This window comes from Balaenoptera borealis (assembly GCF_965194805.1).
Source record: "Balaenoptera borealis genome assembly, chromosome: 8".
NCBI classification, from domain to species: Eukaryota; Metazoa; Chordata; class Mammalia; order Artiodactyla; family Balaenopteridae; genus Balaenoptera; species Balaenoptera borealis.
In genome coordinates, this window is record NC_138865.1 from 27,060,187 (window position 1) to 27,182,082 (window position 121,896).

The following is a 121,896-nucleotide window of genomic DNA, read 5'->3' on the forward strand; positions in this document are numbered from 1 at the left end:
AACAGAAATAAATGAAAAAGAAATGAAGGAAACAATAGCAAAGATCAATAAAACTAAAAGCTGGTTCTTTGAAAAGATAAACAAAATTGATAAACCATTAGCCAGACTAATCAAGAAAAAAGGGAGAAGACTCAAATCAATAGAATTAGAAATGAAAAAGGAGAATTAACAACAGACACTGCAGAAATACAAAGGATCATGAGAGATTATTCCAAGCAACCATATGCCAATAAAATGGACAACCTGGAAGAAATGGGCAAATTCTTAGAAAAGCACAACCTTCTGAGACTGAACCAGGAAGAAAGAGAAAATATAAACAGACAAATCACAAGCACTGAAATTGAGACTATGATTAAAAATGTTCCAACAAACAGAAGCCTAGACCCAGATGGCTTCAAAGGCGAATTCTATCAAACATTGAGAGAAGAGTTAACACCTATACTTCACAAATTCTTCCAAAATACAGCAGATGGAGGAACACTTCCAAACTCATTCTGCGAGGCCACCATCATCCTGATACCAAAACCAGACAAAGATGTCACAAAAAAAGAAAACTACTGGCTAATATCACTGATGAACATAGATGCAAAAATCTTCAACAAAGTACTAGCAAACAGAATCCAACAGCACATTAAAAGGATCATAAACCAGGATCAAGTGGGGTTTATCGCAGAAATGCATGGATTCTTCAATATACACAAGTCAATCAATGTGATAAACCATATTTACAAACTGAAGGATAAAAACCATATGATCATCTCAATAGATGCCGAAAAAGCTTTTGACAAAATTCAACACCCATTTATGATAAAAAACCTTCCAGAAAGTAGACATAGAGAAAACTTATCTCAACATAATAAAGGTATATATGACAAACCCAGAGACAACATTGTTCTCAATGGTGAAAAACTGAAACCATTTCCTGTAAGATCAGGAACAAGACAAGGTTGTCCACTCTCACCACTATTATGCAACATAGTTTTGGAAGTTTTAGCCACAGCAATCAGAGAAGAAAAAGAAATAAAAGGAATCCAAATTGGAAAAGAAGAACTAAAGCTGTCACTTTTTGCAGATGACATGATACTATACAGAGAGAACCCTAAAGATGCTACCAGAAAATTACTAGAGCTAATCAATGAATTTGGAAAAGTAGCAGGATACAAAATTAATGCACAGAAATCTCTTGCATTCCTATACACTAATGATGGAAAATCTGAAAGAGGAATTAAGGAAACACTCCCATTTACCACTGCAACAAAAAGAATAAAATACCTAGGAATAAACCTACCTAGGGAGACAAAAGATCTGTATGCAGAAAAGTATAAGACACTGTTGAAAGAAATTAAAGATGATACCAAAAGATGGAGAGATATATCATGTTCTTGGATTGGAAGAATCAATATTGTGAAAATGACTATACTACCCAAAGCAATCTACAGATTCAATGCAATCCCTTTCAAACTACCAATGGCATTTTTCACAGAACTAGAACAAGAAATTTCACAATTTGTATGGAAACACAGAAGACCCTAAATAGCCAAAGCAATCTTGAGAAAGAAAACGGAGCTGGAGGAATCAGGTGCCCTGATTTCAGACTATGCTACAAAGCTACAGTAATCAAGACAGCACGGTACTGGTACAGAAATAGAAATATAGATCAATGGAACAGGATAGAAAGCCCAGAGATAAACCCACGCACATGTGGTCACCTTATCTTTGATAAATGAGGCAAGAATATACAATGGAGAAAAGACAGCGTCTTCAATAAGTGGTGCTGGGAAAACCAGAGAGCTACACGTAAAAGAATGAAATTAGAATACTCCCTAACACCATGCACAAAAATAAACTAAAAATGGATTAAAGACCTAAATGTAAGGCCAGACACTATAAAACTCTTAGAGGAAAACATAGGCAGAACACACTGTGACATAAATCACAGTAAGATCCTTTTTGACCCACCTCCTAGAGTAATGGAAATAAAAACAAAAATAAACAAATGGGACCTAATGAAACTTCAAAGCTTTTGCACAGCAAAGGAAACCATAAACAAGATGAAAAGACAACCCTCAGAATGGGAGAAAATATTCGCAAATGAATCAACGGACAAAGGATTAATCTCCAAAATATATAAACAGCTCATGCAGCTCAATATTAAAGAAACAAACAACCCAATCCAAAAATGGGCAGAAGACCTAAATAGACATTTCTCCAAAGGAGACATACAGATGGCCAAGAAGCACATGAAAAGCTGCTCAACATCACTAATTATTAGAGAAATGCAAATCAAAACTACAATGAGGTATCACCTCACACCAGTTAGAATGGGCATCATCAGAAAATCTACAAATGACAAATGCTGGAGAGGGTGTGGAGAAAAGGGAACCCTCTTGTACTGTTGGTGGGAATGAAAATTGATACAGCCACTATGGAGAACAGTATGGAGGTTCCTTAAAAAACTAACAATAGAATTACCATATGATCCAGCAATCCCACTACTGGGCAGATACCCAGAGAAAACCATAATTCAAAAAGACACATGCACCCCAATGTTCATTGCAGCACTGTTTACAATAGCCAGGTCATGGAAGCAACCTAAATGCCCATTGACAGACAAATGGATAAAGAAGTTGTGGTACATATATACAATGTAATATTACTCAGCCATAAAAAGGAACGAAATTGGGTCATTTGTTGAGACGTGGATGGATCTAGAGACTGTCATACAGAGTGAAGTAAGTCAGAAAGAGAAAAACAAATATCGTATATTAACGCATCTATGTGGAACCTAGAAAAATGGAAAGATGAACCGGTTTGCAGGGCAGAAGTTGAGACACAGATGTAGAGAACAAACGTATGGACACCAAGGGGGGAAAACCATGGTGGGGTGGGGATGGTGGTGTGCTGAATTGGGTGATTGGGATTGACATGTATACACTGATGTGTATAAAATTGATGACTAATAAGAACCTGCAGTATAAAAAGCAAACAAACAAACTAAAAAACAACTAATACTAAACTTTCTTTGGGTTATTTGTATGGAAATATGTTAATATAAATGTTTCAGACATTACATGAAATTTCTAAAAATTTTATATGTTCTGGTATAATGTTATAAGTCATAATTCTAGTTATTACTTTAAAATGTATATCTCAGCAATAACTAAATTTCCTTGTCAATTGCATTATTATGAACTTTCATCAAATCTTTAACTGTGGTCATTTTTTGCCGCAGACCGGCTGCAGAAAGCTAGAAGTTCCTGGTGGTGAGGGGTAAGGAACTGAAAAGCACCAGTATGGGGTCAGAAGGGCCAAGACAACTGATGGTTGCAAGGCAAGTTTATTCAAAGAGCATGAATGTATATATAGGTTCAGCACGGAACGAACACTAGGCAACAAATCAGTAAACCTTGTATTTCCACATAATTCTGTCGCCACTATCTATGCGCCACTATCTATGCGCCATTATCTATGCACCACTATCTATGCACCACTATCTATGCACCACTATCTATGCACCACTATCTATGCGTCAGCATGCCTTATGGGCCATTCTTTGGAGATACAGACTTCCCCCTCAGGGCAGCACGTCCTTCTTCTGGGGAACAACCAGGGGCTCTTAGATCCAGAGCAGGCACCTGGAACGAAACTGGCCACAAGCCATTTTCCTTTTTTACGCTCAATACCGCAGCGTCAGGAGTGCATACCAAGAAAGAGACAAGCAGTTCTCCGCAAAGCAGAAAGCTGAATAAGCTTACAGCTTGGGGGCCACCACATTTCCCCCTTTTTTATTATTTTTTAAAGCTTGATAATGTAGTTTTAAGCCATGAACATCCTGACGCAAGACAGCGAAGCGCCCCATTACAAATCTAACAATACAAGGTAATAAACCGATCACCAATAAAAGTAGTACACCAATTGATATCAGGCCTGAGAGCCCTCCATGAATCCATTGTATCGGATTTAGCCCTTGTAGTTGATCTAATAATCCTTGAATCAAATTCTGGGGTCCATCTTCGTCCAGGTGGGCCTCTTGAATAGCTTGTATTTCGGCATTTAACTTTTGAATATCAAGGCTAATGTGTCCATCAGTCCATACACTTAATATATGCATTTTTACTTTTTCCCAATCCCATTGTGAATCATTATATAAATGTTGAGTTACACAAATCCAGGTATATTTGGCATGACAAATCAAATGCATTTTTAATTTTAAAGCCATAACTTGATCCCCTATTCCTATTAGAACATTTTTTAATTCATCTACTTCCGTTTTTAGTTGGGTATCAATATGACTTTGTAGGGCTAAGGCTACACTAGTATTTTTAGATAACTGATTAACATAATGAGCCTGGTGAATAGTTTGTGAAAGAGCAATCCCAGCAGTGGCCGCAGTAGCAGTTAAAGCTGCTAAGGCTAGGATTGCACATATTAGAACACCTATAAATCTCTTTGGTCGTTTTAATGCTTCAGTCAGTTCCAGCCAGGCTTGCATGCCAGTGTTATGATACCATGGTTCAGACAAATTAACAGGTAACATTACATAAGAAGGTTGCTTCATAATCATAACAGATGTAGATCCTTTAACGGGCAAAACACAACTACTAAAGATACAATTAACACAAGTAATATTATAACCTATAGGATTCATAGTGTTTTCTACAATTAAATCTCCAATCAATAAAGCATAAGGAGGAGCGACGCAAGTAATCACCGGTCTATAAGAAAAGGATAAGGCAAGTTTCCAGAATTCCCATTGCTTGTAAAAAACAAGGCTGTTATTATTAACGGGGACAGAAGAAACTAGTATGGTGCCATTATCATAATCTAAAGTACACCAGACAGAGGCTTTAGTCCATGTATCATTACAAACAGGAAAATCAAACTGCGGGAATTCAGAAGCCATAAAAGCAGGAAATTGTAGTCCTGTGACAGTCTTTACGACCGTAATTTGATGTCCAGCTAATAGCGTCCCTTGATTACCTATGGTAGCTTCAATACACAAATAATGTCCAGTATCTTCAATCCTCAAGCGATATATGCATAGAGAATGATCCAACGAAGTATTAGAAGCAAACTTAGTTACTCTAGCATTCATGTGAATGGGAACGTTATCCTTATACCAAAATACAAAGGTGGATAAATCTTCTCTTCTAGGAACAGTCTGTTTGCAAGGAAGACAAATATTAGATCCCACAGCTTTATAATTTTTACGTAAATGAGTAAAAAATTGAGAATTTACAGTGGTTTGGTAAGAAATAGAATGTTCTAAAGCAACAGCCTTAACACAACCAGAATTGGTACTCATAGGACTTAAACAAACAGGGGGAGTATTAAACCAATTAGAGTAATTAACAGAAGTATTAGTAATAGGCAAATTTCCTAGCACTCTTCCAAAAGTAGAATCATTATAGAAAATTGGAAGGTCAGCTTCAGACCATGTAACAGGTTGTAATAAAGGAGGATCGGGTACATAAGACCAATAAGATTTAGCCTCTATAGGTGGGGCTGCCAATACAGCTATCATGGCTAAAAAAAAGGTAAGAGGAGAGCGAGGATGAGCACTCTCCTCCATAATCCTACGTGCTTGAAATACTAAACATTGCAATTGATACCAAGTAATTTGATTTCGATCTTCCCTCGCCTCCCTGACAAGTTGTCTCCTACTCCGTCGCCGCATTCTTCTCGTCCGCCGGGGGAACCGGTTGGGGTGTGCTGTGGTCGATTGCGAGAGCCTCAGGCGACGCATTCTTCGAGTCAGGGTGTTTATTGGTGATGGCATGATAATGTCGAACCAAGCGCTCCGGGAGCCACCGCGGAGAGTCTGCCTCCCTAGGGAAAACACAAACATGGCCTCGGTCCCATACTAAAACAGGGTCTGGTCCATGCCAAAGGTTAGTCATGGGATCTTTCCATTTAACAAGCGCTTTTTCAGGAGGGGTTCCAGAAAGACCTGTAAACAATCGTTCATAAGGCGTGTGACTAAATGCATCTAAAGTTAAAAAATTTAAAATAAATAAAGCATGATTAAGCATAATCTGAGGAGATCTATCATATTCCCCCTTTTTTATTTTTTGTAATGTAATTTTTAATTGTTGGTTGGCACGTTCTACAATACCTTGACCCTGAGGATTGTAGGGAATGCCTGTTTTATGTGAAATATGGAAAGTTGCACAAAAATTGGCAAAAGCTTTACTCGTATATCCTGGAGCATTATCTGTTTTTAAAGCTTTAGGAATTCCCATAGATGCAAAACAATGAAATAAATGAGTAATTACATATTTAGTAGATTCCCCAGCCAAAGACGTAGCACATATAAAATTAGAGTAAGTATCAACAGTTACATGAACAAATTGTAATTTACCAAAAGAGGGAATATGAGTAACATCCATTTGCCAAAGATGATGAGGGAGTAAACCCCGAGGATTGACTCCAAATTGTGGAACAGGAAGGTGGGGTAAACATTTAGAGCAGGACTTAACAATGTATCGGGCTGTTTCTCTAGAAATAGAGAATTGTTTTTGAAGCATAGCAGCAGATTGATGATGTAAATTATGTGATTGAGTAGCAAGATCCTGAGGTTGAGATAAACTTAAGCCTATAATCTTTGTATTTTCGTCAGCCAATTGATTTCCCAAAGACAATGGGCCAGGGAGACCTGAATGGGCTCGAATATGTAATATGGCTACAGGAAAGTCATGCTGACGAATAATCTTTTGTAGTTGAAAGAAAGTCTGAAACAATTGAGAATCAACAGTATTGCCAATTATAGCAGTTTCTATGTTACGCAAAATAGTAACCAAATAATGGCTATCCGTATAGAGATTAAAAGAACAATGTGAAAAGATTTGAAAAGCCAAGGAAATCGCAGGTAATTCAACTCGTTGGGCAGAGGTATGATCTGTTTGTTCTTTATGAAGTAAGTCATCAGAAATAACCACAGCGATGCCATTGGCAGAACCATCAGTAAAAACATTTGGGGCATTGAGAATAGGAGTTGAACAGATAGTTTTAGGAAAAATAAATAGATGTTGAGTAGCAAAATGAAGGAGCTTATTAGAAGGATAATGATTATCAATAATTCCTGAATATCCAGCAAAAGCAAGAGCCCAAGAATCAGAGACAAATAATAGCCAAGAATATTGATAACTAGTATAAGGTATAATAATAGAATTTGGTTCATATCCTACCAACTGAATATTTCTTCTATGACCCAATTGAACAAGGGTTGCTATTAACTCATAATAAGGTGTAATGACTTTATTAGGCGTATTTTTCATATGAATCCATTCAAGAATTCCTGTTTCTTGCAATAATAAGGCGGTAGGGGTATGTGACGTAGCACAGATTATTAATAGTATAGGTAAAGAAGGCTCAATTCTAGTTAGCTGAGCAGATTGTATTGCTTTGTTTACAAGCTTGAGTGCTTGTTGAGCTTCAGAAGTTAAAACACGAGGGGAAGAAGGATCAGGACTTCCCTTTAGGATATTAAAAAGAGGCTGTAATTGACCCGTAGTTAATTTTAAAGAAGGTCGCAGCCAATTAATATCTCCTAATAACTTTTGAAAATCATTTAAAGTTTTAAGAACGTCAGTCCGTATCTCTATCTTCTGAGGTGTAATATTATAATTTGTGATATACTTACCAAGATATGAGAAAGGTGGGTTCATCTGTACTTTGTCAGCAGCAATGACTAGTCCTGATCGTGACAAATGACTTTGAAGGGAATTATAAGCCTTAAGTAAAATATGTTTCTCAGAATAAGCAAGTAATAAGTCATCCATATAATGAATAAAATATATCTGAGGGAACTGTTTACGAACAGGGGTAATAACTTGAGCTACAAACTGTTGACATAAAGTAGGACTATTAGCCATACCCTGAGGCAGCATTTTCCATTGATAACGTTGCATAGGTTCTATAAAATTTAAAGAGGGTAAGCTAAAAGCAAATCGCAACTTATCAGCCGGAAATAGAGGAATAGTAAAAAAGCAATCCTTAAGATCAATAATAATAATCATATAATTTTTAGGTATGGCTGCAGGCGAAGGCAAACCTGGTTGCAGAGCTCCCATAATTACCATAGTTTGATTAACAGCACGTAAATCTTGCAATAAACGATATTTTCCCGATTTTTTCTTTATAACAAATATAGGAGTATTCCAAGGGCTATTAGACTTTTCTAGTCTGCCCAAAGCAAGCTGTTCATTAATTATATTATGGGCCGCCATTAATTTCTCCTTAGAAAGGGGCCATTGGTCCACCCAGACAGGATTATCAGAAATCCAAGTTATAGGGTCAGCATGTGGTGGAGGAGAATCCAAGGCCCCTAGAAAAAACCCAAGCCTGTTTTATCCCGTTTATTATCAGTCTGTAAGGGTAATTTATTTCCCTGTTGATTTTTTCCCAAACCATTCCTAGGATCATACCCTTGATTTAACAATATATTAGTTACAGTAGGGTTGGGACTAAGCAATAGGATTCCCATTTGTTGTAATATATCTCTTCCCCAAAGGTTAACTGGCAATCCGGGCAATACGTAGGGTTTGAATATTCCTTGATTACCTTCAGCATCCTGCCAATGTAGGTATTGCGAACTTTGTTGTGGAGAATTAGATTGGCCAATACCTTGCAACTGTGTAATGGTTTGGTGCACGGGCCAATTTTTTGGCCAATGTATAAACGAAATAACAGAAACATCAGCACCAGTATCTAATAACCCAGAAAAAGGCCTTCCATTTATTTTTAATACCAATTGTGGTCTTTCCCTACCAATTTGTTGAATCCAATAAACTGCATCAGAGGAACCGAAAGCCCCAGTTCCTCTTTTGTTATGTTGTAAAATTTTTCCTTCTGGTATGTATGGAATTAATAGAAGCTGAGCTATTCGCATACCGGGTGTGATAAGAAAAGATCCTTTTGATGTTTGAACCATAACCTTTAATTCCCCTTCATAATCAGCATCAATCACCCCAGGAATAATAGTTAAGCCTTTCATAGACATACTACTTCTTCCAAGGATTATACCAACTGTTCCCTGGGGTAAAGGCCCAAAAGTTCCCGTAGGAAGGGCTTGGGGTCCCATATCCGAGGTTAATAAGAATTGGGTGGAGGCACAGAGGTCCAGTCCTGCACTATTTGGCGTGGCCCTTTGAAGGGAGGAGATTCCATTCCCTGAGGAACAAAGGTCTGAGCTGGAGGCGGTGGAGCAGGTTGTGGGGGGATTATTGACATTGCTCCAATTGTTTGATGGGGCCGGAGCAGGCCCCTCCGGAAGTTTCCCGACAAGGGAGTTCCATCTTTATGAGTCACTGATCGACATTCTTTAGCCCAATGCCGTCCTCTTTGGCATCGGGGACAAATTGTGGGAGGAGGAGATTTACCTTGAGGCACAGAATTTACGACAGGCATATTAGGAGTATCAACAGTACAATGTTTTGCAAAATGACCTGGCTTCCCACATTTAAAACAGTTTTTACTTTTAGCATTTGGCCCAAATCCTGCCTTAGTTAGGGCTGCAGCTATAGCTGCTCCCTGTAAGTAAGATGATCCAATATCAGAACAAACTCGAGTATAATCCTCTAAATTTCCTTTCCTTTTCCATGGACGTATAGCTGCTTGACAAATATTATTAGCATTTTCGAAAGCCAATTGTTTGACGGTAATTGCTCCAGAAAGACCATCAGAAATAATTCTATTAACAGCCTGTAATAATCTAGCCACAAAATCAGCATAAGGTTCATCTGCCCCTTGCCTTATTTTAGCAAGGTCTTCAGTCCTAGTGGAGGCAGGTAAATGTTTCCATGCATGTAGAGCTATATGACTGATCTGAGCATAAGCCACAAAAGGGAAAGCTAATTGATCCTGTAATAACTGATGTTGTCCTTCCCCAATCAACATCTCATAATTTACTAGCACATTATGTGCAGTATTTCTTTCAGCTTGTTCAGCAGCCTTTTCATAATATTCTGATTTCCAAAGTAAATAGTCGCCACCAGTGAGACAAGCAAGAGCAATAGATTTCCAGTCTGCTGGAGGCAATGCTTCTGTTGCAATAGTATCCAACATAGTAATAGTGAAAGGGGCTATAGGCCCATATTGTGCACAGGCTGCTTTTAAATCTTTCAAAACCTTAAAGGAGAGAGGCTGATATTCCCGATTATTTTGTTGTGGATTTTGAGGATTGGGTCGTTCCACCACCGGGCAGCAGAATAAAGGATCCTCCCCTCTATTAAGAGCTCCCCGTACTGCTTGTTGTAAAGGACTAAGCTTAGGAGGGATAGGGACAGAGACATGTAATTGCTGTAACCGCGGAAGAATATTTTCATCAGGATATTTTTCAGCCTCATATTTGGCTTCTTCACCCGCTAAATCAAAAGAAAAGTCATCATCATCAAGTGAATTAACACTCTTTATCCTCGGTGGCAACGAAGGAGCAGTAGCTACTGCAGCAATATGTTCTACAGATTTAGCTGTTAATTTTGGAACTGAATCATAAATTGGATTAAAACAATCTCTTATTAAATTCCACAAGCTAAAAATGGAAACTGAAACAGAAGATGGTCCATGAGCTTCATGATATTTAGATAATTCATCTCCTACACGAGTCCAAATTGCTAAGTCCACTGATCCTCCTTCAGGGAACCAAGGACAAGCATCATATACTAATTGCAAAAATTCCAGAAGTTGTGAGGTAGTTACCTTAGTTCCACGGGCTTTTAACATTGAAAGCAAAACCTGAGCAAATAAATCACGCTCCTTAGAGCCCTTTTGTCCCATATTATTTTACTTCTGACTCTTTCTCGAGTTACCGTCCTAAAAACGAAATTATTTCTTGTGGCCACACTATCTCACTCGAGAGTTCTACTTACCTGAAATCTTCCGAAATGCCTCACGCACTCAGGTCCCTGTGCGGGTGCCACTTGCCGCAGACCGGCTGCAGAAAGCTAGAAGTTCCTGGTGGTGAGGGGTAAGGAACTGAAAAGCACCAGTATGGGGTCAGAAGGGCCAAGACAACTGATGGTTGCAAGGCAAGTTTATTCAAAGAGCATGAATGTATATATAGGTTCAGCACGGAACGAACACTAGGCAACAAATCAGTAAACCTTGTATTTCCACATAATTCTGTCGCCACTATCTATGCGCCACTATCTATGCGCCATTATCTATGCACCACTATCTATGCACCACTATCTATGCACCACTATCTATGCACCACTATCTATGCACCACTATCTATGCGTCAGCATGCCTTATGGGCCGTTCTTTGGAGATACAGACTTCCCCCTCAGGGCAGCACGTCCTTCTTCTGGGGAACAACCAGGGGCTCTTAGATCCAGAGCAGGCACCTGGAACGAAACTGGCCACAAGCCATTTTCCTTTTTTATGCTCAATACCGCAGCGTCAGGAGTGCATACCAAGAAAGAGACAAGCAGTTCTCCGCAAAGCAGAAAGCTGAATAAGCTTACAGCTTGGGGGCCACCACAATTTTTAAGTCTTTTGTCATTTACAGACAGTTCTGGGTATACTCTGATGCTTTTGCAAAAATGTTCCTATAAAAAGGTTTCATCTTCAAGGAATTCATGGAAAAGACTGACAAGTACAGGTTTCTGGTAACTGACTATACTGCTAAACTGAATGAATAAGTATTTTCAGAATTCTAATGGAAAACTGATGAATTCATAAAAGTGCTAACAAAAGATCAAGATGAAAAAAATTAATTACATGGGACTGAGTGAACTGATGAGGATGATAATAATTTTTGTGACTTTCTGTTTGAATAAAAAAAAAATCCCACAGGGACTCAGAGGCAAAAAATATACAAATCAATTTTCACTGCAAAGAAAAGGAGCTGTTACAGTGGAGGATTACTGGACTGAATGTCAATATTATGACATAGTATGAGTGTGTTTTGTGTTTGGTAATTGCAATCATTGTTGCTTTTGTTGTGATCATCCATTTACAGTGCTTGGTGTCAGTTTATTTATCTCTTGTAAAAATAAAATACAGGGCTTCCCTGGTGGCGCAGTGGTTGAGAATCTGCCTGCTAATGCAGGGGACACGGGTTCAAGCCCTGGTCTGGGAAGATCCCACATGCCGCGGAGCAACTGGGCCCGTGAGCCACAACTACTGAGCCTGCGCCTCTGGAGCCTGTGCTCCGCAACAAGAGAGGCCGCGATAGTGAGAGGCCTGCGCACCGTGATGAAGAGTGGCCCCCGCACCACGATGAAGAGTGGCCCCCGCTTGCTGCAACTAGAGAAAGCCCTCGCATGAAACAAAGACCCAATACAGCTAAAAATAAATAAATAAATAGAGTAGCTATTAATTTAAAAAAAAATAAAAATAAAAATAAAATAAAATACAGTGTGTGTGAAAAAAAATAAAAATAAAGCCAAAAAAGAAAAAAGAAAAAAGAAATAAAAGCCACCCAAATTGGAAAGGAAGAAGTAAAATGATCTCTGTTGATGATATGATCTTATATGTAGAAAACCCCAAAAATTAAATAAATAAATAAATAAATAAATAAATAAATAAATTCAGAAGTTTTAAGAATCAAAACCAGGAGTGAATCAGGGCTGATCTTTTCTCTGGAATGTACAGAGTTTGAATATCCCAACCCCACTGAGTTAATCCTTTACTGCACAGGCCATCCCCTGACATTTAGCCTAGATTCTCTTATAACAAAATGATCATATTTGTCTGAGCATCTGTATCTAGTATAGCATTTACGAACCAGATAGCAATAGTCTCAATACAAATATGCCTAACATTTGGGGGAGTCAGTGTTGCGTAGGGATAGTTTGAAAGAACAACTAACTCATTCTATAAAGCCATTACATACATTTTCAAATTTCTGTACGAATTTACTGACTCATTTCTCCCCTTGATCCAACACTATTTGCACCTTAAAATAATCTGAAATAGACATTTAGCATAGAAATTAGCTTATAGTTAACTAAATCCAGTTCTTCCTCAAGTCCATCATTTTTCATTGGTATTACATCTTGAGAAGGCTTTAACTCAATTTCCCAATACATTTGATCATCAATATGAGTATTATCACATGATTTATCTGAGTACGGTTGTTGAATCTTACCAACAATGCCAGTGTGACACCTTATTGCAGTGTGGATGTAGTACCATTCAGTTTCACTAAAGAACAAATAGAGTAAGAATTTCAGTGTCATTTACTAAGCCTTCTCAACAGAATAGGCCCATGCCCACATACCAGATAACATTATGGACAGGCATCATTACAATTGGCCATGACTCAATTATTTCTGGGTCCCAAATCAATGAGGATGTTGTGGGTCACTCTGCCTCCGTTGACAGACTATACTGAGACTGGTTTCCATTGTGTGCTTTTATTACTTCTTTTCTTCTTTTGAGACTAGTGTCATCTTTTTCTTCTGACTGAGGTATACCTAATTTACAATATTATTATTATTATTATTATATTATTCAGGTGTACAACAAAGTGATTCACAATTTTTAAAGGTTATACTCTAAGTTTTTGTAAAATATCGATTATATTCTCTGGGCTGTACAATATATCCTTGTAGCATATTTATTTTATACATAGTAGTTTGTATCTCTTAATTCCTTACACCTATCTTGCCCCTCCCCCTTCCTTCTCCCCACTGGTGACCACTACTTTGTTCTCTATATCTGTGCTTACTGTGGATGAAGATGGTTTTACTACTTTTTCTTTTAATCTTCCTACTATCTTTGTGCATAGATGGTTGACTACCTTTTACTGTATATTTGCCTTTACCAATGAGCTTTTTCCCTTTCATAATTTTCATGTTTCTGGTTGTGGTCTTTCCTTTTTCACTTAGAGAACTCCCTTTAACATTTCTTGCAAAGCTGATTTAGTGATGCTGAATTCTTTTAGCTTTTGCTTGCCTATAAAACTTTTGACCTGGGGCTTCCCTGGTGGCGCAGTGGTTGAGAATCTGCCTGCTAATGCAGGGGACACGGGTTCGAGCCCTGGTCTGGGAAGATCCCACATGCCGCGGAGCAACTGGGCCCGTGAGCCACAACTACTGAGCCTGCGTGTCTGGAGCCTGTGCTCCGCAACAAGAGAGGCCGCGATAGTGAGAGGCCCACGCACCACGATGAAGAGTGGCCCCCACTTGCTGCAACTAGAGAAAAGCCCTTGCGCAGAAACGAAGACCCAACACAGCCAAAAAAAATAAAATTAATTAATTAATTAATTAAATTTATAAAAAACAACAAAAAACTTTTGATCTCTCCATCAGATCTAAACAAGAGCCTTGCCAAGTAGAGTATTCTTGATGGTAGGTTCTTCCCTTTTATCACTTTAAATATATCATGCTACTCCCTTCTGGCCTGTTGAATTTCTGCTGAAAAGTCAGCTGAGAGCTTATGGGAGTTCCATCGTATGTAACTTATTGCTTTTCCCTTGCTGCTTTTAAAATTGTCTCTTTAGCTTTAATTTTTGCCATTTTAATTACAATGTGTCTTGGTATGTTCCTCTTTGGGTTAATCCTATATGGGACTCTCTGTCCTTCCTGGACTTGGATGTCTGTTTCCTGTCCCTGGTTAGGGAAGTTTTCAGCTATTATGTCTTCAGATATGTTCTCAGCACCTTGCCCTCTCTCTTTTCATTCTGGGACCTCCATAATGTGAATATTAGTGTGCTTGATCTTGTCCCAAAAGTCTCTTAAACTGTCCTCATTTCTTTTTCTGTTCAGTGTCAGTGATTTCTACTACTCTGTCTTCCAGCTCAGTGGTCTGTTGCTCTATATCATTTAATCTACTGTTAACTCCTTCTACTGTATTTTTTATTTCAGTTATTGTATTCTTCATCTCTGTTTGACTGTTCTTTATATTTTCTAACTCTTTGTTTAAAACTTCTAACTTCTTGCTCTGTGTATCCATTCTTCTCCTGAGTTCTTTGATTATCTTTGTGATTATTACCCTGAACTCTTTCTTGGGTAGATTGCCTATCTCCACTTCACTTCTTCTTCTGTGATTTTATCTTGCTCCTTTGTTTAGAGCATGTTCCTCTGTCACCACATTTTGCCTAACTTGCTGTTTTTATTTCTATATATCTGGAAGGATCGGTTATGTTTCCTGACCTTGGAGAAATAGCCTCTTGTAGGGGACATCCTATGCATCCCAGCAGCACACTCCCCTCTCATCACCAGAGCCATATGTTCTAGAGGTGCCCCTTATGTGGGCTGCATGGGTCCTTTTGTTGTGGTGGGCTGACTACTGTGGGCAGTTTGGTAGGCTTTTTTGGCCCTTGGTCTAGTTGGTTGCCAGGCCTTGCCTTATGTGGAGGCTGCCAGCTGCTGCTTGGCAGGGGCAGGTCACAAGGCAGCTGACTGCAGAACCCCAGGGGAGCCTGGGGCTAGTGCTGACTCACTGGTGGGTGGAGTTGGGATCCAGGAGATCCTGGTGCTGGTTCCCACCCACTGGTGGATGAAGCCAGATCCTGGAGCTAGTGCCTGCCCACTGGCAGGCAGAGCCAAGTCCTGGGATCTGGCTGCAAGGCCCAGGGGTTCCAGAGCTGGTGTCACGCTGCTGTGGGTGGGGCTGGTTTCTGACACAGCTGGTTGTGGGGTCCAGTGTGTCCTGAAGCTTGTGTTGGCCTGCTAGTGGGCAGGGCCAGGGCTCAGCCAGTCCCAGGGCTGGTGCTGGCCTGCTGGTGAGTACTCTGGGTCCATAGGTTGTGGGGCCATGTTTGTCCTGTGGCTGGTGTCTGCCTGATGGTGGGTGAGGCTGGCCCTGAGACTAGAACAGGCTTGCTTATTGGGTGGAGTCTGTGCCCAGCTGGTCCCAGAACAGTCCCAGAGCAGGATTTGGCCTGCTGGTGGGTGGGCTTGGTCCACAGGTTATAGGGCCGTGTTTATCCTGCAGTGAGTGTCTGCCCACTGATAAATGAGGCTGGTTCAGAGGCTAGAACAGGCTCATTGGTGGGGGCAGGGATCTGGAGCTGGTACCTGCCCATCTGGGTCCTAAGGTCTCTGGCTGCAGGTCCCTGAAGGTCCCAGTTCTAATGCCTGTGCACTGGTGTGTGGGACCAGATCCTGGGCCCTCTGGTGGCCAAGGCTGTGTCCAGGGACAGCTGTGGGCTCAGAGAGTCTTAAGTCAGCCTGTTTGCTGGTTGATGGAGCTGTGTCCCCACCCAGTTAGTTGCTTGTCCTGAGGCATCCTGGTACTGGTGCCTACAGGCTGTAGGGCAGGGGTGGGGCTGGGTCTGAGGCTGCTAAGCCAGAGGGAAGATCCAAAATGGCACTTGCCAGCAGCAGTGTCCCAACAGAATAAGCTCCAAAAAATGGCTTCCACTAGTGTCTATGTCCTCAGGGTGAGCTGCAGTTGCCTCCTGCCTCTCTAAAAGACTCTCCAGATCAGCAGGTAGGTCTGGCCCAGGCTCCTTTCAAATTACTGCGTCTGCCCTGTGTCCTGGGGCATATGAGATTTTGTGTGCACCCTTTAAGTGTGGAGTCTCTATTTCCCCCAACCCTCTGGGACTCTTGAAAGTAATCTCCACTGGTCTTCAAAGCCAAACATTCTGGGGGCTCATCTTCCCAGTGCAGGACCCCCAGGCTGGCCCCTCTCACTCTTTTGGGAGAACGTTTGCAATTGTAATCATTCTCCTGTTTGTGAGTCACCCACCAAGGGGTATGGGACCTGACTATATAGCAACTCTGCCCCTCCTACTTGTCTTGTTGTGGTTCCTTCTTTATATCTTATATCTTCTTTATATATTATCTGATAAGTTTTGGTCTTTTTCATCAATGGTTTTTCTATAAATAGTTGTAATTTTGGTGTGCCCATGAGAGGAGGTAAGCTCAACATCTTTCTATTCTGCCATCTTGGCCAATCTTTCTTGTGTGTTTTTACATACCAGGGCTCTTCCCTCCTACAGGAACAAAGGTAGTATTCAGACTAGTTCTTTTCCATGCTAATTGTACTATAGCATATGTCTTATTCTGGTCTATTCCATGGTCAAGGGCAGTCATGGTGCATCAATGTAAGTTACAAGTACCCCAGTGAACTTCCTCAAGTTTGAGGGTCCAAAAGCTTCCCCTAAGTATGCCCCTGGAGCCTCAGCAGCCAGGATGGAGGGTCACTGCTCCATGGACACTTTAGCCTCCATCTGTAATAAAATAGTCAAGAGGCCATGTTGAATCCAGTTACAGCCTTTTTCCAAAGCTGGCTCCTAGCATTATCCAGTATTATTATCCAGTATTATTTGTTGACTCTGCCTAGCCCACTTCACTAAAGCCTCATCACCTTTCCAGACTGAATTCCATCACTTACCTTTCTCCCTTTTCTGTCTGTGGGCCACTGTTGGTCAATCCACCATGCATGTTTTTGCCATTGTGGACTAATAGTCTGAGTGCAATTAGGATACATGTTTTGTACCCCAAAATGTTGGGTTCCCATACTAGCATTAGATGAGCAGTGGTCACATTTATATGTAATTTATTCTGAGTATGCCACAAGGCCTCCCGCAGTCTTCCTTGTTCACAGTGTGTCTGTTCCCCAGGGAAATTTGAACCACCACGTGATCCCCACTGCTTTAATACCATCAGGAACCCATTGGTTTCTACTATTCTGTCTTGTAGCTTTTCATCCACAGAAAAAGGATGAAATGTACTTGTGCATTGAACACTGTGTTATGTCAATATGCTGCTGCTGTATTTTGTTCATGATAACCAGGGACATTTCTAAGCATTTGATCACTAAGGTTTGTAGTTACACAGTAATTAGTCTGCTGGGAGCCATATGCCACATGGTCTGAAGGCCTTGTAGGGAGTAGTCTCCAAAAATTCCTTCCCCAATGATATCCCCTGTAGTAGATATAACCTGAAAAACAGGAGTTAAGATACTGGCATGTCACTGGAATTTCACGGGACCATCAAGAATCGGTCCTGTTCACCAACACATCATATGACTACAGTGTCTCCCAGAGTGATGTCAACTAGGTTTGCAGACTGCCATGTGACCTTGTCAAGTTCCTAGAGCAAACATATGAGTTTACCTTTCTGGATGTCTGGTATAATTGTGCTAAAAGACACTATCATTCTCTTGCCCTGAGATTATCTCAAGGCACCAATGTAATGTTGGATTTCCCTCATTGCATAACCTGTTTATTTATTCCTTTGAGCTCAACTACTATTTCACCTTCTCTCCATTTGTCATTGGTTTTAACCCAAACTTTCCACAACTGCATTGGCCCAAATTGCAGCAGCAATATGAGTCCAGCAAGTGCCTCCCCCTCAGTCCACTCCCTTTCACCTTCATAGAGAGATGGCTTACATAGGTGCAGAACTATCAATTCTCTATTAAACCGCTGCTCTGAGGATTGTATGCAACATTACATGTCCACTTATTGAGGTGTCTCTTTGCTTAGATGCGTTGTAAAGTGAGTTCCTTGGTCTGAAAAATGTGACTTGGCAGTCAAAATGGGTACAGTATCTTCTGTTTGGTCCCTTTATGGTATTTTGAACGCTTGCATCTACCAAAAGGTAAGCAAACCCCAGTCCAGAGTCAGTGTCTATTCCTGCCTGGACCCATTTATACCCCCTGAGAATACTGGCAGGGATCTCATATAGTCTACTTACAGCTGCATGTAGGATCTCCAAATGGGCATCGACACGTTCTACTTTAATGTGCCCCTTTAGTTCCTAGAGTGGTTTCATAGGGCCATGCCCTACATTAACATCAATTTAATAGTCCAGTTTTCCATGGCCCTTCTGCCTAGTTATATGGCAAGTTTATTGGCCACTGCCCATGAATCAGTGATAAAAGCCCTTCAGTAAAAACCCATACTGAAGGGCTTTTATCATTTGTGTTTCAATTATTTCATTACAACAAGAGAACAGCATGCAATTCAGCCCATTGAGCTGATTTGTTCTTCAACTAGAGTTTTTCCATCAGTCAATTGTAGTGCACTGACCTTCCAGCCACTATGTTGTCTGTCTAACTTGGCACTGCCATTTGTAAACTAAATGACTCTTTATTAGTCAATAGAGAGCTGTGGACCCAGCAGGTCCTCAGGTGGTTCCAAAGCTGCCTTACAGGAAAGAAGGCCACCTGCCCATGAATATGATGAGTACTTCCTTCCCTTCCCCCACAGCACATTCCTGTATAAACCATTTCCATATTATTATGGAACTCTTCTGGGCACTGCCTTTCTTGTATTAGAGTGTGTCTCTAATATCACCCAACATATTATGGGTATTTCAGGTTTCAAAATTATTTTATACCTTCACTCATAGGGGTAGTGTCAATTAATAACAAATCGCAAGCTAGTAATTTTGTCTCAAACAGAATACATGGTACCACCATGTCTGGAAATTTTCCAGTCCAAAATCCCAGTGATTACCACTGGGTGGCACTCATGGGCTTTTGCCATGAGCTCCAGTCTGTGTAAATGCTCCATGAGCAAGCAAGCCATCCTCCTTCCCCATGGGCCACACAGGGCTATTGTACAGAGAATTTTTAAGTACCAGGACTCCAACTTCTAATACGTCATTAAAGTGGTTATCTCTTTGTCCACCAGACATCAAATACTGTTTCAAATTAACAGCTTGTATGGGCTCAGGCAATTCCATATTTCTCATTAATACAGTTTTATGTCTTCTGTTTTACAATATTAGGTAGGGGAAATGACTCCCAGTCAGACATACTATCCATTGATTAATGCATTTAGGTAAAAGAGATGCAACCACGTCACATAAAGTCCATTCAAACATTCCAATTTTCCTCCATATTTTCATCTATCAAACTATCAAACATTTCTTCCTCTATCCTCCCAATCTAACTGTAGCCCCCATCAGGACCTCACCACCAAGTTTTGAATCACAGTGCATAGGGGTCCCAATGTCAGAATGTCCCAGAAAAGTTTCTTCTCCAGTGCCTGGCCAATTTCCCCCCATATATCTGCATGGCCTTGAGACCCTAAGTGGGGACTGGGTCAAAAGACACTGATCAATACTGATCCAGAATAATTTGCTGGACCATCACCTCCAGTGACTCAAGATTAGATTTCTCATAGTCATCTTTGCCTTCTGGTTTTTAATTCCTCCAAAGTAGAGTAAATAGAGCATATTTGTTTATGTCTCTTCAATGTTGGAGGAGTAGCAGGGGTTCCTGTTGGTCCATCCAACCTCCATTAGTGTTTCATTAAGACTTTTGTTTCAACTCCATCAATGTCCATTTTATTCATTCTATTTCTTAACTGTTTAAATATTTCCATGCTTCTGGGAAAAGTCCCTTGACTATCCCCAAATTACTGGTTTCAATAATTTCTTTGTGTTGTCTCCTTGCCACTTGGACTACCTTCTTGGTGATCAGGAGTCTTAGAAGTGCTTGTTATTTGTTGTTCCAAAATAATTTTTCCCCTTGGTCATGTCCCTGAGGCTAGTAGCCATAGCTCAGATCAGCTGAAATACAAGCTTGACAAACAGCATCAGCTTCCCCATTCAACACTCTCCTTTACTTTCATTTTAGCTATTCAGACAATAATAACCAAGGAATTGTATAATTAACTTGTTTTTCTCATTATTTTGCATTTTCTTATATATTTAGTAAGCCAACTTCTCAGGCATTGGGTCTATCAGTTCTAAATTCCATTGGTAACTTTTACCTCTAGTAATTGATCACAGCACAGCTACTGTTTCATACCATGGGTATCAAAGTTTCATCAACACCACCCCTTCAGCCTTCCTCTTCCAAAAGGATGCTTTCATAGTGTTTCAGTAAGTCAGGATCACTACAGCCCAAATCCCACTTCTGACACCAAGTGTGTCAGGCATTCCCCAAGGCCACCCTCATGTTTGGTGATTTGCTAGATGATCTTACAGGACACAGAAAAGTTGATATACTCACAGTTATAAATTATTATAGCAAATAGATACAGATTAAAATCAGCAAAGGAAATAGGTACATAGGTGGAGTCCAGGAGAAACCAGGTGCAAGTTTCCAGTTGTCCTCTCTCAGAGGAGCTGCACAGACAGCACTTAATTATTCCTGCAATAATGAGTGACAACATGTGTGAAGTGTTACTAATCAGGGAAGTTCACCAGAGCCTTGGTGTCCAGGAATTTTATTGAATGTCTGTCATGTAAGCATGGAGCACCTTAGTCTTCAGCCCATCCAGATATCAGACTGGCATAGCATAACCCAGAGCCCCAGGCAAACAAAAATAGGCATTCACTATAAACCACATTGTTAGCATAAATTATCTAGCATGGCCCAAGATCCCGGGTAAACAAAGACATTCTTATCAGACAGGATAGTCCAAGGGCTTAGAAGTTATCTGCCAAGATCCAGTCAAGGGCTACTCATTTCCTTGGAATGTGCCAAGTTTAAGCATCCCAAGACTTATGAGTTAACCCCTTACTACACAGTCTTGAATACTTTTGGTTAGCTTCCTACTAGGTATTATATATTTTTATTTGCTAATTCTATTACTTATATTATGAAAGCTATTTGTGCATATATATTAATATACCACACTACTTTCTGAATTCCCTTACTAGTTGTTAAATCTGGTTTTCATGGGTTTTCCAGGTATACAATTCTGTCACTTCCAAACACTTATAGTTCCAGGAAAGTATAGTTCCTGATATTTATGTTACAAATTCTTATCATAAGATTATTTTATAATCATTGATATTCTATTAATTTCTAGAATGCCAGATATCACTTTCATTCTTTAAAAGTACAGGAAAACATTAAGACCAACACAGTTCATGAGTGTTCACTACCTTTAGCTCCTATGTGAGTAACATTTTTGCTGCTTTCAAGTTCAACCAGAGTCTGTATATTTAATGTTAGATGGATAAAAACAAGCCTTTAGAAAGGTTACCTTGAAAATAATAAAATCTAAACCTACAGAAGAACAATTAAAATACACAGATGATTTGACCATGCCATCTGCATCCTTGTCTCCTTCTCCAATGTCTTGGCTCACCCCTTTCCAGGAAATCAAATCATAGCCTTAGCTGGCCTCTATTTCTCTGGGCCTTTACATCTAAATAATACTCCTTTATGCTGTATCCTACATGTATTGCCAGAGCATCATTCTAAAACACGTCTGATTATGCTCCAAATTCTCTATTTCCTATGTAAAATTTAAATCTTAGCACAGTCCAGAAGAACTTTACAACATGACACTAGCTTTGTCCTATCCAGTACCTACTCTTATCATACAAACCTACTCGATATTCCCCAAACATTTCATGCATGTTGCTATGGACTGGATTGTGCCCTCCCCCATATTCATATATTGAAACCCTAACCTCCAAAGTGATGTTTTTGGAGATGGGGCCTTTGGGAGATAATTAAATTTAGATGAGGTCATAAGTGTGACCCTCACAATGGGATTAGTGCTTTTACAAGAAGAGACACCAGAGCATTCTCTCTCTCTCTTCCATGTGAGGACACAGTGAAAAGACAGCCATCTATAAGCCAGGAACAAAGGCTTCACCAGAGAGTAACCATGCTGATATTTTGATCTTGGGCTTCTAGCCTTCAGAACTGTGAAGAAATAAATTTCTGCTGTTTAAGTCACCTAGTCTATGGTATTTTTTTATGACAGCCTAACAATTCTCTACCAATTCCAATGTGTGTGTGTGTGTGTGTGTGTGGAGGGAGAAGAGTGGTTTCACCACCAACAAGCAAATCTTGGACACCAGCTGAAAGTCCTACAGTTTAACCCAATTCTGACACTATTTACTTGGAGATAGCATCAGATTCCACAGGGTAAGAGCTCAGTCCCACATGACCGCCCTCTAGTTCAGCTGTCAATTGCAAGCCCGTGTTGTCACCTGTACTTCTGACCATCTGGCTACAGAATGGAGGTTCCCATGACTCCCTCCTAAGATTTGATTAACTTGCTAGAGTGGCTCACAGAGCTCAAAAAACCTGCTTACTCACTGGATTACCAGTCTATTACAAAGGATATAAATCAACAGCCAAATGAAGAGATACATAATGTGAGGTCCTGAACAAGGAAGCTTCTGTCCCCATGGAGTTTGGGATCCAGCATGGTGGCATGTGGAACCATTCTGGTTGTCCAACCCAGTTCTCCAAAGCCCCTCCTTTTGGGTTTATATGGAGTCTTCATTATATAGGCATGATTGATTAAATTGTTGGCCATTGGTTTTTTCTTATAAATCACAATATTGCACAGCTGAAGCTGACCAAGAAACATGTTTATATCCCCCAGAAGTAGTGTTTTCTGTTCCTTCTGTTTATTTCTGCCTGGAGGTCCCTACAGGACCTCCAGCATACAGGACCTGCAACTTAACTGCGGCCCAGTACAAATGAAAATTCATGACCTCTTATTCAGCAAGCAGCAAAAAAGTGTTGTGAAAGGTACCAATACAGAAAGTGCTTTTCTTTCTTCTGCTTTCTCTCGCTTGTTTTTATTTGCTACCTAATGTCATTCTAAGTAAAGAAAAATAAATTTTAAAATTGTAGTATGAATTTTACCACTTATCTTTATATTATGTGATGCCAGTTTTAAATGCAAATATAAGAACATTCAGCTCATATGTAGAATCACTGAAATTACACAATCCATTGCTCATATGTGCATACAGATTCCATTCTTACCTGGGCAGAGGAAATGCTGCACAAATCTAGGTCAACTGTTTTTATTTCACTTCTTGATACACTCACATTCTGCCAACACTTTCATCTTTCTAGTGAGCGAGGGAAAACTAAAAGAAAAGCAGCCCTGTCTTCCCCTTTCCTTCCATGTCATCATTTTCAGCTAAGTGGTTGGCCAACGTGGGGGAAGTAGCACAGATAAGAAAGAGTAATGATAGGTCATTGGTGTTTCCTTGAAGCCACTGTCTTCTTTCTGTGTTTGAAGCAAGTTCTGTGTTTAAAGCAAGTTCTGCTTGAAGTGGCTTTCAGGCAGTCCCCCCAAAGCCCAGTTCACCCAGCTGTAGCCATCACAGGCTTACCTCATACCTCTCCACTTGGCTCCTTTGGCTGTACACCCAAGCCCTCTCCATGCACGACTACACCAGACTTGTTCCGTTGGGCAAGAGATATGTCTCAAACTGGGCTTCTCTGAGGGCCTGGCCCTGTCTTTCCCTTCATGTGCTAGGCACTGTGCTAGGTATGGGCAGGCAGCTGTCAGCAACATGACCAAGGCCCTGCTCTCATGGGACTTGTGTTCTATAGGGACAACCTGGAGGTCGATGAAAAGGAGAAGAGAGAGAAAATAGATAAACAAAAAAGCATGGTAAGTGCAGTGCCACTGCTCCCCAAACCATGCAGGGTGAGGGGAGGACAAGGCAGCAGCAAGAGGTCCCATGAAGCTGGGACAGGAGGGCAGAGAGGAGGAGCCATCAGAAAGGTTGGGATGAACATCCTGCTGGAGGAATGCAGCACCCGTATGCCTAAGTGAGTGGCAGCTGGTGAAGTGGAGCATGCAGGAGGAGAGGGGTCCATCCAGGCCAGGCAGGACCTCTGAATAAGGATAGGACCCTCGAGCTCCTTCTCAGAGCAGTGAGGGCACTGAGGGATGTAAGGCTTCAGGCCTTCCACCTGCCTTACTTTTTGTGGATCACGGTAACTCCTGGTGGGGAAAGCATGGAGAGGCAGAGCAGGAGATCTTGATGGTGAGTTGGCTGAGGAGGTGGCAGTGGAGATTAGAGAAGGGGAAGGAATCCTGTAGTCAGCACACTGTGGGCACCACAAATACTCTGAATGCATTGCAGTAAGGTCAGAGCTGTCAAGTACTTCTCTCTGGGTAGACTTTCTTTTAAGTTGGGCAGGTTGTTATATACTCCTGTCTTCAGTCCTCCCTCAGATGCTTCTTCCTCCAAAATAGGGGTTGACAAAGCACAGCCCAGGGCCAGAGCCAGCCTGCCACCTGTTTTGGTTCTACCTGTGATATAAAATGATTTTTACATTTTAAAATGGTTGAAAAAAATTAAAAGAAGAATATTTCATGAGGTGGAAATTATATGAAATTTAAATTTCAGTGCCTTTAAACAGTTTTATTGGAACACAGTCACACCCATTCATGGACGTGTTGCCTATGCCGCTTCGTGCTAAAAGGATAAGTTGAGTAGTTTGCGGTCCACAAGGCCTAAATATTTACTACCTGGCTCTTTACAGAAAGTTTGTCAATGCCGCTCTAAAACCCTGGGAGAAGGCAAATCTTTCCTTCTCACTTAGTAACGACCAGAGATGAACATAAGGAAAGAACACAGTGGTGCAGAGGACAGCATGCACTAAGACATGGAGATAGGAATGAGGTCAGCATCCACACACACCAAGAGCCCACTCTGTAAGAAAGACCCTGTGGGGACTTCCCTGGCAGTCCAGTGGTTAAGACTCCATGTTTCCAATGCAGGGGGCACAGGTTCAATCCCTGGTCAGAGAACTAAGATCCCACACGCCACAGGGCATGGCAAAAAAAAAAAGAAAGAAAGAAAAGAAAGAAAAAAAAGATAGGCCTTGTGGAGGAGAGAATGAGAGTAGATGGGGTGAGTAGGCCATGTCTTGTCAGGAAGTGGCAGAAGAAGGCGGTGTTGTGGTACCATTTGCAACCTGAACCATGGGCTTAATGTGGAAGCCAAGCCACAGAAGGTCTCAGGAGGCCACTATGTCATTCCAGCAAGATGTGAGATCCTAAAGGGACAGATGAAAGATGTGTCCAAAAGTGGAAGCAATAAGAATTGGTTCATCTTCAAGGAATTCATGGAAAAGACTCTGACAAGTACAGGTTTCTGGTAACTGACTATACTGCTGAACTGAATGAATAAGCATTTTCAGAACTCTAATGGAAAACTGATGAATTCATAAAAGTGCTAACAAACAAAAGATCAAGATAAAAAAAATTAATTACATGGGACTGAGTGAACTGATGAGGATGATTATAATTTTTATGACTTTCTGTTTGAATTAAAAAAAAAAAATCCCACAAGGACTCAGAGGCAAAAAATATACAAATCAATTTTCACTGCAAAGTAAAGGGGCTGTTACAGTGGAGGATTACTGGACTGAATGTCAATATTATGACATAGTATGAGTGTGTTTCGTGTTTGGTAATTGCAATCATTGTTGCTTTTGTTGTGGTCATCCATTTACAATGTTTGGTGTCAGTTTATTTATCTCTTGTAAAAATAAAATACAGTGTGTGTGTGTGAGTTGTGGGAAAAAATTTTAAAAAGGTTAAAAAAAAAAAGAATTGGTAACTGACTGCTTAAAGGGAAAGAGAAAGAATTGAGTCAAAACTGACTCCAGTTTCTAGCCAAGTTCGAACTGGGGAAAAAGGATTCACCACAGAGAGAAGAAATAAAACTGATGCTATACAATGGAGGTGAGGTAACAGCGAGACAGTTAAAAGTATCCTTTAAGCAGACATGAACTAGAAGTCAGGACACAGAGTCTAAATAAAATGCTAGGCAGCCATCAATTCAGAAACAAATGCAGTCTCCAGGGCAAGAACTTGAAGCAAGGAAAGCCACAGAACAAGCCCTGGTTTCTATTAGGAGGTTAGAGGGGAAATCCATAGGAGGAAAGAGAAGAAGCAGAGACCAGAGAATCTGGATATTATTACACCACATAGGCAGAGGGAAAAGACCCTCAAGAAAGGGCAACCACTGTAGGGGCCAGAAGGCATCCTGCAAGGAAGACTTCCTGTCAACACCTTGCAGTTAAGTGTGAGAAGGAAGGTAGAGCAGACAATATGGAGGTAGATAGTCGTGACCAATGATGGCACATTGAGGAGAATAAGGGGGAAATCACCAACACGAGTGCATGTGTGTGAAAAGAATATTAAAGTTAAATTACTAAGTGAAAAGTTAAAATTGTAGTCTAATATCTCACAGTAGAGGAGAAAAGCAAAACAGAGATTAGAGTTTTTGTTTTTTGTTACTAAGAAGACGATTAAAGTCACACTATAACAAATTTTAGACTTCCATAAGAAAATAACTGACAGAGATGAAGGTTGAATTGAACATTACATAATTAAGAATCCAATTTTACTGGACCTGGGATGAATAAATAAAACATATACCAGGTTTATTACTTTTTTCCCTTAAGTTTTCAAATTGAACAGGATAATCTTAAATTATATCCCACATTAAACTAAAGAATTTAGGTTTAAAAGCTGGAAAATAAATTAACAAGTGATAAGGGATAGGACAGAGGTCAAAGACAAAGAGAGAACACTGATATCACATAGACAGATGGAGAGGGATCACTCACATGGAAAGCAGAGTATCTGCATAATGCTTACTTGCTCTCAACACACATTCACTGAATGTGAACTACACACAATGTACAAAGTAAATGAGATATTGCTCTTCCTTCAATAGATTTACTGTCTAAAATGCTGCATTTATAAAATAGAACCTATTTTCTTAGTGAATCTGAGAAAGAACTCTAGTAACCTGATTTACTTTATAATCATTCAACCTAGGTTTTTGTTGACTCCATAAGAGCAAATCTATTGGTTGGAACTAAGGGGGTAAAAAAAGCACGTCTAAAATGTAAATTCCATAATGACTTTAACTCTCAGCAGTGTACGAAAAAAAAATCTTCATTTTGTGTCAGGAAAAGCCTAAACTCCTAAAGTTCTTACACCTGAATTGTGGAAGACAGAAGCCCTGATGTTATCCATATTCAGCAAGTGGAACATCTTGAGAGCTCCTTCCCAATTAGAAGCTTTGCTCTTCTCTCTACTTCTCAAATACAGGCAGAAAAGATAACTTGTAAAATGCAAAAACTAAGTAAGAGAGAGAGAGAGGAAGGGAAATAGGAAAGAAGGGGGAGGAGAAAGAGAAGGAGAAAAGAAAAGAGAGAACACTACTTAACATCCTAAAATGATCTGACAAGGACTTTTCCTTAGATTTATTTTTGTTTCCTTACCATTTCTGTGGTCTTCAAAAATGAGTCATAATTCAGCTGCACATATTAAAACCCCCCAAAAAACAGTACATTTTATTTCAGCTTGAAAGTAGACATGTGGTTTGGAGTTTTAAAGTAATATAGAACCAAGTCATACTTTCTCCTTTCATGATCCACTTCAAAGCTATTTATGATGTGTCAGCTCTGGTGTGAGGTCAGCCATTTGCACATCATATGAAACAAGTTTAATTATGGGAATGTTAGAGAAATATAAGTAAATTAAAAGTGTGCATCTCAGAAAGAAGGTGCACATTCCCACAGAATTCATTTATGATTCTTTTATGGAAGTTTTGTCACTGAGTCCAAGCTCGCTCTGCACGTCGCATGACAGGCCAATAAATCGGGAGATGAGGTGTTGAGGCAAGGAATACGACTTTATTCGGAAAGCCAGGAGACCGAGAAGAAGGCAGACTAGGGTGCCCCCTAAAAAATCTTATGGGGTCTGGATGCCAGTTTCTTTTATAGAATCAGAGAGAGAGAGAGGGGGTGAAGAAGTAAAGTAAAAAGGGCCATCAGTCTTGCAAAACATCTCCTGGAATGGCCAGCCTTGGGGAGGGCATGTGTTAATTTCTTCATTTCCGCAGCCATTCACAGGTGGGCAGGGTCAGATTGTCTCCCTGTGAGCTGAACAAAGGCACTTTAGTTTCATATTCAGGCAGAGGGGCAGGGTTCCCTGAGGTAGACCATTATGTATGATTATAATAACAAAAGCAATGAAAAGCAAAGGTTAAAGTCAAAGAAACAGATCCAAAATGGGGTCGAAATTGGCTCTTCCCTGTTACAGTTAGACATTGAAAATGGGATATATTAATCTGTAGAAAGATAATTGTCCAATCTATGAATAGTCACAATTTATTTCCTATACTAAGGAATGCCAAATCCTAATTAGATGCTCCCCTCTTGCTGTTTTTAGGCATTTATACAAAAATACTAAAACTGTCAGATTTTTTAAAGTGGAACATAATTTTTAAACTGTGCTTAGCAGCTAGATCTCTGAAAACACCTTTCAAAATAGAAATAGGAAATTTTTGAAAAGTGATATAGAAATTAAAATTAGGTGTTTAAAGAATTATTTCTGCTTCTAAGATGAAGTAACAAAAACAGATGAAGTATATGAGACAATTATTTTTCTGACATTGGCTCTCAAAGGTGAAGGAAAATGACCCTGAAAGAGGCGAAGCAAATAAGGAGAGACCTAGGACTGTCCACAGTTCACTGCCTGGAGAGAGCATCCAGGGTGCAACAGGAGGAGGTGACTCCAGGGGGAACAGGTGGTCCACCTGAGTTGAGGAGAAGGAACTGAGAGTCTGGGGAGAACCAAGCCACTAAAGTTTACAGAGCAGAGTGCACAAGAGGAGAGAACTACATGGAGAAAGAGCTCTGAAGATTTCCAGAAGGTCCCCTTAGAATACTGAGTACTGAGCAGTGTGTGAGTGTGGGGATGCCACCCAAGGCTAGGGAAAGAACCACGAGTGAGGAGTGAGAGAACAATCACCAGAGATTTGCAAGGCTGGGAATAGTTCCTGCTCCACCAGTCAGAAGAGAAAACATTGCAATTCTCAGGCTATTAGATAGGGTACTCAGGAGGGTACTTCCTTGGTGGTATAGTGGAATCAGCCCTAGAACAAAGGTTGCTCTGGCTGTTACCAAATGCAATTCATGTGCCTGACTCACAGTGAGGCTAAATATACCAAAACATCAGCATTTAGAGCAGAGAAAAGTTTATTGCAAGGCCAAGCAAGAAGAATGGGTGGCTCATGCTCAAAATCCCTGAACTCTCTGATGGTTTTTAGGGAGAAGTTTTTATAGGCAAAATTTGGAGTGAGGGCTGCAGGGTGTGTGACTTTCTTCTGACTGGCTGGTGGTGAGGTAACAGGGCAGTGTTCAGGAATCTTATGTTTAGCCTGAAGTTACCATCCTCTACCTGGGTGAGGACCTTAGTTCCTACAGAAGAACTCAAAGATATTGTTATGTATATTCCTTGAGGAGGAACTAGGACACTTCCCCAAGGTTACACTATTGTTTCTTGACTGCTCCTCCTTTCTTTCTGCATTCCCTCCCTTCCTTAATTAGCAACTATTTGAATCTGCCCTTTGGAACTCAGGGAAGGTCAAGGAGGCTGAAGCCTTTTGCCTGCAAATAAGAAACGGGGGACACAGAAGGGATTTGTACCAGGGAAGGTCCCACAGGGTCTTGCTCCATTTCATGGTCTTACATAACATCTCTCAAGAGCAAACCTTGAAAGATCAAACTGTTACCAAGTGACTCAGCTGCGTCTCTAAACAATGTTCACTAATGTTCACAGGAACCCAAAATTAGCCAGCATTCAGCAAGGTAAAACTCACAGTGTCTGGCATGCAAAGAGTTAGGAAAATATGACCCTGAAATAATGAGAAGAAAAAATCAATTAATAAAAATAAGCCCAGAGATGATACAGTTGTTAGGATTAGTAGATAAGGACATTGAAATAATTATCATAGCTGTATTCCATGTTCAATGTTCAAGAAAGATTGCACAGGTTATTAGGGATAGGAGAAATATGAAAAATACCCAAATCAAGCTACCTAAAATGAAAATACAATCTCTGAGATAAAAAATACTGGATGGGACTAACAGCAGATTAGACAATAAAGAAGAAAAAATGGGTGAACTTGAAGAAATAGCAGCAGAAACTATCCAAAGTGAAACACAAAGAAAAAACATTGAAAAAAATTAATGGAGCATCAGTGAGCTGTGGGACAAATTCAGTCAGATTAATACACATATAATCGGAATGAAACAGGAAGGAAGGGGGCAGGGCACAAACTTTAAAGGAATGACATGGCCCAAGGACATGACATAAACTGATTAGAACAAAATGGGTCCAAGATGGCCGACAAGTTGACTTCCATTAGACCTTGAGCCTCAGTACATGCTCACTGTAACACATCAGCAAGCTAAATGACACACCCACAGGCGCCATGACAGTTCCAAGGCCGACCATAAGGATAAAAAAGTGGGCAGTGCCCCATTTCCTGGAAATTCCCACCCCTTCCCAAAATAGCTGGAATACTCCTCCCATTTATTAGCCTATGAAACTACCCACCCCTATAAAAACTGACAACCCCATACCCTGGTGCCTTTCTCACCTTCTGAGATGGCCCACACTCTGTGGAGTGTGTTCCTCTCTAAATAAATCCACTTCTAACCTATCACTTTGTCTCTCACTGAATTCTTTGTGAGATGAGACATCAAGAACCTGAGCTTCATTAACTCCTGAAACCAGGTGTGTGATCTCAGTTGGAAGACTGTGGGTTTTGGCCAGGTTCGAGTCCCAGCCATGTGGGTTAGAGTCCCAGTCAGGGTTTTGGCCAGGTTTGAGTCCTGGCTGCATGGGTTCAAGTCCCATTCAGGGTTCTGGCTGGGTTAGAGTCCTGGCCTCATGGGTTCAAGTCCCAATCTGAGGTGCATGGTTTCAGGAGTCCCTGTAGGAGAAAAGAGGGAAAGGGAACATTATTGAAAAAAGTAACATCCCCCAAATTTCCAAATCTGATAAAAACTCTAAACCAGTGGTGCTCAACTGGGGGTGACTTTGCCCTTGAGGACATTGGCAATGTCTGGAGTCATTTTTGGTTGTCACAGAGGAGAATAATACTGGAATCTAGTGGGTAGAAGCCAGGAATGCTAAACATCCTATAATGCATAGACAGCCTCCACCAGGCTCCATAGTGCTGAGACTGAGAAACTCGGCTCTAAATCTGCAGGTCCAAGAAGCCCAATCAGCCCCCAGCACAGAGAGAGGGGGGGGGAGAGAGAGAGAAGAGAACAACACGAAGGCATGTCATAATTGGATTGCCTTAATCTGTGATAGAGAAATCTTAAAAGTAGCCAGGACAAAAAGGCATATTATGTCACAAAATCAAAGATAAGAATGATAATGAACTTCTCTTCAGAAGCAATGAAAGCCAGAAGATAGTGCAGCAAGATATTTACAGGACTGGGGTCTAAGTGTGGGGCTGTAAACCTACATTTCTATAATCAGCAAAAATATTTAGAAAACTAAGGCAAAACAAAGACTTTTTCAGATATAGTGAAACTGAAAGAATTCATCTCCAGCAGATTTGTAGTATAGGACGTAATTTTTAAAGTTCTTCAGGAAGAAGAAAATCATACCAGGTTGAAATCTGTGAGGAGAAATAGACAAATCACAATTGTAACAAGAGATTCCAACACCCCTCTCTGAACAACTGAAAGAATGAGTAGGCAGAAAATCAGGAAAGGCATAGAAGACTTGAACAAGACTTGAACAATAATATCAATCAGCTTGACCTAATTGACATTTATAAAGTACTCCACCCAACAACAGCAGAATATGTATTTTTCCAAGTGCACATGGGATGTTTACCAAGACAGACTACATCTGGGCTATAAAACAAGTCTTGATAAATTTAAAATAATTTAAATCATACAAAGTATGTTCTCTGATCACAATAGAATTACCTTAGAAATAAATATTAGAAAGATATCTAGAAAATCACCAAATACTTGTGAAACCAAGCAGGACCCTGTGGGATTCCTGGGCACAAAAGACTTTCTGTGTCCCCCGTTTCTTGTAGGGAATAGACTCCAGCCTCCATGACATTCCCTGAGTTCCAAAGGGCAGATTCGGAACAGTTGCTAATCTGGGAAGGGAGGGTATGCAAAGACAAGGGAGAAGCAGCCAAGAAACAATAGTGCCGCCTTGGGGCAGGGTCCTGGTTCTGCCTAAAGGGACACACATAACAATATCTTTGAGCTCTTTACAGAACTAAAACCCCCAACAAGTAAAAGATGTTAGCATTCTTCATTCCAGAGAAGACCACCTGAGGCCAGATTAAAGGAACCAGAGAAGTTCATCAGGAGACTACCTGAGACCAGATTAAAGGAGTGCAGGCCCTGCACACACCCTAATCCTTATCAGCAACCCTGCCCTTGAACCATTACTACAAAACTCCTCACCAAATCCTCCTGGGTTGGGACACACAGTTTTGAGAGGCATGAACCCACTGTGTCCCCCTTTTCCTGGCAAAGCAATAAAGCCATTCTTTTCTACTTCACCCAAAACTCTGTCTCTGAGATTTGACTTGGCACTGGTGCACAGATGCTGAGTTTTCAGCAGCAGTTTTAAGTCAGGGTTAACTTTTTTCCTATGGATATCTGATTGCTCTAACACCATTTGTTGGAAAGACCATTTTTCCTTCATTGAATTGCCTTTGAATCTATATTAAGAATCAGTTATCCATACTTGTGGGGTTATTTCTGGAGAATCTCTTCTGTTCCATTGACCTATGTGTTTATTCTTGCACCAGTACCACACAGTCTTGATTACCATAGCTATGTAAAAAGCCTTAAGATTGCTTCCCAATTTATTCTCCTTTTTCAAAATTTTATTAGATATTCTAGTTCCTTTGACTTTCCAAATACATTTAGAATAATATCATCTATATTGACAAAAAAATCTTGCTGGGATTTTGATAGAAATTGCCATAAATCTGTATATCACTTTAGAGGCAATTGACATCTTTATAATGTTGAGTCTTCCAAACATGAACATATTATATCTCCATTTATTTAGATGTTGTTTGATTTCTTTCTTCAGAATTTTGTAGTTTTGAGCATTGAAGTTCTGTGAATATTTTCTTATATTTACACCTAAATATTTCACCTCATCTTGAGCTATTGTAAATGCATCCTTAAGTATGATGCTGTCTGTAAGTTTTGTAGACACCTTTTTGAGGTTGAAGAAGTTCCTTTTACTCCTACATTGCTGAAAGCTTTTATCATGAATCTGTATTGGGTTTTCCCAAATGTTTTATTTTTTTGCATGAATTGAGATGAACTTATGATTATATATTATTCTATTACTATGTATTACATGAATTGATTTTTAGATATTAAAATCACTTTAGAATAAATCTCACTTGGTCATGGTGTATAATCCTTTTTATGTATTGCTGAATTTGACTTAGGGATATTTTGTAAAAAATCTTGTGACTGTGATAAGACTGGATATTGTACTAAAATTTTTTTCTTATGATGTCTTTGTCTGGCTTTGGTATCAGGGTAATAATGTCCTCATTGAAGAAGTAGGGAGTCTCCCTCCTCCTCAACTCTCTGAAGAATTTGTGATATATTATTATTATTTCTTCTTTAAATATTTGATAAAATTCATCAGTGATGCCATCTGGGCCATGCTTTTCTTTGTGGAATTTTTTTATTCCTAATTAAACTACTTGCCTTGTTATAGGTCTATTCAGATATTCTATTTGCTCTTTTTTAAAAAATATTTTTCACCTCCTTTATTTTAGCATTGGTGTTTTGACTATAGATTTTTTTCTTTTTTTAAGAATTGGGGACTTCCCTGGTGGTCCATTGGTTAAGAATCTGCCTTCCAATGCAGGGGACGTGGGTGCAATACCTGGTCGAGGAACTAAGATTCCACATGCCATGGGGCAACTAAGCCCATGCACCACAACTAGAGAGCCTGCATGCCACAACTACTGAGCCCATGCACTCTGGAACCTGTGAGCCACAACTAGAGAGAAGCCCATGAGCCACAATGAAGAGCCCACATGCCACAGAGAAGAGCCTGTGTGCCACAATGAAAGATCCCGCACACCACAACTAAGACCCAATGCAGCCAAATAAATAAATAAATAATTGAAGTATAGTTGAATTACAATGTTGTGTTAATTTCTGCTGTACAGCAAAGTGATTCAGTCATATATATATATTCTTTTTCATATTCTTTTCCATTATGGTTTATCACAGGATATTGACTATGGTTCCCTGTGCTATACAGTAGGACCTTGTTGTTTATCCATCCTATATATAATGGTTTGCATCTACTAACCCCAACCTCCCCCTCCATCCCCCCCACTGCCATTGGCAACCACAGGTCTGTTCTCTATGTCTGTGAGTCTGTTTCTGTTCCATAGGTAGGTTCATTTGTGTCATATTTTAGATTCCACATATAAGTGATATCATATGGTATTTATCTCTCTCTTTCTGACTTACTTCACTTAGTATTATAATCTCTAGTTCCATCCATGTTGCTGCAAATGGCATTATTTCATTTTTTTTTAATGGCTGAGTAGTATTGCATTGTATATATGTACACATTTTCTTTATCCATTCTTCTGTCAATGGACATTTAGGTTTTTCAGATATTCTATTTCTTCTTGACTCAATTTGGTTATTTGCATCTTTCTAGGAATTTGTCTATTTTAACAAAGTTGTCTATTTGTTGCTATAATTAGTTCAGAATATTCTCTTATAACCATTTTGATTTCTGTAAGGTCAGTTGTGAAGTCCACACTTTCATTTCTGGTTTTGGTAATTTGTGTCTTGTCTCTTATTTTTTTGGTTAATATAGCTAAGTTTTGGGGCTTCCCTGGTGGCGCAGTGGTTGAGAATCCACCTGCCAATGCAGGAGACACGGGTTCGAGCCCTGGTCCGGGAAGATCCCACATGCCGCGGAGCAACTAAGCCCGTGCGCCACAACTACTGAGCCTGCGCTCTAGAGCCCGTGAGCCACAACTACTGAGCCCGCATGCCACAACTACTGAAGCCCGCACGCCTAGAGCCCATGCTCCGCAACAAGAGAAGCCACCGCAATGAGAAGCCCGCACACCGCAACGAAGAGTAGCCCCCGCTCGCCCCAAGTAGAGAAAGCCCAAGCGCATCAACGGAGACCCAATGCAGCCAAAAATAAAAACATATATAAATAAATAAATAAAATTAAAAAAAATATATATATAGCTAAGTTTTGTCAATTTTGTTGGCCTTTTCCTAGAATCAAATTTGGTTTCATTGATTATCTCTGTTAATTTTTTTCTATGTCATTGATTTCTGCTTTTAATATTTATCATCTCTTTCCTTCTATTTGCTTTATAATTGTTTGCTCATTTTTTCAAGTTTCCTATGGTGAATGCTTGAGTTGTTGGGTTGAGATACCTTTTTTCTTTTTTGACTTAAGGCAATAAATTCTCCTCTAAGCACTGCTTTCACTGAATCCCCTATATTTTGATTTGTTGTGTTTCTGTTTTAATTGAGTTAAATCTTTAAATTTTAATCTTCTGCTATCTTTTGGGGGCCATGGATTATTTAGAAGTTTAATTTCCAAATACTTGAAGTTTTCCCAGATTCTTTCAGTTATTGATCTCCATTTTAATCCCATTGTGTTCAGAGAACACACTTTGCATAATCTTTATCTTTTTCAACTTAGTGAGGCTTGTTTTGTGTCTCAACATATGACCTATGCTGGAGAATGTTCCATGAATTCTTGAAAAGAATATGTATTCAGCAGTCATTGGTGTATGTTCTGTAAATGCTACTTAAGTCAAGTTGGTTGATAGTGTTGTTAAAGTCTTCTTCATCCTTTCTGATTTGCTGCCTGATTGTTCTTTCAATTACTGAGAGTAGAGTACTGAAATTTCCAACTATTATTTTTGAAATGTGTATTTCTTCTTTCAGTTCTGTCGAGATTTGCGTCATGTAATTGGGGACTCTGTCATTAGGTGTGTGTATTTTAAAATTTTTATATGTTCCTTGTGTATTGATAATGAATTGCCTCTCTTTGTCTCTAGTATTATTTGTTTCCTCAAAGTCTACCTTGTCTGATTTCAAGACAAACTACAATATAGCCCTTCCAGTTCTCTTGTGGTTATTATATGCCTACTATATGTTTTCCACACAAATTTGTTTGAATCTAAGATGCGTCTCTTGTAGAAAACAAAGTTATATCTTGATTCTTCATCCAGTCTCACTATCTGTGCCTTTTAAGTGGGATGTTTAACACATTCACATTTAATGTAATTATTGATATGCTTGGACTTAATCTACCAATTTGCTACCTTTTTTCTATATGTCTCATATCTCTTTTCTTCCTCCATTCCTCCTTTACTATCTTCTTTTGTTCTAAATGAAATTTTTAGAGAGCACTCTTTATTCCTCTATTGACATTTTAACTATTTTTTTAGTTATTTTATTAATGATTGCTCTAGGGATTACAATATGCATCTTACCTTATCACAGTTTACTTTAGAATAATACTAACTGAAATTTGGCCAAATAGAGAACATCTGCTCAAATTTATCATTTCTTTCCCTGGCCTTTATACTATTATTGTGACATCTATTGCATTTATATATATTATAAATCCAATAATATAGCTTTAATATGTTATGCATTTTAATTAAGAGAAGAAATGAGAAAAAATACATATAGAGCCTTTGATATTTACTTATGTATTCCTTCATTTCCTCCTGTGTATTTCAAGTTACTATCTGGTATCATTTTCTTTCAGTCTGAAGGACTGTTTTTGTATTTCTTGTTAGGCCAATATGCTAGCACCTCTTGATCTTTATTTGTCTGGAAAAAGCTTTTACCATCTTCATTTTTAAAGGATAGTTTTGCTGGATATAGAATTCTTGTTTGGCAATCTTTCCTTTGGCACTTTAAATATGTCATTCTACACTTTTATGTTTTCCATTGTTTTTGATAAGTCATTTTATCATTCAAGTGTATGTCATTTTCCTCTTGCTTTCAAGATTTTCATTTTGTATTTGGCTTTCAACAGTTTGGCTATGAAGTGCATGGTGTGGATCTCTTTGTGTTTATCCTTCTTGGATCTGTAGGTTAATGTTTTTCATCAAATTTTTGAAATTTGGCCCATTATATCTTCAAATATTTTTCTGTCCCTTTCCCTTTCTCCTCTCCTCTGAGACTCCCATTACAATTATGTTGGTACACTTGATGTTGTCTCACAGATGCCTGTGGCTGTCTTTAACTTTCTTCAATCTTTTTTTCTCTTTGTTTTCAGATTAGACAATTTTTATTGATCTATTATGCTTGCTATTTCTTCTTTTAGGCATCTTAATTCTGCTTTTGAGCCCCTTTAGTAAAAGTTTCATTTCAGTTATTGTAATTTTCCATTCAAGAATTTCCATTTGAGGGCTTCCCTGGTGGCGCAGTGGTTGAGAATCTGCCTGCCAATGCAGGGGACATGGGTTCGAGCCCTGGTCTGGGAAGATCCCACATGCCACGGAGCAACTGGGCCCGTGAGCCACAATTACTGAGCCTGCGCGTCTGGAGCCTGTGCTCCCCAACAAGAGAGGCCGCGATAGTGAGAGGCCCACGCACCGCGATGAAGAGTGGCCCCCGCTTGCCGCAACTGGAGAAAGCCCTCGCACAGAAACGAAGACCCAACACAGCCATAAATAAATAAATAAATAAAAATAAAAAAAAAAAAAGAATTTCCATTTGGTTCTTTTGTATAACAACATCTTTATTGAGAGTCTCTATTTGTTGAGTGATTGCTGTAATGCATTGCTTTAATTATTTAAATATGGGTTCCTTTAACTGTTTGAATTTATTTACAATAGCTGTTTTGAAGGCTTTGTCTGCTATATCCAATATCTGGGGATAACCAGAGCCAATAGCTATTGACTCCCTTTTTTCTGAGTATGGGCCACACTTTGTTGTGCCTTTGCCTGTCTTATGATGTTTTATTGAAAATATAATGTATTGTAGCAACTCTGGATTCCAATTCCCTTCTCTCATGCATTATTGTTGTTGTTTTGTTTGTGTACTCTCTCTCCCCAACAGTGTATGGCTGCTGATGTATCTGCTCAGTTGTTTGCTCTTATTTTTGTGTTTAAGCCCTCTTTCCCAGGTTTTGTCCTGGTGACTGCATAGCTTAGCATTCAGGTAAAGGTTAATAAGATTGTTCTCAGAGCTAATGAGGTTTCCACCTTCTGCTGATGGGTCTGTGTGTGGGCAGGGGAGCACCTTCTAAGCTCAAGTGACTTTCAAGTCTACCCTGGCTTTCACATTCCACTGAAATCTCTTGCATCTTTGCTCCATAAAAAGGATACTGTGGTGGCTGGAGACATGCAAATGTCTTCAGTCTGCTCTAGTCTTTCTCATACATGTGCACACACTCTGGGATATGTTGAGAATTTATCAAGTCCCCATTGCTGTCTCACCTCCTGCAGCTCCCTAGTAAATCCTCAGCTTTCCTTCTGGTCCATTGCTTGCTCAAAACGGTCCTGAACTGTTAGCAGAGCTTCAGGTCTTCCCTGATCACTTGCCAATGAGATCTACTTTAACTGAAATAACTCCAAATCAAGTGAGATCTCTCTAGCAGTGGAATCAAAGGTGATAGTTTTCTTGCCCTGCCTCCACATTTTTTAAAATAAATTTATTTATTTTATTTATTTTTGGCTACATTGTGTCTTCGTTGTTGTGCGTGGGGTTTCTCTAGTTGCGGCGAACGGGGGCTACTCTTTGTTGCAGTGCACGGTCTTCTCATTGCAGTGGCTTCTCTTGTTGTGGAGCACGGGCTCTAGGCACGTGGGCTTCAGTAGTTGTGGCTTGTGGGCTCTAGAGCGCAGGCTCAGTAGTTGTGGCCCATGGGCTTAGCTGCTCCACGGCATGTGGGATTTTCCTGGACCAGGGCTCAAACCCGTGTCCCCCGCATTGGCAGGTGGATTCTTAACCACTGCACCACCAGGGAAGCCCCTGCCTCCACATTTATTGAATTATGGTGATGGGAGGTGACAGCAGTTTCCCCAAGAAAGAACATCACATGCTTTTGCTGTTTGTAACTGAATTTCAGTAGTTTTCATGAATAAAATTTTCTCAGTTTGATGTGTGCACTTGGTGAATTTCCAAGCACTGAAATAGTTGTTTGTCAGTTTTGATCGCTTTCTCCAGCTTTGATAAATGATTTTTGGGAAGAGGATGTGTGGACTTGCTAACATGATCATGTCAAAAATCCAAATAGCAAGCGTGCAGGCCTATCCCAGCGGTCAGGGGGCAGGCAGGGCGTGGGCGTCATGTGGCTCGTGTACCTGCTGAGCTGGCTGTTGCTCTTCATCCAGGTGGTCTTCATCCTGCTGGCCATCGTAGCCGGACTCTATTACCTGGCAGAATTGATAGAAGAATACACAGTGGCCACTAGTAGGATCATAAAATACATGACCTGATTCTCCACAGCTGTATAAATTGGCCTCTACATTTTTGAGTGCTTCCCCACCTGCATGATTGGCATGGGTCTCTGCACCAACCTTGTCTACTTTGGCCTCCTCCAGACCTTCCCCTTAGTCATGCTGACCTCGCTTAACTTCATCCTGTTGTGTGGGCTAGTGGTGGTGAATCATGACCTAGAGTTTCAAGTTTTTGCAGAGGAATATTATCCTTTCTCAGAGGTCCTGGCTTATTTCACTTTCTGCCTGTGGATAATCCCATTTGCATTCTTTGTGTCACTGTCGGCTGGGGAGAACGTCCTAACCTCCACCATGCAGCCAGGAGATGACGTGGTCTCCAATTACTTCACCAAAGGCAAGCGGGGCAAATTCTTAGTGATCCTGGTTGTCTTCTCCTTCATCAAAGAAGCCATTCTACACAGTCGGCAGAAGATATACTGACCCACTGAGGAGGGGATGCTGGGGCAAGATCAGGAGAGTCAGGCCCCTGGGCCTCTGCACTAGGTGGGGGCCAGTAGCTAGAAGGCACCTTCCCCCCCCCCAGCCCTGGCCCTCCTTCCCTGACTTCCCCAGATGCCCCCATCCCCACCCTCCTCAGGAGGTTCAGCTTGGCTCAGATCTGATGCTGCCAGAGGCTGAGACTTCAGAGGGCACCAGGGAGGATGCTGTGCCTGCTTAGCCAGGAGGCCGTGGTCCACCTTTGGGGGGCAAAGGCTGAGCTCCTGTGGCCCTCCTGCCCCCTCCTGTGATGGGCCAGGAGTTCTGGCAGGGCAGGGGCTGTGAAGCTGGAGAGCAGATGGTGATAATGGCTGTGGCAGATGGCCGTAGGGATGGGCCGTGGCTTAGCACTTGCAAGAGAAAGTTTTTGCTGTTGAACTGCGATTTCTGTCCAAGTGCTGATTGCCATTTGAATAAAGATGCTAGGTGGCACTGTTTGCCTTAATACCCTGAAAAAAAAAATCCAGAGTATTTTTGTTGCAAGAATTCTCTTGCAGTGCTAGACATTGTTTATCTTTACTCACCATCCATTTCTACATTTATTCTTCTACTCCTTGTGAAAGGTGGGAAGGTTAAAAACTACATTTCCCAGAGACTTTTGCTCTTAGGAGTCTGGATTGATTGACTTGGGTTCTGCCAATGAGATGTGATTGCATGAGATATGGAAGGCAGAAGGGAGGAGGGTGCCATTCTCTTGGTAGAGATGGCGCTGATGTGTAGGTTCTGGCAGATGTGAACTTTTGCAATGGCCCAAATCCATGTCCCACTCACTTTCACCCAGTTTCATGGGTGTGGCAGCTGTGACCTTGGCAATGGTTTTGTGCAGCTTCTTGATCTCTGGATTACAGCCGCTATGGCATGACTTTGAGGTCTAGTCATAGCCCCACTGACTTCAAATCTTAAAGTCCTTTCCATGATTTTGCAAGCAACTGATTCCCTGTATTAAATCCTTATCTGTTTGAAACATCTAGAGTGATTTCTATCTCCAGAACTACAACTTCATCTATACAATTATACTTTGGAGACTTTGGGATGATTAAACTCTTCTTTTAGGCAATGGTTACTGTCCCTTGAGGGGCTATTACCCAGGCCTGACTGAGAAAATCACAAATCACCCATAGTTCCTGGACTGGGATGTGGCAATCGTATGAGACTTGGATTATCTTCATTGGGCAGGGTTGATATGTATTTTATGTAGGTGTGGGCATTATTTAAAGTGTGTATATGGGAAAGGGGTTGTGAGAAGAGTTGTTTGTTGGTGAAATCTCAAACATTTCAGCTCAGATGCCCAGATCCCAGCTGCATGGAGCCTGGGAGGTGAGGATCAGCCCCTTCTTTGAGCTTCAATACTGGGAGGTTGGCTTGTCTCCCATCAAAACTCACATGATGGGGGAATTCTCCCAACACAGGAAAGGGTTCTGATCCTAGGGGCCCAGAAATAACACAGATTTGTCACAGCAGTAGTTGGATGAGAGCCTGGAAAGATGGGGAGGCCACATGGGGGAGCTAGGTTTAACACAGCCTTGGAAATTCATCTGGAAATGCCATGTTGGCTGGGGATCCAGGAGGACCCAGAGGTGGAGTAAGACATGAAGAACAGTTTAGGTGGCAGTGGGGTGACGATGATGAGTGAGAGTGTAGATTCCCCTCCCCATCTCCCAGAGCTCAGGGGTTCAAACCCATGGCCATATCATTCTCTGTTCCTCAATTTCCTCATCTGAAAAATGGGAATAATAGCTAGGCCATTAGGCTTTTGTAAGGATTAAATAAGATAAAGCAGGCACATGAGAGCAACCAATGCATTCATTTAAAACAAGAAGTAGGTCGAAGCAGGAGGTCAGAATTCATGTCCACTAGCAGGGACAGCCACCTAGAAGTCAAGTGGCACTCAGATGATAGCCATTCAGAGACAGGTAAATGACTTTTTTTTTTTGTCTTCTCATGCTTTATGAAGATAATATCATTACAACATTAAAACACTTGAAATTTTTTATCTTAAAAATTTCAAAATAGACCCAAAAATCAAGAGCATAATGTAGCACCCACCCAGCTTCAACTACCATCAACAACTTCTGCAATTTCATTATCATCTCCCCTTTTTTCTGGAGTATTTCAAAACAAATGCTAAACATCATGTTCTCCACTTGTACATACTTGCAGGTGTATTTACATCCAAACAGTCATTTTCCTACATAATCACACTTTCCTTTATCAAAAAATGTTTAAAGAAAAATAATTCCCCATACTCCCATTACTATTTAAACCACAGTGATTCCACTTCTCTTCCAGTTCTGCAGGAAGTGTGCAAGGCCCAGCTCCAAAGTTCCAAGCACAGGAACTCTCTCTTCTGTTTCTTCCCCCTCTTAACATTGTATCATGTTCAGTTCCATGTAGCCCCATTATCTTAACCAGGGGAGCTGGGTGAGTTAATATATCTTTAAAAATACCTTACAGACCATTTAGCTCTTATGAATATTGATGCAAAAATCTTCAACGAAATACTAGCCAACCAAATTCTGCTGCATATTAAAAGGATTACACCATGACCAAATGGAATTTATTCCCAGAATGCAAGGATGATTCAACATATGAAAATCAACCAATATATCACATTAACAGAATGAACAGGAAAAAAAAAACACACATGATCATTTCAATTGATGCAGAAAACCTTTTGACAAAGTCCAACACCCTTTCATGATAAAAACACTCAACAAACTAGGATAGAAGGGAACTTCCCCAACATGATAAAGGCTATATATGAAAAAATCTACAGTGGACATCATACTCAATGATGAAAGACCTAAAGCTTTCCCCCTAAGATCAGGAATAAGACAAGGATGCCTGCTTTTGCTACTTCTTTTCAACATAGTACTGGAAGTTCTGGCCAGAGCAATTAGGCAAGAAAAAGAAATAAAAGGCATCCAAATTGGAAAGGAACAAGTAAAATTATCTTTGTCCATATCTTATACATAGAAAATGCTAAAGATTCCACACCAAATAAACACACCCCAAAACCTATTAGTGCTAATAAGCAAATTCAGAAAAGTTATAGGATATGAAATCAACACACAAAAATCAGTTGCATACACTAACAATGAACAATCTGAAAAAAATACTTAGAAATTAACTTAACCACAGGGGGTAAAAACTTGCAGACCGAAAATTATAAAACACTGCTAAAAGAAATTAAAGAAGATGTAAATATGGAAAGACATTCTGTGTTCATGGACTGGAAGACAATATTGTTAAGATGTCAATGCTACTCAAAGCATTCTACAGATTCAATGCAATCCCTATCAAAATCCCAATGACTTTTTTGCAGATATTTTTTTAAAAATCCTAAAACTCATATGGAATCTCAAGGGACTCCAAATAGCCAAAGCATTTTGAAAAAGAACAAAGTTGGAGGATTCACACTTCCCTATTTCAAAACTTACTTCAAAGCTACTGTAACCAAAACAGTGTGGTACTGGCATAAAGATAGACATACAGACCAGTGGAAAAGAAATTCCAGGGACTTCCTTGGTGGCGCAGTGGTTAAGAATCTGCCTGTCAATGCAGGGGACATGGGTTTGATCCCTGGTCTGGGAAGATCCCACATGCCACGGAGCAACTAAACTACTGAGCCTGCGCACTAGAGCCCATGTGTCACAAGTACTGAGCCCACACACCGCAACGACAGAAGCCCACACACTCTAGGGTCTGTGTGCTGCAACTACTGAAACCCACGCACCTAGAGCCCGTGCACCACGATGAAGAGTAGCCCCCGCTCGCCACAACTACAGAAAGCCCGTGGGCAGCAATGAGGACCCAATGCAGCCAAAAAAAAAAAAAAAAGTCCACATCAAAAAAATAAAATTCAATTAAAATAAAAAAATAAAAAGAAGAGTGTAAAAAAAAAAAAAATGAAAAAAGAAAAGAAATTCCAGAAACAACCCCTTGCATATAAGGTTGATTGATTTTTGACATGGGTGCCAAGACCATTTAACAGAGAAAGGACAGTCTTTTCAACAAATGGCACTGGAAAAACTGGATATACAATATATGTCTGAACCCCTAAGGCCTGGCACAATTTATCAAATGAATGACATTTGGGTCAAAGACTCATCCTACGTTACACAATATGAATACGTGGGGGATGCCATGCCATTTACTCTGCTGTCAGCTGAGCTAAGTATGCCTAGGCAGGGAGTCACCTAACAGGGGATGGCTTTGCTCCTTGGTCTACAATCAGATAGCCACAGGCAGAGAGGAGACAGGATTCCAGGAGGAGGAGGGGCTTTTGTGAGCATGCAGAGCTCCTGAGCAAATAGCAAAAAAGGGAACCTAATAGCAAATAGCCTTTGAGCAAGTAGCTTTGGTAGCAAAAAAGGCTACCAAAGGGGCCACATCTAGGCCAGGTCCCAGCCCGGACACTTGTGCGCATGAGCATCCTGCCCCTTTGCCCTGGATGGGAGGACTGGGGGACCTGGAGCCTTTGCTTATGAAGGTAAAGCGGGTTTCTTTTCTTTTTTTTTTTTTTTTTTTAAAGATTTATTTATTGATTGATTGATTGCTACGTTGGGTCTTCGTTTCTGTGCTAGGGCCCTCTCTAGTTGCGGCAAGCGGGGGCCACTCTTCATTGCGGTGCGCGGGTCTCTCACTATCGTGGCCTCTCTTGTTGCGGAGCACAGGCTCCAGACGCGCAGGCTCAGTAGTTGTGGCTCACGGGCCCAGTTGCTCCGCGGCATGTGGGATCCTCCCAGACCAGGGCGCGAACCCGTGTCCCCTGCATTAGCAGGCAGACTCTCAACCACTGCGCCACCAGGGAAGCCCTAAAGCGGGTTTCTGAGAGGATATCACTTACGTTTGCCCCCAGCCTAAGGGTCACCCAGTCATTCTTGGCGGGGGGGTGCACCATGGGCACCCAGCATCCCAGTCTGACAAAGGCCTTCATTCTCCCATGTCTTACATCCTGGCGAAGGGTATAGGGTCCAGGGAGGGGGGATAATAAGGACAGCCTGGTCTCCACTGAGTCCTGAGCCCCTGCAGGACCCTGGCTGGAGGCCCTGGTGTGTGGGTCAGGAGACTGCTAAGGCCTGGTCAAGGTCCCTGCCTCCTGGAGCTGACATTCCAGGAGGAGACAAAGGTGCAAACGTGAATAAGCACAACATGCAGGATGCCACGGAGGAAGATAAAGCCAGGAAGGGGAACAAGTCAGGAGGGCAGAAGGGCCACTTCCCAGAATGTGAAGGGTCTTGGGGGGTGGCTGCCGTAATTAGGCTTTGCCTCTGGGAGGGGGCTATGATCTGAAGTTTTGTGCCCCACCAAATTCACACATTAAATCCTAACCCCCAAGGTGATGGTGTTAGGATGGTGGGGTCTTTGTGGGTGATTCGATCATGAGGGTGGAGCCCCCCTGATAAGTGGCCTTACAAAAGAGACCCCAGAGAGCTGCCTCACCCCTCCTGCCATGTGAGGACACAGTGAGAGAAGAGGAAGCCGGTTCTCACTAGACACTGAATCTGCTGACACCATGGTCTTGGACTTCCAGCACCTTAAGAAATAAATATCTTTTGCTTATAAGCCTCCCAACCGTGGTATTGTTACAGCAGCCTGAATGTACTAAAGGAAAGAGTTTTGAGCTGAGGGGGTGTGACTTGCCTTGGGTCTAAGGATCCTACTGCTGCTGTTAGAGAAAAGATAGGGTGAGGGGGCTGGGGGAAGGCCAGTGAGAAGATGACTACAATAGTCCAGTTGGGAGGCAATTGGGTTCGAGCCAAAGAGGGGGCAGTCAGGAAGGCAGGAGGCCAAGGCTAGGTCTGGATCTGTCGTTTGCTCACAGATTGACAAATCAGATGGAGGGTGTAAGAAGCCAAAGGTGATAACTAAGGATTTTGCCCTGAGCCTGTTTTCTCATTTGTAAAACATGTAGCATAAGCCCCACATCCCGGGGTATTGGAAGGACTCGATGAGATGATGGAAGTCAAGTACCTGGAAACGTTGGAGGCCCAGTTGGAGCCCAAAAAGCAGCAGCCCTGCTTCTCTTATCTTTGCCAATCCCCTATTCCAGCAGCCTGACTGGCCACTTCTGGTGCATCTTCTGGGTCTCCATTCAGGTGTCACATCCTCAGGGAATCTCTTCCTGATGACTATTCCAACACTGTCACACATCATGGCTCCTCCAGTGACAGGTCCTCTGTCCCCAGCACCTATAAGAGTCCTTGCCTGTCCCCTTCCACCACCACCCTGTCTCCAAGTTCTAAGCTCCGTGGTCAATGCCTGCCTGCACCAGATTCCCACAGCCTTTTCTCTTCTCCCTCCTCAGGCCAGCCTCATATGAAGGCATGGAGTTGGGTGGGGGTTTGGAGTTTGGCCAGCTTGGGTCAGAAGGGGCCACCAATTCTCAGAGCATCTTCCTCTTATGTTCCTTCTCCCTTCTTTTCCCTAGCATCTCTCCCACTTAGACTGAATGGTGAGCCTAGGCCTGAGGGTTTCCTAGGACTTGGGACTCTCAGTGCTAAGACAAGGACAGACAGGCTGATTGGGCATCTTACTCCTACTGTGATTGAATGCCCTAAAAATTATTTTTTAATTTTGCAAGTAAAATTATGACATATTCTCCTCATACAAATAAAACATTAAACCACTAAAAGGAATCAGGGCTCCTTGGAGAAATGGCTGATTCCAGGTCTGGGCCCAGAGTACAAGATGATCCTGGAACAACTTTGCTAGAATGTAAGAAAATTCTCAAAAATCGTGACATGTTGAAAGGATACAAAGCCAGCTGGTGGAGCTCCCACTGGCCAAATCTGCCACATTTGAGCATCTAAGTGAATATGGAGAGAAATGGATTATAACTCATTAAGTAAAATAAGAATCTACAGATCCATACCACTAATGAATGTAATATCTTCCCTAGAGTACAAAGTTAGTAAGTGGAAAAGGAATGATGGAAATAGAAAAGAATAGTCTGATATATACATTACCAAATATAAAATAGATAGCTAGTGGGAAGCAGCTGCATAGCACAGGGAGATCAGCTTGGTGCTTTGTGTCCACCTAGAAGGCTGGGAGGGAGATGCAAGAGGGAGGAGATATGTATATGTATAGCTGATTCACTTTGTTATACAGCAGAAACTAACACACCATTGTAAAGCAATTATACTCCAATAAAGATGTTTAAAAATAATAATAATAAATAAATATATAGAAAAGAATAGTCTGGTAATTCCTTTAGGCAAGAAATATCAATGAAAACTAGTGAGTTAAAAGTTTAAGGAGCTCAGGGCTTCCCTGGAGGCGCAGTAGTTGAGAATCTGCCTGCCAATGCAGGGGACACGGGTTCGAGCCCTGGTCTGGGAAGATCCCACATGCCACGGAGCAACTAAGCCCGTGAGCCACAACTACTGAGCCTGCGCGTCTGGAGCCTGTGCTCCGCAAAGAGAGAGGCCGCGACAGTGAGAGGCCCGCGCACCGCAATGAAGAGTGGCCCCCGCTCGCCGCAACTAGAGAAAGCCCTCGCACAGAAACGAAGACCCAACACAGCCAAAAATAAATAAATAAATAAAATAAATTAAAAAAAAAAAAAAAAAAAGTTTAAGGAGCTCAGCCTAAGCCGTTTTGTGATCTAATCCTGGCTACAATGCTTGCCCTTGAACAGGTCTTAGTAATTAATGATCTTAAGGGAACAAAAGAATGCAGAAACATTACCTGCTTTCAGGCAAGAGAAGCAACAATAGCAAAGATAATATATCAGTTGTGAAGATTGCCAGTTATCTTTCAGTGGTAAAGGTTAGTCTGAAGCACTCAACCACCAGATCAACCAGAACCTAAGGGATGATGATGTTGACCTTTTCTGACCCTGATGACTTCAATCAACTAAAGTTTGGATTCTGTCAACTGTCCAAGCCCCTTCAAGAATATGCATGTACCCTCAGCTTAAAACTTCCCCAATTTTACTGTTCTGGGAGATGCCGCTTTAGGAAAGATCCCCGGTGTTCTCCTTACTTGCTGCAAGTAATAAATCCTTTCTTCTCCTGATTAAAAAAAAAAAAAAAAAAGTCTGAGAAGCTCATATAACTCAATTATCAAAAAAACAAACAACCCGATTAAAAAATGGGCTGGAAACTTGAATAGACATTTTTCCAAGGAAGACATATGGATGGCTAACAGGCACATGAAAAGATGCTCAACATTGCTAATTATCAGAGAAATACAAATCAAAACAACAGTGAGATATCACCTCACACCTGTCAGAATGGCTAGCATCAAAAGACCACAAACAACAAATGTTGGTGAGGATGTAGAGAAAAGGGAACCCTTGTACACTGCTGGTGGGAATGTAAATTGGTGTATCCACTGTGGAAAACAGTATGGACGTTCCTCAGAAAACTAAAAGTAGAACTACTATATGATCCATTAATTCCACTTCTGGGTATATATCCGAAGAAAATGAAAACACTAATTCGAAAAGATACAATGTGCCCCAATGTTCATAGCAGCATTATTTACAATGGCCAAGATATGGAAACAACCTAAATGTCCATCAACAGATGAATGGATAATGACAATGTGTTGTATACACACACACACACACACACACACACACAAATGGAATACTATTCAGTCATAAAAATGAATGAAATTTTGCCATCTGCAACTAGGATGGACCTAGAGGATATCATGCAAAGTGAAATGAGACAGAGAAAGACAAATACTGTATGTTACCACTTTTATGTGGAAACTAAAGAATAAAACAAACTAGTGAACATAACAAAAAAGAAACAAGACTCACAGATGTAGAGAACAATCTAATGGTTATCAGTGGGGAGTGGCAGGACAAGGGTAAGGGATTAAGAGGTACAAACCACTACGTATAAAATAAAGCTACAAGGATATATTGTACAGCACAGGGAATATAGTCAATATTTTATAATAACTATAAGTGGAGTATAATCTTTAAAAATTGTGAATCACTACATTGTACACCTGAAACTCAATGTATTATAAATCAAGTATACCTCAATAAAAATTTTAAAAGCTTGAGTGACGGGATATTTGCAAAGTCTGAATTGTCTTCTCACAGGATAGTATCAATGATTACAAAGGAGTATCCAGCAGCATCCGGGCCATGGGTTTGCGAGTCTCCTGACAGGATTCTGAGAGAATTTAGCACCACCTCGTTGATATTCCAGCCAAAGTGCATAACCTAATGTAACCGTGGGGATGCACTAGTGTGTACAACTCTGGCCTGCACGCCTCAGAAAGGTCAAGGTCATAAAGACAAAGAGGGAGAAAGTCTCCCAGATTGAGGACAGTAAGGACACCTGACTGCCGTTTGAGGCGTGACCCAGGACCGGGTCCCGGACCGGAACCATGCTACGAGGGTAGGGCAGGGAAGCGATGCTGGATTCGAGGCTCCGTCAGTGTCGGCGGTCCTGAATTGGATCATCGTAGGGCGCATGGAAATGCCTAATTCTTAGGAAACACGCACGAGGCATTTCGTATTTAGCTGGGGCGAAGGCGTCTCTTCCGCTAGCGGTTTGACCATCTCTCCCACTGGTTACGTCCTGGGCTCCGCAGGACTCGCCCGTCTGAACCGTCGGGTTACAGTCCCCACCGCCACCCGGCCCGCCGTCCCCGCGACGCTCCGAGCGCTCCACGTGGGGTGGTTCAAACCGGTGGCCGGCTCCACCCAGCCCCTGCGCAGCGTAGTTAGCGTCCTCCCCGTGACCCACCGCACCACCTACCCACGCCTCGCAGGCCCGGGGGCGGGCACCGGAAAACACCAGTTTCCGGCTCCGCGACGGCGGATGCCCTGGCCAATCACGGGCGGGGGTGGGCGGGCGTGTGGAACTAAGGGCCTTGTAGTCGGCGCGCTGGTGGGACTACGACCCCCACAATGCTCCGCGCGGCAGCAGCGGAGCTACAGCATTGGAAGGGGCCTCCCAGCACGGGGCGCGGGCCAATCATGGGCGGGGGAAGACGGGCGCTGGGCACGACGGGCCTTGTAGTTGCCGCGGGCGGGACTATGGCCCCCACAGTGCCCCGCGCGGCGGCGAACTCACGGCGGCTGCGTGGCGGCGGCGGCCGGGGCGCCGTCGGGTTGGGCGGCGGCGGCGGCAGTGGCGGCGGCGGCGGCGGTCGGGAACCCGGCCTGAGCCTCGGAGCGAGTGGCGTGACTCCGGCCGTGGTCACCATGTCCGCGCCGTCCGAGGAGGAGGAGTACGCGCGGCTAGTGATGGAGGCGCAGCCGGAGTGGCTGCGCGCGGAGGTGAAGCGGCTGTCGCACGAGCTGGCCGAGACCACGCGTGAGAAGATCCAGGCGGCCGAGTACGGGCTGGCAGTGCTCGAGGAGAAGCACCAACTCAAACTGCAGTTCGAGGAGCTCGAGGTGGACTACGAAGCCATCCGCGGCGAGATGGAACAGCTCAAGGAGGTAAGGAGCAAGGGCCGCCGGCGCCACGCCCTCCGCGACCCCGGCCAATCCCGACCCCGGACCCGGACTGACCTCAGCACTGACCCCAGAGCCGGCCCTTGGCCCTGGCCAAGACTACCCCCGAGCGGACCCCCAACCAGCCTCCGACGCAGGCCAAACAGACCCCTGACCCCGGGCCGGGTCGACCCCCCAGCCGACCCCTGACCCCAGGCAGGCCGGACCAGCACCCGGGCGCCCAGGGTCAGTGTGCCTGGCCGGCCGGGAGGCGGCCCTGCGGTGGCTGGCGGGCCCCAAGTGTGGTGGGCGATGCGCGTTCTAGAAACTCTGGCCTCCGCGGCAAAGGCTGCGGTGGAGCCGTGTGGTCAGCCTTTCTGCTACTGATGGCAGGTATCGGGCACGGTGGGATGGCGTCCTTTGCGGTGTTTGACTTTCCGAGTGCGGGGGATGGGGACGTGGGATGGATGCAGGTGACCGGCTGGGAAAGACCGGGCGTGTGTCTCCATCGTCTCCAGGCACATCACCTCCTTTCTCTGGGCGCAGCTGCCTTCAGAGGTTTCAGCGCCGGGAGACCAGAAAAAGGCGAAGTCGGGGGTTTGCTTTGCATGTGTTCATCACAGCTGGCGGGGGTACCCCACAGCCCCTCCCCATGCTCAACTCGCTGACCACCGCACTAGTTACTTCTCTGTGATACAGTGCTTCTGTCCACTTCTCGTCCTGGTTGCCCTCCCAGGCCCTTCCCTGAAGTTGGGGGACAGGTCTGTGGGTGTTTGTCATGGATAAGCCTTGTGTCTCCTGTGTGAATTTTACTTCGGGGTGAGCAGGTTAGACCCCCAGGCTGCCAAAGAGTCTTGCAGCGAGAGAGCTGCGCAGTCCTGCCGTGAAGTAATTCTCTTGGGTGATTTAAGCACCATTTTCTCTCAGTCCTGCTTGCCTCCCCAGCCTTGTTGTGGGGATGGGGAGGGAGAAGTTGCTTCCTGGGTGGAACACCCAGGTTTGGATCCAGGTCTTGCCCTTTGCTGGTGATGTGGCTATGAGCAGGGACCTTAGCTTCTCTCTCTGCAACATCCCACCCAGAAAGGGTTCGTCTGAGGCATATTTAAAAAGCCTGGACAAGTTGTTAAGCATCTAGCCTGTCAGTGCCTGAGATAGTCTGCCTCTTCCCTACTTGATTCTTACCTTGTCCAGGTAGGCTCCTGGCCCTTGTTCTCAGGATCCACCATGCTCGCTGCTTCCCGGACTGCCCACCTCCCAGCACCCCGCTCCCAGTGGCCTCAGGAAGGTGCCTGGGCTATTTCAAGCTTCCGTGTCTCACTGGGGAGACCAGTTGGGTCCCCTTCTGATAGTGCAGGGAATTAATTCATGAAGGTACTTAAATCTGTGCTTGGTGGAGTAGGTGCCCTGTAGAAGACAGATAGGGGTCCCAGGGAGGGTGGCGGTGGAGCTCATTCGACCCGAGGTCTTGTGTCTGTCAGCAGGTATTGGTGCCTACTCTAAGCCAGCCTTATCTGGCACTAGATCTACAAGAGGGGTGACATGTAACCCCTCTGGCAAGGGCCTCATCTTAGTGTGTGGGGTAGGGGAATGTGCCCAAGATGGAGGGATGCTGAGGGGGCCTTGAGAATATGGAGTGGGAGACCTTAGGCTCACCCTCTGCAGCTCAGAGGTGAGCCTGGTCTTCCCTAGCCTCTCCCCTCAGAGTTCATAGTGAGCCCCCACTGGCAGCATGTGCAATCCCCTTCTGTGTTCACAAGCTCGAATTCACGTCCGCTGTAAGAGCAGACCAGAAGGGAAAGTTGCACAGGAATTAACCATTCCCTGCTTAGGGACCTTTCAGTTGTCAACGTTTTACTGTCACAGACATTTGGCCAATGTAAGAATCTTGACTCAGTTTTGTGGCATGTGTCTGGAGGATGGGTCCCCAGGGGAATTGGGAAGAAGGTATATCGGTCTCCACAGGTGTTCTTCAGGTGGCTGCTTGCTTAGTTTGATGTTACCGCCTGGCTCTCACACACACTGGCCACATGGCCTTGGACACATTGTCCCACTGTCCTGAACTTCAGTTTCCCTCATTGTTGGTGGGATAAGAACAGTTCAGCTGGAAGTCTCAGCAGAACTAGAGGAAGGTGCCTCAGAGCCTCAGTAGATGTTGCCAGAAAGCTCACACCAGTGTACTCAAAGCCATGTCAGCACAGGCTCTTGTCAACCTCTCGTAATTCTTGTTATTGTTATACTTGGAAATATTAACTCTTATTTTAAAAATCAAGATTTAAGGAGACCATATCTGTTGGGTCTTTTTTAAATTTTATTTGTTTTCTCCTGTAGAGCGATGAGCCATCTTCATTCTTTTAAAACTATTTCTTTAACTAAAGTGGGTTCAGTTACTAACAAATTATGCTACAAACAGAGGAGCCTGTATTCCTGTTGAGCATTTGTAGATAATACTGTCTTAGAGGGAGAGAAGCTGGCTGGTCTGTCCCAGGTGACTGGGTTGTGACCAGACCTGAGGGAGGGTCCTCTGTGGGGCCAGTGGCAGTGGTGCTGGCCCTGCAGCCTTTCTCACTTGGTGAATGTATGTATGTGTGTCTGTGTCCTACTGACACCATGGTGTGCGGGAGGAAGGGTACCCACTGGCCCATTCTGCCTAACCATTTTGCTAGTGATTGAGCTTGGCTTAATAAGGGCCCTGTCTGTCCCAAGTTCTGCTGTGCCCCCTTCCCCACCGTGGTGACAGATTTTGGTCAGCCATGTGATGCTTCCTGTCCTCAGTAGCCATGGAACATCTCACTCTGTGTCCTTAACTGCAGTTTGAAAAGGACAGGTGTGCTGCCCTTTTCAAGACAGTTCCTGCCTGCGTGGCTCAGGCAGGTACCATGAGTGAGTGGTCCTTGTAGGTTGGGAATGTGAGGGCTGGAGGGCATGCCCCAGGCAAGTGGTGGGGGTCCTGGTGCAGTCTCAGCCCCACCCTCACTTGGCTCCCAGAGAGAGCAGGAAGACAAAGTCTGCGTGCCCTTGCTGACTTATGTGCTACCTCAGGATCTTGTCTGTGCAGTATACTTATATCCCAGGGAAGCTGAGGGTGGAATTTGGTGAGCTGAAGCCTGTCACAGGCTGGGACTGGTGCCTGGCACACAATAAGTGCTTACGCAGTACGTGTGTGTTGGCTGGTGTCATCAGCTCCTTCCTTCCCTCCACCTCACCCAGGCCGGGATCCCCTCCCTGCTGTCCCTGTAGTCACCTTGTCTCTGCTCCTTGTTCTCGCAAGGTCTGGAGTGGCCCCGCTGCGTGTCCCAGAGGGCGGCCTGAGCCTGCTGCCTGGGGCCTCTGGCCTGGCTCAGCCTGCGCTGCTGTCTGCATCCTGGTTGCCTTCACTGCCCTCACCATCCCTGCCTCTTCCCAATCTTGGAAGCCCTGCCTGCCCTTCAAGGCCTGGACACTTTTCAGAGCCTCCTCTGGACTTGCCTGAGCCCAGCTCCCAATACCTGGGTATCCCTCCATCCTGCAGGCTCAGCGGCTGCATGAACAACTGTGGCAGAGCTGGTGGGAGCAGCTGCTCTGTCCTCTTCGCTTCCTCCTTCCCATCCCTCTTGTAATTTCCTCTCTCAGAGGATGGGGAAACCAAGGTAGGGATGGCTGTGAGTGATTGAGGAAGGTCCAATGGCTCAGACCAAGTTGGAAGTTGTTTTTGGGCACCAGGTTCCTGTCCAACTCTGTGTAGAAGTTCCGGCCATGAGCTGGCTTCACAGAGGAGAGTGGTGTGAGGGCTGCCGCTCAGGCCTCACCCCCGTTGGTGAGCTGTTCCTGCCATAACCTCCGCAGGCCCCACCGACTCCTGCAGTCCTCATGCCAGCCCTTGGAGTCACCACCCTGTTATGTCTGTTGTACTGCTGGGGAAACCAAGGCATAGAGAAGCTGAGTTTCACTCAAGGCTCTGAGCCTAGGAAGCCTGTCCCCAAGAGAGCAGGCACCTGTGGAAGAGGGAAGGGCAATTGGAGGCCTCTGTGCAAGGCCCATCCTCCTCAAGTGTTTGTTTTGAGACAGGAAAAGTCCTGATCTGGACTAAACCCTGTGAGGATTCTGCTCATCTGATACCACCCTAGAACTTGGAGCAGAGAGCCATTGGGGGTTGGGAGACTCTAGGAGACCTGTGGGCCTTTCAGGGCAAGCTGTGTGGTGGTCTCCTGTCAGCATGAAGAAGCCTGACTTGTGGTGGAAGTTGGGTTCCAGGGAATCCTGGAGGTGCTGAGATAGCCCTGCTCCCAGGGGTCTAACAGCTGGGAGAGGCAGCTACCAACATCCAAAGGCAATGACCACACGCCCCACTGTGGCTGCATTGCTGGACACTCCCCACTTTCCTGCCTGCAGAGCTTGTGTCTGGCAGGGCGTTGTGAAGCAATCTTGAGGGCTCTTCCATTTTTAAAAACTCCCAAGACTCCTGTGTCACCTGGCATTCTGTCTTCCTGCAGGGCCTGGGGGTTAAGCAGCTGTGTACCTCAGTGTTCTCAGGGTGTGGCTTTGGACGGGTGGTTGGGCACACTGTGAAGGAGCTGCTTTTCCACAGCTGGTGCAGGAGGGAGGCCAGGCCTAAGAGTGGCACTGCCTGGGCAGGTGAGGAGGTACTGCACGTGCTGTCCAGGGCTGTGGTTTCCACACTTTGGCTCCAAGGGAGCAACTGGACCCTTCCTGGGCCCTCAGGAGCTGTGTGGCCCTGGAGGAATGGCTCTGCCCTCAGGATCAGGCTGGTGTACCTGGGGCACTTGGGCAGGTAGTGGCTGAGGCTCCTTAAGTTTGAGCAGCTGCCTCAGAGAGAGCCATGGCCAGGTAGACACAGACTCCTGCTGGGCCTTCCCACCTCAGGGACCCCAACGCCTTACTGTGAGGGAGGAGAGATCAGTTTACCCTTGTCAATTTGGGGCAGCCAACCCTCAGTCAGACCTGCATCTTCACATCCATGCACTGGATAAAGGGCCACTACACACGCTGAAGATAAAGAAAGATTTGGTTTCTTCTTAGACAGCGAAGTGAAGGTGGCTAGCAGGCAAGGGCTGGCCAGGACCCTGCAGGCTCTGATGGATGAGACTCTCCTGGGCCCCAGACCCCATATTGTCCAGTGTTTGAAGTGTGGCCCCTCAAGCTGTCCCCCAGAGCCGGAGAGTGCCCAGTGTGACTGCCCAGCCGCTGTCCTGGGCATCAAACCTTTCTGTCCCAGCCCTGCTCTGCCATGGGAGGTGGACTGACATATGGGGCTGCAGGGGCAGGGTGCGTCTCGGGGACATGTGGTGGAACAGGCAGTCCAGGCTCAGGCAGGTGATGGCATCAAGGAGGATCGGAGCCTGGCTTCTTCTTTAGAGCTTAGTATGTTTTAAAAAATTGTTCATTCACTTTAAGAACGTCAAAATGTAGAAATGAGCATGTCTCTGTAGGAATTTTGGAGTATGTATGGGTAACTACCGGGTTTTTCTACTTGCTAGTTTTTTTCTTCCTGTGTATGTATGTGAGATACATATGATCTATAAAAACTAGAAAGTGCTTTGAGCATCTATAACAGTTGTTTTAAAAAAGACACAGAGTTTGGTGTTACTCTTTGAGTTGCAGAAAAGTAGGTTTCATTCAAGTGGTCGAAGACATGGAGGTTTCCATGGGTTTGGAAGGTTCTATGCACTTCCAGTCTATTGTTGTATCATGTGGAATAATTGTCGTAGTTTGAGTTTTATGGGTTTGCTTTTTTAAGGCAGTTTTTCTGCACTGTTCCCCTCCTAAAGGTCTTCCATCTTTAGGGGAAGTTTTAAGCATAACCAGAGCAGAGAGATTGGCCTGCATGTTTTTGCACCCACTTTGGCAGCTCCAGCTTTGGCAGCCTCCGTTCTGTGCCTCACTTCTACTGTAAGTACATTGGTGTGTTGTGTTGAGAAATTAATCTGTGATTCTGTTTTTTTATAAAAACAGAATCACAGATTAATTTTCATACCTCACAAGATTAACAGTGACTCTTTAATGTCATCTTCTATCTGGTCAGCATCCGGATTTCTCTGTTTGGCTCATAGTCGCTTTACAGTTGTTCTGTTTGCATTGGGAGCCAAGCAGGGTCCACTTGGTGCCCCTGGCTGAGGGCGCCACTGCTTACAGGGCCTCATGTGACCATCCTGAGGCTGCCCGTCCTGCTTCCCCACTGGCAACCTGGAGTAGCTGTCCCCGCCCCCGTGCAGGCCAGGCACCTCACTCTTGTCTTGTCTTTCCTTTTTCTTTTTTAAGAAATTGGCCATAGTGCTACCTTCAGCTGATACATGGCCTTGCCCTTGCACTGCTGGGTCATTGTTGCCCATCCAGTTCATTAGCCCAGCTTTTATTGTGCCACTGAGGCTCATGGTCACCTGTCAAGTGTATTCTGACTGTGATGCTGAGAGGTGTCCAGCTCTCGCTGAACCAGGAGGGAGGAGCTCTCTTTGTCCCAGTTCCATAGGTGAGGATGCTGGGGCTCAGAGTGAGGGCTAACATCCCACACTGTGTGCTAGCAAGGCTTGACATGATCTTGAGTGGTCCTCTCCCTGGGCCTTGGTTTCTTTGTTTTAGGCCAGCACATCCCTGAAGCCCTGGCAGTGGACCAGATTCTCCCTCAGTGATGGTGTCAGGGCAGGCCTGGGACCTCACCCTTCTAGCTCCTGGGGTCCCCTGGGCATTCTCCTTCCACCTTCCCCCTCACATCCTGCCCCAAATGCTCTGCAGGGGTCCAGGCTTGTCCACCAACCTGAGAGATTCCCTGGGTGTTGTAGAACCATGGCCCAGGATGATCAGAGGGGATGTAGGCCCCTGGAAGTTGCTGCACCCAACAGTCATGAACCCAAGGCTGTACCTAATGTTGCCCCATTGCCGGTTTGGAGAGGCTGGGATTGCAGTGAGTGCAGCAGCAGCTGACAAGCAAGTCTGCATTCTCATCAGCACTTAGTGTTGTCGGTTTTGTCATCGTGGCCAGCATGGTGAGGGAGAAAGGGTGTCTCAGAGGGTTTGATTTTTTTCTTATGGGAGCAGTCAGTTCTGCCATAACACTGATTTTGAAAATGCAAATTTTTTCCAGAGTGATTGATATTTGAGGGAACAATATGAGCATAATGAGAGTTTATGTGTGATTTTGTCCTCAGAAAACACCAGGTGAACACAGAACCTGCACCCAGTGACCCACCCACCTGCATCTGGTGCGACTTTCCATCTCATTTCAGAAGGCCTGCTTTCCCCCTCTGGAGACATCATATCCACGGGCAAACCTCAGGGTTTTGTCAAGATAAAGTGCCATGTGTTGCAGCATTTATGTGTTTTTAAACTACCTGACACTTATAAAACTGTGCTGCCTTTTTTCATTAATTTAAAAAAATAAACTACTTTAGATCCCCTGGCTGAGGTGTTTGTTAGGCATCTCCACTTCAAGGTGCTCTTTCATCCTTTCCAAACTGCACAGCCACCACCCTAAGGAGGAGGCGGGGGCGGGAGAGGGTCATGCTCACTGCCTTGAGGGGAAGCATGAACATACATTGTTCGGAATTTTTCCCCATGGGAGACATGTCTCTTCCCAATTTATTTGTTTATTCATCCATTCATTTATATTGGTATGGACTCACGGATATTTATTTTATATTTGGGCTTTATTTTGTTGCTCAGCTTGTTACAGCTTTGGCCCCTGGCAGCTCTTTCATTTGGCTCCTGTGCCCCTTCAACGTACCCATCATTGTGATTGTTTCCTTCCATCCTCCCTTCCTCCCTCTCTCCCTTCCTCTCTTCCTTCCTGAGAGCCTCTTTACTTTCTGGTGCTACAGGGTTCTCCAGAGTCATCCTGTATGTTCCCTGCCCCAGTACAAGAGTAAGCATTCTCCAAGGAGTCCTGGTTCCTTTTATTGGAGAATGGTATTAGAAGCCAAGATCTGGGTGCTGGGTGTTTGTTGCTGCTGGAGTGTCCCTGCTTCTAGGCCCTCTCAGCCAACAGAGGCAGGAGATAGATGTGGCCCACATATACACACACATCTATAAACATTTCTAGATGTAGTCACATGTATTTATATTAAGCTGAACATGAGTTCCTACTGATGTCTCCAGCTCTGATCTATCACCACGTAGATCATTCCCACCACCTCCCCTTGCTTATCTGTATGTAACCTCCCTCCACCAGTGAGACACCTGGCTTCCGCATCCCCCACACAGCTACATAATGGTTCCATTCCAGCACACATCACAGTAGTGTCAGAACTGTTGACCTATACCCCTTTGTGAAATAATTTATCAATTAGAGTATAGTGCTCACGTGCCGTTCTTTTTGACTTCGGTCTTATATACTCCACTGATTTCCAAATACATTACTTAAGCAAGCACCTTATTTGCTATCCCCTTCAGTGAGGTGGTTTCATCTATCTGTAACGTAGTTAGATTGTTTTACCACATTCTGTGTTCTAGCCTAGGATCCCCATACCTCATAAATGATTTTTTTAAAAATTTTTATACATTAAGGTTCACTCTTTGTGTGGCAAAGTTATCTGGGTTTTGACAAACAAGTAGTGTCATTTATCTACCATTACAGTATCATACAGAATTGTTTCACTCTGTTAAAAAAAATCCCCTGTGCTTTATTCAACACCACTCCACCCCAAAAAAAGAACCCCTGGCAACCGCTGATCTTTTACTTTCTCCATAGTTTTGCCTTTTCCAGAATGTCATATAACTGGAATCATATAGTATGTAGCCTTTTCAGATTGGCTTCTTTCACTTAGCAATATGTTTTTAAGATTGATCCATGTGTTTTCATTGCTTATTAGTTCTTTTTTTTTTTTTTTTTAAATCACAGAATGATATTTCATTGTTTAGATGTACCACAGTTTGTTTATCCATTCAAAGTGGGCATCTTGGTTACTTCCAGCTGGGAGTGATTATTAATAAAGCTGCTATAAAACATCCATGTGCAGGTTTTGTGTGGACATAAGTTTTCAGCTCCTTTAGGTGAACACCAAGGAGTGTGCGACTTGCTGGATCACAGGGTAAGAGTATGTTTAGTTTTGTAAGAAACCGCCAAACTGTCTTGCAAAGCGGCTGCACCATTCTGTATTCCTACCAGAAATGAATGAGAGTTCCTGTTGCTCCACCTCCTCACCTGCATTTGGCATTGTTACTAGAGTAGGTGTATAGGGGCATCTCATTGTTCTCATTTGCATTTCTCTGCTGACATATGATGTGGAACATGTTTTCATGTGTTTGTTTGCTGTCTGTATATCGTCTTTGGTGAGGTGTCTGTTCTGATCTCTTGCTCATTTTAAAATTGAATTGTTTGTCTCCTTATCGTAGAGTTTTAAGAGTCTTTTATCTATTTTAGATAAAAGTCCTACTTTGCAAATAAATAACCCAGTCTGTGGTTTGTCTTTTCATTCCCGTAATAGTGCCTTTCACAGAGCAGTTTTTAATTTTTTAAAATTTATTTATTTTTATTTTTGGCTGTGTTGGGTCTTCGTTACTGCGAGTGGGCGAGCGGGCTTCTCATCGCGGTGGCTTCTCTTGTTGCGGAGCACGGCCTGTAGGCATGCGGGCTTCAGTAGTTGTGGCTTGCAGGCTCTAGAGCGCAGGCTCAGTAGCTGTAGCTCACGGGCTTAGTTGCTCCGTGGCATGTGGGATCTTCCCGGACCAGGGCTCGAACCTGTGTCCCCTGCATTGGCAGGCGGATTCCCAACCACTGTGCCACTAGGGAAGCCCGAGAAGTTTTTAATTTTAATGCCATTTTGCTTTCATGTTAAGATTGTCCTCACCAAACCCAAGGTCATGTAGATTTTTTGCCTATGTTTTTATCTAGAGGTTTTATTAGTTTTGCATTTTATATTTAGATCTGTGGTTCATTTCAGGTTGGTTTTTGTTGAGAGGTATAAGGTCTTTGTCCAGATTCATTTTTTCGCACATGGATGTACAGTTGTTCCAGCGTCATTTGTTGAAGAGACTCCTTTCTTTATGGAGTTGCTTTGCTCCTTTGTCAAAGATCAGTTGGCTGTATATGTGTGGGTCTACTCCTGAGAGTTCTGTTCTGTTCCAATCATCTGTGCAATTATCCTTTTTCCAACACACCGCCCTCTTGAATGTATGTTGCTGATTTTACTAGGTTTCTGTCTTTTTATGTGTTAATGGTGAATCTTTCCCTTAAGCCCTGTGGTTTTTGTTATGTGACTCGGCACACCTGACTGGGATCTGCTGGCCTAGGTCTTCAGCCCTGGGTTGGCAGCGTTGGTCCTGGTCATCATCAATTGATAGTCCTAGTCCTTCTTTTTTTTTTTTTTTTTTTTTTTTAAATCTTGAGAAAAAGTAATAGAATGCAAATTGTTAAAAACAAAAATCACTAGTACAGTTGGTTAGATTTTTGATAGAAGATGAATGTGATACTTCTCTGTGTCTTTGTGTCACTGTTTTTAAGGTGGTCCATGACACCTTCTGTTTGAGCAGCTCAGTCAGAGTTGACTTTACTCCTGGGAAACCACCCAGAGAGCTGCTTAACTTACTAGCCTTATGCATTTGACCCAGGCAGTAGTTAGGGGAGGGATGTGGACTCAGCCACTGCTCAGACCTGGGATTGGGTCCCACTTGGGCATTTACTAGCTGCTTGCCCCACAGGCAGAAGCTGGTGGCTAGGTCCCTCCAAAACTGTGACAGACACATCCCCATCTTGGTTTCAGGTACCTTCACTATTATTTCAGGTGCTCACCACCCTATGTGAGCCCCTTTCCAGCCTGCCAGGCCTCTAGGTCTGGCCCTCTTCTCTGGTGCTAGGGTCAGACTCCACCCCAGAGATGCCCGCCCAGCCTTTCCCTATGCCAGCTCTGACTCTTTACTACCTTTGGAACAGGTCTGTAGGGACCCACAATGGATTTATGGTTGGTGTGGGTGGTGTTTACATGCCAGGCCGCCAAGTCTGCATCTCTCGCAGACTCTCATTACCAAGCACACCTCTTTTTCCTCATGCTCTCTCAGCATCAGTGTCTCACCTCCACTGTGGGATGCCCCTTTGTGCCTGTACTGGTTGAAGTCTGGAACACATCTCTGTTTTCAGGACCCACAGGAGCCTGTGAGGCTTTGGGGAGAGGGAACGTGCCTGGGCCAAAGGCGCAGGGCGGAGGGTCAGGTCCTGACGTGGCACTTTCTTTGGCTGTGATTTGCACAGTGGCTGCTGCAACTTAAAGCAATGTTGGTGCTGTTGTGATTGGGCTGAGAAATGGCCCCGGGCAGTCTATTGGAGGGTGTCCAGGATGAGTCAGGAGTGTTAGGCTTTCATGCCTGAGCTATGATGAAGTGAACCATGTGTGCGTGTGTGTACATGTGTTCACATGTGTGTGTGTCACAGACAGCACAGGAAGGATCCCTGCAGGCCTCACTCTTCTGGGTGACCTCGATGTGTGCGGGTTGGAGGGGCGAGGCTGGGAGACCAGGTACCTGGCTTCAGTACAGGGTCTCAGCCGCCCACCCTGAGCCTCAGGTTCTCACCTCTTTTCATGAGCAGTGCAGCATCCTTGGTTCCTCGGGGTGTGGGAGTCCTTCATGACAGGGACTTACCCTGCCAGGGTGACTGTGACAGAATGCCAGACATGGGGGACACTTGGCTCCTGAGACCCTTTATCTCATCATGGCTACAGCTGCTGACAGGCCCTCTGCCTTCCAGAGCCTCTTAGGGCAAATGTGAGAATTGAATCATCATTGCAGCCCATGCCCATACATAGTTCCATTGGCTCCACTCTCGTCTCTAAAGCTGCAGACCTCTGGGTTCTTGAAGGGACATGGCCTGAGTTACAGAGCGTCTGGCCACTTGCTGACTGTGAGGCTTGCTGGATGTCCCTTCCTAAATGGGGCTAATAACATGAGGACATGTGTTGAGATTAGAGATGAGGTGAGAAACCACAATCCACTCTCCTGGTGTTTCCAGCCGGGTATAGTCCCGGCTGCTCTGCCTACCAAATGTCTTCTGAGGCTTGGGATAGATGGGAGCTGGACAGCTCCCTCAACTGCAGGCCATTGAATAGAGGTTTGTGTCAGGTAGCCAGCTGCCTCGGAAGACAAGGGCTTGTCCCCAGGCCCCAGGATTGACAGAGGAGCCAGGGTCTGTGGGGAGTGCCACTGGCTACAGGGCTCAGCTGGCCAGAAGCCTGTCTGCTGACACTGGGGCAATTAGAGCGTAATCTTCTCTAAATGGCACCGATTCTGGCTAAATCCCTCCTGCTCAGGAGTGGATTCCCAGTTTTCTAAAAGCAGCTTAGCGTTTGGATGCTGCCCAGGGCAGCTGGGGTTTGTGGTTGGTGATGGGATGGATGTGGGCCTGTGGGACAGACGTGGGGGTTGGGGGTGATCCCTGTGTGAGTACCACCCCTTGGGGCCAGTTCTTCTGATCCCTACAGCCAGTGTGCAGGTGCTCTGATGGGAAACTGAGACAGGAAGCCACACAGTGGGAAGGGCAGTCCAGTGGAGAACAGCTATCACACACGTGCCCCTCCTGGGCCTTTGGAGGGAGTCTGGGACAGAGTTGGGCCCTTGGCATGCTGATCTGATGGATGAGGCTTGTTTGCTTGGGCAGGGTGTATGCAGGTGTGCTTGTAGCCTCTGTTCTGCTCCAGTTCCCAGGTGGAACCCTCATCCCCAGGAGGCCCCCATCCTCTCCTGCAGGGGAGATCTGTGCAGCCTTCCTCAGCTCCTCCCTGCCCTCCTGCCAGGTGAGGCTGCTGGGAGCTCCTTGGAGCCCAGCTCCACCCTCATCCCACCCCGCCCTTCCCAGCTCTGGGAACTACTTTGCTGCAAAGAAGAAAAGTTGTTTTTGGAGTGAGAAGCCCTGTGGTGCCATTCGGGGGAATCATCTGACCTTGCTGAACCTTGGTTTGCTCACCTGTGAAATGGGAGTGATAAGTTTCTACTTTGCGTGGCTGTTGTGAAGATCAAATAAGATTCACACCCACCTCGGTCTCCTTTGGGGGGTAGCCGGGCCTTCCCAGGCTGCCTCCAAAAATGTCTAGGGGCCTGGGGCCATGCCTGCCACCACCTGTCTGTTCAGGAAACCTGTGAGCCAGGGAAGAGGGAGTGGGTCTGGGGTAGGTCCTTCTTGGAATGGAAGGTGGGAGCAGATGAGAAGAGCTGGCTGAGGGTGGTGAGCTGAGTTCTCCCGTGGAGTGCATGGGGGGTCCTTTTGTGTGGGTTTGCAGGTCTCTGAGGGCCTGCGTAGGGAATGGGTCTGTTTCTGGTTTCTCAGCTGGCTTGGGTTCCCTGGGAAGCTCATGCAGAGTCAGTGTGGTGTATTGAATTCCTGCACGCCAGGGTCACCTGGGAGCTTTCAGAAATTCCAAAACATTGGCCACACCCAGAAGGATCAAACAGTTTCAGGGTGGGACGTGGGCATCAGGAGATTTCATGTTTCTGGAAGGATCCCAGTAGGAAGATGCATTTGGGAAACCTATCACGTTACTGCAGCTTATGCTAGGGATCTGAACCCTCCCTGGCCACATGGGTGGACTCTCATTCTGTACTTCTGCACAGCTACAGGATTTATCTGCATCTGTCCACCTCAGTGCACAGTGGGGGCCCAGGAATGCCCTTGGCTGTGTCCATGTGCTGGCGGGAGGGCCTGCCTCTTTGTCTGCTTCCCACGGCCAGGTCATGGGCCACTGGCTACCCTGGGCTGGCCCTGGAAAGGACCCCTCTCTGGAGGTGTGCATGAGCCACAGGCAGACCCAGGTAGAGGGGTGAGCCTAGGAGCCATTCCTGCTGCCAAGTCACTGGGGGTGTGTCTCCTGCTGGCTAGGGAGGAGCGGTAAAGAGGAGATGCCTGCAGGGCCCGCTTCCCAGCTCCCGCAAGCACCAAGCCTCACCTAGCACCCCTACCGCCTGTCCATTCACTGGACCTTCTGTCCCTGTCCACCCACTTCTGGTGTGGGCCTGTCACCCCCTTGCGGTGTCCCCACATCCTCCCTATTGTCTTGTCAGTCCGCATATATTTACTGAGTGCCATTCTCTTGCCGGGAGTGGACTTGCCCACTCCAGGCCTGTACCCCACTTAGGAGGCACAGACTCCTTAGGCACAGGCCAGGCATGGGGTGCCATAAGGTGCACCACTGCTTGCATTCCCACAGGCCAGGCCCACCTTCCTTGTGTGAGAAGCCACCTCACCCCCACTGCCCTGGCCTGCACTATGTGTCCAAGGGGTTTGAACACTGCCTCCCCCCAGCCCAGCTCTGTATCTGTGAACTCAAATGGTAGAGCACCAGCCCTAGGATGGCTTTCTGTAGGGAAGGTGGAAGGTCCCAGGGTAGCCCATGACACTTTTTTTGCCTGTCCCCTGCTGTCCCTGGGGCTGACTACCCTGAGTGCCCCCCCAACCCAGGCCCCATTGACCCCTCGTGACACCCTAGGTCTGAGATATGGCCTGATGGGGACCCAGTGGAGATGTCACAGGGCTCTGTTCAGCCCTCCAGAAGGTTCTGTTCTTGTGTGTGAGCTTGGCATGTCATCCTCCCTCCCCACCTTGGTTTCTCTTCCTGGAAGCTGCTCCTGGCCAGTTCGGTCTCACCTACCTTTCGGAATTTGGGTGATTCACTGCGAGGCGAAGCTGAGCCCCTCTTCCAGTGGCAGACTGCATTGTTCAGGTACACCTCTGACAGATGCTTCTGGAGTGACAACTCTGGCTGCTGCCCAGATGATTCTATCTGTAATCAGCTCTTATTTTAAAATTGGGGCATAATTTACCTATTACAAGACACAGAGTTGTTTGTGCTCCTGTGGCTGCCCTGCCTGAGGGTCGTCCTCACATGCCTTCCAGCCCACCCCATCTGAGACAGCCCTGCCTACCTTCTGCTGCAGTGATTAGGTTCTTTTCTAGACTTGCATATTGACGGGCTGCACCCAGGTGGCCTTTTTGTCTGGTTCCTCTGAAAGGCATCAGAGCTGTGAGTGAGTGTTGGTGGTTGCTGTTCTCTCTGAGCAGCAGTGCCTGAGTCGTATGCCTGAGTTACCAACACCTCCCCTTGGAGGACATCAGGGTCACCTGTGCAAGGCTCTGTGTGGACCTGCATTCTCAGTTTCCTCGGTGATACCTGAGGAACAGAACTCACCTCCTTTTGTCCAGGACAGATACACACAGTTGGCCACCCTGGTCCCTTGGCCAAAAGGCCAGCTCCTCTGCGGACTCTGTCCCTTTATTTAGCTAGTGCTTGAGGATGGCAGGGCTGTGCCAGGAGGGAGGTAATCTCCATAAGTCATGTGAGGTAGGACCAAGGACCAGCACGACCAGCCTCAGCCAGATCTGGGGATTAACAAGCACTGCCCCAGTAAGCTGGAACATTCCAGATTCCAGGCTTGAGACTGGCAGGGCTGACTGGCAGGTGGGCCTGTACTTGGGAAGGTACATTTCTGGCTCCTGGTGTGATTCTTAGGTGTGGGCAACTGAACAGCAGAGTCGTGGGTCCAGGTGCTGGTTCTGCCTTCCAATCTGTTATGCCTCTTTCCTGCCTTTTCTGGCAGTCCCACCTGGGAAGTCATATGGAGTTGCTTGTTCTCAGAGTTCAGTTTCTTACCTGTGAAAGGAGATCCCTCCTGTGAGAGAAGCTAATGGGCTCATGTTGACGCAGATTGTGAAGTGCACAGGCCTTGGGTTATTGCCCGCCCTCCTGGGCCTCTCCCAGCTGGTTCATCTCTTCCCTGGACTTCCATCCGAGCTGGAAGAGGGGCCCGGGAAAATGGGCCTTGGAGCCACTGTGTTTCTGGGTGCTGTGTGATTCTCAGGGTCTTTCTCAAGGACATCTGTCCTGGATGCATCCTCATTGATTGCCAGCTCTAGCCCTTTTTATGCCCCTCTCTCCCTACCCCATCCGGTCCCCCATCCAGGCTGGTACTTTGTAGCTGTTGTAACTTGTTTCTCTCCAGTTGCCAGCAAGACTGTGTTCCTGTGTGGGGCAATTGGAAGCATATGGCCCAGAGTGAGCATGCAGTCCATTTTTTTGTCCCATTTCCTGGCTGGACCTTGCATTCTTATGTCAGGTTTTTGCTGAAGTGCATTTATGGAAAATTGATCTCTCATTGTCTCTCTGATACCTTCTCTTTCATTAGTAATGAGTAATTGGTCTCCCTGGGCTATATTCAGATCTGGGGTACATTTGGTTTGGGTTTTGTTAATCTTATAACTGTAATTACATACCATAAAATGCACAGACTTTAAGTGCATGTGCACACCAACCCTGGGCACATTTGCATCCTGCTTCCTGTTCTTTCTCATCACCAGGAGTGGTGGTAGCTAAGGTTCTGAGCATCTCACCTCTAGCATTGTACATTTAGATAACATTGCAGATGTTGCATCCTTTTCAATGGTTTGATTCTATTTCAGTATGCAGTTTCATAAATCATTTTGTTTACTTTTTGAGATATAATTTACTTCCTATTTATTTTTAAGCCCTATTTTTGATAGTTTTGACAATGGTTAAAATTAGTTTTTATTGGAGTACAAAATACAGAAACTACACAGATCATACTTTTACAGTTTGATGTTTCCATGCAGCTCCACAGATGGAGCAAGGAGCACGTTGTCAGCATCCCAGGGACTGTTCTCTAATGCTTGTCCAGGGTTAATAATTCAGACGCTGCCCCATAAATTGATCTTACCTGTTTTCGACTTACTATAGGCAGTCCTACAGACCTTGGGTTTTGTGTGTTCACTCAGCATTTTCTATCTAGAGACACTGTTGCCTGAATTTGCAGATTGTCGGCACTCATCGCTGGCAGGGTTCCATGTGGATACACCATGCTTCCTTACCTAGGTTTGTGCTGTTGGACTCTGTGCCTCTGTGAGCATGCATGTAGATAGCACCCAGGGTGGGCACTGGCATTTTCCATGTTAAATTCTGGCCTTTCTGATCTGTTTGTCCTAGTCGCCATCCTGGTGCTAGTTTGCATTTCCCCGTGGACCTTTCCTGTGTTGACTGCCTATTTGGAAACCCTCTTTTGTGAGGAGCCTGTTCAGGACCTTTACCCTTTTTTCTGTGGGGTGTCCACTCTTTTCTTCCTGATGTGTCAGAGTTCTTGATATATTCTGGACATGGATCTTCCTGCCCTCCAGCAATAGTTCTGACACTGGTGCAGCAGAAGGAGCTGGTGTGAGGGGGTAGGGATGGCCCAGAGTCCCAGCTGTGCTTCTGCCCAGGATAGCTGAGCATGATAGCTGACAGCTTGACATGGCCCCGGCCTCTTGGACCCTTAGTTTCTTCCTCCATAAAATGGGAACCAGAATTCTCCTGAGAACTTTGAGCTAGGCATCAAGTGAAATAATAGATTTAAGGAAAATTATAAGAGTGGTAGTTATTATTGTTACTAATATTAATCTTTTTTTAAATGGGAGGAGACCCTACACCTACTAGGATGGGTAAAATCAAAAGACCAACAATAACAAGTGTTGATGAGGCTGTGGAGAAATCAAAACCCACACTGGAGTGGAAAATGATATGCTGCTTTGGCAAACAGTTTGGCAGTTCCTCAAAGTGTCAGACAGAATTACCATGTATATGTACCATCGGTTCACTCCTACATATATACCCAGGGAAATGAAAATATGTGTCCACACAACAACTTGTATGTAAGTGTTCACAGCAGCATTATTCATAACAACCCCAAAGTGGAAACAACACAAATGTCCATCAACTGATGAATGGATAAGTAAATGTGGTCCATCCATACAATGGGATAGTATTTGACAATAAAAAGAAGTGAAGTGCTGGTACACACTACAACATGGATGAACCTTGAAAGCATTATGCTCAATGAGAGAAGCCAGTCACAGAAGATAACATGTTGTGTGGTTCCCTTTATGTGAAATATCCTGAATAGTCTAAGACATAAGAGACAGAAAGTACATTGGTGATTCTTAGGGTCTGGGGGAGGGAGCTGGGGAGTGAATGCTAATGGGGAATGAAAATGTGGGTTATGAAAATGTGAAATTAGATGGTGGTGATGGTTGCTCAACCCTGTGAATCTACTAAAAACCACTGAATTGTACATGTTAAGTGGGTGAATGTTATGGTATGCGAATTATATCTTAAATTTTTTTTCATTGGAGGCAAAGGGGAGAGTCTCTTTGCTAAATCATCTGGATAAATTGCACTATTGCTCTCAAGTAATCCCAGAGGATTTGGGGCAGCTTCCTTCAGCCTTATAGCTGTGGTGTCCCAGACACATGAGCATCAAGTGATAACTCAGGCACCTTAGCCTTTTAGGTTCAGCCCTTCTTGTTAGCGTATTTATCATTTTCTTTGAATATCATTTTCTGGTTAAATTAATATTCAAGGTTAATATTTTTTGATGTTGAGATTATACATGTAATTTTTTTTAAAGTATGTTTTCCTAACCTAATTTAACTTGGGAGGATTGGAGATTTCTAAATGACCTATTTGGAGGTGTTTCTTAGCGCATTTTCTGGAGAAAATCAGACAATCAGACCTGCAGACAATGTGGAATTAATATATCCTTTCTTCTGTTTCTTTCTTCCAGTCTCTGAAGTGTGGTGAGAGGTTATCTTGCCTTGTCCTTTTAAGTGGAGTGACTCTAGTGCTTGTCCATTATTTATTAACGCGTTCTGTTCCTTGTTAAGTTGGCTCTCATTTTAAATCTGTCTAGGTAGATTTACTACAGCTATAGGTGCTCTTTCTGTGAAATTAAGAAAGAAAGTTACCATATCCATTTTTCTAAAACTTCAGTTGAGGAGTGAATTGAAAGCATCTTAGTGCAGATGACATTCTTACATCCTTTCTAAACATTAGTTTGTCTGTGACAGGGATGTTGATAGTTCACCTTCTGACAGCACTATATGGTTTACTTACTGTGCTTGCTTATCCTGATCCTGGACAGATGCCAAAGCAATATTTTTAAATTGAATTAAATTAGTGCCACTGGTTTTGTGTTCCTGGGGCAGGTGAATGATTCTCAAGGTGAACTGTTGGCTTCTGTTTGCTGAGGTCTCACCCAAGTTTTTGCATGCACAGTCAGCCCAGGTGTCTTCGGACACCGCCCAACCCCCGCCGGCTTTTGAAGGAAGGATTTGTGGAGCTCCTCTATGAGTTTACAAGGTGTCCATTGAGCCTGTGATGACTGCCCCTCCCTCCCCTCCCCCCATCCTGTCTTGTGCTGTGAGTGGACATGGAAGTGGACAGAGAAGTCCTGCAACACAGTTCAAAGTTCCAAGGAGTGGGGCGGCAGGGCGGAGGGGACTGGCTTGCAGCTCCCTGTTTTAGGGGCATGTGCTTTTCCTATGGATATAATCATCACCAGCTTGAGAAAATACACTAACTTAGTGGCTTTTGTTTTTTTTTCTTTTGTTTTGGGTTTTTGTTGTGTCACTTCCCCTTTGTGAGACCTTTGCCTCATTACTTTGTTCAGTTTCTGTTTCTTTTTATCATTAATATGTATTTTTAGTGTAACCCCTCCCGCAGCACAGTACTGCTTTGGCAGTGATCCCCAAGTTCTGATATGAGATGTTTCTATTTTTTGTTTATTTGGTTTCCTGTTGTTTGTTCTGTATGCCCTCTCTGGTCCAGACATTATTTAAGAGATCAATTTCCATGTGTTTGGGTGTGAACTGATTTTGTTTAATAGCTTTTATTTTCTAGAACAGTTTTAGATTTACAGAAAACTTTTTGAAATATATTTAAAATTTTTTCTTCTACAATGATGCACACGTATATGTAGTTATCTTCCCTTTGTCAGATTACTGTGATATCACTCTGTCCCATTGTGATACCATTTCCGTAGGAAAAAGCTGGAAAGGAAGCGTGTGCCCTTCTTCCTTCTGTTGAGTCTTCTTTACGTTGATGCTAATTCTGACTCATTTGAACCCCAGTCGAGTTCTTTGCCAGTTGACACATTCTTGCATGTCTACCATTATACAGTATTTTGTACCAGGCTGTTTTGGCCAGTGAATTAAGTGTTGATAGGTTTAATCAACCTTTGAGAGACTTTAATCTCCTAATGCTATAAAATCTTTATCTCATAATATTATAGAGCTTGTTATCTGTGTCCAGTTCATAAGCCTGCGGCCCATTTTGAGGTTAATGAGGCTCATGTGGTTTCTTGGGGCTGACAACCTCGCACAGAGAGTGTGTAGCCCCATATCACAGGTCCCCCCATCATGTCTTCTTTCCATTTCTCAGAGTTGCCAGATCCCCCTTGACTCAAGCGAGTGGTGCAGCCCTATGGTTTGTATGTACTAGTTTTGGGGTAAGGGGAAATCCATCAGCCGTCAGTATCTGCAGAACAACTTCTGCGGCAGTCTGCACTGAACTTGAGTTACTGGTTCCTCTTCCTTACCTAGCTCCCTGCATAAGGATTGGGAGGGAGGCCAGCTCCCAAGGCTGCTCCTTCCTGCCTCAGAGCAGAAGCAGACAACTACAGCTTTCTACTGATTAGTAAGTGCTCTGTGCTCCAGGTGGGGCTGAGCCTGGGCCGCCAGGTCCAGCAGGCACAAGTGTGCCAGCAGATGGTGACCATGTGGAGTGACGACTGGAGGGAGTCCTCTCTCCCTGAGCACCAGCTGCCATGTGGCCCAGCTCTGCCCCAGGCTGGTGCCCTGCACCTTGGGGTTCTCAGCACACATTTGCTCTGAGGAGCTGCTTCCCAGGGTGAGGTTCTGGTAGGGACACCACTTAGAACCAGAAAAGAAGTGAGGGACACTTTAGGGACTTCTCACTCTGTTTGGGGGATAGAGAGGCTGTGGTGCTGACTGGTTATAGTAATCAAGACCATTGGTGAGCTGAGGGTGGGCGGTGTTTCTGTCCATTCAAGTGGTTCCCCAGGATGCCAGGCTTTGGAGTCCCAGCTGGCATAGAATTGGGTCCTGAGGGCCTGACAGTGTTGGCTGTCCTGGTACCACTGGCACCCACCTGAGGCCAGACACTCAGTAAGCATGCTCTTGCTAAAGGCGAACTGAATGCTACCTGGAAAGGTCCTTGTGAAGCTAGCCGGTGGGGTTTCCTATAAGCCTGCACAGGAAGACGATGTGGGGTGGGTACATAATGACCATCCCCAGCCCCTGGTCCCAGGAACAGGATTAGGCAGGAAACCCAACAGAGGGGCCTGGATGGGCAGCTGATAGAAGTTGGGAATTTCCGGGATGCCCACACCCTGCTTGGTAGCCCTTCAGGAAGAGGTGGGAACTGCTGTGAGTGGATGGGGCTGGATCAGCCCAGGAATTCCAAGGAAGTTGAGAATCCCAAATCCCAAGCTTCATTGTGAAAACTGCTTCCTGGAAGCACGCCTTACCTCCTGGAAATGCTTATTAGTCCGGTTCTCCTCGTTTGGCATGTATTGTGCCTGCTGTATCAGATCATCACCCGAAAAACTGGTTCACCTCTTGGTGGATATCGAGCCAAAAGACACGACCAAGCCAAAGAGCGGGAGAAGGAAGGGTTTATTACTTGGCAGCAAGTAAGGAGAGCACCAGGGATCTTTCCCAAAGCAGTGTCTCCCCGAACATCAGAATTGGGGAAGTTTTTTTTTTTTCTTTTCTTATTCAATATTGTTTTCACTTTATTACTCAAGAATATTTCTGAGCTGGATAGTGTGGCAGAACCCCTGTCAGATTTGTCAGTGAAAAGAGACAAGAGGAAATGTAATTCTGCAGGCAATATAATAAAGATACAGTTTTAAAGAAAAAGGGCAAAGAAAATGTAAATTTGGTCTGTCTTCTTACCTATAAAGAAGGTAGGCACAGGAGTAAATTATTTTTTATGTTACATTTATTTCTAAAGGTTTATAAGATATGATTTTAAAATGGGTGTATTTTATGGTTTTTATATTAATTGATACAAACATAGCAAAATACCTATGTGTATAAATTATTTGGCCAGTATCCGCTCACTTCATACCTTTAAGAAAGAGAATATAAGGTCATTTGCAATAATAATTAACTAGTTAATAACATAAAGCAAGCTAAAATAATTTTTAAAGAATGTTGACCTGAAAAAGTGTAATGATTCTCAGTGTAGGCGTTCCTGTGTGGAACAAATTACTGTTTGAATTACAATACAGTTTAAAAGTACACATGCATATAACTATCCTCTAAAGAGCCTTATAATTTTTGAAGATAAATCTACCACATTTCTGAATAATGTGTTTCAGTCCATAATAATCATCAAAAAACGATCAAGGCTGCCTTCCACATAAGGCGCCCTCTGCCGGACAATATGGGGAAATGAAGAGCTCCATCAAAATGACGCTTTGCCATCTGCATTGTGAGATTATGCTGCACAGAAAAAAGTTCAATTCCTAAGTGACGTTACACTGTATTGAACAAATATAGAGAATTCAACAATCATAAAATTCCCTCAAAAATTGGGGAAGTTTTGGGCTTCCCTGGTGGCGCAGTGGTTAAGAATCCGCCTGCCAATGCAGGGGACACAGGTTCGAGCCCTGGCCCGGGAAGATCCCACATGCCGCGGAGCAGCTAAGCCCATGCACCACAACTACTGAACCTGCGCTCTAGAGCTCGCGAGCCACAACTACTGAGCCCATGCGCTGCACCTCCTGAAGCCTGTGCACTCTAGAGCCTGTGCTCCGCAACAAGAGAAGCCACCGCAGTGAGAAGCCCGCTGCAAACGAAGAGTAGCCCCCGCTCGCCGCAACTAGAGAAAGCCCACGCACAGCAACGAAGACCCAACACAGCCAAAAATCATAAACAAAATAAATAAATTTATTTTTTTTTAAATTGGGGAAATTTTAAGATAAGGGTACATGCATATTCATGAAGGGGCTTGGGCAGTGTATGCATATTCATAAAGGGACCAGAGCAAAGGAGAAATCAGTGTAGAATTGGGGCAAAGGTTGACAGAGTCCAAGCATTAGTTGGAAGTCACAAGGGTCAGAAAAGGTCCATATCATCATCCCTTAGGTTCCAGTTGATCCGTTGGTTGAGCACTTCAGGGCAATCTTTACCATTGAAACAGAACTGGGAGTCTTTACAAATATATATTATCTTTGTTATTATTACTTCTCTTACTTGATAATAGGGAATAATTTGTTCCTGCATTCTTTTCTTCCTTTAAGATAACTACTGAGACCTGCTCAAGGACAAGCGCTGTGACCAGGCTTAGATTACAAAATGTCTTAGGCCAAAAATGGCTTCTCTTATGTCAAGAAAGCCATGCCTGATTCTTTCTCCAGGGACCCCCTATCCTATCTGCTAACAAGATGGCCAGGCTGGGTCGGGAAGAAAGGTCCTCCAGAGCAGCCCTGTTTGCAGCCTGGTTCCCACTGCTGCTTCTGCCCTGCTGGGGTCAGGAGCCAGGCTTGTTCTCATTCTCCTCATGCAGACTTGTTTCTGGCCCCTTGTAGGTGTGTCAGAGACTAAGGATCAACCTCTTTGAGCTAGGACTGGTAACCCGTGCTCACTGCAGAAATGCTCACATCGTTCTCTTGATGGGAAGGGGAGTGGGCAGTGAGGACACTGCAGAGCAGACGCTCACCTAGGGTCACTCTTCAAGCCCTGGCAGTCTTCATAAGTGGGCTCAATGTGGCTTATCTCACCTGGGGCTCAGGGCCCATCAGCTGGCTTGGGACTGGGCATTGTACACACAGCCCAGTTTACAGTTGGGCTCAGCGAAGGGAGGGACTTGTCCAGACTCACAGCCAGGATGGAGCAAAGGCAGCAGACACCACAGTGCTCATACCTTCTTTCCTGCCCAGTGAGTGCTAGGGTCTGCCATGGCCGAGGAGGAAGGGGCCTTCTTGTTCAGGGCTCAGAGGCATGGCATAAGGACCCAGCTCTCCTCCTAGCCCACCTTGTCCTGCCCTGGGCTTTCGTCATGCCCATCCCTACACCTGCAGCACCCCTCATCCTTCCAGGCTCTGATCCAATGCACATTTCCTCCTCTGCACCTGGCTTAGGGATGGACCCCTTCAACATACACTTAATAGTTTTTCTATGGTGAGCCACAGAAAGTGGATGCCAGGTGATGACGAGGTGCTGGCCCAGACTAGGGGTCAGCAAACTGCTGCCTGAGGGCCATATTTGGCTTTCAGTCTGGTCTTGTAAATAACATTTTACTCATTTTTGCCTCTGTTGTCTACGGCTGCTTTCACACCACAGCAACAGAGTTGAGGGTCATTGCAACAGACCCCATGCCTGTGTGATGGTTAATTTTGTGTGTCAACTTGGCTGGACTAAGGGATGCCCAGATAGCTGGTGAAACATCATTTCTGGTTGTGTCTGTGAACATGTTTCTGGAAGAGATTAGCATTGGTTCAATAGATACCTCCCTAAGTGTGGGTGAGCATCATCCAATCCACTGGGAGCCTGATTGGAACAGAATGTGGAGGAAAGGTCAGTTCACTCTCTGCTTGAGCTAAGATGTCCATCTTCTGCCCTCAGGCGTTGATGCTGCTAGTTCTCAGGGCTTTGTACTCAGACTGATTATGCCACAGGTCTACAACTTGCAAACAGTAGATTGTGTGACTTCTCAGCCTCCGTAACTGCCTAAGCCACCTCCTGTAATAAGTCTCCTCTTATGTATAGCTACATATATTCTCTTGCTTTCATTTCTCTGAGCATCCCTGACTAATACAGATTTTGGCGCTGAGAGTATGGAGCTGTTTCAGCTCTCTTCCTGTTTGACTCCCTGTTCCCTCCCTCCTGTCCTTGTCTCTGCCCTGGATGCCCCGCCCAGAGAGCCTGTGTGGCAGCCAGGGCTTCTCTGGAGGGACCTTCTGTGTCCGAGGGGTCCTGAGGTCTGTGCCCTGAGCCAGGCAAGTTAGGGAGAGGCGGATGGGGCCTTTTACTTGGAAAGTCCGCAAACTCCCTGTGGACACCAGGCTCTTGGTCCCTGTCCAGTCGCTGACCCCCGTGTGGGCTGTGTGGCCCCTGTGTGTGGGCCATTTGGGTCACTGGCCATGTGGGCCTCACACCCATGGACTGAAGGCAGAAGCCCCAGCATCATGCTAGCCTGCTTCAGCTTTCCCGTTTAGCTGTGCTCCAGTACAACTTTAGTTGTAGAATGAGGCTTGGACCAGACATGGGCCACAGTGTGCTGACCTCCATTCTTCTCATCAGGTGGAAGAGGCAGGAGGGGGGCTGTTTGTCCACTGCTGGGTCCCAGCCCTTGGTGGAAGCAGAGGTTTGGTTTGTTGCATGAATGTCCTCATGGGAGTCCCCTCCCTGCCAAGACCCCACCCTCATAAACGGTTGGTGGTCCGCTAGTTGTCACCCTCCCTGCACGCACTCCATCCCCTCTGTGTCCTGCTCTCTGGGTGCCCTGTGCTCTGGACCATGCTGCCCTTGGCACCTCACTGCCAACACACCGAGATTGGTGGCTGCACTGGGCAGCAAGGTGGGGCCACCCAGAACCTGAACTTCGTGACAGGAACTCATCCTGTCTTGTCTCTTAAGGGCTCCCACAGTGAGACTTCAGGCTTGAGGGAGGGAGGGTCAGGGTGGTACCGGTCTCGTTTACCAAAGTGTGCAAGTGCCCTAGTCTCTGAGCCCTCACCACTGTTGCCACTCCACAGAAACTAGGCAGCATGCTAAGTTACTTGGGGAAGCCCCCAGGCCTGACTCCCATCCCCACCCAACCCCTCTGCTCCCCACTTGGGTCTTCCTGCCCGGGCTGCCCCTGTGGTCTCTGAGACTCCCAACTCCTCCATTCTCAGAAAGTGGCTCCTGATACTTCCTAGAGAGCCTGGGATCTCCTGCCTGGCATGTGCTCACACTGTTCCCCGGGCTTTGGCCCCTCTTCCCACCACATTTGGCTTTGAAATCTTACCCCTGTAACCCTGCAACTCCCCTTCCTGGGCTGAAACTTGCCCTTGGCCCCCTCCCCATTTGGCACTTGCAGCCTCCCCCACCATGTCTGGTTCTGGCTGCAGGTGTCCACATGAATGTGGATGTACTTGAAGCAGGGCCCGGCATGACCTCACAACTGAGCTCACTGGGCCTGGGAAGCTTCGGAGCAGTGGGCAGGGTATGGGCTGCAATCCTGTGTCAGGAACAGCGTCAGCCCGCTCACAGCTGGAGCAGCCCTGAGGGGACATCACAAAGGCACTGCCACCGCCGCCTCAAAGTCCAGACAGACATGCTGTGGTCCAGGAGGTCGTTGCCTTTCTTCCCCAGAGTGGCCAGGGAATTTTGTGGACAGACCTGGGATGGAGGCCAAAGCTGGGCCCCTGAGCTGCCCAGGAACTTTTGGAGGCCCTCCAGTAGGCACCGGCATGGGAAGTGTGCAGTGAGGTGAGGACAAGCATATCCACAGCTGGACACCCCAGTCAGATGGTAAATGGTGCTGCTCTGAGCGCTTCCTGGGATAGGGAGGCAGGTTTTGAGATAGACTCAAGCCTACACAGGATGGTGCAAGGTGGGAGGATGCTTTGGTCAGAAGAAACTCAGACAGGTGGGCTGAGTGACCAGGGGCATAGATAGTCTCCACTTCTCCCAACTTCAGCCTCCTGGCCTGTGAGCTGGGGCAGTGAGCATAAGGGTGAAGTCTCCAGGTTGATGCTTCAGAGACATCCAAGTTGTTGTCTTAGCTTTATTGAAGTATAAGTGAAATACAATAAATTGCATATATTTAAAGTATTCAGTTTGATAAGTTTCCATATAGGTGTATACTCATGAGGTCCACAGTGTGATCGAGATAATGAAGGTATTCATCATCCCCACATGTTTCCTCATCCCCATTTGTAATTTCTTTCCTCCTCATCCCCAGGCGACCATGACATATACATTTGTTTGCACTTTCTAGTTTTAAATAAATGGAATCATACAACACATACTGTTTTTTTTGGTCTGGCATAATTTTTAGATGTACGTTTGTTAATGTGCATATCAATAGCTATTCCCTTTTGATTGCTGAGTAGTATTCCATTGTGTGGCTGCTCCACACTTTTTAAAATCTATTTTCCTATTGATGGTCATTGGGTTGTTTTGAGTTTTTTGTTTTGTTTTGGCTGTTACAGATATACACATTCCTATATGAGTCTTTGTATAGACATATGCTTTCATTGCTCTTGGGTAAATACCTAAGACTGGATGGCTATGCCATATGTCAGATGTATGCTTAACTTTTTAGGAATCTGCCAGATTCTTTGCCAAAGTGGTTGCACCGTTTTACACTCCCCATCAGCAGTGTAGGAGAGTTCTAATTGCTCCACCCTCATGCCAGCCTTGGTAGGGTCAGGCATTTTAATCTTCAGTGTTCTAGTGGTAACTCATTGTAGTTACCATTTCCATTTCCCTTTTCACTTAATATGTTGAGCACCTTTTCATGTGATTCCTTCTCATATATATATCTTCTCAGGTGAAGTATCTGTTCAGTTCTTCTGCCCATTTTTTATTGGGTTATTTTTCTTACTGAGTTTTGAGAGTTCTTATATTCTGGATACAAATCCTTTATCAAATGTGTGATTTGCAAACATTTTTTTCCCAGTCTATGACTTGTCATTCTCTTAACTTGCCTAACAGCATAAATTCGTAGTTTTGGAGTCCAGATTACCAGTTTCTCTTTCTGTGGGTCATGTCCAAAGTCACAAACATTTTATCTTGTTTTCCCCTGGAAGTCTTATACTTTTAATGTTTAAGCTTATGATCCATTTTAAATTACTTTTCATATATGCTGTAAGGTATGGATTGTAGCTCATTTTTTTATATAAGGATATTCATTTATTCTATCATCATTTGTTAAAAGATTATCCCTTCTCCACCAAATTGCCTTTTTTTGTACCTTTGTCAAGTCAGTTGGCCATACGTATGGGTCTATTTCTGGATTCTCTATTATGTTCAGTACCTCTGTTTGTCCATCTTTATGCCGATAGTATGCTCTCTTAATTACTATAGCTTTATAATATTGAAATCAGTTAGTGTTAGTCCTACTCCTTTGTTGTTCTTTTTCAAAGTCATTTTGATTGTTCTAGGTCCTTTGAATTTCCATATGAATTTTAGAATGAGATGTTCAATTTCTACCAAAAAAAAATACTGGGATTTTGATTGGCATTGTGATGAATTAAAAGATCCATTTGTGGAGAATTGACGTCTTAACAATATTGAGTCTTTTGGCCCATGAATAGGTATATCTCTCCATTATTTAATTTCTCTCAACAATATTCTGTGGCTTTTAACGTATAGGTCTTGCACATCTTCTGTCAGATTTAAGCATAAGCATTTAATATTTTTAATGCTATTGTAAATAATATTTAAAATTTTTTCACTTACTGATTGTTCAATCCTAGCATATAGAAATAAGTTTGATTTTTGTATATTAATCTTGTGTCTTGCAGCCTAGCTGAACTCACTTATTAGTTCTAGTGGCTTGTTTGTAGATTTCTTTGGATTTTCTATACAGACTGTTGTGTGATGTGTAAATAAAGACAGTTTTACTTCCTCCTTTCCAATCTAGATGCCTTTGGTTTTTCTTGTTTCATTGCACTGTAGGCTGGGAACTCCAGTGCAAGGTTGAACAGAAGTAGGGAGACTCAGTTTTTCATCATTAAATAATATTAGCTGACAGGTGTTTGGAAGATGCCCTTTATCAGGTTGAGGATGCTCCCTTCTGTTTGCTGAGAGTGCTTATCAGGGATGAATGTTGAATTTTATCAGGTTTTCCTGCATCTTTTGAGATGATCCCATAGATTTTCTTTTTTTGTCTTAATATACTGAATTACATTGATTTTTTTTCTAGTGATTGCTAATCAACACTACATTCTTTGGATAAGCCCCTCTGGATCATGGTTCCTTATCCTTTTTATATATTGGTAGATTTTTGTACTGTCTTTGGTTTTGGTTACAGGGTAATGCTGGTCTCATAAAATTAGGTGGAAAGTATTCCCTGCTTTTCAGTTTTCTGGAAGAATCTGTGTACAGTTGGATTTATGTCGTTCTTAAATGTTTGGTAGAATTCACCAGTGAAGCCATCTGAGCCCAGAATGTTCTCTTTGAGGATTTCAACTACACATTCGATTGCTTTAGTAGATATAGGACTATTCAGATAATCTATTTCTTCTTGAGTGGGCTTTGGTAGTTTTTGTCTTTCAAGGAATTTGTCCATTTCATCTAAGTTGTCATGTTTGTTGGCATAAAGCTGCTCATGATATTCCCTTATTATGCTTTTTAATGTTTGTGGTGCTCCTTACCCCCACCCCAGTTATTCTGGCTAGAGATTTATCAATTTGATTAATCTTTTCAAAGCACTTACTTTTGAATTAATTTATTTTATATTTTTTCTATTTCATTCATTTCTACTCTGATCATTATTGCTTCCTTTTTTTCTTTGAATTTCATGTGCTTTTCTAATTTTTTGTTTCTGTTTTTACTTTTTATTGAGGAAAAACATATAGAGCACAAAGCATAAGTGTGAACTTCCAGATGCTGAACACACCCATATAATGAGCACCCAGATCAAGAATCAGAACATCTCCAGCCCCAGAAGCCTCTTTCAAGGGCCCTCCCCCAACCCAATGGTCACCACTGCCCTAATACCAGCAGAGATTAGTTTTACTTATTCTTGGAACTGTATATATAAATGGAATCATACAGTATATCTCTTTTGTGTCTGGCTTCTTTCACCCAATATTATATGAGATTCGTCTCTGTTGTCTAAATAGCAGTAATTTACTCATTTTCATTTCTGTGTAGTACTTCGTCATGTGACTATATCATAATTTTTCCTTCTGTTGACAAAACTTGGGAACTTTCTGGGTTTTTTGTAAATAATGCTCCTATAAACACGCAGGGTCAGAGAACAGGTGTGTGCTTAGTGTTAGTAGATAATAGTTTTCCTAAGTGGTTGTACCAGTTACACTCCCACCACCAGAGGATAAGAGGTCATGAGGGCTTTAGGCAGGGCATGACAATATGTGTCCTAGTCCACCATCCTGCTGTCCAGTGTTTGTTGAGCAACTGAGTGAATACACAAGCACACAGCTGAAAAGAGACAGTTCTGACTGGGGCTGGCTGAACTCTCATCACATACCATGTGGGCCCAAAGACTAGCCGCAAACAAGAAACAGCTCCTCCCCTAAGTAATACACAGTCTATAAGGAGGGTTTAAAACCATGCTCCCAGTGGGGTTTATAGGGTCTGTGTTCAGTACAGAATTTGTGTCTGGGACATGGAGGTGAGGAACATGGCAGCCACCAGGCAGGACTTGAAGGCCTTCATCCCTCGGTCTGTAGAAGGCCCAGAGAACATTTGGGCTAAGGCCTGAAGGAGTGTTGTCTGGAGAAGACCAAGCACGGTGAGCCGGGGTGAACGTGGGGCTCTTACGAGGTGTGTGCCTGGGGCCTAGGCTCTTAGCCTTGTGAGCCTCAGTCGTCTCATCTGTTAAAAGGGCTTAACCCCACAGGGCTTTTAGCTGTACCTTGAGCTTTGTGTCCATTACCTGGTCTAGTTTTTAAGATGGAAGTGAGGTTATTGATTGGATTGGTGTTTGGTTTTTGTTTTTTTGGGGTTTTTTCCTGTAACATAGTCATTTAGTGCTATAAATATCCTCCTAAGTCCTTGCTATAGTGGCATCCCACAAATTCTCACATTCATTTCATTTTCATTTAGTTAAAAATACTTTCTAGTTTCACTTTTGATTTCTTCTTTGACCCATGTGTTGGTTAGGTGCCAAATATTTGAGGATTTTCTAGAGAGCTTTACATTATTGATTTTTCATTTAATTCCCTGTGGTTAGAGCAAATTCTCTGTATGGCCTGAATCCTTTTGGGGCATGTTTAATGGCCCAGAATATGGTTTGTCTGGGTAAATGTGTCCTTGAAAAGAATGTGTGTGCTGCTGCTGTCGGGTGGGAGATTCTACACATGCCAATTAGGTCAACCTAGTTAATAGTGTTGTTCATGTCTTCTGTGTCCTTACTGATGTTCTGTCTACTTGTCCTATGAAATCTTGAGAGAAATATGAAGAGTTGGATGTTGAACTCTCCCAACTATAATTTTGGATTTATCTATTTCTCCTTGCAGTTCTATCAGTTTTTGCTTCATAGACTTGTAAGGTTGTCTTTGTGACTTAGACTCCTTTTTTTGTTTTTTTGACTGTGTTGGGTCTTTGTTGCTGCGCGCAGGCTTTCTCTAGTTGTGGCGGACAGGGGCTACTTTTTGTTGCAGTGCATGGGCTTCTCATTGCAGTGGCTTCTCTTGTTGCAGAGCATGGGGTCTGGGTGCGTGGGCTTCAGTAGTTGTAGCACGTGGGCTCAGTAGTTGTGGCTCATGGGTTCTACAGAGCAGGCTCAGTAGTTTAGTTGCTCCGCAGCATGTGGGATCTTCTCGGACCAGGGATCGAACCCGTGTCCCCTGCATTGGCAGGCAGAGTCTTAACCACTGTGCCACCAGGGAAGTCCCTAGACTCCTTATTATTATGAAATGACCCACTTTGTCGCTGGTGATATTCTTTGCTTTGAAATCTACTTTATCTGATATTAATAGAGCCATTCCAGCTGTCTTTTGATGAGTGTTAGCGTGGTTTATCTTTTTTTCATTCTTTAACTTCTTTGAACAACTTTAACGGCTTTATTTATTAATATAATTCACTTACCATACAATTTACTCATGTAAAATGTATGGTTCATTGGCTTTTATATTCAAAGTTGTGCATCTATCACCACAACCAATTTTAGCACATTTTCATTAGCCCCAAAAGATACCCCCTTAACTGTCACCCACTCCAACCTCCCAACTCCACCCCCCGCCATGGGCAACCGTTGATATGCTTTCTATCGCTATAGATTTAGCTGTTTTGGACATTTCATATAAATGGAATCATAAAATATGTGGCCGTTTGTGACTAGCTCTTTTCACATAGCAGAATATTTTCAAGGTTCATATATGTTGTACCGTGTATCAGTAATTCATTTCTTTTTATTACCAAATAATATGCTATTGTATGGATAGACCACATTTTATTTATCCCTTCATCAATTGCTGGACATTTGGGTTGTTTCCACTTACTGGCTGTTATGAACATTTGTGTACAAGTTTTAGTGTGGATATATATGTTCTTTTTTTTTTTGAGTCTATACCTAGAAGTGGAATTGCAGAATCATATGGTAATTCTATGTTTAACTTTCTGAGGATCTGCCAGGCTGTTTTCCAGAACAGCTGCACCATTTTATGTTCCCACTAGCAATGTATGAGGGTTCCGGTTTTTCCATACCTTCACCAGCACTTGTTATTTTTCTTTTTTTTAATTTTATTTTTCAATTATATCCATCCTAGTGGGTGTGAGGTGCTATCTCATTGTGGTTTTGACTTGCATTTCCCTAATGTCTGTTGATGTTGAGCATCTTTTTATGAGCTGATTGGCCTTTTTTTTTTAATCTTTGGAGAAATGTCTATTCAAGTCCTTTGTACACTTTTTAAATTGGGTTGTTTATCTTTTTATTGTTGAGTTATAGGAGTCCTTTATATGTTCTGGATACTAGACCCTTATCAAATACAAAATTTAAAAATATTTTCTACTGTTGTGTAGGTTGTTTTTTCACTTAATAATGTCCTTTAATACACAGATTTTTAAATTTTGATGAAGTACAATTTATCTATTTTTTTCTTTTGTTACTCGTGCTTTTGGTGTCACATGGAAGAACCCATTGCCAACAAGGTGATGAGGATTTATCCCTATTTTCTTCTGAGAGTTGTAGTTTTAGGTCTTACATTTAGGTCTCTGATCCATTTTGAGTTAATTGTTATATGTGATGTAAGGAAGAGATCCAGCTTCATTCTTTTGCATGTGGATTTCCATCTATCCTAGCACTATTTGTTGAAAAACTATTCTTTCATCACTGAATTATTTTTGCACGCTTCTCAAAAATCAATTGACCACATCTGTGAGGGTTTATTTCTGGACTCTTCTGTTCTGTTGGTCTATATTGTCTATCCTTATGCCAGTACCACACTGTTTTGATCACTGTATCCTCATATTAAGTTTTGAAATCTTAAGTTTGAGAATTTCAAAACTTAATGTGAGTCCTCCCACTGTGTTTTATTTCAATATTGTTTTAGCTGTTCTGGGCCCCTTTCAGTTCTGTATAAATTTTCATTTCTGCAAAAAAAGGTCATTGGAATTTTGATAGAGATTGCATTGAATCTCTTAATTATCTTTTAAAGGGATTTACATAAGAAGAAGAACAAGTCTTTTATATTTGCTCACGTAGTCACCATTTCTGGTGCTTTTAATAACTCCTTGTAAATCTAGATTTCCATCTGGTATTGTGTTTCTTCTCCTGAAGGATTTTATTTAGCACTTTGTAATGCATATCTGCTGGTGATAAATTCTTACAACTTTTGTATGTCTGGAGTCTTTATTTCACCTCTATTTTTGAACAGTTCTCACTGGGTATGGCGCTACAGTTAATAAGTTTTTTGTTTTGTTTTTTCAAGATGTTGCTCCACTGTCTCCAGGTTTGTCAGAGAAATCCTGTGTCATCCTTATGCTTCCTTCTCTATAAGTAGTGTGTCCTTTTTCCTCTGGCTGATTTTAGTATTTTTTTCCTGCATCACTGGTTTTAAACAAGTTTGTGATATGTTTAGTGCAGTTTTCTTCTTATTTCTTGTGCTTGGAGGTTGATGAGCTGCTAAGATTTGTGGATTTATAGTTTCCATCAAATTTGGAAAAATTTCAGTCATTATTTCTTGAAGTTTTTTTTTTATCCTCTCTTCCTCTCCCGTAGGGACTCTTAACTACCCGTGTGTTGGGCTCCTTGAAGTTATCCCACAGCTCGCTCACACTGTGTTTGGTGTTTTAGTCTTTTTTTTTTTTGCCTATGTGTTTTATTTTGAGTAGTCTTATTGCTGTTTCTTCAAGTTAACTAATCTGTGTTGTGCAATTTTCCGTTAATCCCATCCAGTGCCCCTTTCATCTCACACCTTGTAATTCCATCTTCTGTATCTTCTCTGGTTGCTACTTGGCATGGCTCAGTGTTCCTGAGCCTATAGAAATCAGTCCTGCCCCATCTCCCGGCTCTGTCACTGTGTCACTCTGTCCTCTCCTTTCCTCGTGGACTGGCTTCTCTGCCCCTTGGCAGGCCCAGTCACCAGTGATTGGGTGCCAGGTTCTGGGTTTCACTGTGTTGGGAGATGGTGCCGTTATTCCTGTGTGTGTTCGTGTGCTTTATTCTGGGATATAGTTCGATCCTTTCAGGTTTTGCCCTTAAGCTTTGTTGGTCGGGACCAGAGAGCATTTCCCCAGCTCCACTTTGTCCTGACCTGCAAGGGCTCTACCTGCTGCCTGTGGGTTAGGGCTTCCCTCTTGCTGGTAGGAATAAGCGCTGCTTACAGCCTGTGTAGGCAGTGGAATTGTTTCCTCTGTCCCTATGGGTGGCCGTTTCCTGGCTTCGGTGGCTTCCTCACAGGCTTGCACTGACTGTCCCCTGCGAGGACTGAGGGCCCCTCTGTTCAAAGGTCTACTGCCTTCACTGCCTTGTCCACTCACTGTCTTCCAGTACCACCTCCTTCTCTCAGGCCTGCCAGGCCTCAGTTTCTTTCTGCACCATGGCTGAAGTTCCTTCTGGGAGGAGTGGGGGGTGTCACGGAGCTTACCTGTGCCCTGCCTCTCACTATCTGGTGTTCAGTGACTTGAAAACTATTGCTTAGTCACATAAACTTCCCAGTTGTTTTTAGTTTTCCACATGGGAGGGAGATCCAGACTCTGTGAGTGTCTTGTCTTGGCAGGAGGTGTAAGTCTCCAGCTCCATTGTCTTTGAAAAGCTGCCTGGGTGCTCATGGGCCCCAGGCTGGGAGCTGGGTGGAGGTGAAGATTCAGGCCAAGGTGTGAATGTGTGTGTGTGTGTGTGTGTGTGTGCGCACACGTGTGTTTAGCCATCGCACCTCAGGATAGCCTCTGATGATGACATGGTGCCTCACGAGATGTCGGTGCTCCAGCTCGAGATTCAAGTGCGTGTTCTGCTCTGTTTACCCCGTTAGGCTTGTCTGGAGGTTTGGAGAGACACCCATGAGCTGGCTGATGCTTTCCAATACACCTGCCCCATGGGTTGGGTTCTTCCTGCACTCCTGGCAAGTTCTGGTTCGCCTAGGGCTGGTGTGCAGCTGGGGGTTGGGGCTGCCACCCAGGATACGGCAGGTCCTACGTAGACACAGATTTGTGCTTTAGTCTTTCCCTGGGACCAGGATGGAGGAGGTGGAGGACAGCAATAGAAATCATAGAGCTGAGCTGACTTGATTTAAAAAGGAGCCTGTGTCTTCACTGAGCAGGTTTTCAGTGGCTGAGAGCAGATGAACAAGACTCACTCTTGGGAGGGAGAGCAGTTACCCTGACCATACCCTACCCTACTTTATTTAGCCAGTCCCCTGCCGACAGAGAAACAAGACACTTTCTACATTTTGATTTTTTATATTACCAACAGTCCTGCTCAGTAACATCCTTATACATGGCGTTGCACGTTTTCCCAGTTGTTTTCTTGGACTAAATTCCTAGACTTCATATTAAATAATAAATGAATGAAAATGTTTCTATTTCTCTCAAGAGATAAAGGCATCATTTTCTTTGCTCTTTAGGAGCCCTCTCTCTTTTATTTTTCTTCTGTGAGCCAGGAGCCCTGTAAAAAGACAAGGTCTCCCCTCAGAGGTCTGCATGGGGTGGCCAGTGGGAAGGGGGCCCCTGGGGAGGACACACACTACAGGCCTATGTGGGTCACGTCCTGGCTACTGTGATGGTGCAGGGTGGGAGGGAAAGAGAAGCAAAAGTGCTTACTAGGGGCCGTGACACCTGGGGGGACATGACACGATGGCAGGTCCGAGCCGGCCGGGACCTGGGGCATGGACTTGGGCAGGCCAGCGCCAATCCTGGTTGTACTTGCCCATGGGGGCTCCTCCCTGAGCCAGCCACATGCTCCTTTGCCTCTTACAGCCTAAAGCCCTTGCTGGGTCTGGGGATGGTGGGTCCTCTCCCCTCTGGTATTTTTATCTCTGTGCTCAGGTCCTGGACAGGTGGGCAGGGTCTCCTGACTAGGACACACATGGGGACCTGTTGGCCGATTCTGAGTGGTCTGGTTCACACTCTTGTCCCCTAACTTGTGCCAGGCTTGGGCTTCCACCTTCCTAGGCCTCCCCAGGCACAGGTGTCTCCCAGGATGAGTGAATCAGGATCAGGCAGGGTAAGGGCACTTCCCTGAGTCTTGGTTTCCATATCTGGAGGGAGACCTCAGACCCACCCTGGTTCTGGGGGCTTCCCTTCCTGGCCCCGGACTGGGGCCAGTCTGCTGATGGGGGCCACACTGGCAGAGATGGTGGCTGGGGCCTCCTATCCCTGCCTCGCCCCAGTTCCTCCAGCCCGTCCCTCTATCCCATCCCACCAGGGCTCCTCATTAGCCCCACTCCCAGCTCTTCTGTAACCTCACAGCCCTCGTGTAGCCCTTAGGTATCTTGCTCCTCCTGTGTCCCCCTCTTCCCCCACGTGTCTGGCCACAGGGTTGCCTACAGTCTCCCTCTCAAGAGCATCTCATCTCCTGCAGGCATTTGGACAGGCCCACACGAACCATAAAAAGGTGGCTGCGGACGGCGAGAGCCGGGAGGAGAGTCTGATCCAGGAGTCGGCTTCCAAGGAGCAGTACTATGTGCGCAAGGTGCTGGAGCTGCAGACAGAGCTGAAGCAGCTGCGCAACGTGCTTGCCAACACACAGTCGGAGAACGAGCGCCTGGCCTCAGTGGCCCAGGAGCTGAAGGAGGTAAGCAGCAGAACTAGGGTGGGCTGCTTGACTGTGGGTGGGTGGGAAAACAAGCCAGTGCTTCCTGGGGGCAGGGCCACCCACAAGTTGTTCCACTCCCAGCCCAGTTTTATGTGGCTCATGGTGGTCCAGGAAGGGCTGAGGGTGGCAGGATCCCAGCTCTGCCCTTGGACTGATGTGAATCCTGGGTTCCTCATGTGAACAACAGAATTATAGTGTCCACCTGCCAGCTCGTGACAACAAAATCAGAAGGGACCACCACAGACAGCTCCTAGGATCAGCTCAGCCCCTGACAGGGGCCTGGCCATGAGAGGCCTGGGCAGGTGGAGAGGGGAGGGCAGGCATCCAGTGCCCTCCGAGAGAGGTGGGAGGGTGGGCCACCATTCGCAAGATGGGGTGGGACAGCATCAGGGGAGCAGGCATAACCAGAAGTCTACATGAGCTGCAGTCCTGGCTGTGGCCTTGGTGGGGGGGGTGGTCCCTGGTTGTTAGAGCCCACAAGTTCTCATTAGGAAGGGCAAGAGGCCTTGCTCTGGGCTGTGGGAAGACCCACTCTCTGGCCTCTATTCTCCTGGGGGGGGCGGGGAGCAGTGACAGGTGACCAAAACAGCAGATGTTTCTGAGCGGTGGGCAGCTCTGAGGTCGACACCTCAGATGTGAGGGTGTATGGCAGTCAAGGTCCCACAGGGCTGGGAGGGGACACTGGCAAGGTTTGGGGCAGAGCCCAGGGTCCGGCAACAGTGGGGAGTAGTCACCCACCCTGGTTTGGGATCAGAGATCACCAAGGCTTGTGGGCCTGGGAGGAACTTGGCTGGATCCAGGGGGAGTGCATGATCTCATTTCCTCCTACAGGAGCATTCTAGTCAGGGTGGGGAGAAGGGGCCATCGGAGCTGTAGATTTGACCACCCAAGTTGGAGACTAGACTCTGCTGACTAAGTACCCTTTTCCGGAAGAGCCAGTAGAGGTGCTCTGCCCAGCCCAGACTCATTCTGCTCCTTCCCTCTTCCAGAAGGGGGCTGTCAGGAGCGTGGCGGGGGACTTGCTGACTACTGACTTTGGCGTCAGGAAATGAGCTCAGCCAGTCCCACACACTGCTATTGAAGAACAGGTCTGGTTGGGCCAGGATTCCTGCTGTTCCTCTTAGTGCTTCAGGAGGAAGCCTTCTCCTCCCCACCCCCATACATCCTCAGTGCATCTCTCTCCTGAGGCCCCACCTGTGCCCCTGATCACTGTAGGAGCTATGTAGGATCACTGTGGAGCCATGCCAGGTTCTTGGTTGGAGTGGAGGCTCTCCATCACTGCCTACTCAGACTAGAGCCCTGGTCAGTGTCCCCATCGTTGCTGGCTCTGTCTGTACTCTGCTCCCATCCCACTCAAGTTACTCTTCTGCTGGTCCTGGCCCTGCCACTTCTACCTGAGCTGCTCTGCTGAGCTCCTCCATGGCCGTCCCCCATCCTACAGGAGGCTTGCACCAAGGCTCGGGCCTGGCTGAGGAGCCTGGATCATGAGGACACAACACCAAGCACTGTCCCTGATAGGCACCAACCTGTACCTGTCTTGGTGTGACCCAGCCAAGGAGGCTTTGCACAGTCGCCATAGGAGATGCCCCTTCCACAGGAGGTCATTTCCCTCCCTGTGCCTGGTCCTGCTGCCGTCCATGTTCAGTGACTGATGGGCCAGCTGTGCTGTGCCCTCTGACCCCCACCCCCATCCCCATCCTTCCACCCTGCGATGACTGGCTTAGGGGTTCATTCCCCCATGCCCAACTCTCCAAGAGGAACTCGTGGCCTCCATCATGTGACACGTGTAGCAAACATGCTCAGCATGTGGGACAGTTCCAGCTACCCCATAACTTGTCCTCTCAGTGACCCTGTGGGCATCCAGTTACTTCCCTCATCTCACAAATTGGGAAACCAAGGTGCAGAAGGTTTGGCTGCATGCCTAAAGTCAGTGGGTCCTGACCTCTGCACTGTGAATGGACGGGCCCCGCCGACTTCTGTCCTGGGACATGGCCTTGGGCCCCATTTTGCAGATGGAGAAGCAGAGACCCAAGGAGCTGTGCACGGCCACAGCTGGCTGGAGGCAGAGTCAGGTCCTTTGCACATGCCAAGGCCTTCCACGGATTTGCCTTGGGAATGGAGGGGTGAGGGCTTCCTGGCGAAGCAGGACTGTGAGTTGTGGAGGTGTCAGCAGCATCTGCCCGGTGGGACCTAGGAAAAGTCTTTCTGTCCCATTGGACCCTGGCCTTGCTGTCCTGGTGGACTCTGCACATGTCAGGCCCTGCACAGGCCCAGGAGTGAGTGACAAAGATGTCCCAGCAGAAGTCATGTCGGTTGCCATCTCCCCTGTCCTGGCTAGGAGCCAGGAAAAGGCTTTTTTCCTGCTATGGTGGCATCTGGGCCACCAGGAGCTTCTGGAAGAAAGCAAGGTGTTAGGCCGCAAAGTGAGGTGGTGGGTATTGGGTCAGGAGCAGCAGCCCCATGCTCCAGTGTGGAGTGGACAGGCTTGGACAGAAGGACACCTGGCTCCAGAGCCAGGGCATGGGGTTGTCACATGGGCAGACAACCCAGAGGTTGCTAATCATCCAAATTCCTCGCTTACTAATTCTGCTTTCCACCCAGCCCTGGTATACAGCTCAGCCTGGTTTTCTACCACTTTACAGCAAGGACAGCCTTTCCACTGTTTCTTATTCCCTCCTAAGGCCTTACTGGGAGCACTTCTAACTAACATTCATACCTCTTCTAGTGTTATTTTGTGATGGTATATGCATTCCCTAAGGCAACTGAAGATTTCTCTGTGACTCTTCTCTGAGCCTCACCAGAGTCACCTGAAACAATTACATTTCTACCAATAGTCTCAAGGCAGTCTGGCCTTTTCCTGTCCTCCTCAAAGCTCTTTCAGCTTCTGGCCATCCCCACCTCCACGGCCACTTCCACATATTCAGGTATTTGTTACAGCAATGTCTTTTTCCTGGTATTAAACCTATATTTGTATATTTGTTTTTTCGGGCCACCATAATAGATTGCCACAAACTACTGGCTTAAAACCACAGAATTTTATTCTCTAAGATTTTCTGTATCTGAAATGAAGGTGCTGGCAGGACCATGTTCCATGTGGAGCCTCTCCAGCTTTTGGGTGCCGGCAACCCTCCGTGTTCCTTGTCTTGTGTTCACATTGCTCCGGTCTCTGCCTCTGTCTTCACCTTCTCCCTGTGCAGGCTCCACAACTCTGACTGGGCTGGGGCATCCCTCCCACCTCCACCCTGGCCTTACACGGGGCCACAGGCCTTTCCTGGGGCTTGGGCTATGGCCTCCTGGCTAAACATCTTGCCCTTTCCTCTGAGGGAAAATACTGACCAGCTTTGGAGCGCTCCTGTGCTGGGCGGTGCTCCCTCCCTGTGCCTTAGCTCCAGCTGCGCCATGATGCGGCTTCTGCGACATGGGGTACTGGCTGCTCTGCATTCCAGACTCCCAGACCTGACTTCAGTACAACACCCCTCCTCACCTACTCGGCCTCCCTCAGCAGCAGCTGACACCAGTTGGCAATGTGTGTGCTGTGCGTGGGCGACTGTACACGTGCCTCAGTGAACAAGACAGAGCCTAGAGCAGCACCTAGCACACTTGGTACGTACTCAGTAGTGAAGGAGTGGGTGATGCCCCTCGGGGTGGTTGAGCATCACGTGCAGTGCCAGTATGGAGACAGCGCCAGTGAAAGGTTTTCTGAGCCACACAGAGAGGCCACACGTTGTCCAGGTCCGTTTCTGTGAATGTCAAGAAAAGGCAAATCCACAGACTGAAAGCAGATTGGTGGTTGCTAATTGGTGTGTGGTTTCTTTTTAGGGTGATGAAAATGTTCCGGAACAGGTAATGGTGCACAACTCTGAAGAAGCTATAACCACTGAATTGTACACTTTCAGTGGGTGAACTTCATGGTATATGAATCATATCTCAATAAAAATAACAAAGACAACTCCTGTGCAGGAAGACTGCGCAAGGGTTCAGCTCAGCAGAGGTTTCTGGCGCAGCCTGGGCACATAGGTTCTGGGGTGCAGAGGGCTTTGGCCTAGGCAATCAGGCTGGCCCGTGGTCTTATCTCTTTCTGTCTTCTTTCTGTCCACCTCAGGACCACTTGTTTTATTGAGGGGAGTTGTTAAGTTTTAAATAAAGCCCATTTACATTGTTCGTGACCAACAGCTCCCACCCGCTGCCCCTGTCTCACCATCTTACCTCCTGTGTCCTCCCATACTGAGAGTAGGCAGGTGGTCTCAGCAGGTGCATCAGGCCAGAGTGGGCTGAACCACAGCAGGTGGGGAGCAACCAGCTTGCCTTACACAAAGTGGATGCAGCAAACATGTGTTCTTATATTGCAATCATTGTGTTAGGACTCTCCAGAGAAGCAGACCAATAGGGGTGTGTGTGTGTAGAGAGAGAGAGATTTATTGTAAGGAATTGGCTCACTCAGTTGTGGGAGCTGGCAGATCCAAAATCTGTGGGTTGTGCCAGCTGGCTGGAGACCCAGGGAAGAACTGATGTTGCAGCTTGAGTCTGAAGGCTGTCTTTTTTTTTTCTCAAGGCCTTCAACTGACTGGATAAGGCCCACCCACATTATGGCGCGTGATCTGCTTTACTCAGTGGGTCTACTAATTTAAATGTTAATCTCATCTGAAAGATACCTGAATGGCGACATCTAGACTGGTGTTTGACCAAATATCTGGATGCCAGGACCTAGACAAGTTGACACTAAAATTAACCATAACAGTCAGTTGGGTGGTAAACAAGGGAAATGGCCAGAGTCGAGGTGTATGCAGAACTTCGTTAGGAAGCAAGTAAGTATATGTTTCCTCCCATTGCCACTCACATTGTTATTTTGTTTATTTTTGCCTAATAGGAGTTTTGCTTTCCGGGGGCCTTGCATTTCTCCAGTCAGTAACTTGGTGTCTGTTTTTTCTGGTGTTGACTCTTGGATACCTCCTTGGGTCACTTATTGAGAAGACTGCATTAGTCCATTTACTGGAGATTTTGGTAGTAAGCGTTTGTCAGGAGTGCTTGATACATATAATGACTCACTCCCCTCTCTGTTGCTTTCTTGAACTTTTTTTCTTATTGGTCCTATTTCATTTTACCAATCCAACATTGCTGTTCCGTGTGTACCTATATGGAATCTTAGTGTATGCACGGATGTGATCACAAGAAACCTCAGCACCAGCAGAGAGGCCAGTGTGCTGGGTGAGGAGGACAGGGTGAGCTATGGGGCCCAGTGGGTGATGGCGCTTCTAGCCGAGGGTCCAGGTGGGGCGGTGTTGGCGTGGGGGGGTGTTAGATCTTTGCAGGCATGTGGGGGAAGCTGCTTGGAGCGTTGGGAACAGGGATGTGGGGAGAGATGGAGAGTTTGTCTAGGGGATGATTCTGCCCCCATGGGACACTGGCCATGTCTGGAGGCAGTTTCAATGGTCACAACAGGGGTGGGGGCTGCATCCAGTAGGCAGGGCTCAGGTTGCTGCTAAACATCCTACAGTATACAAGGTGGCCCCAGAATGTGGGCCAAGGGACCCAGGTCCTGGCACACGGCACATAGTAGCAGCCAGTTGAGAATTCCCAACAGTCTTGATTGCACAGTTCATGCCAGGTCTACACTCGCCTCTCTCCGTGCATGATGTTTGAATCCTCAAGGCACCTCGGAGGCAAGAACTCTTTTTTTAACAACTTTATTGAGATAATTCATATCCCTTACAACTCACCCACTTAAAGTGTACAGTCAGTGGATTTTAGTATATTTACAGATTTATGCACCATCCCAAATCAATTCTAGAATATTACATCATTCCAAGAAGAAACCCCATTAGCAGCCACTCTCCATCCCATCTTCTCCTTGCCCCCCAGCGACCACCCATCTGCTTTCTATCTCTGTGGATTTGCCTATCCTGGACATTTCATGTAAGTGGAATCATACAATACAGTACATGACCACTAATACCTCTTCTTTTATTCATGTTGTTTTCAAGATTTATTTGTGTTACAGCATGTTTATCTCATCAGTTGGTGGACATTTGAGTTGTTTCCACCTTTGCTATTGTGAATAGTGTCTGAACATTTGTGCACAAGATTTTGGTGGACGTGTGTTTTCCTTTCTCTCGAGTGCATGCCGAGGAGGGGCATTGATGGGTCAGATGTTAACTCTGTGCTGAACTGTTCGAGTAGCTGCAGACTGTTTCCACAGCTCTGCATCATTGTACATGCTACCAGCAGCACGTGACAGAGGAACTACTTTGAACCCCATTTTACAGATGAAGAAACCAAGGGTCAGAGCAGGCTGAGATCCTGCATTGTTCACTGCCATACCTCACAGCCCAGGGCCCCAGCTCCTCGCCAGGTGGCCACATCGGGCACCATAGCAGGCCTGGGATTCCAAGTCCCAGCCGCATGGCCACTACAGTGGGCCTGGCTGCACTGAGCTCCTTCTGCCCCAGGGGTGGTGAGACCAGCTAGGGCAGGCTGCTCACACCTGCCTTCCTCCTGGCAGATCAACCGAAATGTAGAGATTCAGCGTGGCCGCCTGCGGGATGACATCAAGGAGTACAAGTTCCGGGAGGCCCGTCTGCTGCAGGACTACTCGGAGTTGGAGGAGGAGAACATCAGTCTGCAAAAGCAGGTGTCTGTGCTCAGGCAGAACCAGGCAAGTATCTGGGCTGGGCAGGTGGGACAGGTAGGTTGGCTCTGGGCCACGGCCCTGGCCTAACCCTCACTTTGCTATCTCCGTGGTCAGGAGGCGTTTCACCCTCCTTCCACACACTCAAGCTGAGGGCCGCATGCCACTGTGGACCAGGGGTGTGGCAGCAGGGCCCAGCCCCTCCAAGATCAGAAAAACAAGGCCTTTGGCTGTTTTGTTGGCTGGCAGTTGGGCTAGACAAGGTGTTCCAGCCAGCAAAGATGAAAAAAAAACAAAAAAAAATGGAGGTGATAAAGAACCCCAGAGTCTGGGTGTGCAGCTTCATCTCCTCTCAGGTACTGACAGGAGACTAGAGATGTCCCTATGCCCTGTGGGACCCTAGAGCTGTCAGCGCACCCACTTCTCCCACTGTCTCAGGTTTGCCAGCCCCCTTTGACCTCCATGTGGTCCTGGACCTTGGGGTGAAGCCAGGTGGGCCTTGAACAGTGTGGAGATGTCCAAGCTGTCATATCATGCCCTCGAGTAACACCGCAATGGGTGGGATGAGTAGGATCACTTCCACCTGGGACAGGACAGGGCAGGAGGGTCACCTCTACCCAGCTGTGATAGGATGGGGACAGAAGGATCATCTCCACCTATGAGAGGACAGGGGCAGGAGGGTCACCTCCACCAGTGAGAGGACAGAGACAGGAAGGTCACCTCCACTTGTGATGGGACAAGAGGGTCACTTCCATCTGTAACAGAACACCCAGGGGGTCTTGGGCACTCAGGCCCCTCAAGACCTGACCCTACCACCTAACTCTCCAAGAACCACAGCTCTACAGGGTGGAGACTGGGGGGACCTTTATTCCAGGAACCCCAAACATCAGGGACCTGAGTATTTAAATCCTGCATAGGAAAGTGTGGGCCCATGTGTTTATGCTGACAGCAGAACCTCTGTGACTGTTACAACCAGCAGGGAGTGGATCTCCTCCCAAGAACATAGGCACAGGAGCTCCTTCTCTAGCTGCATAGCAGGCCCTCTGTGATGCTGTGCTCATCTGCAGTCACACACAAGCATCCTGAGGAGGCGGAAACCAGGCCCTGGGTGGCACGTGGTAGAGTCTGGCCCCTCCCTGGGGTTCCCCTACCCCAGGCCTTGACCCACAGAGACCCTCTTGGTCCTGCCTCTGAGTGGTTTGTTCCTTGTTTCTTGTACACATATTGCAGGATAATAAAATTTTTTTTAAGTTGCCCATAGATCCTAAGTACCCACATCAAGCATTGGTTTCTGTCTGCTCTCTCCTTGTCCACCTGCAAATACTGTTTGAACAGGCATGACCTTGCATTCTGCCTCTCACTCCCACTCCCACTCGGGCCTCTCTCAGTCTGGGTGGTATGTGCAGCTGAGGCACATCCCACTTCAGTGGGAGTTTTAGTTCCTTCATCTTGAAATATGATTAGAAGTAGTGGTCATATTGCACATCTAGATACATGTTTTACATATCTTAAAATATTTAATCAACTCTTAGTGCTATTTAAGTAGTTTTAGAATTTAAAGTCAGTATACACTTGGCAACATTTTAAGTCACCTGACAAATTGGCAGTGTGGATGTGTTCTGATTTCCATGGCATCTCTGGTGATGAGCAAGTCTCATGCTTCTGCACTGCTCATACCACGTGCACGTGTCCCAGGCGTGGGCTGACCATTTCCTGGGTGCACCTCATGCCTGTAACCCTCTAAGCATCCATGTCTTCCCAGCTGTGTAGTCAGCACAATGGTGCTTCTTCCCCATTCCTCAGGCATAGAAGAGTGTTGATCTCTCTTTCACAGGTGGAGTTTGAGGGCCTCAAGCATGAGATCAAGCGTCTGGAGGAGGAGACCGAATATCTCAACAGCCAGCTGGAGGACGCCATTCGGCTCAAGGAGATCTCGGAGCGGCAGCTGGAGGAGGCGCTGGAGACGCTGAAGACAGAGCGGGAGCAGAAGAACAGTCTGCGCAAGGAGCTGTCGCACTACATGAGCATCAATGACTCCCTCTACACCAGCCACCTGCACGTCTCCCTGGACGGCCTTAAGCTCGGTGATGACGCCGAAGCCCTGGCCAATGGCTTCGAGCACGGTGGCCTGGCCAAGCTGCCGCTGGACAACAAGACCTCCACGCCCACCAAGGACGGCCTCGCTCCACCTTCCCCCAGCCTTGTTTCTGACCTCCTCAGTGAGCTCAACATCTCTGAGATCCAGAAGCTTAAGCAGCAGCTAATGCAGGTGAGCGGGTGGGTAGCCCCACCCCACCCGGGTCTTGTCACAGCCCCGGGCCTTGGGCCCACGTGCACCATTCCCACCTCCACTCCTGTCCCCCATGGTGTTAGCCAGACCTGCTGGTCTCCAGGACAGCGCTTTCCTGACACTTTGTCAATGCTATGCACCTTCTTTTACTTACATTTCTTTTACATAGGTAATTCTGTATTGTTAACCTAAGTGGAATTGCAGCATTATAGGTGGAAGGTGCCCAGAGAATTAGGTTTCTGGTTACAAGTTTGGGCACCACCAGAGGTTTTCTTATGTCCGTCTGAGGTCCCTGCATGTAGTTTCCCGTGCTGTGTCCTGTAGACACGTCACGTCAGGGTTTCCTGCCCCGACTGAACAGAATCCCAGAGTCTGCACCACAGCCCCTTGGTTCGCTGCGTGTCTCTGAGGAGGGACTCACCCAACCCCGCAAGCATCTGGTCAGGGGGAAGAGCCATCATAGCCCCACACATGACACCTCCACCCGAATTTATCACAGAGAGGCTAGCAGGGTGATGGTCATGGCATGGATGGAGTCACTACTGGGACTGTCCAGGGGTCCTCTGAGCTCAAGTACTCATGTGGGCTGTTGACGGGCCCTTTCTGTGCCTTCGCAGATGGAGCGGGAGAAGGTGGGCCTGCTGGCAACGCTGCAGGACACACAGAAGCAGCTGGAGCAGGCCCGAGGGGCCCTGTCGGAGCAGCAGGAGGAGGTGAGCCGCCTCACAGAGAACCTGAGTGCTCTGCGGCGCCTGCAGGCCAGCAAGGAGCGGCGGACGGCCCTGGACAGTGAGAAGGAGCGAGACAGCCATGAGGATGGTGACTACTATGAGGTGGACATCAATGGGCCTGAGATCCTGGCCTGCAAGTACCGTGTGGCCCTGGCAGAGGCTGGGGAGCTTCGGGAGCAGCTGAAGGCCCTGCGCAGTGCACACGAGGCCAGCGAGGCCCAGCACACCGAGGAGAAGGGCCGGCATGAGGCCGAAAGCCAGGCGCTCACTGAGAAGGTCTCCCTGTTGGAGAAGGCCAGCCGCCAGGACCGCGAGCTCCTGTCCCGGCTGCAGATGGAGCTGAAGAAGGTGAGCGACGTCGCAGGCGAGACACAAGGCAGCCTGAGCGTGGCCCAGGACGAGCTGGTGACCTTCAGTGAGGAGCTGGCCAACCTCTACCACCACGTGTGCATGTGCAACAACGAGACGCCCACCCGTGTGGTGCTGGACTACTACCGAGAGGGCCCGGCTGGCGCCGGCAGCTGCAGCCCTGAGGCCCGTGGGCGTCGCTCACCTGTCCTGCCCAAGGGGCCGCCTGCCGCAGAGGGTAGGGCCAGGGACAGCAGCCCCTCACCTGGCTCCTCACTGCCCTCGCCCCTGAGTGACCCACGCCGGGAGCCCATGAACATCTACAACCTGATCGCCATCATCCGTGACCAGATCAGGCACCTGCAGGCAGCCGTGGACCGCACCACAGAGCTGTCGCGGCAGCGCCTGGCCTCACAGGAGCTGGGCCCAGCTGCGGACAAGGACCGGGAGGCACTCATGGAGGAGATCCTGAAGCTGAAGTCGCTGCTCAGCACCAAGCGGGAGCAGATCACCACGCTGCGCACGGTGCTCAAGGCCAACAAGCAGGTGTGCATGGCGCTCGGGTCCAGCAGGGGTGGGCACGTGGGCGGGGGGTTTCTCACCCTCCCTGGCCTCCTGTCCCGTGCTGTTCCTGCTACTGAAGGAAGGATGTGAGAAAACCTCACCTCAATGCTGTGGGGAGGGGCTGAGGCCTTTGAGAGGCCCCAGGGCTGGCTGGGGTCTTGGTCTGTGGCACTGAGGCAGCAGACCCCTCCTGACGCCCCTCACCTGCCCGTCTTTTGCATCTCTGACCCCCCAGACGGCAGAGGTGGCCCTCGCCAACCTAAAGAGCAAGTACGAGAACGAGAAGGCCATGGTGACCGAGACCATGATGAAGCTGCGCAATGAGCTCAAGGCCCTCAAGGAGGACGCGGCCACCTTCTCCTCACTGCGTGCCATGTTCGCCACCAGGTAACGCTTGCTGTTCCTTCGCTGCTCAGCAGCCCAGGAGCCTGGCCCTGTGGGTGATTCCATTTCTGCTGTGTGAAAACCCAGGGGCCCAGTTTTGTCTCCACTTTACACCTAAGATGAGAAAGTTGGAAGCAGAAAGCTAAAAGAGTGGGTCTTATGGCCAGGCTGGAGACATGAGCTTCGAAGGAGAAACGGGCAAGTGGGCAAGCCAGTGATAACAAATGAGTTTGCCCCCAGAACTTGGTGGGAAGTTCGTGTATTTAGAAGGAAGGTTCCCCTCCCAGCAGGGGCGGGGTCCCAGTGCTGCCCCTCTGACCCTACCAGTTAGAGTTTGTGGGGGTGGCGGGCGGTGTCTTTCTTTAGGCCAGTCCTGTGGTCAGGAAGCCGGGCAGGTGCAGAGCTGGAGGCTGCTTTTGGGGCCCGCTTCTGGGTGTTTCCCTATTCAGAGAGGCATGGTGCCATCTGCTGGCCAGTGTCAGTCAGGGTTGGGAGGCTGAGGCTCTGGGTTAAACAGGGTTGAAACTGAGCTCAGGACCTACTTTGCCTTGTGCCAGGGTGCTGGGCACTCCCTGCATTTCAACGATGTGGGAGGAGGGGGCAAAGACAAAGAAAGAAGCTTCCAGGCCTCTCTGGAAGCTTTCTTTCCTCCTGAGCAAAGTGCTTGGGAAAGATCTCACAGTTAGTCCTCAGCACATAGTATGTTGACCCTTGCTTCCTCAACTTGTTTTATTTAAAAGCCTGACTTCTCAGATGGTGCCAAGATCACAAACCTCGGGGCAAGGGTTAAAACTTGCTGATGGTCCTTGGCCTTGGTGGATGGGCGTGTAGGGTGGGTGTGCCCACCATCCCCTTCACCCAGGTCGCACTCCCTCCCTCAGGGACAGACCCAGGGTGGGCATTTCTCTCCCAGCTCCTTACCTAGGTGGGGAGCATGTGTCACAGCTCAGCAGATACTAAAATAGGGCTGTTTATGACATCCACATGTGCTTTTCCCAGGCTCTGGTTAGCCATCTGTTCTAGACTTACTAAGCACCTACTGTGTGCCTGGGCTATTCCGGGAACAAGCCAATTCCTGCCCTCGGGTTTATCCCCACATCCTGAGAGCCAGGTGATATCACACCTCCAGCCCGCTGCCCCTGAGCCACCTGGAGGCCTTGAAGGGCAGCCACCACCTCCTTTAGTGAAAACTGGCTTCAGAGAGCCCCTCCCAGAGAAAGCCAAACTTCAGAGGGGCACATCCTCTTCGTTTCTAGCCCAGTGAGCAGATGGGGTCTGCTCACCTTCTGGAGCCCTCAGTATGGGAGCCGTGATCACACACGCTGCTGGCTCTCCCAGGTCCTTCAGCCACGCTCTCGCCTCTCGTGTCCCCGCAGGTGTGACGAGTACATCACACAGTTGGATGAGATGCAGCGGCAGCTGGCAGCTGCTGAGGACGAGAAGAAGACACTCAACTCGCTGCTGCGCATGGCCATCCAGCAGAAGCTGGCGCTGACCCAGCGGCTGGAGCTGCTTGAGCTGGACCATGAGCAGACCCGGCGAAGCCGTGCCAAGGCCACCCCCAAGGCCAAGCCTGGCACCCCGAGCGTAAGTCACACCTGCGCCTGCGCTAGTGACAGGGCTGAGGGTGCTGGGCTTGCTGCCCAGGTGCTCTGTGGCGAGAAATATAACGTTTACTGCGATTAGGGCCGCAAGGGTACACGCTGCAGCTAACCTGCCGCATATCACCTGTCCGCTTCACCTCAACTAACCTGGCAGCAGCGGGACCATGGTGCTAGGCTGGTCTTAACTGTGACTAATGCACAGAGGGAAGAGTTTATCAGAGGCAGCCTGCTGCTCCACCTGGATTCTGCAAGCTTTGTGTCTGTTTCTCACCCCTCGGGACCACCCTTCACAGCAGCTGCTCTCTTGGAGGGGTGGTCAAGGTGGGGTTGGAGCCACGTGTCCTTGCAAAAATGTGGCTTCCCAGGGCCCGGGTGCCATTGGCTTCCACTGGGAGGGGCAGAACTTGCATTGAAACTTGCATGTTCCCTGCATGTGTCTAATGCAGTTGTACTGCCCCGGCACCCAGAAACCAGTGTTAGAGGTTCCAGCCTGAATCCCAGGTGCAGCCTCGGAGGACACTCTGTGCTTGGTACAGATTACGGAGAGAATTATTTTGTAGTTTGTGCAGCATCTCGTTACAGTTTATATTTGGGACAGAATTACAGAATTCCTTCCCCTAAACCCAGAGGAAGAGCAGCCCTGTGGCCCATTTCCTCCAGCCCAGACGTACACGTGCACTGGGCACCGGTCATGCTCAAGAGGCACAGGCATACCTAGCCACACCCCAGGCCAGAGCTCAGCAGCCTCAGTTTCTCTTTCTGAGATTTGTACGCTTGTCTGGTGGCCTGCAAGGTGACAAATCAGCAGGCCAAGGCTTGGGGTTTTTCCAGTGAGTGAAAAACTTCCCAAGTGCCTGGCCAGACCTCTGTCCTCACAAGAAGCCCATTCTTTTGTACTTAGAGTGTCCCCAGCTTCCAGTTGGATTTTTTCACTCTCTGCCCATTATCAGGCCTTCCTCTCAGGGAGCTTCAGACTACAAGAAACAGGGCTGTGGAAATCCCCAACCTGAGCTTGAGTTACCAGCGGGCCAGGCTGAAATGAGGGACTGGGTCCCACAGCTATTAACTGAAGCCCGGCCTGGTGTGGGAAGGGAACCTTGAATGGACCCAGGGCTAGTTTCAGGATTCACGGTAGGAGGAATATGGTTCTTGATCATCAGTGCAATTCCAGAGGTGGTGACAGGCAGGAAAGGCAGCCATAGTACTCCCCCATGCTCAGAAGCTGCACCCACACCAAGAGCTTTGGCAGCCGAACTTCTGTCAGTGTTTCTCTCCATGTCATCCATGGGGCCCACCAGCCATGAAGCTGCAGTCTCCCTGAATAGCTCTTTGCCTCCTCTCTCTGAGGCCCAGAGGGGGAATTTTCATTGTCCCTGCACACAGCTATCTACCCCCATTCCACTCTTTCCCTTAGTTCCCAAGCATGTCTCAATTCCCACCAGATGCCAGGTGCTACCCAGACCAACTTGGGTTTGGCAAACCGCGGAGTGAAAATATACAGGATGGACCATACCTGTCCCTTCTGTGTGCCTATACCCAGCTCCAGGCTGTTTTGCAGATGGGATGTCAGGTCTTGGATTCCCCTCCCACTTGAGAAGATGTCAGGCCATCTCCCCTCTGCAAGCAGGACTTCCAGGGGCATGGCTGCCTGCTGGCGCCGCATACTGCTTCTGCCTCCTTGCCAAGCCTGGCACACAGCTTCTCTCCATACTTGTCAAGTAAAGGGTCTTCATGAGGTACTCGGGGCCAGCGGCGCCCCCTAACATGTGCAGGTCTTCTCTGCTGCCAACTAACACACCCATGCCCTCACAGCTCGGTGAGAGCTTTAGTTGTCTGACGGGTGACCGGTTCTAACGTTTTCTTGTTTTCTCCCATTTTCAGCTGTAGAGTAGCTGCTGGGAGGACTCGGCCGCCGGCCCTGTCACACTGCAGCCCCCTCCCCTCCTCTCCCATGGGCCCACGCAGAGGAAGGAAGGGCAGCCTAAAAGTCCACTTAGAAACGTTTTTGGATATGCTACTGCAATTCTTTTCAAAATAGCATTCCCCAAGTTTTTAATGGCAGAGGAAATAAAAGCTTTAATGTTGAGAATGCCACCAGCTGCTGCTTGGAAAGGCCTTTGTACAGGCGCTGAAGAACCTGCTTGGACAGCGACCACCAGGCTTGCTTAGGAACCCTCTAGAAACACTCACCACTGGGGTCTCCCTATTACAGATACTCCTTTTTTACCCAATCCACCTGTGCACTTTTGATATTTTGATATTATATTTGCTTCCTTCATCCCTGGCGTAGAGACCGTCTCAGATGCCGTAGTCTGTCTCGTGGTCCTGTAGCTCCCAACGGTGTGTTGATCTGATATCAGCACATGGCACAGATGTGTCCTCCTAGCGTGTAGCTCTAGACTGTTTAGGTGAAGGCTTCAACTTGGTAAGGAGCCCGGCTAAATGTATCCACGCTGTGGTTCAGCAGCCTTTTAATTATACGGCATTGTGGTTCATGTTTGAAATTACAGATTTTAAATGCCATGTTCATTAAGAAATCCAGGGTATTCGGATTCTGGGGTTTTTCATATTGTATTATTATTATTCTTAGGAATAGTTCAATGTAACAAGAAGAAAACTTGACCTTTGCTCTGGTTAAACAGTAAAAGGCACTTGAAAACAAAAAGATAAATTATTGAATGAGTAGTATTACCTACAAATTCCAGAGTCTTCTGGGTTTTAGGACATTGTGAAGCATGACTGATTAACAGAATTTTATACAACTGTACCAGTGAAATTCCAAATTGGAATTGTTTTGTTACTCTGGTTGTTGTGCCAAATTGTGGTACACTTAGAAAATTCTACAGTCGTCGATTTTTAGGGTGTTATATTTCAACGCCTTTTTGTTAGCAATCATTGCCAGTAGTGCCTTCATCAGTTTAGGGAGGTGTCCCAGCATAGTTTATTCTCTAAAATGGACAGTGAAGAGCTAGTTGGGAATGTTGAAGGCCAGTGTGGACCAATCAGTGTGAACAGGTGCACACCTTCTAACCTGACCCTGGGCATCTTCATTGAGGGAAAGAAAACAGCAATTGTGCAAAATTCTGTTAGTCAGTGATTCTTTACTGTGCAGATCCTTGCAAATTCAGGGGCTGAGAAAACGAAAGTGAACACAAACCTTGAGTGTGCTTTGGGAACCAAATGGACTTTATGGGACAAGCTAAGCAAGCTATGTGAACAACACGCCACGTTTGTGAAGAGTGGGGCAGGTGGCAGGGGAGCCGGCACCGTCGGCCTCGTGCATTGGGGTGAGGGCTAGCCATAGTATTCTTTGCAAATGTGAGAGAGAGACATTATATATTCTCTTGCTTGGTGTAACTAATCACTGTTAATTTCAGGAAACAGAAGTCACTAAAGCTCCTTAGCAAACCAGATCTGTGTCCTGTCCTGATTTGCTGAGTGAGGTTGTGCAAGTGGTCAAATTGGTACTCGAGGAGGAGGAAGAAGAAAAAGTGTCCTCTCTCCTCCAAAATACAGGACAAATTATAATAATATAAGTAGCAAGAATAGAAGAATTCTGTTTCCTGGAATAAGCATTTTTATTCCTAGTTGTAGGGACCCCTATTTTTACCTTCTCTTACAGTGTTGATTCATAAGAAATAATGTTACATTTACAAAAACTTCATCTGTACGGGGTATTTATTTGCAATGATGTCTGTGTACTGTATTTTTTCTGTGCATTACCTTAGTGTCAGAATGTTGTCTTTATTTTAAGATCATATGCATGTTCTCCTGCCAAGGAACCTTTACACAGACCCAAACAAACAAAAATGCCTTCAGATTCTGAGAAAATGAGGCACAGCATGGAAAAGGAATAGGAAGGAGAAATCAGTCACAACTTGGGACACAGAAATATGGCGCAAATGTCTGTAAAGCCAGTGCACATAGGAACAGTGGGCCTGGGTAAAGGGTCACGTTGGTAGGACCAGTAAATAAAGAATAATAAAAAGGCAAAGCACAAGACTTGTTCTCTGTGGCTGCTCTGACCCCCTGCTCCAGATGACTGTGGGTCCAGCAATGCACTATAATTCCAGCACCTAAAACAAGAAAACCAGCCTATCATTAACCCTGGTGGTGGAAACTGGAAGCAACCTGGGGCCCATCTCAGGAGGCATGGGGGGAAGGGGAGACAGGGGGTGCCTCCCGTGACGGGCGTCAGGTGTCATGAGCACCCAGCAGCGTGGCAGTGAGAGCACATTGCCTTTGCATTGTACTGACCAGGAAACAAAGAGATTTGCATGACGAGGGATCCTTTGCCCTCCAAACTCTTGCTCTTTGTACCCAGGAATGAGTAGGTGCAGAGGCAACAAGAGTTACTTGTTTGTCAACACAAAACCATGTTCACCTGCAGGAATGTGTTCAAGGCACGCTGAGCCCGTCCCAGTGATTGCTTGTGAGTGTGAGCATAGGGTACTAATCATGTCTCAGGGAATAGGAAGTCTTAGGGACAGTTTGCCACCTCTCCTTCTGATGGTCTCATTCAGGCCTGAGTGATTTCACCCAAATCTCAGGGCTTCCCTTGGGGAGGCTGTCTGAGGTCAGGATCCTGCCACCCTGGCATCTCCCCAGGACCCCTCCCTCCACCTGGAGTCTCCCTTGGCTTCATGGTCACTGAGAGGCCCCTCCTTCTGACGATCCCCACCCATCGCACTTTAGTAGCGTGGACCCATGTTCAGTTTGAAACTTTCTTTCCAAAGAGAATTGTTTTTTTAACTCAGGAGCTAGAAGGAGTCTTCTTTCCCTACTGGCCTGTCATCCCAACAGACCCCTGGAAGAGGTTGGGAAGAGAGCCTGCGACAGATCTGGAGGAGACCCCCAGGAGGAGGGGGCATTGGCAGTGAGCTGAGCAGGGCAGGCTCTTTTTCAGGTGGGGGTACCACCCGGCCCTTGGCGCAGTCCTGCTTTTTGGGTTGTTTGATTTGCACAAGCACATATGCTGAGGCCTTCCCTACCCCTCAGTGTGCTTCAGGTCCTTGAACATGTGCTTCTTCAGGAGTGGCAGGCTCCTGAGTGAGTGGGGTCCTGGGGAGCCTGTGGGAGGGGGCAGTTGGAGCTGAAAGGCTTTCCACTCAGTCTTCCTTTCCGAGAGGGAATGTCCCCATTCCTGCCACCTCCTCCATCTCCCTGCAGTGGTTTTCACCCCCACACACCCAAGCAGGTTACCAGAGCTGGAAACAACAGCGCCAGCTTGGAGACACTGCCTTCTGCCTTTGGGAGCTTCCTAGGAAAACAGATATGCCTTCGCTCTGACATCACCTGGTGTGGAATTTTGGCAGGGATCAGATGCCATCAGGTTTGCCTCTGTGTTCACCATTCATTTGTGCCCAAACAGAGCTGGAAGAGTGCTGTGTTATCATTTTGTCAAATTTCTTGTGGGAAAGCACACTGGGTCTTGTGAGTTCACCTCAGTCATCCATGAACTTGCCTTGGTAAGCCTAGGTCCCTGGAGCGGAGGCTCCCTCCTCCCCGCCACCCACCCCCCCACACACACAGAGCTCCTCCTAAGCAAACGGCAATGCCACAGTACCTTACCCACGGAAAAGGCCTCCCTGCCTGGATAGTATGAGCACACCCCCTCGTGGGCCTCCATGAGAACAATAGGAATCAGTGGTCACACACACACACCAGGATCCATTTTGTTCTTCTCTTAAGCAATCAAGATTTGTTTTATTTACCCTAAAGTGTTTGTGAAGTATAGCACACATACATAGGAGTGCAAGCAAGTGTCCACTGGCTGTATATTTGCAAAATGGACACACTCTGCAGCCACCATCCAGATGAGAAAGCAAATGAAGGCAGGCAGCCCCCCAAAGCCCTCGTGCTTTCTGCACCCACTCCCTTTCAGGGATAACTCCCTGAGTCTGTCAGTTCAGGCCACTTGTGCCTTTTTCTGTACTTTATATAAATGGAAGCATACAGTAGAGACCCAGACCTATAATAGATTTGCTTACCAAACTGCATTGATTTCTCACACCATCATCGAACTATGGGTGTCTCACTTTTGGTTCAAAGACATAAATCAATTAAATGTAAAATAACGGGAAAAGATATTCCATGCAAACAGTATCCAAAAGAGAACAGGAGTCACTCTACTAATATTAGACAAAATAGACTAATTAAGACAAAAATTGTTACAGGAGACAAAGAGGAACATTATATAATGATAAAAAAGTCAATTCACCAATAAGATATAACAATTATAAACATATGCAACAGACAACCGAGCCCCCAAATACAGTGATAATACAAATCACTGAATACAAAAGAGTAGACAAATAGATCAATGGAACAGATTAAAAAATGGTACTGGAACACCTGGACATCCACATGCAAAAAATTAATCTAGACTCAGACCTTAAACCCTTCACAAAAATTAACTAAAATGGATTGTAGACTTATACGTAAAACTCAAAATTGTAAAACTTCTAGAAGATAACATAGGAGAAAATCTAGATGACCTTGGGTTTGGCTTTTTAGATACAACACCAAAGGCATGATCCATGAAAGAAATAATTGATAAGCTAGGCTTCATTGCAATTAAAAACTTCTCCTCTGCAAAAGACATTGTCAAGAGAATGAGAAGACGGCTGTCTTCTGGAAAGAAACTATTTGCAAAAAACATAAACGTTTTATTTTGGATAAAATAAAAGGGAATATTCTTACACTGTTGATGAGAATGTAAATTGCTGCAGCCACTATAGAAAACAGTTTGGAGGTTCCTTTAAAAACTAAATATAGAGTTACCATATGAACCAGCAATCCCACTCCTGGGCATATATCTGGAAAAGACAAAACTCTAATTTGAAAAGATACGTGCATCCCAGTGTTCATAGAAGGACTACAGTAGCCAAGACATGGAAGCAGCCTAAGTGTTCATCAACAGATGAATGGATAAAGAAGATGTGATGTATATATATACAATGGATAATTACTCACTATAAAAAAGAATGAAATAATGCCATTTGCAGCAACATGGATGGACCTAGAGATTATCATACTAAGTAAAGTAAGTCAGATAGAGAAAGACAAATATTATATCACTTATATGTGGAATCTAAAAATTAGTATAAGTAAACTTATTTACAAAACAGAAACAGACAGACATAGAAAACAAGCTTATGGTTACCAAAGGGATAGAGGAGTGTGTGTGTGTGTGTGTGTGTGTGTATGTGTATTCTAATCACTTTGCTGTAAATCTGAAACTAACATGATACTGTAGGTCAGCTATACTTCAATAAAAATAAATAAATTCAAAAAAATTTCAGAATACCTTAATACTGTAATGGTAGTGTGTAAATCACTTAACTCCAGTATAAAAGCTAAAAGACAAAATTTAGCCACAGTAATTTGTTAATGGTACACAATATAAAAATATGTAAATTGTGATATCAAAAACATAAAATGGGTGTAAAGCGGTACAGTTTTTGTATGTGATCAAAGTTAAATTGTTATCAATTAAAAATAACTATGTTTTATGTAAGTCTCATGGAAACCACAAAGCAAAAACCTATAGTAGATACACAAAAGATAAAGAGGAATCAAAGCACAACATTACAGACGTTATCAAATCACAAATGAAAATAGGAAGAAAGGAACACAGGAATTACAAAACAATCAGAAAACATTTAGCAACATGGAAATAGTAAGTCCTTACCTATTAATAATTACTAAGTGTAAATGGATTAAGTTTTTTAATCAAAAGGTACAGAGAGGATGACTGGGTTAAAATTGAAGGAAAAAAAAAAAAGACCCAACACCGTACAAGATCCTGCCTATAATCAGTCCAGCTTTAATGACAGTTGTAGGCTGAAAGCAAAGGTATGGAAAAAGATATTCTATGCAAATGGAAACCAAAAGAGAGCAGGGGTAGATATACTTCTAGCGGACAATATAGACTTTAAGTTAAAAAATGTGACAAGAGACAAGGTCATTAAATAATGAAATAATGATAAAGGGGTCATTAAGAAGATATAACAATTGTAAATATGTATGCACCCAACATTGCAGCATCTAAATATATAAAGCAAATATTAACATGTGAAGGGAGAAATTGATAGCAATGCAATAATAATAGGAGACCTTAATATCCCACTTTCAACTATAGAGCATCCAGACAGGAAATCAATAAGGAACCATTGGACTTGAACTGCACTTTAGACCAAATGGACTTAACAAATATATATATGAAACATTCCATCCAACAACAGAAGATATACGTTCTTCTTAAACACACATGGAACATTCTCCAGAATATGTCATACATTTGGTTACAAAACATATCTTAACAAATTTAGGAAAACTGAAATCATAACAAGTATCACTTCTGACTGTAATGGTATGAAACTGGAAATGATTGACAGGAAATTTCACACACACAAAAAGGGAAATTAACACACACCTGAACAACCAATGGGTCAAAGAAGAAATCAGAAGGAACATCAAAAAGTGTCTTGAAACAAATGGGGAAAAAAGTACCAAACTTTTGGGATGCAGAAAAAGCAGTTCTGAGTAGGAAGTTTGTAGTGATAAGTGTGTACATTAAATAAACAACCTAGGACTTCCATGGTGGTCCAGTGGGTCAGACTCCGTGCTCCCAATGCAGGGGGCCTGGGTTGGATCCCTGGTTGGGGAACTAGATCCTGCATGCATGCTGCAACTAAGAAGTCTACATGCTGCAACTAAAACCCAGTGTGGCCTAAATAAATAAATACTAAAAAAAAAAAAAAAAAAAAAAAACCTAACCTTACATGTCAAGGAACTAGAAAAAGAAGAATAAAGCCCAGCATTAACAGAAGGAAGGAAATAGCAATTATAAGAGTAAAAATAAATGAAATGGAGATTAGAAAACAATAGAAAAGGTGAATAAAACCAAGAGCTGTTTTCTGAAAAAATAAAATTGACAAACCTTTATCACTTTAGCAAAACTTACTGTAAAAAGAGAGAAGATGCAAACAAAGTCAGGAATGAAAGAGGAGGCATTACAACTGATACCACAGAAATACAAGAATCATAAAATACTACTATGAACAATTATATGCCAACAAATTGGATAACCTAGAAGACAGATATAAATTTCTAGAAACACAACCTACCAAGACTGAATTGTGAAGAAATATAAAATCTGAACAAACCAGTAACAAATAAGGAGATTGAATCATAATGAAAAACACCCCAACAAAGAAAGGTTCTGTACCTGAGGTTTCACTGGTGAATTCTATCAAACCTGTCAAGAATTAATACCAATCTGTCTCGAGCTCTTTCAAAAAATTGAAGAGAAGGGAACACTCCCTAACTCATTCTATAAAGCCAGCATTACACTGATACCAAAGCCCAACAGGGACACTATAAAAGAAAATTACAAGCAAATACCTCTGATGAACATAGATGCAAAAGTCCTCAACAAAATCCTAGCAAACCAAATTCAACAGCACATTAAAAGTTCATCAAGTTGAAATGGGATTTATCCCTGGGATGCAAGAACAGCTCAACTTACATAATCAATAAATGTAATATACCACATTAACAGAATGAAGGAAAACACATGATCATCTCAACTGAGGCAGAAAAAGGGACTTCCCTGGCGGTCCAGTGGTTAAGACTCTGCGCTTCCACTGCAGGGGACGTGGGTTCAATCCCTGGTTGGGGAGCTAAGATCCCACATGCTGCACAGCATGGCCAAAAAATAAATAAAAAAATAAAGATAGAGGCAGAAAAGGCATTTGACAAAATTCAGTATCCTTTCACAATAAAAATAACCAACTAGGAACAGGAGGAAACTACCTCACCATAATAAAAGCCACATATGAAAAAGCTACAGCAAATATCATACTCAGTGGTGTAAGACGTGAAAGATTTTCCTCTAAGAGCAGGAACTAGGCAAGGATGCCCACTTTCACCACTTCTATTCAACAGAATTGGAAGTTCTAGCCAGAGTAATTAGGCAAGAAAAAAATAAAACATAAAAGTCATCCAAATTGGAAAGGATGGATTAAAATGTTTTCTGTTTGCAGATGATATAATCTCATATGTAAAAAAACTGAAACGTTTGCACAGAAAATACTGTTATAATTAGTAAATGAATTCAGCAAAGTAGAAGAATACAAAGTCAATACACAAAAATCAGTTTTGTTTCTATACACTAACAATAATCTGAAAAGGAAATTGAGAAAGCAATCCCATTTACAATAGCATCAAAAATAATAAATACTTAGGAATAAATTTAACCAAGGAGGTGAAAGACCTGTACACTGAAAATTATACATCACTGATGAAAGAACTTGAAGAAGGCACAAACAAATGGAAGGAAAATCCTGTGTTTATGACTGCAGTAATTATTATTCTTAAAGTATCCATACTACCCAAAGCAACCTATAGATTCAGTGAAATCTCTTACAAAAATTCTAATCCATTTTTCACTGAAAAAAAAATCCTAAAATTTGTATTGAACCACAATAGACCTTGTGTACCCAAAGCATTTTTGAGAAAAGAACAAAGCTGGAGGACTAACACTTCCTAATTACAAAGATATAATAAAATAATATCATACTGGGACTTCCCTGGCAGTTCAGTGGTTGAGACTCCACGCTTCCACTGTGGTGAGGCACAGGTTCAATCCCTGGTCAGGGAACTAAGATCACACATGCCACATGGTGCAGCCAAAAAAAAAAAAAAAAGAAAAAGAAAACAATATGATACTGTCATAAAAAGACACACTGACCAGAGGAACTCTGTTCTATTAGAAAGTCCATAAACCCACACATATATCGTCAACTAACCTTCAACAAGGGCACCACGAACACACAATGGGGAAATGATAGTCTCTTCAATAAATGGTGTTGGGGAAACTGGATACTCACTACAAAAGAATGAAACAGGACACATATCTTTCATTATTTGAAAAAATCAACTTGAGAGGGATTAAAGACTTAAATGTAAGTAAGTCCTGAAATCATAAAACCATAAAAAAAGCTCCTTGACATTCATCTTGGCAGTCATTTGTTGGATATGACACCAAAAGAACAGACAACAAAAACAAGTGGGATTACATTAAACTAAAAAGCTTCTTCACAGCAAAGGAAACGGTCAACAAAATAAAAAGGCAACCTACATAATGGGAGAAAATATTTGCAAACTATATATCTGATAAGGAGTAATATTCAAAATATGTAAGGAATTCAATGGGGGAAAAAAGTAACCTGATTAAAAAGTGGGCAAAGGACCTGAATAGACACTTTTCCAAGGAAGACATACGTATGCCATTAGGTACATGAAAAGTTGCTCAACATCACTAGTCATTAGGGAAATTCAAATCAAAACCACAATGAGATATCACCTCACACCCATTAGGATGGCTATTATAAAAAGACAACAGATAACAAGTGCTGTTGAGGATGTGGAAAAAAGGAAACCTTTGTACACTGTTGATAGGAATGTAAATTGGTACAGCCATTAGGGAAAATGGTACGAAAATTCCATAAAATTAAAAACAAAACTGCCATATGATCCAGTAATCTCTCTTCTGGGCTTTTATCCAAGGGAAACAAAATCAGTATCACATAGAGATTTGCAGTCCCGTGTTTATTACAGTATTTTTCACAATAGCCAAGATATGGAAACAAGTTAAGTGTACCTTGACAGATGAATGAAGGTAATGTGGTATATACATACAATGGAATATTATTGAGCCATAAAAAGAAGGAAAGCCTGCCATTTGCAATGACATGGATGAACCTGGCAGGCATTATACTAAGTGAAATAAGCCAGGTAGAGAAAGATAAATGCTGTGTGCTGTCATTCATATGTGGAATCTTAAAAAAAAAAAAAGTCTCATAGAAGCAGAGTAGAATGGTGGTTGCCAGGGGCTGGGGCTGGGGAAAATGGGGAGATATTGGACAAAGGGTACAAACTTTCACTTATAAGATGAATAAATTCTGGGGATCTAATGTACAGCATGCAAATTAAATATGTAAAGCTGTATATAATTGGATCAGCATATAGTATAGATTACTATAGTTAGGAATATTGTATATATAAAATTTGCTAAGACAGTAGATTTGAAGCTTTCTCACCACACACACACACACACATACACAGGCACAAAAGGCAACTATGTGAGGTAATGGATGTGTTAATGGTAATCTTTTTACAGTATATGTATATCGAATCATTGCATTGTACACTTTAGATATATACAATTTTACTTGTCAATTATACCTCAATAAAGCTGGAAAATAAAATGACTGAAAGGGGAGAGGATAGAGGTGTAAAAGGAGCAGGGTTTTTTTTTATGTTATTGCAGTTAAGATAGTATAAATTCAAATTAGAATGGTATAACTTTAAGATGTTAAATGTGATCCTCTGGTAAACGTAAAAGAAAATATCTATAGAATATACACAAAAGGAAATTAGAATGAAATTTAAAGATTTTACTACCAAAAAATCAACTAAACACAAAATAAGACAAAAACACAGAAAATGAGGATGAAAAGGTTATAGGGCATAAAAAAAAAAAAAACCCACAATGACAGAAGGAAGTCCCTCTTTAATGAGTAATTAAGTGTAAATGGATTAAACTCTCCAATCAAAAGACATATTGGCAGAATGGAATTTTAAAATGATCTGACTATATGCTGTCTATGAACAACTCAATTGAGATCTAAAGACACAAAAAGAAAAGGATATATGCAACAACATAGAAGGATCTTGAAGTCATTATACTAAGTAAAATAAGCCAGTTACAAAACGATAAAAATACTGTATGATTCCGCTTACATGAGGTACTTAGAGTAATCAAAATCATAGAGATAGAAAGTAGAATCGTATTGCCAGGGGTTGGGAGGAGGGGGCAAAGGGGAGTTATTGTTTAATGGGTACAAAGTTTAAGTTTTATGAGATGAAAAAAGTTCTGGGGATGGATGGTGTTGATCGTTGTAAAACATGAATGTACTTGATGCCTCTCTACTGTACACTTAAAAAAGGTTAAGATGGTAAATTTTAGGTTATGTGCATTTTACCACATTTTAAAAATTGGGGAGGGCTTCCCTGGTGGCGCAGTGGTTGAGAATCCGCCTGCCAATGCAGGGGACACGGGTTCGAGCCCTGGTCTGGGAAGATCCCACATGCCGCGGAGCAACTAGGCCCGTGAGCCACAATTACTGAGCCTGCGCGTCTGGAGCCTGTGCTCCGCAACAAGAGAGGCCGCGACAGTGAGAGGCCCGCGCACCGCGATGAAGAGTGGCCCCCGCTTGCCGCAACTGGAGAAAGCCCTTGCACAGAAACGAAGACCCAACACAGCCATAAATAAATAAATTGATTAATTAAAAAAAAAAATTTTTTTTTAAAAATTGGGGAAAAAAAGATGCTCAACATCACTAATCTTGGGAAAATGCAAATCAAAACTACAGCAAGATACCATCTCATACCCATTATGATGCCTACTATCAAAAAAAAAGGAAAATAATGTATTGATAAGGATGTGCAGAAATTGGAACCCTTCTGCACAGTTGGTGGGAATGTAAAATGGTATAATCAATGAGAAAAACAGTATGGCGGATACTCAAAAAATTAAAAATGGAAATACCACATGATCCAGAAATTTCACTTCTGGGTGTATATACTCAGAATAATTGAAAGCAATATCTTATGAGGATATTTGTACACCAATGTTCATAGTAACATTATTCACAATAGCTAAAATGTGGAAGCAACTCATGTCCCTTGATGGATGAATGGTTATGCAAAATGTGGTGTATGCATACAATGGAATACTATTCAGCCTTAAAGGTAAGGACATTCTGACATGCTACAACATGGATGAAACTTAAGGACATTATACTAAGTGATATAAGCCAATCACAAAAAGACAAATACTGTATGATTCCACTTATGAGGTACTCAGAGGAATCAAAATCATAGAGACAGAAATAGAATGGTGGTTGCCAGGAGGCTGTGGGTTGGGAAGGATGGGGAATTCTTGTTTAGTTGGTATAGAGTTTCAGTTTTACAAGATGAAAAGAGTTCTGGAGGTGGGTGATGGTGTGGTACATAACAGTCTTAATATACTTAATACCACTGAATTGTACAATTAAAAATAGTTAAGATAGTAAATTTAATGTTATGTGTATCTTACCACAATAAACCACTTTCAGTAATTGAAAGAACAACTAGGCAGCTAATTAGAAAGGATAAAGAAGATTTGTACAACACTTATCAAGCAACTTGACCCTAGCTGACACTTATAAAACACCCAACTGTAGAGTACATATTCTTTTCAAGTATTCATGGAACATTCTTCAGCATAGTCCATATTTTGAGACACAAAACAAGTGTTATAAGGTTGAAAAAGATAGAAATTATACAAGGTATGCTCTCTGACACAATAGAATTAAAGTAGAGGTCCATAATTGACAGTAATATGAGAAAGCTCAGAATATTTGGAAATCAAAAAACACACACTTCTTAATACACTGTGCCCAAAGAAGAAATTAGAAGGAAATTTAAAAAATATTTTTAACTGAAAAAAAAGAAAAATGCAACAAATCAAAATATAGGGGATGCAGCTAAAGAAGTGCTTAGGGCAGTGCTTTAAATACTTAAGTCAAAAAGAAAAAAAGGTATGTCAAACTAACAGTAGCTTAGGTTGTTAAGAAAGTATAAAAAGAAGTGTAGAGGGCTTCCCTGGTGGCGCAGTGGTTGAGAATCTGCCTGCCAATGCAGGGGACACGGGTTCGAGCCCTGGTCTGGGAAGATCCCACATGCCCCGGAGCAACTAGGTCCGTGAGCCACAATTACTGAGCCTGCGCGTCTGGAGCCTGTGCTCTGCAACAAGAGAGGCCGCGATGGTGAGAGGCCCGTGCACCGTGATGAAGAGTGGCCCCCACTTGCCACAACTAGAGAAAGCTCTCACACAGAAACAAAGACCCAACACAGCCATAAATGGATAAATAAATAAATAAAATTAAAAATAAATAAATAAATAAATAAAGCAAATAATTAAAAAAAAAAAAAAGAAGAAGTGTAGAGAATTCCCTGGAGGTCCAGTGGTTAGGACTCTGTGCTTTCACTGACGTTCAATACCAGGTCGGGGGACTAAGATCCCACAAGCTGCATGGCCAAAAAAAAAAAAAAAAAAAAGTACATTTATCATAATGCAAATAGAAGGAAGGAAATTATAAAGATCAACAGCATAGGGAGAGATCAAGATGGTGGAATACAGAGACATGGAGCTCACTTCCTTCCATAAATACATCAAAAATATATCTACATGTGGAACAATTCTTACAGAATACTGGATGCTGGCAGAACTCATACAACCAAAGCTGCAAGAAGGATCACCACATAACCAGGTAGAGCAAAAGAAAGAAAAAAAAAAGGAATCAGGAGGAGACCTGCACACCTGGGAGGGAGCTGTGAAAATGAAAACATTCCCTCACCCTGGGAACACCCTTCCCCTGCTAGGAGGTCAGCTGGGACAAAAAGGGAGCTTCAGAGGCTCAGAAGAGAGTGCAGCAACTGGCTTGTGGCAGGCAGAACAGAAAGAGACCAGCACAGATGGTCCTAGCCACCTGGCTGCATCCCCCAGCCTGAGACGTGCATCTGCTGTTGCATGCAGGGGCTGGTTCCTGAAACTCAGGCTTCAGCAGACAAACCTGGAGAAAAGACTGGAGTTGGCTGCATGGAGACAGCCTGAAGGGGCTGGAGTGTGGCTCAGGCCATAACTGGGGGTGTGCGCAGGATGAAGCCCAAATCCCCCATAGAAACCCCATTGTTAACACACATGAAGGGAGGGACAGGGCCCCACCATAGCAGTCTCATTTTCTGCGTGCTCACAGCAGGCACAGCTCCACCTCTATGAGCTCTGGGAGCATGCCCATGGTTGCCCACACATGGAAGCAGGGCTGAAATCAGCCGTGTCTGGTGGCTTTGCAACTTTGACTGATTTATGCTGCTGGTGCCTTTGTAAGCTCAGTGCCTGTGGGACATCTTAGCGAATTACTGGTGCTCCCATGGCTGTGGGAAGTCCAGAGTTAGCAGCTGCAGGCTTTGCGGGTGTACACATGCAGAGGCGGGGCCAGGGTCTGTGCTGATTCTGTAGCACCTGTGGTGGGTCCAGATGTGCGACTATGCATGACTACAGCGGGTCCCAGTGCCTGACTTCAGTTCTGCACTGGTGGATTTAAGAGTACAGTGCCTGAGAGACATCTGGCCAATTGCCTGCATTCCCATGGCTGAGGCGGGGCCAAGGGCAGTGTCAAAAACAGTGTACTTTGTGAACGTGCACAATGGGTAACAGGTGACACAACAGAGCACACTTCCCAGTGGAAAGCTCCTGTGGAGGAATGCTCAGTGGCTTCTCTCCCAGCGGAAGTGCTCCAGTTCCACCTACTTCACACTGCAGCTCAGAAACAGATCTGGGGCTTTTACTCCAACAACTAGGGAGCAGACCTTGCTCCTGACAAGGCTATAACAGCCAAAGAGCAAAGAGGAGGCCCCACTCAACATCCAGTGCAGACTCTATTCAACATAACACCAGTCACACCCCCTATCAAGGGGATAATGGCCAACACACACTGAGGAAAGATGTGGCAGACAACCATACTAAAAACAGCCCTCACACCAAAAATGTTAGATTCATGCAGGCTACACAGGGACACTCCCACTTAAAAACAGCCCTTCAAGACCACAGTAGATAATTGTTTCTCCTAAACTCAGAGAATCAGAGAAATATAAGTAAAATGAAGAAGCAAAGGAGCCACTCCCAATTAAAAGAACAGGAGAAATCCCCTGAGAGAACAAAGAAAGAGACCTTTCCAGTCTACTAGATCCCAAGTTCAAAAAGGAAGTAATAAAAATACTGAAGGAATTAAGAAAGGCTATTGATAGAAATGTAGATCACTGTAAGAAGGAACTAGAAAGTATAAAGAGGAACTACGTACAATTAGAAAACTCATTTGCCGAGATGAAAGCTGAGCTAAAGACAATAAATAGCAAACTAAATAAGGTCGAAGAACGAATAAGTGATCTGGAAGATGGAATAATAGAAACCACCCAATCAGAACAGCAGGCAGAAAGACAAATGAAAAAAAAGAAAGAAAGCAATATACGAGATCTATGGTATAATATAAAGTGAGCCAATCTACACATAATAGGGATCCCAGAAGGAGAAGAAAGAGAATAGGGGATCAAAAAGTATTTGAAGAAATTATAGCTGAAAAGTTCCCAAACCTAAGGAAGGAAATAGATATCTGGGTACTGGAAGCAGAAGGTCCCAAACAAGATGAACCCAAACAGACCTACACCAAAACATTATAATTAAAATGGCAAAAGTTTAAGATAAAGAGCGGATTCTAAAGGGAGCAAGAGAAAAACAAAGAGTTAGTTACAAGGGAACCCCCATAAGGCTATTAACTGATTTTGCTACAGAAATGTTGCAGGCCAGCAGGGAGTGGTGAGATATATTCAAAGTCCTGAAAAGGAAAAAACCTGCAACCTAGGATACTCTACAAAGCAAGATTATCATTTAGAATAGAAAGGGAGATAAAGAATTTCTCAGACAAGCAAAAACTAAAAGAACACAGCAATACTAACCCTATCTTAAAAGACATATTGAAAAGTCTTCTCTAAATAGAAAAGAAGCCAGAATCTATAGGAAAGAGAAAATCACAACTGGAAAATAAATCACTTAAATAAGCCACTACATAGAATTAAAAAAAAATAAATTGTGAAAGCAATGATAACTACAATGAACAGCAAAAGGAAACATGAAGATGTAAAAGAGGACATTAAAACAACAGAATGTGGGGGAGAGGAGTAAGTAAGTATAGGTTTTCTTTAAAGAATGTGTTTGAGCCTATATGACTACCAGTCTAAAGCAAGTAGATATAGTAATTTGTTAATATACTTGAAAAACAGGATAGCCACAAATCAAAAACATACAAGAGACATACAAAAACCAAAAATAAACGAGAGAACTCAAGCATAATACAAAAAATAATCAAACACAAAAGGAAAAACAAAAAAGAACAAAAAGGAAATACAAAATCAATTGGAAAACAAGGTTTAAAATGACAATAAAACACATCTATCAATAATTACCTTAAATGTCAGTGGTCTTAATGCTCGAATCAAAAGACATAGAGTGGCAAATTGGATAATAAAACAAGAGCCTACATATGCTGCCTATAAGAGACCCACTTTAGGGCAAAAGACACACATAGACTGAAAGTGAGGGGATAGAAAAAAGATATTTCATGCAAACGGAGACAAGAAAGCCGGGGTAGCAATACTCATATCAGACATAATAGACTTTTTAAAAAAGGCCATAAAGAAAGATAAAGAAGGACACTATATAATGATAAAAGGATCAAGAAGAGGATATTACACTCATTAACATATGCAGCCAATATAGGAGCACCTAAATACATAAAACAAATAGTAACAGCCATAAAGGGAGAAATTGACAGGAATACAATAATAGGAGACTTTAACACCCCACTGACATCAATGGACATATCTTCCAGACAGAAAATCAGTAAGGCCAGAGATCCCAAATGAAACAGTAGAATAATTGGACTTAATTGATATCTTCAGGACATTACATTTTAAAAAAACGAAAATACACATTCTTCTCAATGCACATGGAACATTCCCTACGATAGACCACATACTAGGACACAAAAACAAGCCTCAACAAATTTAAGAGGATAGAAATTATTTCAAGCATCTTCTCTGACCACAATGGCATGAAACTAGACATCAACCACAGAAAGAGAAACAAGAAAAAAAACAATTATATGGAGACTAAAGACCATACTACTGAAAAACCAATAGGCCAATGATGAAATCAAAGAGGAAATTTAAAAATACCTTGAGACAAATGACAATGAAAACACAACCATACAAAATCTATGGGATGCAACAAAAGCAGGCTTAAGAGGGAAATTCATAGCCGTACAGGCCTTCCTGAAAGAGCAAGAAAAATCTCAAATAACAATCTAACCTACCACCTAAAAGAATTAGAAAAAAAAGCACAAACAAAAGTCAGCAGAAGAAAGGAAATAATAAAGATCAGAGAGGAAATAAATAAAATAGAGATTAAAAAACTAGAAAAAATTAATAAAACCAAGAGCTGATTTTTTGAAAGGGTAAACAAAATCAACAAACCTCTGGCCAGGTTCACCAAGAAGAAAAGAGAGAGGACCCAAATAGACAAAATAAGAAATGAAAGAGGAGAAATAATGACTGATACCACAGAAACACAAAAAAACCATAAGAGAATACTATGAAAAATTATACTCCAACAAATTGCATAACCTAGAAGAAATGGAAGAGTTTCTAGAAACATATAGCCCACCAAAACTGAATCAAGAAGAAATAGATAATTCAAACAGACCAGTTATTAGAAGTGAAATAGAATCTGTAATTTAAAAAACTCCCTGCAAACAAAAGTCCAGGACCAGATGGCTTCACTGGGTAATTCTACCAAACACAACAAAGAAGAACTTATACCGATCTTTCTCAAACTCCTCCAAAAGATTGAAGAGGAGGGAACACTCCCAAAGCCATTCTCTGAAGCCACCATCACCTTTATACCAAAACCAGACAAAGACACTACAGAAAGAAAGAAGGAAGGAAGGAGGGAGGGAGGGAGGGAGGGAAGAAAGAAAGAAAGAAAGAAAGAAAGAAAGAAAGAAAGAAAGAAAGAAAGAAAGAAAGAAAGAAAGAAAGAAAGAAAGGAAGGAAGGAAGGAAGGAAGGAAGAAAGAAAGAAAGAAAGGAAGAAAGAAAGAAAGAAAGAAAGAAAGAAGAAAGAAAGAAAGAAAGAAAGAGAAAAAAGAAAGAAAGGAAGGAAGGAAGAAAGGAAGGAAGGTAGGAAAGAAGGAAGGAAGGAAGGAAGAAAGAAAAAGAAAGAAAGGAAGAAGGAGAGAAAATAAATTACAGGCCAATATCTTAGATGCAAAAATTCTCAACAAAATATTAGGAAACCAAATCCAACAGCACACAAAAAGGATCAGACACCATGATCAAGTTGGATTCATCCCAAGGTCACAGGGATAGTTCAACATATGCAAATCAATGTGATATGCCACATCAACAAAAGACAAAAACCATATGATCATCTCACTAGATACAGAAAAAGCATTTGATAAAATTCAACATCGATTCATGACAAAAACTGTTACCAAAGTGGGTATAAAGGGAACATATCTCAACATAATAAAAGCTATTTATGGCAAACCCACAGCCAACATAATACTCAATGGTGAAAAGCTGAAAGCCTTTCCGCTAAAATGTGAACAACACAAGGATACCCACTCTCACCACTTCTCTTCAACATAGTGTTGGAAGTCCTAGCCACAGCAATCAGACAAGAAAAAGAAATAAAAGGTATCCAAATTGGAAGGGAAGAGGTAAAATTGTCATTATATGCAGAATGACATGATATTATATATAGAAAACCCTAAAGACTCCACACAAAAACTACTAGAACTGATAAGCAAATTCAGCAAGGTAGCAGGATACAAGATTAACAGACAGAAATCTGTTGCATTTCTTTACACTAAAAATGAAATATCAGAAAGGGGAAGTAAAAAACAATCCCTCTTAAAAATTGTATACAAAAAAAAAAAACAAAAACAAAAAAAACCAAAACTTCGGAATAAAACTGACCAAGAAGGTGAAAGACTTACATGCTGATAACTGTAAAACATTGATAAAGGAAATTGAAGATGATTCAAAGAAATGGAAAGATAGCCCATGCTCTTGGATTAGAAGAATTAATATTGCTAAAATGGCCATACTACTCAAAGCAATCTACAGACTTAATGCAATCCCTATCAAATTACCCATGACATTTTTCACAGAACTAGAACAAATAATCCTAAATTTTATATGGAACCATAAAAGATCCAAAATTGCCAAAGCAATCCTGAGGAGAAAGAACAAAGCTGGAGGCATAACCCTCCCAGACGTCAGGCAATACTACAAAGCTACAGTAATTAAAACAGCATGGTATTGGCACAAAAACAGACATGGATCAATGGAACAGAATAGAGAGCTCAGAAATAAACCCACATACTCACAGTCAATTAATCTTCAACAAAGGAGGCAAGAATATACAATGGAGAAAAGATAGTCTCTTCAGCAAGTAGTGCTGGGAAAACTGGACAGCTGCATATAAATCAATGAGGTTAGAACAGTCCCTCACACCATACACAAAAATAAATTCAAAATGGCTTAAAGACTTAAATATAAGACATGTCACCATAAAACTCCTAGAAGAGAACATAGGCAAAACATTTTCTGACATAAATTGTACCAATGTTTTCTCAGGTTATCTTCCCAAGACAATGGAATAGAATAGAGAACCCAGAAATAAAACCTCACATATATGGTCAAGTGATTTTTGACAAGGGTGCCAAAGATCTTTGATGGGAAAAAGACAGTATTTTCAACAAATTGTGCTGGGAAAACCCAGCACATGCAAAAGAATGAAGCTGGACCCTTACTAATGCCATATACAAAAATTAACTAGGAAGAGGATTCTGGGAAGATGGTGGAGTAGGAAGAATCAAGAATCTGTCTCCTCACCTGGACAACAGTTGCAGTGGCAGAATCTGTCTGATATTACTATATGGGACCTCTGATGTCTGTTGAAGGATTGCAACTTCCAGGAGAAGGCTTAGATCATAAATTGCCATCAATTTCAGCTCTTAGCATAGTAGCAGCTACCCATCAACCACCCACAGCCACATGGCAAGCAACTGTATATATGT

General features: G+C 44.4%; 1 protein-coding gene and 1 pseudogene across 3 annotated transcripts; both read left to right on the forward strand.

The window, feature by feature from the left end:
- Positions 1-36,232: 36,232 nt before the first annotated feature.
- Positions 36,233-45,240, forward strand: LOC309632914 (protein TEX261 pseudogene; annotated as a pseudogene). The gene has a single exon. The product of its transcript is annotated as a protein TEX261 pseudogene (transcript).
- Positions 45,241-50,446: 5,206 nt separating this feature from the next.
- BICD2 (BICD cargo adaptor 2) lies at positions 50,447-104,079 on the forward strand. Of its 2 annotated transcripts, XM_082400910.1 has the most exons (8): positions 50,449-50,850; positions 87,306-87,518; positions 94,039-94,191; positions 95,999-96,433; positions 97,072-98,079; positions 98,333-98,484; positions 99,858-100,068; positions 101,967-104,079. In XM_082400910.1, the coding sequence occupies exons 1-8, from the start codon at positions 50,611-50,613 to the stop codon at positions 101,970-101,972; spliced, it is 2,418 nt and encodes an 805-aa protein (XP_082257036.1). In that variant the 5' UTR covers positions 50,449-50,610; the 3' UTR covers positions 101,973-104,079. The 2 variants fall into 2 exon arrangements, with proteins under 2 accessions (XP_082257035.1, XP_082257036.1); XM_082400909.1 differs by having other exon boundaries at positions 50,447-50,850; positions 99,858-104,079.
- The last annotated feature ends 17,817 nt before the right edge of the window (positions 104,080-121,896 follow it).

Bases quoted from the DNA above. Each gene is read 5' to 3' on its own strand.
- BICD2 (XM_082400909.1), top strand. From the start codon at position 50,611: ATGTCCGCGCCGTCCGAGGAGGAGGAGTACGCGCGGCTAGTGATGGAG. The intron at 50,851-87,305 runs GTAAGGAGCAAG...CATCTCCTGCAG, and splicing joins AGATGGAACAGCTCAAGGAG to GCATTTGGACAGGCCCACAC. The intron at 94,192-95,998 runs GCAAGTATCTGG...TCTCTTTCACAG, and splicing joins CTGTGCTCAGGCAGAACCAG to GTGGAGTTTGAGGGCCTCAA.